We start from the raw sequence: 144,179 nt of genomic DNA on the forward strand, positions 1-144,179 counted from the left end.
AGCTAGGTATCCTGTGGATAGGCTGAAATATGATGGATTTACAGCCATTCACTATGCCTATATGGTCAAAGTGATACATGAACCAGAACCCACTTCTTTTGAGCAAGCCATGGAAAAAGAAAAATGGAAGAAAGCCATGGATGAAGAAATGGATGCCTTGGAAGCAAATGCTACATGGGAATTGGTGCCTTTGCCTAGATACAAGAATGCAATTGGTTGCAAGTGGGTTTATAAGGTGTCTATATAGAGCAGCTACTAGGTTATGTTCATGTTGTTCATCCTAAGTTTGTTTGTAGGTTGAAGAAAGCCTTGTATGGCTTGAAGCAAGCATCCGGAGCATGGTCTGACAAGATAGGATAGTATCTTGTCACTATTGGCTTTCAAGGTAGATTTCTCACTTTATGTGAGAAAAACAGAGAAAGGCATTATGCTACTTGTCATTTATGTTGATGATTTGATCATCACAGGTGATAGTGATGAAGATATCCTTCATGTGAAAATGCTATTGAAGCAGAAGTTTGAGATGAAGGATTTGGGAGAGCTGCGTTACTTCTTGGCCATTGAGGTGATTAGATCCACAAGTGGGATATAGCTCTTGCAGAGGCAGTGTGGATTGGATATGCTATCCAAATATGGGATGACAGGCTGTAAGCCTATTTCAATTCCTTTGAAGCAGAATGTGAAGCTGAGCACAGATGCAGGTGAGCTTCTGGAAGACCCTACTATGTACAGACGCATAGTAGGAAGTTTGATTTATATGACTATTACCAAGCTAGATTTGAGCTATGCTATTGGGTTGCTAAGTTAGTTTATGCAGGCTCCAAGGAAACCGCATTTGGATGCGGCTAGATGCATACTGAGGTATGTGAAGTCCACATTACAGTATGGACTAGAATGTGAAGCTGAGCGCAGATGCAGGTGAGCTTCTGGAAGACCCTACTATGTACAACCGCATAGTAGGAAGTTTGATTTATATGACTATTACCAAGCCAGATTTGAGCTATGCTGTTGGGTTGCTAAGTTAGTTTATGCAGGCTCCAAGGAAACCGCATTTGGATGCAGCTAGACGCATACTAAGGTATGTGAAGTCCACATTGCAGTATGGATTGTTTTATGAGAATGGTGTTCAGATACAGTTGCATGGATACAGTGATGCTGATTGGGCTGGTAGTATTTCTGATAGACGATCTACAAGTGGATATATGTTCTCTCTTGGGAGTGTTGTAGTCACTTGGAGTAGCAAGAACTTGGTTGCATAAGGTACTTTATGATATGCATCAGTCTACAGATGGGCCAGCTGTCATTTATTGTGACAAGATGAGCAGTATACACTTGGCAAATAACCTAGTCTATCATGCTAGAAAAAAGCACATTGAGGTGCATTATCACTATGTGCGGGAGAACGTTCTAGTAGGTTTTATTGATCTAGTTTATGTCAGCACAGAGGATCTAGTAGTTGACATATTCACAAAGGCATTGGGTGCAGAGAAGCTGCGCAAGTTCAGAGACCTACTTGGTGTGCAGGAATTGGGATTGAGCTCGAGGGGGAGCATTGAGATATCGAGCTCCACTCGTGATATGCCAGGGTGACCATTGTGCATTTATGTCACTGACTTGTTATCAGAGAGATGATCCCTGTGCCCATGAGGAGGGTAAAGCAGAATCCGAGGAAGCCCCATCCCAAAGAAGGCCAAAGCTCTAGACATCAGTGAGAGGAGGACCAATGCAAACAAGAGCAGTGGAAGAAGTTCAAGGTAGACATGAGGCCATGGGAAGGTGTTCGGGTATCTATAAGGCCCCCACCAAGAGTCAAGAAGCCGTACAGAGCAAAGCCAGGAGCGCGGGCCCTGAGGGAGATTAGGCAAATGCAGAAGACCACCGACAACTTGATCTCACGTGCTCCCTTCCAACGTGTGATACAGAAGATAGCACAGGGATACAAGGACAATGTGCGCTCCAACACAGGAGCTATGGGGGTGCTCCAAGAGGCTGTACAGAAAGTGACCATCACTCGGTTCGAGGATGCCAACTTGTGTGCCATCCATGCAAAGTGCATCATGGTCATGGACAACGACATGGCTCTGGCAAAGTGGCTACAGAGTGACCCAAGTTTGAAGCCCTAGATTCTCTTGCAGCCCACTCTTAGGACTTAGACCACCCCCTGCCCTTGAAGGCACTATCTTGTATCTAAGGCCCAAGAGTCGATTTTTAAAAATAAAATATATCGACATTCTCTACACTATCGCATTGTTGTGTATTTTCCAATTCTATGATTGCAGTAACTGATCATTTGAATGTAAGTTTTGAATTCTGTGAAATCCTGAAGGAATTTCACCATCGTGCAGAAGGGAAAAGTGTTTGGCACATTGCTAGGACCCTAGAAAGCCCAAAACCCGCCACGGCACGAATTTGCCCGCCCAGAATCCGCCACGGCACAAATATGGGCAAATTCATGCCGTGGCGGGTTTTGGGTTTTCTAGGGTCCTGGCGATGTGCCGGACACTTTTCCCTTCTGCACGATGGTAAAATTCCTTTAGGATTTGACATAAATGAACTCTCGATACCTAGAATTGGTGACAATGATACTACATTGGCTAGAAATTTATTAAATTAACACAATTAAAATGATGGAGAAAATATATCATCAATGACTTAAACAAAATACAATGGAATTCATGACGAGCAATGATAACTTAAAACAATTAATAAAGACATGTAGTCATGTATCCATTGAAATATCCATTTAAATATATGTTTATATATACAAAAGGCCTCATAGGCTATCTTTCTACTTGGCTAGTTTAAGTACATTGAGAATAGGGGTCTTTGAATCCCCTAGTGGATTCCTAGATATAAATCTAGCCGCAACAGCACTAACATCCTCCTCTCTTGCTACCAAAGACATCGCCGTTGCCATCAATGCCCTACCATTGATAGCAACCAGGCGGTGTACCAAAATGACTTTGTTGGCATTTCGAGTAAGGTTGGAGTATCCGATAGCGCGTGATAATGCCTTGCACTTCAGCAGCTCCGAAGGACCTCGAGGAGAAAATTTGCTATGAAAGACCACGATACACTCTACAACTTTGCCAAGGTAATGGGCCAAAGAATGATCTCGCCCAAATGTGCTACGAACATTACCCTGTCGTGATGAGAATTCATCAAGCTCAAATGCATCTTGCAACAATTCAACAAACATTAGAAGACCAACAAAACAAATGATATTGAAAGAACATCAAAATAAAAAATATTGTTTGAACTTACCATTATAGCGTCATCGGCTAATATCCCTTCCTCATTTGCAATGTTGATGGAACCAGGTGCTGTGTGATGTTCCATTTGGGAGGTGGACGCCTTCTCCTGACTTGTGTTGGAGGTGGAAGCTTCTGCATCAGAGGGTTGTGCATCGTATACAGACATGTTTGCATCCCTCATTGAAACCAGCGTAATAAAGGATGAGATTTGAGAAGCCATCATCCTTGGCTTCATCCTTGGCTCGCATATATGTGCCTAGGACATCTACAGTCCTATCAAACACACTAAAAATAGCTCTTCCTCACGATCTGCAAATGCAGTTTGTGAGATGAAGTCATGGAACACAGTTCTAGCTGAATCCATGGCAAATAGCAGTTGATGGAGGGAGTAACTTCTGAGGACGAGAGTTTCTATGGCTCTCTAAATGTGAAAGTGAGAATGTGATATAAAAAGGGCTCTTACCCCTTAACATATATCAAAACCCTAAAAATTAAAATTAATCATAAAATCCCTAAATTTTTGAAAAACATTTACCATGAATTGAAAGGAGAAAACTTTAAAAGAAATAACATTTTAATTTAATTGTATCATCTTTTGAAGCAATAACTAGGATTTGACAGACAAAAAATCAAATGCTGCACTAGTCAAACACATTGTTAGCAATCTTCAAAGTTGCAGGAGGAATGAAATTGGCACTATGCATGCACTTCTCCACACACCGGCTGATCTCACCACCATTTAAGGTAAAGTAGAAGGACTCTAACATGTCGTCTTCCATGACCAATAGGTGTTCTCGCACATCCCTTAGAGTCCATTACGATGTGACATTCACATTCTTGACATCTCCCTCTTCAACATCAATAGACAAACTTACCCCAAGAAGACCGCATAGTTGGTGTAGACAGAGTGATCCATGGGCTGAAAATTTGGGGCTGAACGTGCATGTGTGATACATTGCTTTGCTAATAAAGAGGCCCGTACACATTAGGGGAATTTTGGACTCAAAAAGGGCCTCATAAGGAGTGAATTAGCAAAATGGGTTAAGAACTAATAAGGTCTATAAATGGTCCCATCACCCCCATATGAGTCCAAAAAAGTACACCTCCCTAAGCTTTGGTGGTCCCAAAAAGTGCACCTCCCTCTCCCACTTGGAGGATCCCCACCATGTGCAAGAAGTCTACCCTCTTTATACCCCAAGGTGGTCCCCACTCCTAAAAAGTATCTCATGCGTACTACTCCCCCCAAAAATTTGAAAATTTTCAAAAGTGCCAAAAATGACCTGAAACCCTTCCAAACCTTCCCCCAAACCATGCATATGCACCCAAAATCCCTTTCCAACCCTTGAATCCTTCTTCTACTCTCACCACAGTCACTTTCCAATGCCTCAATCCTTCTTCTTCTCACCTAATCACTTTCTGACCCCTGAATCCTTTTTCTTCTCACCATAATTATTTTTCATCACTTTTCAAACCTCTCACGGCTCCATTGCAAGATTCTCCTACAATGTGGTGCTTGGTAGTTGATAGTGTAACAACAAAGCTATTTTGTAATCTAATTTTTTAAATTACTTTCACTCAGTAACTCAAATCTATTTTCTTACATCTCTCATTGTTCCATTTCAATGTTACCAACAAGAAGTAGAAGTGTTTCCTGAGTCACAAGCACATGTGACAAAATGTGTTCTTGGTAGGTTGCAGTGGAGCAAGCAATCAATCAAAGGGTGCAAGCTACATGGTGCATGAGGGCTATGTCTAGGGATTATGAACTACCTTCTCCATGTATCTTATTGGATAAACATTATTTAAATATTTTCAAATATGTGGAAGTAATCTCGATTGGATTTCAAGGGAACTTGAGCATGGATGGATAGAACATTGAGGCAATCAAAGGTAGAGGGAAGAATCTTCTTCAACATGATGGAAGTGGTCATCCTTTAGCATTTACCACTATACCCATCAACATTTATCTGTCTTGTATGTGTTCTTTTCCTTTAGAGGACACCTATTATATTATAGTGTGTCCTTTTGTAGACACTATATTTTGGCTCCCCAATGGAGGTTGCTTGTACTTGCCCATTCTATGGTAATTGATATTATTTCATTCTAAAATAAATAAATGTTATCATTCTCATGAAATAAAGTAAAATCATAATCTATGTTGTTTTATTATTGTTATCTTATTCTTGCTGCTTGTTGAAGTTTACCCAAAACTCAATTTCAAAAAGGCCTCTTGGCCTCAATGTGAATGTGGGTGTGCAATTCGATCAAACAATGTAAGTTTGGCCCAAATGTGTGCTTGGCCAAGAGGACTTTGTTGTGTCTTATGACATTACTTCTTGCTCCTAATCAGCCCCTTCCTGGTGATTAGCAAGTTTCTCTATAATGAACACCAGTACACCCCATTAGCCACACATCTATACAAAAAATTAGTTGAGCCAAGAAGAACAAGTATTGTCTAAACAAAGAAAGGCAACCACTTGAACTAGGCTTCAACAAGATTGAGCCCTAAATAGTGGTTCCTAATAAGTAAAAGAGAAAAAAGATGATTTGGAAAAATATTAGGCAATCTTGATCCACCCCCCCTTCAAAAAAAGAAATTATTAGGCATCCTTGATTTGTTGAGAACCAATATTTAGGGCATGGAGAGACATTCCCCCAAAAAAAATTTGAATAAAAATGGCCAGATGGCCCTAGGTGTGAGCAAGCACGACTTTTGGCCATATGGGGTCCCCGTTTGCCCCAATAGTGTTTGGGGCATGGAGAGACATTCCCCCAAAAGAAATTTGAAAAAAAATGGCCAGATGGCCCTAGGTGTGAGTAGACGCAACTTTTGGCCAGATGGGGATGGGGCATGGAGAGACATTCCCCCAAAAGAAATTGGAAAAAAAATGGCCAGATGGCCCTAGGTGTGAGCAGGCACATAGGGCCATCTGGCCATTTTTTTCCAAAATTTTTTTGGGGGAATGTCTCTCCATGCCCCAAACATTGTTCCCCAAGTCGCGCCTGCTCACACCTAGGGCCATCTGGCCATTTTTTTTCAAAATATTTTTGGGGGAATGTCTCTCCATGCCCCGATCACTATTGGGGCCCAAAAAATTGGGGACTCTTATTGATCTTCATACTTGTCGTCTCATTTTCCAACTACTTCTTCAATTAGAAACTGAAGAGATTTGATAAACCCAATTGGGAAAAACGAAAACCTTAGTTATTTGTGATTGTTTGTGTCTCGAGTCGTGACTAAATAATGAAATCAAAAAGGGAGGGGGATCGAACAATTGGGCCCCACAGTGATTGGGGCATGGAGAGACATTCCCCCAAAAAAATTTTGAAAAAAAATGGCCAGATGGCCCTAGGTGTGAGCAGGCACGACTTTAATCTCGAGACCTATCTCCTACGGTAAGTATATGTTATATTGCTAAGCCACTCTTGACAACAAGGTGCCAGCACAGTCGGAGTATAGTCAAACAATAGACAGACTATAAAAGACTATCACGAGATGTAAAGAGGACAGAGAGGAAATCTTGCAAAAGGTAGTATGCTTCTTGTATATTATGTTTTGACAAAGAATACATCAACTCAACAACTCAAACTTTCAATAGGAGTTGATACTAGTTTTTATAGCCATCCGAGATCAGTCTGACTATTGTAAGGCAACAATAAGTTTTAAAATGTAACAATCCTAGTCAACAACACTATGTGGTGGATCAAGCCACTAAGGAGTGTTATTAGGGACAGTTACAACTGTCCCTATAGTTACAAAATGATCCCACTACCTTATTCCAATAACTGTCTCTTACCAAAGGTGTATTTAACCTATCCCATGGTTAGTGTTCATGTGGGTGGAGGCTATGCCTTCAACAAGAAACTAAGACTCAATCATCCCTAAGTGGATATTGATTAGGTCTTCCTAAATGTGCAAAAACGTGCATATGCCAGTGAGTGTGCATGAAACAATCTAGTGCAAACTATATGTGCAAAAATGTGCATATGCTGTGTATCACATCAATTGGCTCCCATTTATGGTTGTGTTGAAAAGGACTCCATCCATTGTTTCTAGCAGCACAGCTCCAATGGGATTAATTTTTCTTACTTAGTAAGGTCCTTGACCTAGAAACTTGAGTTTTCCCTTGTGGACTTTGGCATTGTTAGTATCACATCAATCGGCTCCCGTTTATGATTGTGTTGAAAAGGACTCCATCCATTGTTTCTAGCAGCACAGCTCCAATGGGATTCATTTTTCTTACTCAATAAGGTCCTTGACCTAGAAACTTGAGTTTTCCCTTGTGGACTTTGGCATTGTATAGCAAGACCAGGTCACCTTCCTTGATGACTTTGGCTTTAATATTTATGTCAAACTATGCCTTTCTTCTGCACTTTACTGTTGTCATGGCATGGTAGGCGACTAATCTAGTCTTTGTATGCTTCTCCAATTGATAGAGTCTTTCCTTTAGGGATGCATGATCTCCCATGCATTCCTATACTGCTATGCGTAGGCTAGGTATTATAAATTTGAGTGGGACCACAGCTTCAAGGTTGTACACTAATTGAAAAGGTGTATTCCATGTACTAGCCTTGAGTGTGGCTTCGGCAAGGCGTATGTTGAAATTAGCCTTTTTCATTGGTGGGAGACCCAATTCATCATAGAGCTCCTTGGATAGGACATTTACACCTACTCCATCATCCACTATGGCTTGGACTTCATCATAAGCATTATGAATCAAAGGCACAGTGATGTTGTGTATGTCATCTCTCACGCATCCACACAGGGATATCTTCTATGTCTTCCATAGGTGGAGGGGGATTTGATAGCTCAATCCAGCCTTTGAAACTCTCCCAGAGATTGGGAAATTTCCTAAGAGGATTCCAATGGGGATTGACACAAGGCAACTTAGAATGCTAGAGAGTGCGGCTCCTTCAAGTTGGCGTGGCAGTACATTATGTTGTGGATTTAGTTGCTAGAGCAGAGGCTTGAGTATAGTATCAATACTCCATGGGGCCAAGTCAGGTATTGGATCTTGTGCTTACTTCTTAGCCTCAAATTGAGCTTGTTCCTTTTGCACCCATTGTTGAAGTGCCTGAAATCGAGCCTTCTCCACTTCTGCATTCGAGTATGGAGCTTCCATTATTTGAGGATCAAGAGCTGATGTGGATGAGCTTGGTTGGTTATTACTTGGCGGAGGTATAGGCACTCGTGCTTTCTTTTAAAGAGATCTTCTTGATTGAATTAGAATATTAGGGTCCTTGGTGGCCTCTTTTTGCTGGCATGTAATTACATTTATAGGTTGTGATATTATGCTTGCCAGCCCTAGACTTTGATGGTCCACCCCAATAATGCCGATTGGGATGTCAGGCTTAGCCTCATTTTGTCGTGGGACCTTATTTTTCATGGGACAATCCATACAGGCATGGCCTATGCCACAATCTCCTACAGAGTGGTTGGAAAGTAGCGAGGCTACCACGATGAGGGCACTCTGTGATCCTGTGATTCTCTCCTTAATCATAGCACTTGGTTGGTGCTTGATATGTGTTGGGCCAAACTTGATTCGCATAGACTGGTATTAAACCTTCTACTCCTTCCACATAGTACACTAAGTACTTAGCTTCATACTCGAATGGCGGATCCACTTCCTTGGCTTGAAGTTCTTGTATTGGAATTGTCGGAGGAGTTGGATTTGGCGCTCTTGGATATGGTCATGGATTTGGATTCATGAGTAATTGTAGAACTTGTGTCCAAACGGGAACAAGATTCAACCTCGGAGCTAGGCAGTGCTTGTGCAAGTGTCGATTGCCTATACACTGGGATGGATGCCGGTTGGTATTGTTGAGGTCGAGGCAGGTTGTTGGGCATGTTGAAGATGTAACTATTTTCATCATGGCCACTGACTACACAGATATGGCACCACAACCTTGGCGGTGGATTTGCTTGTGTAGTGGTCATCTCTTAGGACTGGGCATTCATTTGCTATATGATTGACCATGCATAGTGTGGACACTATACATTTTCTTACCATGGATAAGTCTGAGTTGGCGGCACGGTTGAGACATGTGAAGCTTTTGTTTCATGGCCTACATCATTTCTTCTCTTAGCTTCATGGTCATGGCCTCTAGGCGATCTTTCATTAGATATTTTGGTAGTGGACTTGGATTTTCCCTTTTTAGAGTGCTTATCTCATGCACTGGCTCTTCCATCATCATTGTTGGTGTTAGAGTCGGTCATGCTATCCTCGATGTCAATGCCTCGATGTCAATGGTTGCCACATGAGCAGCACTGAATATTTCATAACTGCTAATCTTTTTCATGTCTTTGCAGATTTTCTTTCTTAGGCCTACAATGAACCATGCTGTGAGGTACTTAGCATCAAGGCGTGGGTTACATTTGGCAATTAAGCATTTCATCTTGCCCAAGTACGTGTGTACATCTTCTCGATGACCTTGTTCAAGCTTGCTTAGTTGGAGAGCGAAATCTCATCTTGTAGTCTCTCCGTTTAAAAGCACCTCTTGAATTCAGTTTGCAGCAGGTCTTTCTTCCACTAGAAGGTCTAGGTACCATTATGAGGCTTCATTAGTTAAGGCCATGGGGAACCATATGACCTTGGTTTCATTAGATTGATCTCCACCAGCTTGGCACGCGGCATCAAAATGCTGGAGGAATCGGGTTGGATCACCCCTACCATTGTATTTGGGAAACTTGAGTTTGCCTAGGGGGTGCCTGCCTTGATTGTTATTATTGAGGTCACAATTGTTGCGAGGGTACCATTATGAGGCTTCATTAGTTAAGGCCATGCGGAACCATGTGACCTTGGTTTCATTGGATTGATCTCCACTAGCTTTGCAGGCAGCAGCATCAAAATGCTGGAGGAATCGGGCTGGATCGCCCCTACCATTGTATTTGGGAAATTTGAGTTTGCCTAGGGGGCGCCTGCATTGATTGTTATTGTTGTGGTCAAAACAGTTGCGAGGGTTAAATAAATTATTCCCATCTGCTTTGAGTTCAAGGTCACCACCATCACGAAGATGCTCTAACATGTTGTGTCGTGGAGGAGTCAAAGGGATTTGCTGAATTTCAGGGGGGGAATTCGGGGTAGAGGGTGGTTGGAGGCGTTGGTTGGAGCGTAGTTGCATGCAAATTTGGTGAGAGATTGAACAAGTGCCTCTACAGCAGCAAGTGTGGGGGTTGATGTAGGTGTGTTAGGGGGGGTTAGATATGTGTTAGCATAGTAGGGACCGTCATGTTAATAATGTGCCTAGGATTGACCCACATGACTAGGGAAATGTGTCAGTGCAGACGGATCATCAATCGGAGGTCATGCCGGAAATTTATGAGTGAATTAGTGCGAAAAGAGGCCCACACGGGGGCACACATTAACAAGTGCTAGGGGTGCCAAAATGGTGTGTAATGGGCTAGAAAAATGCCATGTAGGGTGGTGTTTCCATGAGTGAAATGGCCATTGGAATAGGGTTCAATTTGGCTGCCTTCAATGGGACCTCACCCTGATGGAGCCCCCAAGTCCGGAGTGCACCAGGTCCCGAAAGGGAACATGTTGGAGCAGCTGAAGAGCACCTATGCTGGTGCTATCAATGGAGGAGGCAGAAGCCTTTTCAAGGCTTCAATGATGTTGAGACAATCAGCCAAGGAATAGCTCACACTATGAGCCAGGAGAATCTTCAGCAGCACCACGTCCTCCTCTGGTGCATAATCAGTGAAGCTCCCTCCCTCGTCTGATCCAACGCTGCAAAGGGTTCAGAGCCTCTCAAAGGTAAGCTTCCAACATTCAAGGTACACAATGGATTATTTAACAAAACGACAAAATGGCTCTTTTCATGTGATGTCATAGGATACATTCATGGCCCTATGCCACCTGCACTATTCCTGGAAGGATGGGTCCATAACTTCTGGTCGCTCAAAGGTCTAGTTCTCACAACCATTCATTTCCTCAGAAATGGGTATATTGTCTTCATCTTTGAAAAGATGGAGATGGCTATAGAAGTGGTCCAAAAAGGGACATGGACTATTAGGAACTAGCCTCTGTTAGTCGAGCTCTAGGAGCCTTCCTTTAGCCCATACTCCCTGCCTCCTTCCAAGGCCCCTATACGGGTTGAGTTCCCTGACTGTTATCTCTCTTTCCCCAAATTGAGACCCTCTGTTCTCCACTTGGCCAATTTCTTGGAGTGAAAACCGTATTCTGGATGGGGACGATTTTGAGCTAATCCAAAAAGTATTCTTCAAGAACATTCCGAACTCCTACTTCCTTTGTGGTATGGGTGGCCACTTCATCAAAGACTGCCCAGCTAGAAATAACTATAGAAAAGAAATACCAGAACCACCCCCAATAGGATCCATAGGAAGCTAAGGACACACAGGCCCCTACTAAGTAACCAGTCTCTTCTCCTTCCAAAGAACGGTCTAAGGTTCAAAGTAAAGTAACCAATGAGAGCTCAAGGGGGAGCTAGAAGGGAAAGGTAAAGAGAGCATTACTGAAACAAAAGAACAGATGGAAGATAGCTCAAGGGAGAAAGAGTTTGTGGTCACCACCCAAGACTTTTAGGCACAATTGGAGCAGGAAGAACATGAGACAGCTAACAAAGAGGGTCCTCCCTTCACAGTCGTCAAAGGAAGAAAAGCCACCAGGGTAGGAAAGTCAAAGGCACAAACAGATGAGGTAAACGATAGAAAGGAAATCAGCTCAATTGAAAGAGAGAAAAGAAGGATGTCGAGAGGCTTTGCACTATCTCCCTAGAATAGCCCAGTAAATTTCAAGAAGAAGAGAAACAAAAACACTCCTCAATGATGCAAGACAAATTCTCCTTTCTTAGCATCAACATTCAGGGGTTAACAAATGACCTCAAACATTTTATCTTTAAAAGGTAGCTAAAATCTTCAAGCCTTAGACCTAATTTCTTAGCACTACAAGAGGTTAAAGTGTCAAGGGCTAAGCTACATTGGCAACTCAACTAGATAGACAATAAAACATAGTGGTTTTGCACCAACCACAAAGAAGGGAGAGGTGGTGCCGTCCTACGTATAGCTGCTCACCTTACCCAAGCAATCATGCGCCCACTATCCTTTTTTGAGTCCGTCGGGATTGGTGTTGATTTTTCTCATCCTCAGTTTTTGCAGTGTCAGATTTTCTCCATTTACGCCCCTAATGCCACGAGGGAACGAGCTCTTGTTTGGGGAAAGATCCTTCAAAATAATTATATCCTACTAGGTGACTTTAACATGGTAGAATCCCATAGAGGCAGATGGAATGGAATAGGAAACACAATAAGGGGCAGGGAACTTTCTTCCTACACTACCCTCAAAGACTTTACAATGCTCGTTGACATCTCTACAGGCATGTCCTTCACCTGGACTAACAACCAATTGGGCCCCCTCCACAGGAAAGCAAGGATAGACAGAATGTATTACTCAAGAGACATCAACCCTATGTATCAAGAGTGAAGCCCTTGCTTCTCTTCCCTTCTTAGACCATAAAACAATCCTAATTACTATGGATACAAGCCAGGGAAAGAGGAGAAAGCCATGGTTCAAGGCTAACCCGTTCTTCTTTTTTTACCCTACGTCCAATGGAAGACAAACAGGATATGGGAAAAAGCTTTTTATGGCACAGCCAACATAACTGAAAAGTGGGTCAGAGCTACAGAAAGAACAAGCATTTTCCTTAAAGCTATCAAGAAGCGAGTGGAGATCGCTAGAGTTGGGAGACACATAAAAATTGAAGAGAAAATCAAGCTTCTAGAGGGGGACAAATCAATCCAAGGATAGGAAAGACTCAAAGCTTTCAGAGATAGAGCCAATGTAGAAGCTATCATTGAGGCAGCGCAATCAAAAGTTTACACAAGAGAATGGTGGGCAAGGAAAGGAGACAGACTAAATGAAGACATGTTTAGAAGTCTTAGAAAAAAATGGGCTCAAGAATCGATAGAAACTATGTTTCACGAGGGCTGCCTAATCCACAAGCCAAAAGAGATGGCCAGATTATTGAGGGGCACTTTCAAAGAATTCTAGGGGAACCTGAAATCCTAACCACGGATAAATTGAGAGCAAGGGAAAAATGTCGGGTGGTCAGGAGGAGTACGATCCAACGGTTCTCGACTCCATCTTTTTAGACAAGAAACTCTCCCTTGAAGAGTTGAAAGGTGCAGTCACATCCATGGCAAAAGGAAAAACTCCTAGTGAAGATGGACTATCAATCGAATTCTACCAAGTTTTTTGGGACACAGTACACCCTCGCCTTCTCCTCTAGTAGGAGTCCAAAGCAAAGGGGTTCCTTGAGTCACAGATAAACACAAGCATGATTAAACTAATCCCCAAAGGTGGATCCAAGGAGACTCTAAAGAACTGGAGACCTCTTACCATGCTCAACACTAGCTATAAAATCTTTGCTAAAGCCTTATCTCTATTAGGCTAAAATTCAAAATGAAAGATTGGATGAGAGAAGAGCAAAAAGGTTTCATTCAAGGTAGGCACATCCTAGAGGCCATCCTAACCCTTTGGGAAGGTCTAGAACATGCAGAAGAGACAAACAAGCCATTTTCTTTCTAAAAATAGATTTTGAAGCCTACAATAGAATGGAGTGGGGATTTGTTTTGTCCTCTCTTCAAGACTTGGGACCAGGTCCAGGTTTTATCTCATCCGTAGATACTCTCCTGAACTAGGCCAGAGCCAAGGTGGAAGTGAACGGATCAATCTCCCCTTTGTTTTCTCTTAGAAGATCTATTAGACAGGGCTTCCCTTTAGCTCCACTCCTCTTCGCCATTGCGGTGGATGCCCTTGGTTGGCTCATCAAGGATGAGAAAGACATTGGGAATATCAGAGGAATCTAGGTTGGAAACGGGGTACAGATACTCTGTCAACAATTTGCGGACGACATGAACCTCACACTCAGCAATGACGTCAGGTCAGTTGAGAGCGTCCTTAGATGTTTGGACCCCTTCTGCACAGCATTGGGTTCTAAAATCATTCATGAAAAAACAAGGGTCTTTGGCACTAAGGCTGCTCCCCCCAAATCCTCATTGACAAAGGGTGTAAGATCCTCAAGGAGGGAGAGGTCTTTTGTCTCCTCGGGATTCCAATGGATTAAAATGCACAAACAAAGATAGATGGGAATGTGTAATTGACAAGATTAAGGACAAAATCAATAAGTGGCAAGGTCTGCAACCGTCCCTAGCCAGGAGAAAATTTATTTTAAATCATTACGTTTACCCAACCATTTTGTATTTTATAGCCTATTGGTTTCCAACAAGAAAATAGATTGACCAACTCAATAGATTGTTTTGAACTTTCTTGTGGGGGGGCTCCCTAGTTCAGAACAGAAGCTCAAGGTAAGATGGAACTTCTATACCCGTCCAAAGACTAAAGGTGGTCTAGGAGTGGTGGATATCAAAAAATCCTCAGCAAGATTTATGGCTCAATGGATTCTAAAAGCCTATCAAGAACCTGAATCAATTTGGGCTAACCCTATTTTTAAAAATGTTAGGAAAGTCAAGCTAGACTGTTGCAGGAACTAGATTCCTTTAGGCTCTCTTCCTTTTAGGCAAGAAGTGTCATGAAAGGATTAGAGCTATGGAAGGGCATGTGGAGAGCTTGGGAAAGTATGTAGCCATATTTAAAATGGAAGGGGTTCACAAGGAAAACAAGTACCTTCTGCAGTCAAGACTCAATCTGATTCTCGATTTTGTATAGCTCTCAACCGTTAAGAGAGGATCAGCTTAAAGCAGCACTTAGACTAAGCAAAAGAGGATCAAAGTCTGGGGAGATCTCTGGACCATGGTTAAGGTAAGGGGCAGAACGATAATTTCTCATGGTATCATACAGACTAACTAGATTCGATCTTCTTCTAGTAAAGGAACGTCATGCACTCTGGACCGGAGAGAACCTCCCCTGGCTAGGCGGATGGCTACTTCTTGCCACAAGAGAATTCAGATGGGTGGGTCAATGGAACTTAATGCTGGTTTCGATTTTATATGACGGATAGGAGGATTTGATAGCTAGACTCAACAAAACTTGGTTTCGGAGAGATGATGTGAATAACTGGTCTCTAAGATTTGCCAAAGTTTGGGATAGAGGTATTCCTGAGAAACATTCGTGTCTCCTATGGCTTGTCCTACATCGGGGTATCTGGACGGCTATCCAAGCCCAAAAGATTGGCCATGGGAATGGATGGTGTAAACGATGCAACAGAGCACGGGAGGACATTCCACATATGTTCCTCAACTGTGTTTTTTCCAAAGAATTATGGGACCTTCTTCACAAGTGCATTGCTCCCTTCCCCCTTAGTTATTCGATTATCCTTCTTGGGGACTCTCCTAACAAGGCCCCACAAAATTGGAATGTCATCAGAGCTGTAGCTCTATGGTCAATTTGGCTTCAAAGATGAAATAAGTTGTTTAATAACGTGCTAATGGATACTTATCCTTGATTACAGGAACGAAGAGCTAATGTCAAAAAACTCGGTCATCTCCACACTCAAGCCTAAGACTATCTATCTATTGAGGAGAGACTTGCAAATGAAGAATCTACTCAGCTGGACTAAGCCAAGGTGTTGGCAGAACTGGTGGAAGCAAAAAAATAATATTTTGTCTAGAACAGCTGCCCCCCAACCGCAGCCCCCTCTATTTCGCTAGTTCCTCCCCCCCGCTTCATCAGCACCTTTTTCTTCTATGGGCCCAACCGTCACCCCTTCTGCACTTGTAGTTCCCCACCTGGACAATTCTCCCCTTGCCCATCCCTTCAAGAGGCCAATTTCACATGCGGACCCATCTAACGTTTCATATAAGGTTTGCCGAGAAGCACTTACTGCATAGGAATTCATGAAAAGAATGTGTGCTCCTATTGCCTCCTTGTCAGTTTTTGTTGTCGCTCTGCCAGCTTCTAATGCCTCTCCATCAGCTCCCATTGAAGTTAAAGAAGAACTGGCCTAACTCAAGGATATTGCCTTATGTTGCTTCAACTAAAATCTCCCCTGATCAAATGTTGTTCTTTTACTCTCTTCTTACTATCTCCATGTGTTCAGTCATGCTTCCTTGGGCTGCAGTGATAATCAGTAGTTTGTATAATAGTAGACTTGTCTATCAGAGAAAGCTTTTATGCTGATAGCTCTCAGATGTACATAAACTTTTGATGCTATAATATAAACCCTAGAAGATTGAAGAACATGAAGCAACAACTGTGCTTCTCAATAGTGTCGACAAGAAGCCATATGACACTCTTCTGTCCACACTAAAACATGATAATAAAAGTCTCAATGAAATTGAAGCAACATCACTCAAGTATGAATAAAAAATAAAGGATAAAATTCTCCCTACTACTTCACAAAATCAAGTATTCAATGCCTAAGGAGGAAAAAATAACTCACCACCACCAACAAAGTGTTACCACCATCAAGGGAAGGTTGGGCATCCCAAGAATGAATGTCACAAGAAGCACAAACCAAAGTTGGAATGCACCCCCTTTTCTCTACAAAAGTGTTGTAATCCACCCTTTGCAGCCATGTGATGCACTCAAGGTGAAGAGACAAAGTAGCTACAAGGCCAATGTTGTTTGAACAATAGGGAGAGAAAGGAAGCGTGAAGATAAAATTTGTAATCTCGCATTCGACAACCTTGCAGTAGCCGTGTTGGCACCAAGGGGAGGCATTGAAAATTGTGGTGCCATGGAGAACTAGAAGATGGTGAGTGAAGAGAGAGAATTATGTGCTTGGATGAGAGTGATTAGAATAGGTGATGATTGGATGGCAATAATTGAGAGTATGAGAGAGTGACATGTGTACTAGAGTCGATAAGGTGGATCATGTACTCTTTCCTATATATATATATATATATATATATATATATATATAAAGGCACATGCTAATGGAAACATCACATCTTGCTCACTTTGCTTCTCCTTCTTACTGTTCCACTTCTATCCTTCATAGCTTAATGAATAACATTTCATCTACACATTTGATTGGTCTTCAAATTGTCATCCTTATTTGATTGGATGCTCTGTCACCTCGTCATTGCATGTGGATCATGTATGTTCCTAAAATTTATATTTGCCCTTGTCTAGGGGCAAGAGCAAACAATATGCATGGTGCACCCATGTTTATACAAATGCAAATTAGGCCTTATCAACATTGGTGCAACCAGCGCGTATTTTTTGCCACACTTCTTGTATGGGGTTCTAGGCCAAAAATGGGAGGGGACACACACACATGCACACACACACACACACACTTACTATCCCTTCTGCCATTGGTTTGGCCACTTGCTCATTAGATCTCCCCCCGACAACCCCCCCTCTTCCAAACCCCTCTTTCAATTTCTCTCCCTAGTATTTCCCTCTTTTCACCCACTCTCCATTCATTGCATTTCCCTTCTTAAATGTTCCCTTTTCCCTTTATTTCCCCTTTATTATCTTAGTCTATTTATTACATTTTAATTTCCCCTTTTCCTACTTTTCCTACTTTCCCCCTTTTTCCTAGTTGTCTTTTTTTTCCTAATTTTTTAATTTTCCCCAATTATTTCCTATTTTTCTTGATTATTTTCTAGTTTCTTCCTAATTTTTCCGCCTATTCTCTATTTTGTTCTAAGTTGTTAGTTTCCTCTTTAATTTTCTCCCATGAACTTCCATGAGCTTTCCACTCCCTACTACTCCTCCCATGAACTTCCATGAGCTTGCCACTCACGACTACTCCTATTTCCTTACTAATACTTCCTTATTTTTTCATTTTTTATTGTTTTACTTTTTCCTAACTTCGTTCTCACTAACTAAACCCCCCTTCTCTCCCTAACCAACTCGCACTCGAACCATTACCTAACTACCCCAAAATAATTCCTATCCTGCCAACTTACCCCCTTTTAAATTTAATCCCCCCCTTAACCTTTTTAATTAACCCCCCCTCGGCCCTACTGCACTCAATTTTTTCCACGCCAACTTACCCCCTTAGGCCATTTAATTCTTCTTTGCTTACCTTTATTTTTGATTATTTTATAACCCCCCTTGTTAATTTTCCTTTCTCGTAACCCCCCCCTTTCCCCCCCCCAGTATTTTTCATTAATTTGTTAAAACGCCAAGCCCCCCTTTTTAAAATTAATTTTCTAAATTTTATTCTTTACTCCCTTAGCCCATTTCATTTTTTCTTCTTCTTAGCTTACCTTTACTTAGATTAATTTTTTCTAACCCATTCCTTAACCCCCTTTTTCCCATTATTTCTATTAATTTGTGTTAAACCCCCCCCCCCTTTTTACAAAGGTTCATTAGTTTCTCTCCTTAATCTCTAGACTGATCGTGCTACCCAAACAATTCTTATATTTACATTTAGATTGATAAGTATACGGTCAAGCGTTGACTTTTATTGTGACTCTGATAACAAGGGGGGGTGTTTATGACACTTGTCTTCCCAACTAAAGTTAAAATTGGTTGTTGGATGGTGGCAGGTAGGCAGACTACCCTCTTCAATAAAAGTGATGCTTGCTAGGACTTATCCAAGCTCAACTTCTATACTATTTCCACAAAGTCATTTCTATAAAAGGGCCCACTGCTAGTTTCCTTTATAAACAGGGATTCACCGACTTGTAAAAACTTCTCCGTTAATGCAATTAGTCCTATTTCATTGTTTAGCTTTGCTCTTTGTCATTTCACTATGCAAAGGGGTGTTGTAAAATCACACACACACACACACATGAGCACGCGCACCCACACATACATGCAAACACACATGCATGCATGCATGCGTGCACATATACACACACATGCACACGCACATGCACATGCACGCTCAATCATGCTCACATAAGCCATCATAAAAGACATGAGTCCCATGGATGCACCTGTCATTGGTAGTGTCCTAATAGTGATAGGAAAGTCCTTTGCCCTTGACTTGATGGGTATGATGTTGTCAAAGTCACAAACCATCAAAACCTATGCATCCTAAACATGATCAAGACATCTAACTTTGTGTCAATGCCCTTCATATCCCTCTCACCACTTAGGGAATTAGTTTGGATTATCTTAATCTTAGATAGTGAATCTAGATCACCAACTCTCCATCACAACTTTGCTAATATTAATGTCTAAGAATTATCTCTTTGAGAGCAACAAAAATAACATTGCAAACGAGTGCCATGGGAAAAAATAGTATCTTGCAGATACTTACTCTATTCAGTTTGATTATGGAACTTTGAAATAGGTTCACTTATTAGCTCAAGGAAAAACATGATATTTAGCCAAATTTAAACACGACGAACATAGACCAGTGAAACTCCTTGTCATCTCGAATCTTCAACAAGGCCCATTCTAAAATGTCGCCCTATTTGCCTTTACAAAGTAGACTATAATTGTGAGGCAATACAAATGGTTGATTAAACATGAACTGTTGCCCTAATGACATGGTGGGAAATTTTTTTTAATGGGCAATGCTAATTCCCCATGTTTATATCATAATGTTTGGTGCAAATATGGATTTTATGTCGTTTAAAACCCTAAAATGCTTCACAAAGTCTTTTTCCCCACAAAACCATTTACTTTTTTGTTTATAAAATAAGGAAAAAAGGTGGGGACCACATTGCCACATTGGCATTAAGTTTCCCATTTGTCACAAAACTACCACAATGTCATTAGGTCGGGGACCGTTGGGGACCACATGCTACCTTGACATTAAATTTTCCATTTTGCATAACATGGCCACAATGTCATAAGGCCTTAATATTCCCCCACAAGGTTTGTTTTAAAGGCGGAGTAGCAGCAGCAACTTATGCGGCTTGGTATTTGCAACTTGAGACGGTTGCCTGCGTTCGAATATTGCAGGATGCTCCCTGTCGTAGGCCATGGGCAAATGTGTGCTAGTAGTTGGCCATGCGTGTGGGGGGTGGGGGGGTGCAAGGGGAGGGGAGGCAGGCGGGTAGGTGCGAGGGGGAGAGATGGGAGGCGAGAGGATAGAAGAAAAAAGAAATATTCCGCCTTAAGTTGAGCATGTTGAGAGAAAAGAAGCAATTATATTCCCACTTAAGGTTAGGAGCCAAGATATGCAATCAAATGGAAGATTGCAAAACCCTAAATTCTGAGAAAGCCCTAATGAAGGAAATGGGTGGATGAAGGGCTACAAGTATGGGAAAGGTGCGTGGAAGTCTTTAATGAGGGCAGTGTGTGTGGTTTGTTGGTTTTGATGAGGCCCTGTGATGGTTTATCTTTGAGATCTGAACGCTCTTCAAGAGAGCTTTTTTGTGGATTCTATGCAACTCTACTGAGGGCCTTCTGTTTTACCTTAATCCCATCACTCGCATCTCTTAGAAGCCCATTCGTGATGCACCCTCGCTTTGTGGCTATACGCAGATGCCAGATCTCCCCTTCTTGGCACGAGGATTATGCCCCCTGCATTTTTCTTCTTTGACTACTGAAGGGTACATCTCCTGTTTTTCTTCTCCTCTCTCTGATTATCTTGGTTTTGATTCTCACTCGGCGATTCTTTGCTATAAGCAGCCGTTGTACATGTCTGCACCCCTTGCTGTGCCTCTAGATTTTTACTGTGCGTTCGGAAACGAGCTATCGTAGGGTCTCGTTTCTCCTCTTTGTATGTTTTGCGAGTTTCGTCCGTTATGTAAGATAGGAACTTGAAGCTCAGCTGGATTCCAAGTAATCTCGGAAGATACGAGTTTGCTTTGAGTATGGTGATGTGATTCGTGAAGATCCGAGTTAGGTTATGTGAGTAAGGGCTTTATGGTCGTTTCTGCAGGTGTTCGGACGAGAATCAACATGGTGCTCTCTTGACGCAGGTAAGTTTGAGGTGAAACGTAGAGGTCTGATAAGGATATGCGGTTGGGAACCGTCCGGCGTTGATGGTTGTAAATTTGTGAGAAAATGCTTGAGCACATCGTGTCCTGACAAATATTGTATGAAGATCCCAAAACATGGTATGAAGAGTGCAAGTCAAAAACGTATTGCAGCTCAAGGGAAAGAGAGTTTAGAACGAAGTTTCATTCAAAGGAAGAAGTTGCATACGTGTCTAATTTGTAACAACTTGGGATGCGACCTTCATGAAGTGTAACCTTGGAAAATTCCAATACAGTCCATTCCTAAAGGATGGCTTAGCACATGGGAAGAAATAGGATGGGAATGGGAAAAAGTGGTCCCAAGTGGTCTGATGCATATTTCTATCTTATTCCCATCCCACCATGTGCTAACAAAAAAAGAACTAGCATGGGTTTAGGTAGAAGAGGACACATGGCATCATTTCATGTGTTTAGGAGGTGGGGACCACGTGGGGACAAGGACCCTTGTCATCCTCCCATGTTTTGGGATCCCTAAAAAAGGGGAACTCATTTTGGTTGCCAAGGTCTACAGGCCACGGTCCAAGATGGGAGAAAAAGTAGCTACTCCCATTGTAAATCCATGCTAGACCATTTGGTCTAGGATGGGTGTAATGATGACAAAGATTCCCATCCTAAACCCATGCTTGTCCCATCCATGTGATAAGGCCCTTAGTAAGAGCGAAGGTGTGTTTGTAGCTTGTACACATTGATGTTGTGAGAATGATGTGGATCATTATAGCATTTGTTTATTCATTAACGACTTTATAGGCTTTACCTGGGACTTCTTTATTAGACAAGTACTTGAAGTGTTCTTGATATTTTTAGAATAGGTGGCCTTCGCTAAATATCAATGTTATCGGACATTGCTGTGTGATTGAGGTGAAGCGTATATGTTTTTGGCCCTACAAAGGGTCTTAGGGATGAGTGGATTTTTGGGAGGTGGGTCGAGAAAGTGGGGGTTTGTGAGTAGTCGGTCAAGTTGATCGGGTTAGTAGGGACTAGGGTACTAACCCAAATCTTACTAAATTTGTTTGACCCAAATAGGAATGTTTGAACGAAATAGGAACTAACCAAGATCTTACTTAATTTGTTTTAGCAAGTTATTTTATTGGAAGTACTTAGCACTTGCTCCCTTAGCCTTGCACAACAAACAATAGAAGAGCAACATTAGCAACAGTAGTAGATGGTGAGTGATGAAGGCGAAGGTTTTAAGCAAGGCAAGAGTGGTATTGCCACCATGTTTAGCATTGTGTACATATTAACCTAAAATGAGATGAGATAGAGATTAAATACCTTGTAACATATACCCATAAGTAAAATGGTGAGGTTGAAAATAAGGTGAGGGATTCGGGTGGAGATGACCAAGTGTTTGGGTAAGTATGAGAATGAGAAGGGATGAAATTATAAAAATAGAAGCATGACAATGAGAAGGGATGAATTTATAAAAATAAAAGCTTACATTTACATCATATGCCAATGAGAGCTTTCATGAAAAAATACAGCCTACTTAATCCCTTGATTGTTAGGCTCCTTTGCTTATGTGGTTTGGGTGTACAATAGAGGACATGTGTAATGATAAACTGTTAATACCTTTTTTCCCATAGGGCCGTAGTGGGTCCTAAGGGTTACTTCATTGCTAGGATGATTGTTGCCTTAACTTCGAGAGGTGGAAAGAGATGAACTGCAACATGGAATTGAGAAAGACTACTTGGTGGGTCATTGTAAAAGGTGAAGTGATGCTCTTAACCAAGATAATGGCCTACCATGAATCCTCACAGTTTGTACTAAATAGACACACATCCAACTACCCTAGAGTGAGAGGATGATATTTAAGTAATTCTAAAATTGAAATTCTAGATTTTTCTCATTACATCATGTATAAGCACATCTTATCCTCAAGTCATTTTGTGGTTAACTAGAGAGAGTAGAATCAAACATGGGAAACAAGGAACGTCATGTTTCTATTAGTCTTAAAGTTGAAGCCACAACAAGATGCTTTTTCAAGCTTGATTAACATGCTTTGTTTTGATAACTTAAGGTGTAGTGAAGATTGAAGGACTTTGTCAACCTAAAAGACAACTCATGACTAGTTTTGGCATGTTCAAGAAAAAAGAGTTCAATCACAAAATCTATGATTCTTGATCAACCTCTTATTGATGTGGGCACATAAGATGGCTTCATTACAATCACTTTGAATATTCGCACAACACCCTTTACTAGACTACACGAGTGACTCCCTAATCCCACTCAATAGATGAGAATCTTTGAGAGTTAAATCACCCCTTGGACTACTCAAGTGACTCCACTAGGGTGTATATACCTCCCAAGCTTTCCCAAATCTGTGACCTCATGGTTGAAATCCTTTTGGGTATTCAAGGAGTGATGGTGCCTTGGGCATAATGGATGGAATTAGTCATTATGCAAGAATAATCATGGCTATGGGTGCCCCAAGATTTGCTTCATGCAAGGAATTTAACTCAATAAGTTCTTGGGCATGCAGTCCAAGGCTTGCCACCTCACATTGCAACCTCGTAAGTTTTCTTTGTTTATAATCTCACTTGCTACCCTCTTAGATTGTGAGTTTGTGCCTTGGTCACGTATTATACTAAACGTTGAGACTTCTTGGAGGAGTTTCATTGACCAAACTTGAATTTCCTTGAGAGATCTCCCAACTCAGGTTGAGATAGAGAGAGATTGCCCTTACTTGCATAGGGGTGTTGGGACTTGCATTGTTGTATGACATGCGAGACATTTTGATGCACCACATCCCCCTATGTGCATATTAGAGTTGTCAGCTCTTATATTTGTAGTATGCATGTATCTATTTGATTTCTAGCTTGCTATAAACCAACAAATGTATATTATTCCATTGGATAATCCATTCTTGCGGCCCTCCTCAACCTATCTGGCTCCTTGAGGGTCCTTCTATATCAAGGGCACTTTGCTTGATGTATTTATCATTCTTTTAGTTTAGCACTAAATCTTGAGATGTAGAAATAATAGAGGCTAACTTGTGTTGGTACATAGTCGACAAATTATCGAGGTGCTATATTTTCTCAATGAATTCCTATCTCTATAGGCACACCTTAGGGGGTCTTGTACCTTCTGCTAGTCATTCCCTAGCCATCCTCATTTGTCCTTGCAAGTTCTCCCTAAACCATGCATGCCCAACCATTCCTACAAGGCTCCAAACATAGAATCCTACTTTGGATATCTACCCTAGCCTCATCAAGGTTGCAGTATCATAACTTGTGTCTTGATTGCCACATCACTTTACTTTTGATGCAAATTTTCCATAGATCACCAAGTTATAGTTGTTGGAAAGATTGTTTTTGGAGGAGATAAGGGAGATATTGTCTCTAGAGCACCGTTTAGGGAGAGAGGGCTATTTGCCATTCATATGGATTATAGGACCTAGGCAATGGGAGCAAGGTCACATCCCTATTGATCTTGCATAAGCTACATTTTTGTTACTTTGAAAGTATGAAAAATAGGGTTTTGGAATATAGTGCATACTATCCAAAATGGCTAGTATCAAACTCTTGTAAAATAGGACAGGTGGTTATTCATTAGAGATCTTGGTTGTCAAAAGGATCCTTAAGAAATTGAAAAAGAAAGGAAGTCTCAATTTTCTATCAAGTTAATGAAAGACTCCTAATCATTCTTGCTCCTACTATATAGGCTATGTATATTGCCAACTTTCTATTGTAGAAAATCTAGTTCTCTTAAGTCATGTTATTGAGATTCTAATTTCACTCAATAAAAGACACATAAAAAATGAAGTTATTAGCAAAAAGCCTAATGTATGGAGACTACAAGCTCATTTTTCCTTCTAAAGGGAAATAATGTCTCTAATTCATTTTGTTGATGCTCAATTTTGGAAATTTGGTGAAATTTTTAATCAATTGGCCATCAAATGTATCAGAAATAGTGTGTGGATTAACTTTAAATGAAGCTACAGTTGTGTAGACCACAAATTGAAGAAAGAAAGAAAGAAAGAAAGTAGACACTTGAGTCACACAAGTGTTAGGCTCATGCTTGCAAAGCTCTCACAAGGAGTTGCTTGGGAGTGGAGCCTCCATCGACATTCCTCCAAGATCCCCACGACACGTGAGTTAGTGCTGAACTCCACATTTTTGGCACCGTTGTCGAGGAGTTCGAGTTATGCCTTTGCTGTGCATAAGCTTTCTATCATCAACCACCCATTGCAGAATGCTTTCTACCTCAACTTGGAGTGTTATTAGTGGAGAATAGGATTGGTTTGAGAGGAAAAAGAGTGTCTTTGGAGTACAAGAAGCGAAAACTATCATTTCTATCCATAGAGTGATTTTGATGTATTTGAGCTTGCTTTGGAGTGCTTTTTGCTGTCAAATCATAGGAGTAGTTAGTTTCAGTGATTGCTAAGGTGTGTGCATTGTCAAATCTCACTAAAAACACTAACAAATGGAGTTTGGATAAGTGTGAGTGAGTTCCCAGCCACCCCCTTCGAAAATCCCTCATTTGTTATTTCTTAGTTGTTTTTAGTGGTTTTTTGAATTGAGTAGGTAGATTAGGCAGGATAGCACACCTCAGATCAGTGGCTATTTCATCAAGTCACACCCTTAGGAATTGGAGTTGCCTCCTTAGCCTCACCTGTGCTAATAGCATTACCTATGTGGAACACCTCAAATGAAGCTACTGGAGACCTTTCAGGATGGGCCTTGTTGTTCATGTTGTCATCCCAGAATATAGTGGTCTTGTTGCACAACTCAAATGACGTGGGGTTTAGGGTAATGAGATGGTCATGTAGCTTAGCATCCCTTAACTTGATGAGGAAGGGTGGCAATAAGCATTCGTCACTCATCCTCTCGTGAGGCTTGCAATGGGAATTCAAGTGTTTAATCCTTGTGATATATTCCACTAGGGTCTCGTGTTCTTTCAGCTTAACCTCATACAATTGGTTGTTAGGGCTCCATCTAGGACCAGTGGGGCCAATTCTACTATGAACGCTTTTCTAAGAGTTTCCCAAATGATTTTCTCTTTCGCACCTAGAGCCCTATACCATTGGCCTGCCTTTTCATCAAGGCTCAGCCCAAAGCATTGAACTTATCTAAGTCACGAATGTCCCCAAAGGTCTCACAAATTTGCTTTCGACATGGGACACCCGATCCCCCTCTCTTAGGAATTTGGTTATGAGCTTGGAGATGCTGACTAGATGGCTCCTAGAGGCACTAGTATCTCTCCCCACAAAAGCTAGCAGCATGGCCCCCCTTCCTAGTGCTTGCACTAGGATCCTCATAGCCTCATTTATAAGTACAGTTTATGGTGCAGACAGAGATACTTGATGGGCTAGCTCGGGGCCATTTTTGGTGCTCCTTGTGAATTTTTGAGTTTCTGTGCAGGGTTTGAGAGTGGCCTCTGCACGGGCAACCCTATGAATGAGTGCCCCTGCCTTAGGGCTAGGCCAACACTTCATTGTGGCCACTATGCAAGATGGGAAAATCAGCATCGCTATGTTGGTATCCCAAGGCTATTCCCCAATTGATGTATCAACAATGACAGAACCTGGCCTTGCTCGCACCACTGAACCAGTACAATGAGGGCCAACTAGCTATACAAGGAGGCCCCTCAGCCAACCAAGGGCCATATAGGGCTCAAAACTCCCCCTTGCCACCATCTATCCTAGGCCCTTAACGTCCACGAAGGTACCTTAGATTACACCTATAGATCAGGTGATTATTGAGGAACCATCTAGTGAGTGGGACTATACCATTTTGGCACCCAATACCTCGCCATATGAGAGTTTTGTGTACCAGTCTAGTTAGATAAGCCATTATATTATGCAAAACAAACAATATATTTTGGTGTATCAAACCGCTCCCACAACCTCCCACTTAAAGGCCAATGTGCCTTGAAGGGAGAACAACCAATGTGCATACCATCCAATTGCCCATCAATACACGACAATACTCAAACGACTGACTAGGTAGACTCTTTGTCAAGATATCTGCAGGGTTAGCATATGTATGAACCTTGACAAGCTCTATGCGCTTGTCCTCAAGTATCTTCGTGATAAAATGGTTCCTGACCTCAATGTGTTTGGTCTTTGCATGAAAGACCGAATTTCGTGCTAGCTAAATAGCACTCATGGAATCAGCATGAAAGACCGGATTCCATGCTAGCTGAATAGCACTCATGGAATCACTATGCAATGTCAGTACACCTGTATGAATCCCCAAATGTCTCACTAGCTGATCAAGCCATATAGCCTCCTTGCAACCCTTTGTGGCTACAACATACTCGGCCTCTGTGGTAGAAAAAGCTACGCACTTTTGTGCGCGAGACATCCACGACACTACACTACCTATACAGGTGAACACATAACCAGAAGTGGATCTCTTGCTATCCACATGCCCTACATAGTCTGAATCTGTGTACCCAAATACACGCATCTCTCCTCTGCCAAAGCAAATACACACCTCCTTGGTACCCTTCATGTACCTCATGATGCACTTAACTGCCTCCCAATGCCTCTTTCTAGGATTAGCCGTATACCGGCTAACAACTCCCACTGCAAATGCAATGTTCGGTCTAGTAGCTATCATAGCATACAGAAGACTTCCAACCGTTGATGCATAAGGAACCTTGGCCATCATGGCCCTCTCCTCATCTGATTTAGGACTGTCTGCCTGACTCAGTTTCACATATGGAGGCAATGGAGTACTTAGTGCCTTCCCCCCCTCCATATTAAAATGTTGCAATACTTTTGTAACATACTCCTTCTATGAAAGCCAAAGGAGTTTCCTACTCCAGTCACGCGTGATGCGCATACTAAGAATATGACCTGCAGGTCCCAAATCCTTCATGTCAAAGGCCTCGTGCAACTTGGCCTTCAATGCATCAAGCTCATAAATGTTCTTGCTAGCCAATAGCATATCATCCACATAAAGTGCTAGGAGTATCAGGTTATTATCCTTAGCCCTTTTAGTGTAGAGGCAGTGATCAATCTCAGTTCCTCTGAAACCGTGGGATCGAATGAAAGCATCAAACTTGTGATACCATTCTCTTGGCGCTTGCTTAAGACCACAGAGACTCTTTTTTAGCTTGCAAACCAAATGCTCTTTGCCCTTTTCTTCAAAGCCTTCCGACTGTACAATGTAAATCTCCTCATGCAAATCCCCATGCAAGAAAGCTGTCTTGGCATCCATCTGCATAAGCTCCATATATTCTATTGCCACAAGTCCAAGTACACATCTAAGTGTGGTCATCTTCACAACTGGAGAGAATATCTCATCAAATTCCACACCCTTCTCTTGCTTGAACCCTTTAGTAACCAAACGGGCCTTATACTTAGGCACATCATCACCTGTGACCTTCATCTTGTAGACCGATTTACATGGCAATGCTTTCTTTCCATGTGGCAAAGAAACCAAGTCCCAAGTCTTATTCTTTATGAGTGAACTCATCTCTGATTGCATAGCATACTCTCACTTGTGCTGATCCTCACGCATCATAGCCTCTCTGTAGCAAGAAGGATCCCCGCAATCAGTAATTGGAACAAATCTCTCAGGTGGTCTAAACACTCTAGATGTTCTTCTCAAGGGCATTTCATGTATCTGTCCTGCCTGCATATCAGCCACATTTGGCTCATTACCACCAATAGATGATCCATCATGTGCCCTTGATTGTGTACCTGTGGGAGTACCTAGTGGCACCATTTCTTGCACACTCGGTGTATGGACGGCTTGCTATCTATTAACATTTGCAGATGAATTCACATCCTAAAAAGTGATTCTCCTCATTTTCACATCCCTCATGGGTGGTGTCTTATGCATCTTCTTCTTATTGAAGACCACATCATGGCTTCGTATGATTTTCTTTGCTTCTGGAACCCAGAGATGATAGCCCATCTCTCCACTTTCACCATAAGCTAGAAAGATGCATTTTCTAGGTTATGGTGTACCTGTGGGAGTACCTGGTGGCACCATTTCCTGCACACTCGGTGCATGGACAACTTGCTGTCTATTAACATTTGCGGATGAATTCACATCGTGAAAAGTGATTCTCCTCATTTCCACATCCCTCATGGGTGATGTCTTATGCATCTTCTTCTTATTGACGACCACATCATGGCTTTGTATGATTTTCTTTGCTTCTGGAACCCAGAGACGATAGCCCATCTCTCCACTTTCACCATAACCTAGAAAGATGCATTTTCTAGACTTATGATCTAGCTTCTTCCGAAGCTCTTTTGGCACGTCCATATGCCTCACACCCAAATATACGTAAATGAGAGTAAGAGGGCTTCTTGCCACTTCATGCCTCTTCAAGAATACCACCATCCAAACTCTTGCATGTGATCTATTGATCACATGCACTACAATCTTCATTGCCTCAGCCCAAAAACCACTAGAAAGACTTCCATTGGAAAGCATACATTGCAACCTTTCCTGAATGGTGTAGTTCATCTATTCTGCAGCTGGATTCTGCTCTGGAGTACGAGGGAACGTGAGCTCCCTCTTAATCTCACGTGTATCACAGAAATGCTGAAAGTCATGAGAAATATACTCTCCACCATTATCAGCCCATAGGCATTCAAGCATTCCACCTGATTGATTTTCAGCCAAAGCCAACCATTTTTGAAATACCTGAAACACATCGCTTTTCGAGCTATAGCATAAGCCCACACTTTCCTAGTTGCATCATCAATGAATGTCACATAGTATTCAGCCCCACCTAATGACTGTGTAGGCATGGGACCACATACATTTGAATGCACCAGATCAAGCTTTTCAAGCTCTTTCTTTCCTCTTCTTTTATGGGCTAATTTAGTCTGCTTCCCATAGAGACAATGCTCACAAATGCGGTACATAACCCAAACTGCATAAGAGTTTCATTCCATTTTGGCTCACGTGCCCCAACCGGCAATGCCACAAAGAAGTACTTGGCTACTTAGTTATTGCAACAACATGATCAGACACCCCTGATACATCTAAGGGATACAATGTCCCACAGTTGGCACCCCTTGCCAAAACCATAGAGCCCTTTTGAATTTTCCAACTCGAAAAGCCAAACGTGGTCTGAAAACCAACATCATCTAGCTGACCCATTGAAATAAGACTCTTGGTTAGCTTAGGCACATGTCTCACATTTTTCAAAACAAATGCAGACCCATTTGCAAAAGAAAACTTTATGTCACCTGCTCCCACTATGTCACATGCATAGTTATTTCCAAGATGCACACAACCTGTCTTTCCACTGTCATAAGTAGAGAAGCATTCCCTATGGGGAGTAACATGGAATGAAGCACCAGAATCCAAAATCCAATCTTGGGAATATGCATCATCTAAATTGGTAAGCAAGTCTGCACGTAGACTAGACATGAAGAGAATGTCATTGTCACTATCAATGTGGTGATTGTGCCTGTAGTAGGTGTGATTGATGATGTGTCACTCAGTGGGTGTGAGTGTGGAAGGTTCTAGTGGATGATTGAGCTCTTCCTTCTTATTTGCACCCCAATTTGCATTCTTTTTCTTATCCTTTTGCCCTCTTTTCAGCTTGTAGCAATCCTTTTTCATGTGGCCCTTCTTGCCACAATGGTAACACTCAATGTTTCGTGCCCTGGATTTGCTACAAAACTTTCCTCTTTCTTGGGACTTTCCTTTGAACTGTGATCTACCCCTTTGTAGATTTAAGGGTGCATCTTGCTTGTTGCCATCCATAGACTTCCGTCTAATCTCCTCGGCCAACAAGCTACCCACAACATCATCAAACATCAGTCCTCCACCAAGTGCAAAGTTACTAATAGCTGTACGGAAGGTATCCCATGAGGATGGAAATGAACATAAAGAAATATTGCCTTAGTCTTCACATCAAAATTCATATTCTAAGCTTGAATCTGGCTGAAAATAATATTGAATTCATTCAAGTGAGAAGCAATGGAGACCCCTTCCTTCATTTGTAACTCAAACAACCTCTTCACGATGTAAACTTTACTAGAGGCAATTTCCTTCTCATAAGTGGCACATAATTTCTTCCACAAATCTTCCGTAGTCTGCTCATTTACTATTGTGAAATAAACTAAATTTGCAAGATGAAGTCTTACAGTAGACTTTGGTAATGCATCTAACTGATTCCAATCATCCTTAGACATATCTGCAGGCTTAGCTTCAATTCTTGCCAAGGGTTTAATTTGCTTCTTTTGAATAAGCACATCCCTTATCTGTTCTTTCCACAAAGAAAAGTTTGTCTCATCAAACTTTTTAATGCTGAAAACTCCTTTTCAGACATGGAAGAGGATGCCATGATGCAAATGAAACAAAATCCCAAATGCTAGTACCTACAAGAGAGAAATCACACCAAATACTAGGTGCACCCAATATGTCTGCCTTAATGAAGGATAGTGTCACCAAAACTCAAGGCTCAAAGCATAAAAAATGCATCTGACTCGTGCATATAATATGCATCCATATGAGCAACTCTAGCCCAAAAGAAAATGTCAACTCCCTTAATGACAAAACAATGGCAAATATAATGCCAATAAGAGCCAAATGCCTCAAGCGTAAACACCGTCCATGGGCATAAGCATCAATAATGTCTCATCTAAGAGATCATATCACAACATGTGCATCCACTGCAATATGTCAAAGCTGTCCCTCAGCATAAAACATTTGTGTGCTAAACGTCCATCAATAAAGTATCCACAAGGCAATCTGGGCCTATCAGCGCATCCAACAAGGATCACAATGCATCCAAATGGCCTGTAAAGCATCCACTGCAACCCAATGCAAACCACAAATCAGTGCACATGGCTCAGACTGCAATCAGAGTGATCTGCATAAGGTATATCCAAGAAATCACGACCCCACGACAACGATCACTAGTGAAAATAGAACTTGGGATGTCTCAAAACATGGGTGTCACTACATAATCGAACTTAGCAAGACAATCTGCAAATATCTCTCTTCTACCACCACAACTCCAAAATCTCATCCAAGGATGGAGTAAGAGCCAGTCAACCCTTGCGTTTACTTGCAAAATTGAACCTTAAGGAACTCAACCTTAGCCAAAATGCCACATGGCAATCAATGAGAAGGTCTTGGAAACTTTAAGAAATTTCCTTCAAAGAGACGACGGAAAACACAAAGAATCACAAATCCCTTGATTCTTTACGGAATAGCAAGTAGCTTTGTAGACATATGTTTCAAGTAGTCCCGGATCCAATGGAACATACATTTCTGCAAATGGAGGCTCAGTTGTTGAGTTTCCAGTCACAGAGGAAATGACGGAATAAAAACATTGGAGTAGACAGAGCTTCACTATAGCTTCAGAACTTCACGGAATCAGTAGCTTCACAAGTAGAAGTTTTGGACTGCTGTGAATCCAATGGGAGTGTTTGAACTGCAAATGGTGGCCTGGATATGGAGATCCAAAAGACAAAATCCGTGCAAAAAATTAAATTTCGTCACTTTTTGTAGGAGTTGTAACTTTTCACTGAAAGCTCAGATAACAAAGATGTAAAAACGAAAAATGAAGTACTCACCCGCGCTTTGATATCAGTTGAGAGATCTCAACAACAAAAGCAGAATGGAAGAAGGTGAGAGAGAGGGAGAGCCAGAAGAGAGAGTCACACAAGTTTTGATGGGTGCAAAACACCCTAATCTTCTATGTCATCCATATATATATGTGTTTGAGTATTGCACATAACCGGGGTTAAGGTACAGTGGCCTTTAACCCCCAAAAATGGCTCCTAGAACGGCCCCTAATCCTAAGACCGACATCAACTTGCTGAGTATTGAGAGAGGCCAAGTGTCCTTAGTATTGTTGAATGTGACTATGAGGGCCCAGTCTAGGGCTATGAGTAAGGAACTTTGTAAACAGACCAACAAAGAAAAAGCGGCCACATCTTAGTCTAAAGACAAAGGCCATATGTATGCAATCAAAGTAGGGAAGGGTTTGACAGAGTCATCATTCATAGAGGTTCTAATGAGTGAGGACACTGCCACTGTATCTACCTCCACATCTTCAAGACCCGTCCGATAGATCCTAGATCTAACCAACTCTTGGCCAAAGGAAAAGGGTAATGAAAAAAAGGTACAGCCGCAAAGGTGGGACTTAACTATAGTCGGCCATAATGAATACCCTAACCCCATTATCGAGAAGCAATGCCTTAACAACTGGTCCACGAGTGTCAAGAGAGATTTGAGCGAAGGCTCAAGACCAACAAGGGCATGGATATAGTTCATCCAAGCTGAGGATGGCCAAGGGGTATGAAAAGTTAAGACAGATCTCCAATAGTTAAGATATGTGGGTGTGATTACGGCACATCATGAGTTCTCATCTAATCGGGGAGCCCGGTTGGATAAAATCAAGGCCCCCCTAGGATCCCTTAAGGCTGAGGAAATCCCTCAAGCCACAAATAAGGTCCGAGCAGAAGCTAAAGCTCTGCAGAAAGATAAGGCCCCAAGATTTAAAAATGCCAAGACTTCTCCTAAGAGAAGCAATCTTCTCTGAAAGCCTTGGAGGATGAGGAAGAAGAGGAGGTTGACTTACGCCAGGTCCCCAAGCACTGTAAAGCTTATACAGTCTAGGACCGCAAAATACTTCTTGAGCAAGCTAAAATGGTGGTAGAGTAAGGGAATCAACATGGTTATGATGGTCTCAGGCTAAGGTCAAAGAAGTGGACCTTGCCATAGAAGGCAAAGAACCTAAACAGGTCTACATAGCCGATGACCTCACCCTTGAGCAAGAAGAGGCTCTAATTGCCTCTTGCATGAGTATCAAGATTGTTCACATGGAAGTACACGGATATGAAGGACATGCCACCTAAGTTCGTACAACATACCATCCCTATGATGGATGATATTAGACTAGTGAGGCAAAGACCCTACCTGATGAATCCAAAATATGCAACAATTATAAGAGAAGAGATACATATCTTAATAAATGCAGGATTCATCTGCTAGATAAATCATATGGATTGGGTAGGGCCTTATCATCATAGTGCTAAAAAAGGATGGCAAGATCAGAGTATGTGTAGATCTAAACAAGGTAAATGTTGCGACTTGAAAGGACCACTACCCGCTACCCTTCACAAAGCATGTGTTGGAAAGAGTCACCAAAAAAGAGGCTTGTAGCTTCTTAGATGGATTCTCTAGATATAATCAAGTGTCTTTAGTGCTAGAGGATCAACACAAAACCACCTTTGCCATGAAATGGGGAGTTTACACTTCTAAGGTAATGCTCTTTGGGCTCACCAATGCTCCCACAACATTCCAAAGACAAATGATCACGGCTTGTAAAGAATATCTTAGGGATTTCCTAGAAGTGTTTCTAGATGATCTGTGTGTTTATTGTAATTGTGATGACCACCTTAAGAATCTATGACACATTTTCAAAACATGTCACCTCTACCGAATCTCCCTCAACCCACTCAAATGCCAGTTCTGGGTCAAACATGGGGTTATACTTGGACATGTGTCCAAGAATGGGATATCCATAGACTATAATAAAATCAAACTGATCTTGGAGCTACCATCCCCCACTAATGCAAAGTCCATAGAGATTTATAGGGCATACAGGCTATTATCATAGATTTTCTATAATTATGCCGAGATTGCCCACCCTTTGTATAAGTTGTTGATCATTTTCCATTGGATGAGGAGTGCCAAACCTCCTATGAAACTCTCAAACTAGTTCTAGCTTCATCCCCAATGTTGCGATCACCCAAAGGGGACTTGATGTTCCATGTCCATATTGATGTCTCTAAGTTTGCAATATGGTTCGTGTTAGCACAGTCAAGTGAGTATAATCTAGATTATCTGATATATTTTGCAAGCTAGCAACTTAATGAAACAAAAATGAACTATACAATGATTGAGAGGAAAGGACTCGCAATAGTTCACCCCATGAATAAGTTTAGGCACTACTTGTTGGCAAACAAGTTGTATACTTTGTAGACCACCACGCCCTCCTCTATTTGGTTAATAAACCATGCATGATGGGACACATCACATGATGGATGCTTATTCTTCTAGAGTTTGATTTCATCATAGCCATACGCAAGGGATGCACCCACTTCATGGCTGACGACATGTCCCGTATTCTCAATGGAGAATTGACGAGACAAGAGTGAAAGGTTATCTTCTAAATGCCCCATTATTCCTTGTCGAACTTATTGCAGAATGGGCCGAGGAGATCTAACACTTTTTGGCCAATGGGTTCCCTCAAGACAAGGCCCTCAACAAGGACACCAACTACTACTACTACTAATAGCTGGTCAACTCTATCGATTGGGGAAGGATAGTATAATGTTCCGCTACGTCCATGAGAAGTGTTTGTAGAGGTGTTGGACGAAGCTTATTAGCGCATCGTAGGTGGTTATTTTGTAGGAGAACTTATAGCCCATAAGGTATTGCAAGTGGGATTATGGTGCCTGACACTCTTTGCACATGCTGATGAATTTGTTAAACACTACAATTCCTATGAGCGAGCCTCCATTCCTCTCCAACAAGATTATATGCCCCTGACAGATCAACCATTTGAAAAATGGGGCATTGATTTTGTGGGATTGATTAGTCATAGCGTCGCTAGTAGATGTTATGTTGTGCCTGCAAGTGCTATGGATGAGCGATCCTCAAAAGCCTACTTGGTGTTGGGCAGTTAGTTGCCAAATCGATTGGCGGGAATGCACTACAACATTAACAAATGATGGTTGCACCTCAGTCACTTCAATTGGTTCAGTTGGTCACACCTCAATCATTTCAATTGGTTGCATCTCAATCATTTCAATTGGTTCACGAGCCTTAGGTGCTTCTCATCATGATCCATAAGATCGTCGCTCCAATCCACAAGAAGGACCCAAGCCCTTAAGCACAATGGAAGCTTCCACATCCACCTCTTCCTACTCCCAATTGGCACCCATATCGTCCAACAATGATTTTGTTACAACACCAAAAGGGAAGGTAAAAGAGCCAGCAGTAGCTATGTCAACCACCCTGATGGCCCCTACCCCTATCCTACTCTCAAAAGAGAAATGAGCCCACTGGATTCCAAAAGGTACACTCCCAACTTCGACTCTTCAATCTACAAAAGATCAGAGCTAGCGTGCAACTTCGCTCCTCCCTTTATTTCCCATACCAATGGGGATACAAGCGGCCAAGCCAAAAAAATCTCGGAGGAGGGGACGCACGAAAATAGATAAAAAGTGGAAGAGCCACCACAGGTGGATCCCTAAAAGGCTACTCCATGCTCAAGGCTTATGAAGGCAACGACTATATCTAGGTATCTAAGGCCTGCTACACGGCCACTCTGACTTCTTGTAAAGCCCTTGCTTATACAAGTAGCCATCGGTATCATCTACAGGCAAGGCTGTAGTAGTTGCACAAGAAACTGCCTCTAAAATGGAGATAGTCCCACAAAAAACTACTACTAGTTCTTCTAGAAAAAATATCACTAAGGCAAAGCCACATGCAACCCCCTAGTTCTTATGTTGCAAAGGAAAACATCACCGCAAACACAGTAGCACCATTAGAACCTATTCCTAAAAATGGGATAGCTACACAAGAACCTACTACATCAAAAAGAAAATGTGAGGCCGGATGGATCCCCAAGAGCCAACCCCGAGAGAGTTTCTGCTTCCACGTCAACATCCACAATAGGCACAGTAGTCAAACAAGAACTTGCTCCTAGAAATAGAGCAACTACACAAGAACCAACCATCATAATTGCATAGGAAGTACCAACTTCAGTCATGGATATTCCCACAAGTGCCACGAAGATCCAAGCGGTCCCCCAAGTTTATGCAAACCTTCAAGCTATACTACTCCCAATCGATGTGGGTGCCCACGACCTATGTAATTCAACACTAATGAGCTAATAATGCCATTCGTCCATAATTCTAAGGTGTAGCTCTCCACTCTCTTCACGGGTGCACTAAGCACAATTACTTAATTTGGTGGAAGGAAGCCAAGTACACCAAGTCCCAGTAATCTTGAGTTCATTGTTCATACATTGGTTCTAACTTCTGGTATGCACTAATGAGGTCAGTTCATCACAAGTCCATTAGATGAATAGGGTCATCCAATTTGCACAAGTCCCATCTCAAGGGTTCATAAGTCACAAGGGCACATTTTGAATCAACACGACTATTTTGTCCACACACCATTGTCGAAGCATCAGCACAACTTCTGCACTCACAAGCACATACGTGATGTCCAGGAAGGTCAGCATGTCAGTCAAATTCCAGAATAGGATTGCTAGTGCTTCAGCCGTACTGTGACGATAAGACTAACATAGTGACACCATACCCGTTGCGCTAATAATGTTGACCCGATGCTATATAATGCTAGTCGTTTCTTTAATGTTAACGTGACGACTCTACTTTAAGATTAACATTGTTCCACTACAATGATAATTCCATTCATCACTGCGTTAGGGTTAACATTGACTTGCTACATTACCAAGATCACTATATAAGGAGGCAGCCTCATTCTACAAATCCTCACTTTGCACCGTACCGAAACTCTGTCAAAAATTCTAACAAATTTCCACATCCTACGTTTGCCTCCAAAACTTGCTTCCACTCATGCTCCCACTTATGTCAGCTTTATCGTCATGCTCTCAGTGCCAAAGATCTCATTTTACAAGGAATTGCTCCCTAATAGCCAAGCCTCTTCTGCCTTCCCACCCTCTACCACTCATTCTAGTTATCACTCTCTTTTTGTAACCCTTCCATCCCATATATGGAGCCACCCAAAATGCTTACTACCCATTAGCCTAAGCCCTCAAAGTAGCAGTCTACCACCAGGCCCCTAAGGGAATGCAAAATCACAAATACTGAGGATGTATAGAATTATTGCGAGCATAACATGTAAAGCACACATTTCTCCCCCTTGGGATCCGAATGGTTGGAGCAAATATGAGGGGTTGTGATCCATTAATAGTCCAAGTGCAACATCAAGGACTTTTGCCTCTACTATCATAACGCAACCAGCTACCAAGCACTCCAAGACGTGGCAATAATTCATCATATCCAAGCTATGGGCCTGCAATCAATCGTGAATGGATTTCCCTGCCACATGAACCTGCAATAGGTGGTCGACTTTGTGCACCACTTCAACAATGCTTCTTAGACAACAACATGGTGCTTACATGCGGACAAAGAATACTACTTCTATCACATCATAGTTGAAAGAGTCCACATGGCATTCGGGCTCCCAAGCATTTGCAAGCCTTATGCAAGGTGTTTGATCGATGATATCATCGACCAAAGGCACGCCAAGTTGATGATATCATTGACCTAGAATGTGGGCGCATACATTTCCCTCATGACTTTTTTTAAAAATCATCAGAAGGTACCCATGTTTGCAGTCATTTTTAGGGTTCTGGGGCCTTCCAAGCTCAATTTTGATGTCAAAAGCACCAAAATATGTATTTACAAAAAGTTCAAATTTTTTTCCAAATAATTTAGAGCTTTCAAAGGTTTTGACTCACTTGGTCAATGATATTATTGACCAAGCATATAGCTTGGTTGCATAAAGCAAGCAAGGTAGAGCTTGGTAGATGATATCATTAACTGAGCAATTGGGTTTGATATTTTGGTATATGCATTTCAATTGAGACAAGCAGGGCAATCGCCAAAGGCGCCACAGTACATAACATTATCCTAAAAGATTCCAAAGACATTGATTGGATGCCGTGCACAAGTTAAAGCTAAGACATGCCATGTAAGAAAGAGAGTGGCATCTCAACTTGGCTAGGTTGACTCAGAGAATGTTCTAGTGGATAGTTTGGAGGAGGAAGGCTCTTACAACTTTTACCCCACAAAGCTTTAGCTCTGGTGCATTTGAAGGTATAGGATCTGAGGATGAGTACTATTCTTTGTAGAATCAATGGCATGTATATTTGTGAAGCAATGCAATTTCTAGCATGTTAGACTTTTGAAATATGTCATGCCATGGCCCTTTTATTTGCATTGAATGCATCGGTCCATATTGTAATGGTTTTGAGACATTATTGTATTTTATGTGGATTTTGTATTCTAAGTAAAGGTTTTCATGCCTATTTTTTGAAATACCGTTTCGAAAATTTTTCAAAAAAACATGGTTTTTATGTCTTTTGTTAAAAGACATTGTGCAAAATGGCCATTGTTTTAAAAAATATGTAAAATTCACATGAAAAGAAGGGAATCTTTAAAATATTCTCCTAGAGTTCTCATTTTGAGGTTACAATTCTCAAATTAGATATTACAATGTTTCCTCTGAGTGTTGTATCTAGGCTAAGAGTGTGATCATGTGCATGGCCTTGGCAATGGCTTCATTTCTAATCAAGCTAACGGGGATCCCACCCCTATGGATCTTTGTATTATAGTCCACGAGTCCCAGTAGCCTCTAATCCATCTATTAAGTTGATGATATCATCGACCAAGAGCCGGGTGCATGCTTTCTCATCTGGGATTTTCAAAAAATCATTGGAAGATATTCATGTTTGCAATTGTTTTTAGGGTTTTGGAGCCTTCCGAGATCATTTAAAATGTTAAAGGTACCAAAATATGAATCTACCAAAAAAACACTTTTTTTCTCAAATAATTTAAAGGTTTTGGCTCACTCGAATAAAAGTTTTCCATTCTTTCTTTATGTGATTTAAAAAGTGGGTGAAAAGTCTCGTTTGGACAATAATGAGTAGAACATGCTATTAGGTGCAACAAGTTAAGATAATAAAAGTTATTTTTTGATAAAAATACAAAGGGCACGGAAGGAAAAATCTTTAAGACTTTGAGAATATAGAAAATCAAAAGATATTTTGTGATATAGTGGAGGCCCTTTTTAATTTATAGGCATGATGTTTGAAAAATGTATGAATTCTGTAAGTTTTTAGTTTTTGACTACGCACGCAAAATATTTTTTTTTTTAAGTTATAATTTTAATGAATTTTTGAGGGAATCTTAAAATGGGTACCAATGTTACGTACCTGAATAGATGTTATGTTATTAGAATCATAGTATTATTCTACCCAATCTGTTGACATGCTTACATGAACATGAAGAAACCAACTAGGTAAATCATTTCTTTATTGAGATTGTCAATGTCTACACTAGCTTAAAGGAAAAAATTGGCAACCCCATGTACGCCACTCATACATTATTTGTCCAATGATCCGATCCCAGATGGTTATGATGCAGAAAAAAGACAGCACCCTGTTGTCCAATTCCATGGACCACCCCCACCAATCCTTTGCCTCTAAAAAGAGAAAACAGGAGTAGAGCAATCACCAGGTAGAAGCAGAGGTCGAAGCCAGGAGCAGGACGTGCTCCAATAGTAGCAAGCAGAGCTCAAGTGGCAATAGGAGGAAGAGACCTGCAAGAAAGAAGTTGAAGCCATTTTGAGAAGCTCAGGCAAGAATCAGCCCTCAAGAAGTCGATGTCCACAGGGTGAGAAACTGATTACTCAGGAGCAAGGGTAAACCCCTCCACCAAGCCCTACAAGCGATAAGGCACAGAATTTAACATAGGAACATGTCAAGGAAGCTGCCGCAAGACTATGGACATAGGAAGAGGGCCAACAATAGGCGCAACAACCTCGATGCCCAACATCCTTTCAAGTAATTGAGCATTGTATCTCTTATGCATATAACTCTACAAAGAGATACATTAGACTCATGCATGAAGACAAACTAGTAGCACCACAAAAGGAGGCATTCTTCATGGAGCCTTTGATGGCTTTGGCAGTGACCCCACATAACCTATTCATAAGGAAATAGGAATTTGCCACCCTACAGACTACTGCCACCATAAACCAAGCTCGACGGTGACTCCCGATGATAGAGGTAGCACTTTAGAAGGAAAAGGCCGATAGGATGATGATAGACACAAGTGGCCAAAAGGCAATTGAGATTGGCAAGCAGCTTGAGACAGACAAGAGGCCATTGCTACCGAATGCTCCTGAAATGATATGCTATAGATCGACTATGAGGCTCTCCGCAGGCATGCGACTATGGATCAACAATGTATGCAAGGGTGCAAGAAGAGAAGCTAGCCCTAGAAGCTTGAGCAACACAATAGACAAAACAGATCAAGCGGCTACAAGCACTCAGCCACCAAGAGAGGAAACAATAGATCATCCACCTCCAAGAAGATCTATAGATTGCACAAACATCTACTCCTCCTCAACAAGACGTGGAAACCTCCACGAGCAACTGCTAAATGCATCCACATGCACCTCCTCACTTGCATTCATTATCCTCACAGTTGAAGACAACTTCAACTATTCCTCCACACCATCTTCGCAATTGCTATCCAACACAACATTAGTTTGAGCACCCACTCTTCTGAGAGTGCTCTCAACGGAAGCAAAAACGGAAGAGGAAGAGAGAGAAACAGAGAGCCACACAAGTTTTGGTGGGTGCAGAACCACCCTAATCTTCTTTTTCATTCATTTATATATGTGTTTGAGTATTGTACATAACTGGGGTAAAGGCACAGTGACCTTTAACCCCCACAACCTCCCACTTAAAGGACAATGTGCCTTTAAGGCAGAACAACCAGTGAGCATACTATCCAATGCCCATCAATACACGACAATACTCAAACCACTGACTAGGTAGACTCTTCCTCAGCATATCTGCAGGGTTATCATCTGTATGAACCTTGACAAGCTCTATGCGCTTGTCCTCAAGTACCTCCCTGATGAAATGGTACGTGACCTCAATGTGTTTGGTCTTTGCATGAAAGACCGGATTTCATGCTAGCTGAATAGCACTCATAGAATCACTATGCAATGTCGGTACACCTGTATGAATCCCCAAATCTCCCACTAGCCGATCAAGCCATATAGCCTCCTTGCAACCCTCTGTGGCTACAACATACTCAGCCTCTGTGGTAGACAAAGCAATGCACTTCTGAGCACGAGACATCCACAACACTGCACCACCTGCAAAGGTGAACACATAACCAAAAGTGGATCTCCTACTATCCACATGCCCTGCATAGTCTGAATCTGTTCCCCAAGTACACGCATGTCTCCTTTACCAAAGCAGATGCACATCTCCTTGGTACCCTTCATGTACCTCATGATGCACTTAACTGCCTCCCAATGCCTCTTTCCTAGATTAGCCATATACCGGCTAACAACTCCCACTGCAAATGCAATGTCTGGTCTAGTAGCTATCATAGCATACATAAGACTCCCGACCGCTGATGCATAAGGAACCTTGGCCATCATGGCCCTTTTCTCATCTGATTTGGGACTATTTATATGACTCAGTTTCATATATGGAGGCAATGGAGTACTCACTGCCTTCCCCCCCTCCATATTGAAATGTTGCAATACTTTTGTAACATACTCTTTTTGTGAAAGCCAAAGGAGTTTCCTACTCCGATCACGCGTGATGCGCATACCAAGAATATGACCTGCAAGTCCCAAATCCTTCATATCAAAGGCCTCATGCAACTTGGCCTTTAATGCATCTAGCTCATAAGTATTCTTGCTAGCCAATAGCATATCATCCACATATAGTGCCAAGACTATCAGGCTATTATCCTTAGCCCTTTTGGTGTAGAGGCAGTGATTGCTTTCATTCCTTCTAAAACCTTGGGACCAAATGAAAGCATCAAACTTTTGATACCATTCTCTAGGTGCTTGCTTAAGACCATAGAGACTCTTCTTCAGCTTGCAAACTAAATGCTCTTTGCCCTTTTCTTCAAAGCCTTCCGGCTACACCATGTAAATTTCCCCATGCAAGAAAGTTGTCTTGACATCCATCTACATAAGCTCCATATCCTCTAATGCCACTAGTCCAAGCATGCATCTAAGTGTGGTTATCTTCACAACCGGAGAGAATATCTCATAAAAGTCCACACCCTTCTCTTGCTTGAACACTTTAGCGACCAAACGGGCCTTGTACCTAGGCACATCATCACCTGTGACCTTCATTTTGTAGACCCATTTACATGGCAATGCTTTCTTTCCATGTGGCAAAGAAACCAAGTCCCAAACACCTACAAAGCCCGCTGTTTCGGCCAGCATTCTGTAGCAACAACAGAGGGTTGTAAGTCTATCAACATCAGAGTCCCGGGATTCCCCCATAAGGCCTCCACCCTTATTGAAGATGCGACCAACTTCGTGGCTTCCACCTAGAGAGTCCTGGAGCATGGGATTGAGGGAGTAGGGCAAGACCCCACATGAGAGTAGCCTCTCATCATCTCCTTCAAGAACACTCAGGCATGCCTTACCTCACTATGTAGACGATCAGTCGTATGGGACCAACAATATCCAAGGATCCTTAGATCAGTCCACTATTGCTTATGGGACTAGGGCTTTCATAATACGCATGTCGTCAAGTGCCAAGGGGCCCCTTTCAACCCTTTGCTATTCCGATCAATCAAGCCATACAAGATTGTACATGGGGTTTGCTCATATTACAACTCCCCTCGTAGGCCAAGCACGAAACAAGTACTGACCCAACCAAAGGCCATCACAACACAATGGTGATGCAAGACAAACCGCACGGGGTATGAAAAACCAAAGCCATCCCAAAGTGCCACAAATTCTGTACCACACCAAACATAGACAGCCAGCCGTCGGTGTATAGCCATTGTCGAAATAAAGTTGCGCTTGCAACACCTCTGTAGCACAATTGTAGTCCGGCAATGAATGGCCACCACACGTTAGTTGTGCATCAATGATGAGCTTTGATACCATAGAACAATATTCTTCATAAGTGAACTTTGCATAGCATACTCCCACTTGCGTTGATCCTCGTGCATCATACCCTCTCTGTAGCAAGAAGGCTCCTCGCAATCAGTAAGCATCACATAGTCTACCCCTGGAACAAACCTATCAGGCGGTCTAGACACTCTAGATGATCTTCTCAAGGGCATTTCAGCTTGCTATCCCACCTGCATATCAGCCACATTTGGCTCATCATTTCCACCAATAGATGATCCATCATCTACCCTTGATTGTATACCTGTGGGAGTACTTGGTGGTACCATTTCTTGCACATTTGGTGCATGGACAGCTTGTTGTCTATCAATATATGCAGGTGGATTCACATCCTGGAAAGTGATTCTCCTCATTTCAACATCCCTCATGGGTGCGTTATGCATCTTCTTCTTATTGAAGACTACATCATGGCTACGTATGATCTTCTTTGCTTCTGGATCCCAGAGATGATAGCCCATCTCTCCACTTTCACCATAACCCAGAAAGATGCATTTCCTAGAATTAGGATCTAGCTTCTTTCGAAGCTCTTCTGGCACATGTGCATATGCCTCACACCCAAATATACGCAAATGAGAGTAAGAGGGATTCTTGCCACTCCATGCCTCTTCAGGAATACCACCATCCAAACTCTTACTAGGTGATCTATTGATCACATGCACTGCAGTCTTCATTGCCTCAGCCCAAAAACCACTAGAAAGACTTGCATTGGAAAGCATGCATTGCAACCTTTCTTGAATGGTACGGTTCATCTTTTCTGCAACTAGATTTTGCTCTGGAGTACGAGGGGATGTGAGCTCCCTCTTAATCCCACGTGTATCACAAAAATGCTGAAAGTCATGAGAGAGATACTCTCCACCATTGTCAATCCGTAGGCATTTAAGCGTTCTACTTGATTGATTCTCAACCAAGGCTAGCCATTTCTGAAATACCTGGAACACATCACTCTTCCGAGCTATAGCATAAGCCCACACTTTCCTAGTTGCATCATCAATGAATGTCACATAGTATTCAGCCCCGCCTAATGACCGTGTAGGCATGGGACCACATACGTCTGAATGCACCAAATCAAGCTTTTCAACCTCTTTCTTTCCCCTTCTTTTATGGGCTGATTTAGTCTGCTTCCCATAGAGATAGTGCTCACAAAATTCAAAATCAGAGAAACTCAAATGCAGTACATAACCCAAACGGCATAAGAGTTTCATTCCATTCTGGTCATGTGCCCCAACCTACAATGCCACAAAGAAGTGGTTGGTTGCTCGGTTAATGCAACAACATGATCAAATACCCCTGATACATATAAGGGATATAAAGTCTCACACTTAGCGCCCCTGGCAAAAAACATAGAGCCTTTATGAATTTTCCAACTCTGAAAGCCAAAAGTGGTGTGAAAACCAGCATCATCTAGCTGACCCATTGAAAAAAGACTCGGTCAACTTAGGCACATGTCTCACATGTTTCAAAATAAATGCAGACCCATTTGCAAAAGAAAACTTTATGTCACCTACTCCCACTATGTCACATGCATAGTCATTTCCAAGATGCACACAACCTGTCTTTCCACTATCATAAGTGGAGAACCATTCCCTATGGGGAGTAACATGGAATGAAGCACTAGAATCCAAAATCCAATCCTAGGAATATGCCTCATCTGAAGTGGTAAGAAACTCTGCAAATAAACTAGACATGAAGAGAACGTCATTGTCACTATCATGTGTGACTGCATTGATCTCCTCAATCTTCACTTTTCCTTTGTCCTCCCTTGGCCTCTCTTCCTTTTGATTTGCACCCCAATTTGCATTCTTTTTCTTGTCCTTTTGTTCTCTTTTCAGCTTGTAGCAATCCTTTTTCATATGGCCCTTCTTACCACAGTGGTAACACTCAATGTTTCGTGCCCTGGATTTGCTACGAGACTTCCCTCTTTCTTGGGACTTCCCCTTGAATTGCGATCTACCCCTTTGCACATTTAAGGCTGCATCTTCCTTGTTGCCGTCCATAGACTTTCGTCTAATCTCCTCGGCCAACAAGCTACCCACAACATCATCAAATTTCAGTATTCCACCAGGTGCAGAGTTACTGACAGCTGTACGGAAGGTATCCCATGAGGATGGCAATGAACATAAGAGAAATATTGCCTTAGTCTCTGCATCAAAATTCATCTTCTGAGCCTGAAGCTCGTTGAAAATAATATTGAATTCATTCAAGTGAGAAGCAATGGAGACCCCTTCCTTCATCTGTAGCTAAAACAAGCTCTTCATGAGGTAAACTTTATTAGAGGCAGTTTCCTCCTCATAAGTGGCACACAATTTCTTCCACAAATCTTTCATAGTCTGCTCATTTACTACTGTGAAATAAACTGACTCTGCAAGATGAAGTCTAATAGTAGACTTTGCTAATGCATCCAACTCATTCCAATCATCCTTAGACCTATTTGCAGGCTTAGCTTCAATCCCTGCCAAGGGTTTAATCTGCTTCTTTTGCATAAGCACATCCCTTATCTCTTCTTTCCATAAAGAAAAGTTCATCCCATCAAACTTTTCAATGTTGAAAAACTCCTTTGCAGACATGGAAGAGGATGACATGATGCAAATAAAGCAAAATCCCAAATGCTAGTGCCTGCAAGAGAGAATCACACCAAATACCAGGTGCACCCAAATGTGTATGCCACAATACACTGAAATATCACCAAAACTCAAAGCTAAAAGCATCAAAAGATGCATCTGACTCATGTGCATATACTATGCATCCATATGAGCAAATCTGGCCCAAAAGAAAATGCCAACTGCAATGGCAATCCAAAAATGCCAATAAGTGCCAAATGACTCAAGCATAAACACCGTCTACTGGCATATACATCAATAATATCTCATCCAAGAGAGCATAGCACTATCAATGCATCACCTGCAATGTGTCAAAGCTGTCCCTCAGCATAATACAGCATCCATGTGCAAAGCGTCCATAAAAAATAGCATCCCACAAGGCAATTTGGGCTATCAGCGCATCCAATAAGGACCACAATGCATCCAAATGGCCTATAAATCATCCACTGCAACCAAATGCACACCACGAATGAGAGCACACTGCTCAAACTGCAACCAGAGTGATCTGCATAAGGTATGCTCAAGAAATCATGGTCCCACGGTAATGACCGCTACTAAAAATAGAACGTGAGATGCCTCAAAACATAGGCGCCATTGCAGAATCGGACTCAAAAATCTCTCTTTTATCGGAACTCCAAAATCCCAACTGATGAGTGAGAAATGGGAGTCAATACTTATCCACTGCCATGTGGCATAAATCTAAGGTTTCAAAACCTTAGAATGAAAAATGCATAACAAAGAGACGAAATCGAATACACAGAGATCTATATCTCTAAAAATCCTCCACCGAATCGCACAAGAACTGACAGGTAGAGGTTTTTGGGCGTCCGGAACGCAATGGGACAGACGGTTTTGGAAATAGTGGTCTCAATCACTGGGTCCAACACACGGACTGAAAAAAGTTTTTGGAAACAGAGCTGGTTGTAAACTCCACCGGAGTGCGAATGATGAGCAACATAGAAGTTTTAGGACCTCCTGAGTCCACCGGAACTAACAGATTTGCAAATGGTTGCTCCAAACTTGAGTTCCAACACCAGGGTAGAAAAACGCAGAAACTGATACAGTGAGTCAGAAATCCAATGAAATGATCCCAGATTCAAGAATGAAGGTGTTTCCAAGCTCCTGAAGTGAAGTTAACACCAAAAGCAAGCAATAGTTGCCTCTACAAGTCAATACGGAGTCTCTGTCATCGAACGGAACGGGGAAAAGCTCAAAAAACCACTTTTTCTTTGAAAACACTTAACAGGCTCTCAAAACCACTTTGCAAAACCAAAGTGACTTTTGCAAAGGTTCCTCCAAGGTCTCTTCACACTCGGATGCATGTAAAGTCACCCATAAAGCTTCCCACAAAGCTTCTCCTTCCTCCCACAAAGCTGCTGAGCTTCCAGGCATTCACGTAGATCACCTAGGCTCTGATACCAGTTGAGAGTGCTCTCAACGGAAGCAAAAACAGAAGAGGGAGAGAGAGAAACAGAGAGCCACACAAGTTTTGGTGGGTGCAGAACCACCCTAATCTTCTTTTTCATTCATTTATATATGTGTTTGAGTATTGTACATAACCGGGGTAAAGGCACAGTGACCTTTAACCCCCACATCTTCTCCCATGACCTAGATGTGCTTCTTTGTCACAATACCCTAATGGCATGTCCTATCATAGCTATGGCATATTTTCATCAAGACATTGTCTTGCAGGATGATGCCAATATTCTAACACTCCCATACCACTCGATTGTACATAATTTTATGGTGTGGGTGCAAGTTATCCCCAAGACTCCACTATGGTTTCCAATGAAAGCCCTATGCTAGAACTCCTAAAGCCTAGTGACCTGCACGGCACACCTTTTGTGACCCATAGATATTGTCTAGAAGCCTCTAGTGGCAACAAGTGTATGGTCGAGGGGATGCTGAATTTGCATTCAATTACCATTTTGCAAACAAGAGCGGGCATTATCTCACTACTACTAGCATAATCGTCCTATACAATAATATCCTAGAAGCTATTCAGAACATGATTTAAATTGGCACTATCCAATTTGATGATTTACACATAGCATACCCAACAAATCTACGTGAAGTAGATGCTAGTATAGCATGGGCTCTATTTAACTCTACTCGCACATAAGCCCCACCTTCTAATCCTAACACATCACCTAATCACAACCCCACTTCCACTATCACTCATGCCAATGAAGCCTCACAACCATCCACCTCACGCACACCACCAACACCACCCACCCTCAACACACAGCAACAGTCGCTCGGGCCGGAGGGTCTAGAAGACATGGATACCAACACTTGGTATAAAATTCTTAAACCAATGCTCTTCGTAGAAGTTGAAGGTCCATATGAGTAGGAGGAGCAAGAAGAAGTTAGTGAGCACCCACACAAAGAGGAGGAGTAGCCTCAAGAGCTCACACTTGACCACCACGAGACCTCATTCAAGGCACCGCCGTCAAGGATATGGCTGATGTAAAGGGTAAGCTCCAAAGATTCTAAAAGGACATTAAGGAAGTGTAAGCCTTGACAGAGCTGATCTAGAGGAGTTTCTAAAAGTAACAGAGAGACAATCTTAGATCTACAAGAGGCCACTACAAGAGACCGGACCCTACACAGATGCCCACTACAGATATAGCAGCAACAGTAGGTCTTCATCCTCGATGGAGAATTCCCTTTTTGAAGCATGAGTCTTTTTGGCGTACCTACTGTTCAATCAGTGTCCGCCAACGTGTCGATCCTACATAGATGCCATTATCTAGAAGATGGTTTTGGCCAAAGTTTAAGAAGATGTGAGCGTTGGACCTGAATATCACATACAATCTTGACTTTTCAAAAGTGGGATCCTCTTATGCCCTGGGAGCATAGATGGAGGAATTCAATACTACCTTCACCTCGGTCTCGAATCGAGCATTCATGGCCACAATGCACCTTTTTTTATTGCTCATTATTTACTCAGGGACATTCCCACTCACGAGCCTATGGCAAAAGAAAATCATCAAAGGCTCTGCAAAAAATTGTCTTCGACCTCAACACTGGGCCCCGATTTTTTCAAATAATGTGTCTCTACATCTGTGTCCAAAATCTTCATGGTCACACCACATCTAGACCTTTAAGGATATGTTTGAGACACACTTTTAGAAGCCTCTCCATCCATTTTACATAATCTCGCACATATTATTTGATCGGCATCGCATCATGAACAACGCCCTCAAATGAGGCATCATGCACCAGACACAATCCAGGGATGAATTGTGAATAGGAACGGGGCATATTAACTGCCATGGTTAACTGTTCATGCAAGTGCCAAGTGGTTGTGAAGATAAAGCAAAGAAGTAGGAGAGGATGTGAGGTAGGCTATCTCCTGGGAGGTGTTTGGTTGTAAAGATAAAGTAGAGAAGTAGGAGAGGATGTGAGGTAGGCTATCACCTTAGAGCCATATGGGCTCAAGTGCTTGTAAAACAAGAGTGAGAGAGGCGAAAGAGAGTATAGGGTTAGCCCTCCCTTCAGAAGGTGGATCGTATAAATGGCCAAATGCTTGACTTTGGTCTTCATTATGTACTTGCAACTTTTGGAATACAAACTCTCTCATTCTCTCCATTTTCTTATTGAGTGACACTTCTTGCTTTCCATTGTGTGTTGCCTTGTAATTGCTATTGTTTCCCCTTCACTCCCTCCATCTCTTCCACACTTCCTCTCCTCTCTCCCTTCCCTTGTTCTCTTTCCCTTCCCTCATCACTCTCGTGGAATCATACCAACACAATCCGATTGACACTTGAGTGACACGTGTTAGGCTTGTGTATGCAATGCTCTCACAAGGAGTTACTCATGAGTGGAGTCTCCATTGGCATTCCTCCAAGATCCCCACAACACGTGAGTCACTGCTCCACTTCACAGTGTGTAATGTAGGTTGGATTATAAAGATTTAAGAGAGGAAATATGCACCCTCTCTCTCTCTCTCTCTCTCTCTCTCTCTGTCTCTCTCTCTCTCTCTCTCTCTCTCTCTCTCTCTCTCTCTCTCTCTCTCTCTCTCTCTTCTCTCTCAATACATATAAATATTTTTACTTCCCACTCTCCAAGAGTAATTTCAAGGGGGGAAAGCATTTAAGTCCTCATCTATATTACAAGGAAGACTTCTAAGTATTAGGTCCTCTCAAAAAATCCTCAACCATTATTTTTTCCTCTTCAACTTATTCCGAGACCTATTGACTATTCATTGTTGTCCTTGATGTAAGTCTATTTTTAATTGGTGTATAATAGTAATATTTGGTATATCATTATTAAGCTTATAGGTTTGGATATTTGTCTAGACAACATTAGCAACCTCAATGATAGCAATTCTCAGTGTGAAGAGATTGACCCAATTCATTGTCCAACATAAGAGTAGGTCATAGATATCTTCACCAAGCCACTTTCCCACAACAAGTCCACATGCTTTGGACATCAACTTAGTTTTCCCCCATTACAACTTAACAGGGGGAGCTGATGGTAAATTCTACATGATGTAATCAATGTGAAAGCTTCCACTATATAGTCATTATGCCTAACACATACTATGCTGATTTCTTTTCTAGTCTGGGATTCTATCATATGCACCAAGTGAAATCGCAAAACTATACCTTGTGCATGCAGCCTCTACTTATGCAATGCAATTTAAGAGGGGACATTAGGAAGTTGTTGAACCATATGATGTCACTCTACATTGTCCGATTATTGGCTACTTGGCATCTTATATTTTAGTCTAGGAGCAAATATATACATAGCCTAAAGGCTATGTATATATATATGTATCCTAAAGGCAAATATATACATGGCCTACATAGCAAATATATACATAGCCTAAAGGCCGCTCTCACTTATATACTATAAAACACATTTTCACATGTAAGATTGTTTTACGCTAGGGGGTAGACTCTCAATCCCATGCATTTACAGATGCAAATTGGGCTAGTGACTATTAAATGGTCCAGCAATGAAAATCATTTCTTTCTTGGTAGCTAATGCATATCTTAGTTGAGCACAAAACAATCCATTGTGGTCACATCTTCATGTGAGGTTGAGTACATGGTTTTTATGTTGAAGAGAAATTGCATGCATGAGTGATCGATTTCATCTATTGTCCCACACACTAGAACATGGCAGCTCTTTCCACCAAGGCACTACCCATAGAAAAGTAAATTTTCCACAAAGCTTCAATCTTATTTCCTTTTGGTGATTCATCCAAATCTCTATACATGTTCACACGATCACTATGGGGAGGGTCTATTAGATTATGAGTAGTATAGTTTGAACAAATCCTTAGGACACTTTTGCCTCCAATTTAGGATGCTCTTGGGAATTAACTTCCTTTGTGTGAGGATAGATTCCTCATTTAGGTCATTATTTAATGTACATCATCTTGCATTCTCAATACATCTCCATGTTTTAGTGTTCTCCTCTCATTTGTGTTCCCAATATTATTTAGTAAGGAAACTAAAAAATTGGTTGTGGTTGCTCCGTAATTTTATGTAATGTACTTATCAAGCATCTCTGGTTAGTGAATCTTTAGGCTTCAAGAAATCAATTGCATTCATTTTGTAAGAGTGAGCTCCTCCTTTAGTATGAGTAGTTCAAATACCTTGAGGCGCCTTGGGTTCTTTGAGCTTATGCTTTATGCCCACTTAGAAAGGATCTTAAATTATAAGGGGACTACCGCTTTGGACCCATAGGCCAGACAACAGCGAGCATGTCTGGTTGTCACCTACAAGCCACTCGATATGCCTTGAGAGCTGTGTTGAGTTTCATTATCATTGACTATTTATTAAAGATGGCCTTCAGAACATTATCATAGATTCGGCATGGCTATTAAACTATGCAAAAATAGGTTATAGCTCTCTGGTTTATAATCATAGATACTTGGGTTAGAATCAAGAAAATCTAAGTCATAAAATGTTACCTTGGTCAATTGCCAATCCAATGAGCTGTAAGAAGTGCCGTATGATGTTTTTAAATAGGAATCTTGTCCTCCTTTAAATCAAACTATCATGGAGGCCCTTTGGTAGCTGTATTTATTCTTGATCGGTTGTGACACTTGTTTGAATGGGCACATGAATTGTAAACCGCAACGTCCATAATCCTTATACGCTATAGGGTATGTGATAGAGGTAGCTTGATTTGCTAGCATACGTCACATTGTTTGTAGTCGCACATTGATTGCCATCTAACCTATGCCATGAAGGTTCTAGCCTACAAGAAATGTTGCCGATGACAAATGACTGACTTGGTCGTTTGGTTCGCCAAGTATTGTCCCAAGGACACACTTGATAGATCCACATTCACATGGAAAGTGATGTTCCACCTAGATTGTCACTGTTGTGCAGGCTTGTACTTGAGTTACCTAAAAGTTGATGCCTTTCCCTAAGTCCAATTTTTCTTTCAAGGTCAAGTAGATCATATAGGGAATTAGTGACTCCGGCAAAGTCCTATATGAAGTGTTGATAGAAGCTTATAAATCCAATGAAAGATCACAATTGATGCAATGTGGTTGCCTTATGCTCCTACTCATTAGCTTTGATCTTAGTATTATGAGCACTATATACCAAAAGTGGACACAAAATATGCTTTCTACTAAGTTTGGAGCTCATTTAGAAAGAGACCAATTTTCTCAAAAATATCTTTTTCAAGCAGTCGAAGTGTATTCTTAAATTGATATATGCCCAAAAGTAATTTGGGTACGTGGCACCAACCTTTCCAACCTTGCTACTAAAAAATAATTAGGTCTAGCTCAAACATACAAGTCCTTAGACCCAAGGTTCTCGTTTGCCCAAGGTGCTCGTTTGCCTAATCTATAACCTCCCTGACAAACATTCGCAACAAGCGCCATTACATCCCACCCACTTTGGTATCCCCTTCTTGAGCTCATCTACCTGGGGACACTCAAAGGACTCAACCACAACCCCAACCCCCCAACTTGAGAATATAGGACCCTTGGACGTGTCATGAGGACATAAGCACCGCTACAATCTAGGTGAGATGCCATCTTTTTGCAGACACTAGCACTTGCTATCCTTCCATGTCATAGCTCAAGATTATACACTTGTTTGAGTTTTGCGAGCCCACTCCTAACAATGGCCTTTGTTTTGAACATTTGAAGGGTCCATTCAACTTTCTTGCAATTTGCTTTTGTGTGACTAACAATCATTTACAAACCAATTACGTCCATTGCATGAAAATCAATGTACTTATGACTATGTACAACTAGCAATAACTAATCTATATTACATGCCACGTTAACAATACTCAACAGACCTCATAAAGCCTAAAGTTTTATGGAGGTTCCTCAATGTGAGTTTAAGGTGCCAAGCCAAAGTGGGTTACCCTTTGAAGTAGCTCCCTTTCACTGAACAATTATAACGTTACCAATTCTTGTTCCCTTGTGGCTTGGTTTATAAGAAAAAAGACCAAGTACTCACTAGAGTCAAGTCACTAGTTTCTAATGTCACATCGTTATGCCTTATGGGACCTTCTTTCAATGACTGCTCGCTTTGTTCCCTTGTGGCCTAGTTTATAAGAAAAAGACCAAGTACTCACTAGAGTCAAGTCACTAGTTTCTAATGTCACATCGTTATGCCTTATGGGACCTTATCTCAACGACTTCTCCCTTAAAAAAGGCCTTATCCACTTGATGGGTTATTTCTCGTATATCTTGTGTAATGAACCAAGGGTATGAAAGGCTATTTTAAAGTGTCTTGGAAAAGTATGCATGTTATGAATTCTAGGCAAATAATCCTAATTTTCCTTATCAAGATCGGTCCTCTATGCTACTATGTGATCTAAGTTATTTGTGCTCATTTGCATAACCAATTACTCTCTATTCTCGTTCTCGTTGCTCTTAACAATCTTCATTTTCTTTGTCAAGATTAGTCCCACATGGTCTACTTCTCGTTTGTTGCCTATCCAATTACTCTATACCCAAACCCCCATTCTTGTTACTCTAACCAAGCGACACTTAATTTTGACATAGTGGTCAAAAATGTCATGTAGGGAGCTTCAGTGAAGATATGCATCAAAGAGAATTCCCATAGCAAGAATTCTACTAATGAATCCTAGGGAAGGTCAAAATTACATGATTCCTTTCCTCCTAGTGTGTTTGCAAAAGATACATTTCTACTTGTTTGGCCAAATTGTAATCTTTTGCATGGAGAAGAAATGTAGTTCACATTACACAAAAAATACCCACCATCCCGATCTTAAAGGTTGGTGTTCCTAACATTTAAAGGAGCTTTTTGATGTCACTATGTTTATGGCTCTATACAAATGCCTAGGCCTTGATTGGCTCCTCATAGATTATTTTACATGCAAACTAGAAGTAATTAATTTCCAATGTTAAACTATTTTATATATACCTAGATGAATCTAGGAATATTCCCAAACTCGTCCTCTAAAAACACAACATAGTGTAGTTTCAATCTCACGATAGTCACTCATAAGATTGAAAACCACAAACTCCATCACGCATAGCAGGGACTAGCTACTATGACATACCCACTGACGTCATCAACACCCAACAATGGGTGTAGACCATAGTATAAATGTATGCTCTCACACATACAAATCCACACACCCACACATACTTGAGCATCCATTTATACAAAGTCTTTGTACTGAGTTTCTGTCAGCACTCCGGAGGTGAAGGGCAAACTCAGCCATGGTGAAAGCTAGCACTAAAGGAGAAGGCTAATCAAAAGGTAGTCCAAATCTCTTCATTCAAGCTACAACTGTTTGTGAAGTCTAAAAAATTTCATTTTAGTCTCTCCCAAACGAGCATCTAAATCTAAATCTAGCTCATAGGGCAACGCACCATTTAAAATAGAAAGAATTATCGCAATACCAGCAAGCCGCAACTTGGACGAAAACTTCACAACGTGAAATTTGCATGTCCGCTAATACGACAGAAGCATATACCTAGATGAATCCAGAACATTCCCAAACTCATCCTCTAAAAACACAACATAGTGTAGTTTCAATCTCACGATAGTCACTCATAAGATTGAAAACCATAAACTCCATCACGCATAGCAAGGACTAGCTACTATGACATCCCCATTGACATCATCAGCGCCCAACAGTGGGTGTAGACCATAAATCCACACACCCACACATACTTGAGCATCCATTTATACAAAGTCTTTGTACTGAGTTTCTGTCGGCACTCCGCAGGTGAAGGGCAAACTCAGCCATGGTGAAGGCTAGCACTAAAGGAGAAGGCTAATCAAAAGGTAGTCCAAATCTCTTCATTCAAGCTACAACTGCTTGTGAAGTCTAAACAATTTCATTTTAATCTATCCCCAACGAGCATCTAAATCTAAATCTAGCTGATAGGGCAACGCACCATTTAAGATAGAAAGAATTATCGCAACACCAGCAGGCCGCAACTTGGACGAAAACTTCACAACGTGAAATTTGCATGTCCGCTAATACGGCAAAAGCATATACCTAGATGAATCCTGGAACATTCCCAAACTCATCCTTTAACTATCTTATATATCATAAAAATTAGCATAACTTGATGCACCCAAAAGTTTAAGGTCATTGATAACTAGCCACTTCCATTTTCGTATACCTTGTAAATGAGGTTTGGCTTAGGCAGCTCCTTAGGCTGAAACCAACCTTAGCATCATTTGGCCCATCCCAAATTCCTTCCCCTTTCCTTGGCTCAAAGCAAACATCCTGATCTACAAAAAAGATAATACCATGGAGTGCATACATACTGTAGGTAATGGTATAAACTTGAGACAGTGACAAACTTTCTTGACATGTATCCTCTTGAAAGTATACAATAGGATCCACCTATACCTGCCTCATGACTGCATGAATGCCCAAACAGGGCTTAGATATAGAATTTGCATAGGATTTCCCATATCAAAAAAGAGTATACCAAGGTGAAGCTGATTCATATGCCTATAAGCAACACAAAAAATCAAAATTGGACCTCAGAAGACAATACACTTGTAGACAGTATAGCAGTCCTGTTGTACCCAGAATCCTTAAAAGGCTGTAAATTTCACATACCATGTCAAGCATCAAAAGCAAGGAAAAAAATAAAGAGGGGAACATAGTTATGGAAGTGTAGGCCATTGGCCGAATCTTTCAGGACACAACTATTGAAGTGTATGTCATTGGGCAAAACCATAAAGAGTTACAAATATTAGTCCCTTATGTGATACAAGAAAGCGAGGCCAATCATGGACTTTGTTCACCAAGATTGCTGTTTTATTGTCCTCTTTCATGACAGGAATTTTCAAGACAAGATGCATTTCCAAGTCTTATACTATTAAGCTCCTGGTTTTTTTCAAAAAAAATATTACAAGCAACAGAAAGAAAATTAAGACATACCTACTCACAATGAGATGGTCTATAAATAACAAGAATATCACAAGGGATGGAAGATGTCAAATGCTGATCTTTACAAATAGTAACTCCCATCTTGCCTATATTCCTGAATAGAACAAGAGCATTTAAAAAAGAAAAATCTGTTTCCTTACCCACCAAAAAATGCCACCAGTTATGCAATTCATGACCAGGAAACTGATTCCTAAAATGTCAATGATATGCAACTACAGTGGAGAATTCTACAATCAGTTTCTCAAGCAAAAAGCTTCCAAATCTTTCTTTAGGCATAGCTACTTTCCACAGTTCATCAACAAAACACAAAACCAAGTTTTGGTAGTCAATAGAATACTCCTGCATTGTCAATCAACAAAATTGAAAAGAAGAAAATATTAATTAAAGCACCTGGTACATGGGATTTGGAAGCTTAAACGTCCGATCACCGACTGCTGGGCCAAGAATGTCACTCCATTGATCACCCAAGACACTCTTTATTTGATATCCTTGCTTTTCCAATTCAATTCTTTTGCTTGATTTATAAGATTGAACAGTCGACCCAGCTTCATCGGTTGACCTGCAAACAGTCCGAATAAAAGCTTTCAATCTTGATCAGGCTCTAGCACTGAACGCAATCATTCCCAAAACCCCAAGAAGCACACTACGAAAGCTCCCTTAGACTTGCAGATTGAAGAGTTGGAAACCCAAACTTGTTGATCATGACGAGGCTGTTGACATTGGGCTAGGGTTGCAATGCTAAAAGTAATGGTCTCATCTAGGCACATTACTAGGCCCAAGGCAAGGAATAACTCTGACCAAAAAGAGTGGGTTAGAGGTATGGATGATGTGGCAAGTCAACCTGCCACGTGACCTTGCCATGTGCTTGCATGCATGTTTTCTCTCTAGCTCGCATTTTGGAGGCTGCTCCCTGGGCTGTACGGCTTCCCTCTCCTACCGGATATCAATTCTCCATGCATTTCGAGGGGGATTGCTGGCTGTACAGCTGTTTCTCCCTGCTGGTGACCTCCTTAGCTGCGGATTTCGGCCCTTCTCCCTCTCTTGTGAGCATTTCAAGGCTCTTTGCTGGCTGCACAGCTCTCCTCTCCTGCCTCGTGAGCATTTCCACACCTGAATTCTGCCCCCCTCTCTCTCTCTACGCTGCCGATTTCTCCTGCTGGCCTCTTGCTATGTGGATCTGCTGCCTCTTGCAGGTGTTCCAGCCTGGAATCGAGTCCCTGGGAGCTGGTTCAATGCCTTTTGGAGCTGATTCAAATTTATTGCTGCTGCCTTCTGACTCCTTTGTGGCTGAAGGTCCACTGTACACTATTGGGGGCCTGTACAAAGGATAGGTGCGAGGCCAGAGGTCGCCCCTCTTCCATGGACAGCAGGTAAAGTGGCTAAGACCTTCATTTGGATGTTTTTTTCACTTTTGAAGTTCTTTGTTTCTTACTTGTGGTTCGAATTCTTCTACTCAATTCGGGCTGTAATAAGACACCCAAACACAGAGGGCGTGCCAAAATTGAACCAAAAGGTTAATTCTGCCCTTGTTGTAAAAGAGCACATTCCATTGACAGAAGAAATAAAGAAATACTGAAAGTGGCACCGAAGTTTTTGGGGCCAATCTGTGTCTCGTGTATGGTTTATGAGCAACGGCATTCTAGCCTCCCTTCCAGTGTTTTAAAGTTTATTTCTCAGTGGTTCTAGCTAAAGGAAGTGCCTGAAAGTGATGCATTATGGTTGTAATGAATGTGGATGACAAGTTAGTTGTGAATTATTGCCCTTTAGTTTGCTAGAGACCGGTTTCCATGGTTCCATTGCCGGGAAAATCACAATTTTCTCACATAGGTGAGCTCTAGTAATGCTGGGAAAAGAAAGCCTTCGCTGCATTCTCATTACACCCACAAAGTTCAATCACAACGGTGAACACGCCCAGTAATCGGGAGGACTCAGAGTCTTTTAAATATAAGCCATGGTGGAAAGAAGAAGAGAAGCAGGATGATGAGGAGCAGCATGTTCCCTCAGAGCATGCCACTAAGGTTTCCCAAGATGAGGCAGATGAAGTTGAAGAACAAGATGCACAAACCCTTTTTACGGTACAGCTGGCAGGTGCAGTGGGCACCTTGACACAATCAACTCAAAACCTTACTGAAATGTTGAAAGTCCCTCCTAAAAGTAAGAAGATCGCTAAGAAGAAGCAAAAGTAATTGTGATTTTATTGAGGGCTCGGTAGTCAATGCACATCCGCCAAAATCCATACTTCTTAACCAAAAGCACGGGTGAGCAAAAGGGTGAAGAGCTGGGCTGAATCAGCTCCTTCTCCAAAAGATCCTTGACCTGAGGAAAGATGTTGAGGCATATGTGAAAGCATGCATCATTTGTCAAAAAGTAAAATATGAAAGGCAAAAGGTGTTGGAAAGGTCACCTCACCATCTGTAAGCCCCCATATGAGGAAAGCATGGGGGGTGGACCTGGGAACTGATGGAAGGCCACATGGGCAGCACGGCTGCCATGGGGGCAGATCAGAGAGAAAAAGGTCAAGTACCTGGATGCATCAAAGTGGCTGCAACACATGGCATTAAGACCGTGGCAAATGGCGATGCATACATGGTATAGATCTGGCCTGGAAGAGGCAGATCTGGAGCAGCACAAGATGCCAGGTACAAGCGCCTACATGGCAAGCTATCTAGCAAGGCGTGTGGATAGGCACATGGCCTGCAACATACCCTAAAGATGGCGCAGGAATATGGCAGGACAGAGCAGCAAATAGGTCGGCCAACAGTAGGGCTGGTTGGGGCTGGTTGAGCTAGTCAACCAAGCCTTGGTTAGGCTGGTCAAAAGGGTTGGGTCCCTGCCTGGAACAAAGGCTGCAAACGGCCTAGTAAAGACCCTTATATATGGCGGGCTGGTGGGGGCAGCCAATCAGGTCAGTTTTGTGCAGCAGACTGGTCGGCCATTGAGAGACTGCCAGTCCGCTATTTTGACCGAGGCCTTGGGCCTATAAAAGGAGAGGCCCTGGGCCTCACAATTCATCCAACAGTGCAGCCTTCCAAGAGCAGTAAGGAGCAGCAATATTATTTGCTGTTTTTCATTGCTCAACAGTTGGTCTAGCTCTAGATCAGAGTAGATTAGTTCATCCATAGAGGAGAGAACTCCAAAGCAGACAATCGAAACCATGCCCAAAAATTCCCGACTCATTCCTACTCGGAGTGAGTTCCTACGCTCACATGTGGTTTCACATCATATGTCCTGAAACCCGACCATCTACACATCAGCGAGCAAATTCCAGAGTTTTCAAAGGCATTGGTAGCTTGTTCAATGGGCAGATTGCACATCATTTCATTTTGCACTCACATTGCCTTCATTGTAAAGCCTATTGGCTATTTTTTGGCATTTGTGCATATTATTTTGAGCCTTGTAAAGCCTCTTGGCTAATCCTGACATCATTTGCCTTGTAACAAATCGAAATATATTACAGTTCTATCTCACCGACAGTTCAGTTTGCAACTAATACAAACAGTATTTTGCAGCTGATTCAAATAGTGTTTTTCACAGGCACATTGAGTACGATGTTGCACCATGTCTACCACTAGCAACCTCAATTTGGAGACATCTGCTAAGTTAGATAATTCTAACTAGGGCACATGGAAATACCGAATGGAGACCATTCTCATACTTCAAGACAAATGGGAGTATGTCGATGAGTCTACACCTCAACCATCCAGTGTACCAGCAGCAACTGTCACCATTGCTGCAGCACAAGTAGAAGGGTCATACTTGCACCAACGGTATCCACACCTGCAGTAGATCCTGCTATTGCTCGAGCACAGGCAAAATGGGACAAGAAAGACAAATATGCATATCGTTTGATTAAACAAAACATGCAAGATGTCATGCTTGGACAACTCAACACAGTAAAGACATCCAAAGAAGCATAAGATATGTTCGCAGCTCTTTATGAGTCTAAGAACACATCCAAGATTCTCGCATTGAGAAACCATATCAACCAGAGTTTCCGCAACAGCAATGAAACTGGTCATGCTTACGTACTCAAGATCAAGGATTACAACTATCACCTTGCAACAGCAGGAAGAGAGAAAAGCATCATGGTTGGCTATAGTGAAGAGAGCAAAGCATACAAGCTGTATGATCCCATCAATCGAAAGGTCATAATCTCCAGAGATGTAATATTTGATAAAGAATCAGAATGAAAAACATCAAGTATACATGAGATTGTCACACCAATTACTCAATCACCAACAGAAAAGGTTAATGAAGAAGAGCAAGAATTGCCAGAGGATCCACCTACAGAGCAGCAACTAAGACAGTCTACCAGAGAAAGTGGCCCACCAACAAGATTGACATATGCTCAAAAAGGCAAAGCAATTCAAATTGAAACCATAAATTATACTCTTATGACTACCATCATGGCTACAGAAGAGCCACTGTACTTCGAAGACAAAGTTGACAAGCAAGAGTGGCAAACTGCTATAAATGAAGAAATGGAAGCTTTGTACAAAAACAATACACCAGGAAAGAAGGCCATTGTAAATAAATGGGTTTACAAAGTGAAGTACAATCCAGATGGAAGCATTGAAAGATACAAAGCCAAACTTGTTGCAAAAGGATTTGCACAACAATACAGTCAAGATTATGATGAGACTTATATTCCAGTAGCAAAGATGGACTCCATAAGATTTTTTATATCACTAGCCACACTCAGCAGATGGAACGTATACCAGCTAGATGTCAAAATGCTTTTCTCAATGGTTACCTAGAATGAGGAAGCCTACATGCAGCAACCAGCAGGGTAAGTTAAACCAAGAAAAGATCATCTTTGCCATCTCAATAAAAGTCTCTGCAGCTTAAAGCAAGTACCCAGAAGTTGGTACAACAGAATCAACGAGTATTTTACTAATCTTGGGATACATAAAGTCCAATGCAGATCATGCTCTCTACTACAAAGTTCAAGGGGAAGACGTTACTATTGCACTTCTGTATGTAGATGATCTAATTGTGATAGGAAGCAATGAAAGCTTTATGGACAAGCTAAAACAAGACTTATTTGCAGAGTTCGACATGAAAGATCTTGGGCTTATGCACTATGGCGTGGAATTGAGTTCAGGAGAGACCCAAACAACACCTTCATGAGCTAGCAAATATATGTTGGACAGTCTCCTGAAGAAGTTTCGTATGGCAGATTACAAGACTTCAACCCCTCCCATGGAACAGAGGTTGAAACTTACAAAAGATCCAAAAAAGCCTACAATCAATGATAAGTACTATCGGGAGCTCATCGGATGTCTTATATATTTGACTATCACAAGGCCATATATTTGTTATGCAATAAGTTCACTTGCACATCTTATAGCAAATCCAAAACAGTCTCACTGGAATGCAACCACAGAGTCTTAAGGTACATCTGAGGTACAAGACAGTTGGAATTGAATACATCCAAGGTTGCATGGATACTGTGACAGTGAGTCGTGACTATGCAAGAGATCATGAGACCAAAAGATCCGCACAAGGATATGCATTTTTCCTTGGTCAAGGTGCTATATCAGGGTTGTCAAACAAGCAGCCAATTGTTTCTTTGTCTTCAACTGAAGTAGAACATAGGGTACTCATAACAGGTGCATGTGAGACTATATGGCTCAAAAGACTATTGTCAGATACAAACTACTTTAATGAGTCAAAGCCAATAATATATATGTCAGAGAGCACTTAATAAGAGAAAGAGTGTTACTTAGAGACATCAAACTGCAACATTGTGAGAGCAAAGATAATGTTGCAAATATCTTTACCAAACTGGTTGGGAAAGAGCTTTTCGAGAAGCACCAACAAGCTCTTGATTTGACTCAAAACGAGAAGCACCAACAAGCTCTTGGTTTGACTCAGAAGGACATTCCCATTGAAGGGGTGTGATGGAATATAATGTTCAATCCTTCTTCGATTCCTTATAATCATCATCTTGAGGGAAGGCCTACTTCATAATGTTGATCTTGAGGGAAGATGTTGAGGATTCATCTCAACACCCTATGTGTTGGGGTAAAGGCACATTGCCACCCCTTTTATTAAAGTTATGACACCTATGACTGTCTTAAGACAGTCATAGGGGGAAAAACCTAATCCTAATAAAACTTAAGAGTTTGTGGTGTGGCTCATCACTACACACCCGCACATTTTGGAGTCTGCTCTCTCTCACTCTCTCCCTCTTGTACTTCTCCCACTCACCTTCCCCTCTCAACTGGTATCAGAGCCAGCCTCACTCCCTTCCTACCCCTGCCTACCCCTCCCTCTCCACTCCGTCTACCCACTTCCCCTACCTCTTTGCCCTAGTGGCCAGCAGGGCTGCAGCGAGGCAGCGCAACAGCAGCGCAGGGCAGCGCAGCAGGCAGCGCGGGTCAGCGGGACAGCAGGGCAGCAGCCAGCGTGCATCGCGGGCCAGCGGGACAGCAGGGCGGCAGCGCATCGCGCAGGGCAGCGCAGGCTGCAGCGGGCAGCGCATCGCGCAGGCGCAGGCGCCATTTCGCGCGCTGTACAACAGTACGGACGTACGTCGTCCGTACATCCGTACGAACAGACGTCGGCCGTACAGCCGTACGGACAGCCTTCTACCGTACAGTACGGATCGCCGTACGGACTGTGACAGGGAGTTGCTTCCGGGTTTTTTTTTTCCGACAGGGAGGTGCATTTTCTGGTTTGGATCTGCGTCAGAGGAGTACATTTCGAACTCTCTCCTTGGATCTGTACTCTGCTCAAGTACAGCGAGGAGATTTGGGTTTTACCTAAGGTGCATTGCATTGCATGAAGTACAGCAAGTACTTTCTCAGTTATTTTCTTTCTGCGTGGAGGACTTGTGCACAGATATCGGGATTTATGCATCTGACAGAGGATATATGCTTTTACTGGGTTTGAATCTCAGTTTACGAGTGAGCAGATCATAGGGCTTTTGCCCAGCAGTTGATGCTTTGTATGCCTTGAGGTAGTGTGGTGCCAGAGTGCACACATTTGTCTCGATTTCCGCAGTGTGGAGGTGACATTTTCTTGCACGTCACATTTCTTGTGCAACACTCAGAGAACCTCAGTTGAGCCACGCTTGGCCAGGGCGCATCGAGTTTACTCGGTCCCTAACTGTCCATCGTTGACAGTGCTCAAAAGGTTCCTCATTGAGCGTTTGTACGTTGGGATCTGTGTATGTCATTTCTACACAGGGCAGTATTTGCATTACACTGTTAGTTGATTTTGTCAGAGAGATTTGCACATTGTATGCCTTATCCCTCATTGTTGAGGTTATTTTCACTTGGTACAGGTGTCAAATCAAGGGGCTTTTGCCCAGATTTTGCTTGAGAGCACTTGAGTTACTGTTTGAGACCTTCAGATGCATTTTATTCCCTTGGCAGAAGGGTAATTGCTTGGGATTTATCCCATTTTCTGTTGCAGGTTTTGTGACAGGCTGAAGTGTCTGGAGCCTTTTTTTTTCAGTGAACAAAACAGTTTATGCCAAGTGGTTTATGCATATTAAATCAGTGCAATACCTCGTCTGAGGTGGGAGAAGTGATCAGGACAGCAATGCAGCAGTGTTTTGTGCCTTGTCAGCTGATGATGCACTGTTAAAGCACTTGTGGAGCAGCTGCAGCATTCTGCAATTACTGTTTTTATGCAGCATTCTGAAATTACTGTTTTTATGCCTATTTGAGCACGGTATAGTGTGTCAGAAGGTACAGTAATTGGAGAGAAATTTTCTGTTTTGCTGCAGATTTTCTGACAGTAAAAACAGCACTATTGTGAGTGCTCCTGGCTCTTGATAGAGCAGGTTTTTTCTGAGAAATCAGAATTTTATTCAGTCTTTTTTTGACTTACAGGAAGTCAGGTACTTTCCTTATCTGATATGGCATCAGGGGGAAGTGAATCATCAATTCTGAACATAAAGAAGTTGGAAGGGGCACACAATTATGCATTATGGGCAGAACAATGTTTGAATGTACTTCTGTTAAAGAAGATTTCTAAGCCCATAAGGGTGAAGGGTGTCAAGCCATCTGACATGACAAATGATGACTGGGAAGAGCTTGATTTGTCCACAAGGGCAGCTATCATGCTTACTATTTCTGACACTCTTGTGTTCAACGTTCAGGCTGAAAAGACCTCTTATGGCCTATGGCAGAGGCTAGCAGAGTTATATGCCCAAAAGAGTTCAGCCAGTAAGGTTTATTGGTTGAAGAAGCTGGTTGATCTTCGCATGAAAGAAGGTACAGCTATGACCTCACACTTGAGTGAGTTCAATGCCATCTTTACACAGCTTATTGCACAGGGATTGAACCTTGATGAGGAGTTCAAGGCTACTTTCTTGTTGTGTACCCTCCCTGAGAGTTGGGACACTTTCAAGACCACCCTGTCAAATTCGAATGTCACTCTTATGTATGCTGATGTAGAGAGCTCTCTCCTTATGGAGGAGATGAGCAGGAAGAATAATGCGAGCAGCAAGTCTTCAAATGCCTTGCAGGTACAGGATAGAGGCAGGACTCAGCAGAAGGGCAGATCTGCTAGTAAGTCCAAATCCCGCAGTCAGTCCCGTGGTAAAAAGGATATTGAATGCTTTTATTGTGGCAAGAAGGGACATGTGAAGTCTAAGTGCTTCAAGTTCATACGGGATCAGAAAGCCAAAAAGGCTGAAACAAAGGATGCAGGCAGTGGAAGCAAAGGCAAAGGCAAGGCCAAGGTAGATGACTTGGATGCAGTGAATGTTGCAGCAGAGGACAGTGACAGTGACAGACTTGAGGTATTATGTTCTTCTGCTGTAATTGCACATACCTTGGTTATTGATGGCCATGACATGCACACCTTGCTCTTGGATTCAGGTGCTTCTTTTCATGTTACTCCTCATAGGGAGTGGTTTACTTCCTACACAGGTACTCATGGAGTTGTTCACCTTGGGAACAACTATGCATGTCAGATTGCAGGGATTGGCAGTATACAGATAGTGTTCCCTGATGGACGCACATTTATGCTTGATGGTGTTCGCCATGTGCCGCAAATCAAGACTAATCTGATTAGCACTGGCTTATTGGATGACAGTGGTTACCACACCACATTTGGGGATTCCAAATGGGTGATTACTGATGGCCAGGTTGTAGTGGCTGAGGGTTTTAAGAGTGATACCTTGTACCCTCTTTATGTTTCCAGTGTGGGTAATCATGTTGTTGCCATAACCGAGCTGCCAAAGGTTTCATTGTGGCATAGCCGGTTGGGACACATGTCTGTTAAAGGAATGCAAGAACTGTCACGTTTGGGTTATCTGCCGTCTCAATCTTTTTCAGATTTGCCTACTTGTGATCATTGCATATTTGGCAAGCATTCTGTGACTCCTCATAAGAGGAGAACTCCCCAGAATAGAGCACCGCTTGATCTAGTGCACACTGATTTGTGTGAGATGCCACAGTTATCACTAGGGGGTGCAAAGTATTTCATTACTTTTATTGATGATGCCACACGCAAAGTGTGGGTCTATTTCTTGAAGCATAAAAGCGATGCCTTAGATGCTTTCAAGAAGTTTGTCGCTCAGGTTGAGAATCGGACAGGTCGTAGGCTGAAATGCCTCACATCCGATAATGGCGGTGAGTATGTGTCACATGCTTTTGTACAGTTTTGTGAAGCTAAGGGCATTAACAAGAACTCACAGCCCCTCATAATGCATCTCAAAATGGTGTAAGTGAGCGGATGAATCGAACTATTCAGGAGAAGGTTCGATGTATGTTGTCTTATGCTGCATTACCCCATGGCTTTTGGGCAGAAGCCGTGCAAACAGCAGTTCACATTATTAACAGGTCGCCAAACAAGGCTTTGGAGTTGAAAGTGCCAGAGGAGGTGTGGTCTGGCAAGCCACCTTCATACAAGCACTTACGTGTGTTTGGCTGCGAGTGCTTGGCTCATGTACGCAAAGAACTGCGCACCAAACTGGAGCCAAAGTCTCTCAGATGCATCTTTATGGGTTATGGTGACGAAGGTGAAATGGAATACAGGTTATGGGATCCCGTTAAACGGAAGATTATACGCAGCAATGATGTCATCTTTAAAGAGGATAGTGTACACAAGGAACCCGTGCAACCTGTGGAATACAGGAGGGTTATTTATGATGATGTTGGACAGCAAAGAATGCCCTTTTATATGCAGCAGCAGGCTGCTGCAGATAACCCTGTTCAAGAGGATATACATGCTGGAAATCAGCCAGATAATTTTGCCAATGATGCACCACTGGATATGCCAGCAGATGGGGCTGTAGAACAGCCAGATATGGTGGTACAGCCACCCGTCATGCATGACGAACAGGCTGGACAGCAGCCTAATCCGGAACATTTTGTTAGGAGGAGCACCCGTGTACAACGGCCTCCTGCCAGGTTTGTTCCAAGAGCCAATAATGTGGCTGATTTTATCATGCTGACAGATTGTGGTGAGCCTTCCAGCTTCAAGGAAGCTATGGGAAGAACAGAGAAAAGGAAGTGGGAGAAAGCCATGCAGTCAGAAATGGACTCCCTACTTCAAAATGATACATGGGACTTGGTGCAGCTACCTGCAGGCAGAAAGGTTTTGCCATGCAAGTGGCTTTACAAAGTCAAAGTGGATTCAAATGCTTTACCGAGGTATAAGGCCAGATTGGTTGCCAAGGGATTTAAGCAGGAGAAGGGCATTGACTTTGATGAGATCTTTTCCCCTGTAGTCAAGATGACTACTTTGAGAGCAGTGTTAGCTCTTGTTGCTCATGAGGACATGGATTTATGTCAGATGGATGTGAAGACTGCTTTTCTTCACGGAGATCTACATGATGAGATCTATATGAGTCAGCCAGAGGGATATGCTGTTAAAGGGAAAGAGCAGCTTGTGTGTAAGCTCAAGAGGAGCTTGTATGGACTCAAGCAAGCACCAAGAGAATGGTACAAGAAGTTTGATGCTTTTATGCAGTCCCAAGGGTATCATAGGTGTGAGACCGATCATTGCTTGTACACTAAACGGGCAAAGGATGGCAGTTTGATGCTACTCATTCTATATGTGGATGACATGCTGATTGCCAGTAAATCTCAGCATGAGATTAGTGCTTTGAAGAAACAACTGCATAAGTCTTTTGACATGAAAGACTTGGGTGATGCAAACCATATTCTTGGCATGCGGATTACTCGTGACAGGTCCAAGGGACTTTTGTTTCTGTCACAGAAGGAGTACATTGACAAAGTACTGCAGAGGTTTAAAATGGAGGGGGGGAAGTCTATTAGTACCCCGTTGCCTCCACATTTAAAACTCAGCAGTAAGGACAGCCCCAGATCAGATGATGATAAGGCTGAGATGGCCAAGGTTCCGTATGCATCTCCAGTTGGTTCTTTGATGTATGCCATGGTTGCCACTCGTCCGGATATTGCTTTTGCGGTGGGAGTCATCAGCAGGTATATGGCAAATCCAGGCAAGCGGCACTGGGAAGCAGTGAAAGGTGTCTTGAGGTATATCAAGGGTACCAAAGACTTGTGCATATGCTATGGTAGGCAGGATGCATTGGTGCATGGTTTTACAGATTCAGACTATGCAGGGAATGCAGATAACCGGAAGTCTACTACCGGTTATATTTTCACATTTGCAGGAGGTGCTATATCATGGGTATCTCGGTTGCAGAAATGCGTTGCACTGTCAACCACTGAAGCTGAATATGTTGCAGCCACTGAGGCTTGCAAGGAAGCAATATGGCTTACTCGGCTGGTGGGAGATTTAGGCATCACAGGAGATATGCCAGTTTTGCATTGTGATAGTCAGAGTGCTATCATGTTGGCAAAGAATCCGGTCTTTCATCAGAAGACCAAGCACATAGATGTGAAATATCATTTCATCAGGGAGGTACTGGAAGACAAGCGACTTGAGCTTGTGAAGGTGCATACTGATGATAATCCTGCAGATTTACTCACTAAGAGCTTGCCTACAGAGCGGTTTGCACATTGCCGCCACATCATGGGATTAGGATGAGACCACTCTTATTTTATGGTCTTGTATACAGTAACTGTATATTGCTGTAATTTTTATTCTTTTCTCCCCTTTAGGCATATTGGCCTTTAGGTGGGAGGTTGTTGGGGTAAAGGCACATTGCCACCCCTTTTATTAAAGTTATGACACCTATGTCTGTCTTAAGACAGTCATAGGGGGAAAAACCTAATCCTAATAAAACTTAAGAGTCTGTGGTGTGGCTCATCACTACACACCCGCACATTTTGGAGTCTGCTCTCTCTCACTCTCTCCTTCTTGTACTTCTCCCACTCACCTTCCCCTCTCACTATGATCATATGTACATAGCATTAACCCAAAAGAGTGCTAAAAAGAAAAGGGTTAGAAACCCTAACCCTAACCCTAAAGAAATTTTATATATACCTTTGTAAGACTAGAATAAGTCCAATCATACAAATTTAGATTTTCTGTTGTCCTAAAGATCAAAAATCTACACAGAAAAGAAAAGAGAAAATAAAAGGGAATAAGAAAGAAGAAAAAAGAGGTAAACAAAAACTTTTAAAAAAAACAAAAGGAAGGCATACTTAGCAAGCAAAGCAACACTTATGTCGTCATCAGTGCCCAAGCATAAACAGCTATACTGGGTTTCTAAAGACCCGCGAAGTCTCTTGGGCAAACCCAGTGCTTACTGAAATATGTCAAATAAACAAAAGAGAAAGAAAACAAGAAATAACTCACTCTCACTCTCACTCTTATTTAAAACATAAAAGCTAAATGGTCCTTTACACTTATGTATTGTTGCCTACAAAGAGTCAAAAATACAATTCTAACTTAGAAGGCACAAGCATACTCAAACAAACTCTCTTTTGAAACTAAAAGAAAAACGGGCTATTCAGCTCCCCGCTTTTTGTTTTCAACTTATGTTCAATCATTCTAAACATACTTAAGGCCGATATACCATAGATAAAAGACTTCATATTTAAGATTGTGCGTACTTTTTTCATTATTTTCCTTGGATTATACCTCTTGTGTAATAGTAAAGTGATCAAATTACTACATTGAGTGATAAAAGACTCCTTAGTTGTATAAAGGTGGGAAAATCTATGGAATTGGGAAGAAATGACTCCATATTTTGCCAAGTCAGAAATGTTTGAGTCAATGTGAGGCATTTTTATAATGTGTAAACCACTATATTCAGGTTGTTCATGTTTATCATATATATCAACCTCTAATCCTATGGTAGATTGAGAAATTCTAAGATCTAAGAAAACACAAGAATCCCCTCTTGAAGTGCAGTTCAGTTCACAAGAGTCACGAGGATAGATTCCTTCTCCAAAAGCACTAGCGTCTTTGTACATAAAGTCTTGAAAGTTAGGAACATCTAGTACAAATAAATCATCTATAAAACGCCTAACTTGACCAAGCTTATGTAAAATGATAGGGCAGGTATTGATAGAAATAAGACGCTGCATAAACTCAAATTCATAAGTGAAAAGATAAAAGTTTGCTAAAAAGACGGGACAATTAGTGCCCATGGGGATTCCTATAATTTGTTGAAACAAAGAATCACCTATTGTGATGTAAAGATTATCTAAAAGAAAATCTATCCAAGAGCAAACATCTTCCACACTTACTACCTTTGTGTATCTTTTCTTTTTAGAACCTTTGTCATGATCTTTATTTTTTAGCCACAAGAAGTCAAAGCGTAAGGCTATTTTCTCAACTTTTAGCACTTTGCATCTATCTTTGTCAAATCTTAGATTGAAAACTTCAGCCACTAGCTTTTTTATTCTAAACTTCAGGTCTTTCAGCTCAATCTTTGTGTAAAGCGCCGTAAAATCATAGGTTTGAACGAGAATAGGAGACTCTTTTTCTTGAATGCTTCGAGAGGAAGTAAAAAATTTTACAACAGGAATCACTCCTACAAATCCAGCTTGAGTGCAAGGTGACATCTGCCTCTTTTAATAAGTCCCTCCAAAGTTCATGGACACTAGGCAACATGGCTTTGAAGTAGTAGCTTAGCCATTTTGAGACATCCGTCAAAGTAGTCTCACAAGCAGCTGCAATAAATCTTGGCTTTTTGGGAGTTTTGTGAAACTTCCAAGCAGCACAAAGGAAAGGTATACTTGGATTGCAAACAAACCCAGAAGACTTGCAAAAACTCTGATGTTTTGAGATCAAATCCTTTTGAGAAACTAAGGCAGGGCCATAAGTTTTGGCAAGCGAGTTTACTTCTCTCAAAAGACATTCTAAGTAAAACTTTTTGCAAATAAAAACAAAGTTATTGAAACATTTGTCCATATAAGAAACGACAAAATTCCTATGGAATTTTCGAAGAAGAGTTTCATCCTCTTTAAAAAGATGGTTACTTTGCTTTGAGCAATTAACCGAAGGGACTTCTTCTACTTTCAAAGCAACTTTCTTCAAAATCTTCCCTTTCCATTCTGATAAGATATTTTGAACTCCTAAACATTCTTCTAATTGCAAAACAAACTTTGAGATTCCCTTATCGATAGCTTTTAAAAGGCAAGACTCTTTAAAAGAGTACAATCGAAATTTCGTGCCTTTCATGAAAAGGTCTCTTAAGTTACTAGAAAGCAAAATTGAGGTATTAGCTGTGACTACATGTCCTAAATCAGCATCAATAAAGCTTGGGAATCTCTTAATTTTACGACAACAAGGTTCTCTAAGGATAGAAGATTTTGAATGCTCTAAAAGCCTTTTACCTATCTCTCCATAGTTGAAAGCCTTTTGTCCTAAAGTTTTTACATACTTCCAAACTACTATTGGATGCTTCCAAATTCTTCTCACAAAATGAGGGAGAGAATCCATTACTTCGGGAGACTTCAAAATTGAGTTTAAGCCTATCTTGTCAAGTGAGGGAGAAGTAAAAATACAAATCAAGAGTTCCTTATTTAAATAGACATCTTTGCTTTGAAAGGAAGCTTTTACTTTTAAGAAGCGATCCAACGAAGTTTTAAGTTGTATATAATGGGGCATATTTAGATTCAAATCCTCAAAAGAGAAGTTTTCCAAGGTGTATTGAAGTTTAAAAAGAACTTTGACATTATATTTTTCAAAAACTTTTATTGAAAAAAAACCCAGAGACATTAATCTATCTAGGTAGAGTAGTCTTCTTTTATAGTCTCGCGAACAAAAACTCTTGGAACTGAGGAAGTTAAAGGGACTAAAGGAGGGGGAAGTGGAGGAAGAGGAAGTGAGGGAGGCAACTCACGAACAACATGCGAGATTGCAGGAGAGCTAGGACAACCTTGTAACATAACTTTAGGTTTACATACGATGTTAGGTGTATGACTATGTTGGTAATGAGGAATGTTAAAGGGCAGCCAGCAAAGAGCCTCGAAATGCGTACAAGAGAGAAAGAGAAGGGCCAAAATCCGCATCCAATGAGGTCACGAACAAGGAGAAACAGCCGTACAGCCAGCGATCTGCCTTGAAATGCATAGAGAGTTGATCACGGGCTGAAGAAGGAAGCCGTATGCCAAGGAGCAACCTCCAAAATACGAGCTAGAGAGAGAAAACATGCATGCACATGCAAGGTCTTGGGCAGGTTGTCTTGCCACATCATCAATACCTCCAACCCACTCTTCTTGGTCACACTTGGTCCTAGTAAATAGTACCATTTGGGCCTAGTAAATATGCCTAGAACTAGGGTCCACTTTAACATTAGTGCCTAGGGAGTTTTAGGAGTTTTGGACTTTCTCTAGGCTAGTCCCCCAAAGCCAAGATAGTCACAGTTTGTTTGCCAACAAAAATTACGTCCCCGTGACATAACCCCCTCTTGAGACAGCAAACTATCTAGTTTGCTATTGAATATTATAGCAAATAAATAATAATGAAATAGGCACGAATAGCTCATACCACAATGTGCATCATCTGTAATATACAACTGCCAATGATCATATGGTCTAGGAAAGCGCGCTAGTCCATTCATATATCAATGCATCATCCATTTGGAGTGACTAGTACACTCATGGTAGAGGTCCCGTGGCAAAAATATTATCAGCAATCAGTTCCTCGGGTGAGACATGCATTGTTGCTAAGTGACCTCTAGATACCCTAGCTTGTTTGTTTGAGGTAGTGGAGGTGATACCTCCTCTTGAGTATCATGCAATTCTCCAGACCTTTGCTTTGTTGAGCTTGAACGAGCCTCAATTGCAGTTAGCTGAAGCTAACTGCTTCTAGATAGAGCTGCAATAACCCAGGTGAATCTGCCAGTACATCCACTTCGCATCCAGTGCAGAATAATTCTTGAACTTCGCCAGATAGCGACGAGAAACTCTACCTCTAATCTTTCTTTCCTTATGTGCCAAGATCTGCTCTAGAATCAAGATCTCATCTTGCTCTTTCACTTCAAGCTTTTCTGAACAAGTATGGAGAGGAGAGGAGAAGAGTGGAGATGAGGAGAGAGTGAACAACTAAAGAGCACACCACAAATGACTAATTGTATACTAGATTTGGGAAAATAAAGAATATATGCAAATTTCTTTAGGGTTAGGGTTAGGGTTAGGGTTTCTAACCCTTTCCTTTTTAGCACTCTTTTGTGTTAGTGCTATGTACATATGATCATAGGGTGTTGAGATGAATCCTCAACATCTTCCCTCAAGATCAACATTATGACCTTGGGACGAGTAACGACTGTGCAAGCAAGCCCCCCCCTAAATACTAGTCTCGCTCCTGCTAGAATTAGGGGATATAGCAAGGGAGAAACTGCCTTGGGATGGGCAGGGAGAGTGCAAGCAAGTTCCTCAAATCGGATCGTTTGACCTTACCGAACAACATTGGAAATACTAGTGATGGTCTTGTCTCTTTGGTAGGTGATTTAGTTGGGTCTAGCTCAGTAAATCAAAACAAAAAAGTTAGAAGAAACATTTATAGAGAAAGGTTTAACTTTTTAGCTAGGTCAAACATGAATAATCTTCATGATTTTGGGGAAGGTAACATTAATTGGTCTAACTTTAAGGCTTTATTAGTTAGCACTCATTATACTAATAATAAAATAAGAATTCTTAATAAACTAAGACGTCTTAAAAACAAGCATCTCAAGACTTCTGTTTCTATTAGTCCTATTCATGCCACGCAAGTAATTTATGTTGTCTATTACATACATAGTAGTAATATGCTTTATGTAGGACAAACCTATAGGACAGCTTTTATTCATTTTCAAGAACACGTTAGGGAAGCTAGAAAAGTTCATAGGAAGAATTACTTAATTGAGAATTCAAAACCCTTATATGCGGCAATGGCAAAGTTTGGTTTCGAATCTTTTCGTTGCTTTCCCATTGAGCATATAGAGGGCCATTTTAATAATGCCAAGGATTTTTACAAGGCTACTCGTCCTCGTGAATTGTTTTGGATGAGAACTTTACACACTTTCTTCCCAAGAGGTTTTAATTTGGAAGGAAAATCAACTCTTTGTAAAAATAAAAGAACCCTTTGATGTGGAGAACTCTCCTCTCCTGCCCCGTAAGCATTTCCACGCCTGAATTCTGCCCCTCTCTAAGCTGCTGATTTCTCGTACTGGCCTCTTGCTATGTGGATATGCTGCCTCTCAGAGGTGTTCCAGTTTGGAATCGAGTCCCTGGGAGCTAATTCGATGCCTTTTGGAGCTGATTCGAATTTATTTGCTGCTGTCTTCCGACTCCTTTGTGGCTGAAGGTCGACTATGCACTACTAGGGGCCTGGACAAAGGATAGGTGCAAGGCCAGAGATCTGTTAGAAATCGGCCAACAGAGGGTATGCACAACGGAAGACTGAAAGAATAGCCCACGAGCTCACACAGTGTGTGTGGGGAGTGGAATCACAAACTTCTTGAACTTCATCAAATAGATGTGCAGACTCATCAATAGACAATGATCCAACCTGATATCGAAGCTACCAAAACAATATATTTCCGTCCAAAAATATGGACACAACAAAAGAGAGATAGATCTAAAGTCCCACTAGAGTGTGGTCCTTTGATCTTACCACAAGGTACTTCTACTATCTGCCGGATATCTCTAGACTCGAGCCCGCGTGCTCCACCTCAAGTGTATGTAGATTCTCCGTCCTTTGACCTCAGCTCCTTGCTGTCCTAGGAGACAGCCAAGGTACCAACCCTCTTGAGCTCTGTCTGCAGCAACTCTTTGCCCTTGCTTTGCCTCCTGAATGTAGGCCAAAGGTGGGGCTTGTGCTGCTTCTTCTGCTCCTGGATTTGCTGGAGTGCTGGATGATGAATGCCCTTCCAAAGGGCTGCTTTTATAGGCCTCTAGGGCCCCTTGCAGTAGCCGACTGGCCTGCCCTAATATGGCCGACCAGTCTGCCACAGAAGCAACCCCACAGGCCCCCTTTTTATTGGGCTGTGGGCACTTCTCTAGGGCTGTGTGCTGGCCGACCTGGTTGGCCAGCCGACCAGCCAGCCCAGCCCTATTTAAGGGCAGGGCCATGCCCATATGCAGCTCCTTTTGGCTAGCTCTGCTTGGTCATATACCTGCCTACAGTCTCATGCCATGCTGCCATACTGCAGCCGTACCTGCGCTGATGTCACCCGCCACGTGTCGCTACGTAGGCCTGTTTGCAGGCTATGACCCTACCCACTACCCTCTCCACTTGGCCCGCCATGCAGGCGCCTGCAGTTGTGCCATCTATTGCCTCTACCAGGTCCTTCTTCAGCGCCTGGATCCCATGATGTATGCTGCCCACATGCGAAGTATTTGGGCCAATCTGTGTCTCTTGTGTATGGTTTATGAGCAGGGGCATTCTAGCCTCCCTTCCAGTGTTTTGAAGTTTATTTCTCATTGGTTCTAATTATAGGAAGTGCCTGAAAGTGATGCATTATGGTTGTAATGAATGTCGATGACAAGTTAGTTGTGGATTACTGCCCTTTAGTTTGCTAGAGCCCGGTTTCATTAGAACATCAGGAAATCCAGCTTCACTAATCTACACAACCTCAAATGTCTCATTTCTCTATTTGAACAAAAGTAACCTTACCAAAAGATACCACAGCCATTCAACAAATCATATAGCCCTACACCAATAAAGGTATGGATAAAGTCGCACCAAATAAAGTACCAAATTTCCACAAAAACAAATGGCCAGAATCGGCTTAAAATTATCATTTGGTGTGCCAAAACATGGGTGGAGTAGAAGCAACAACTGTGACAATACTAACAGGTCATTTCTGCAAATATGAGAAGAGAGCATTCATCAGCCTTCACACTTTTATCTTACCTTAATATCAGCAATGTCCAGCCTTCATACCCAGCTGCAATTAGATTCTGTGCAGTTGTATTCCATTCACTCTTTGGTCTCTCAGAAAGGAAGACAATGTTCCAATTTGCAATACGAAGTTCCTGATATAGATCTAGCAGGGATCTCAGTGCAGGAGCCTTCGCTTCCTTCATCCATGCATACCACATGGGGTCCAAAATGTCCCCAACCCTGATAAGTAATGTTCATTCGATAATCAATTTAATTTGGGATACTCAACACATAGCTCTCTCTCTCTCTCTCTCTCTCTCTCTCTCTCTTACGATTGATTGCTACTACAGCCAACCTTAACACAGCTGAATAAATGGACTGAGCTTCCCCCTCCGCCCGTGGTGGCCTGACTGCCCGCTGCCTGCTGCTCCTGGCTGCTCTGCTGCCCGCTGCTCCTCCTCGCCGCCCTTCCGCCTTGCTTCTCCTCCGCCTTGCCTTCTCCCCGCCATCTCGCTGCTCCTTTGGCCCCCACCACTCCTCCTGCCCCTTGCTGCTCCTCCGCCCCCGCTCTGCCCTTCCTTCTCCCCACCTTCTCGCCTCCCTGCCTCCTATCCCTTCCGCCTCGCACCTCCTTCTCCTCTCCTTCCTCTCTCCTTCCCCTTCTCCCTTCTACCTTCCCTTCCGCCCTCTCTACCTCTCTCCTCCACCTCTTCGCCTCGCCTCCCCCTTGGATGCCCTTCTTCCTCTCCCCCCCTTTTTTTCTCATCTTCCTCCCTGCAGCGGGAGCATTTGTGCTTGTTAAGGTGAAAGAAAATCTTGGTGGTGACCCTTGGTTTGGCCAAAGGGGCTGTATGGCAGCACCCTCGACTCCCATAGCCGTTAAGGTTCTTCTTTCCCCAGCTCACAAGCAACAGGTACAGCAGGTAGTTCAGTCCCTCCAAGACAAGGCGCTCGTGGGCAGAATTGTGGGCCTCACGCCTACACAAAGACAGGTGCAAGAGTGGATCCAAGCGAGCTTGACATTAGAGGGCGACCACATCCAGAAGGTCACCATCTATGGAAGAGGCGTTTTCCTCATCTAGTTGAGCTCCCCCGACACTCGTGGAGCAGAGCCCCATCCTCCTTAGCCCGCATCTAGTTTACCTCTTTCCTTGGTATCATGGGTTTACAGTGGAGGACATGGGCACGACACACCATGTTCCCCATTTTTCGGTTACGCTTCGCTTCCCAGGGCTCCCCAAGAAGTATTGAGCCATCCTCCCCTCCATTGATCGGGCATTTGGCACTGTGCTCGAGTCCCCGCCACAATCAGCTGCCTCAGTTTAAGCAAACGATGGAGTCCCTTGGATCAGACTGGTGGTTGAGGGCCCAAAGTCCCTCCCAAAGGTGATCCTCCTAGAGACCCTTGAAGGGGGCACACTTTGCCAACGTGTGGAGATTTTTGGGCTACCTGGCCAATGTCTTCGGTGCACACAAATGGGTCACCTCGCCAAAGATTGCCCCCGTGGCCACCCCCAAGCGCCTCCAGAGCCAACAAACCAGAGTCCTGCATCCCCTCAGACAGGAGCGACAGGAGTCTCAAACCCCCTGGGTGATCCCTTCAGAAGGAAACTAGACCCAAGTTAAAAAGAACTAGAATGCTTGGCCAGCTAAGTATATTGAAAGTTTCTAATAATAGGCGTGCTGATCTACCCGCTTAGAATGTGCCACGTGGCTTCGTAGGATTTTAGCCTCCCTCCTTTCCCCTTCACTCCCCACCCCCCTAGGTTCCCCCCGCCCCCCTTGCCCCCGCTGCTGTGATGACTCTCACCACCTTCCCCCCTGCCTCCTCTTGCCCCCGCTGCTCCCCTCTCCACCTCCGTAGTAGGTTCCTCAGCCCTCCCTCCCTCCCAGGCTTCGACACCCCTGCCAGCAAGCAAGGGTAAGACAACGTCCCCTTTTGCTCCCTCACCGCAACATCAAGCCCATCCAGGGAGGGAGCCAGAGGGATGGGGCTCGTTCTCCAAGTCGACCACCCCCCACCTCCAACCACGGCACCCCTTACCGCAGTACTTCCGGAGATTGGGACCCTAGAATTACCTGAAGATCCCGGCCTCCTATCCTTTACCGCTGGAGAAGTGGACCCCAGAGGTGTTTGATGCTATTATGGGAGACCAGATTGCACGCATGATGGACGAGTGGATGGGAGCACGGGGACTGCATCTTTGGTACGCCCATGGTGCGAAGGTGAATTTTCAGCTGAGCTTCACGCGAGAGGAGCCGATGTGTGGTTTGGGGGTAGGAGTTATCAGATTGCCGCTTGAGGTAACGGTGGATCATGCATACTACTGGCCCCTCCAGAAGTGTGCAGCGGTCCGGGGTGGAAGTCTCCTTCATGATAAACAATATCCACCCTAGTACATCATCACACAGACACGGACTATTCACCCTCAAAACCCCAGCAAAGTCACTTAAGGCAGTCTTTCTGGAACAAGCACCCACTCACAGGAGAGCCTTGTTCTCTGCACCCCTGTCCTCATGAGCTGGACCATAGTGAGTTGGAACGTGCACGGACTCCACGACCGTGCTCGTAGTCAGCCGCAATACCTAATACTCCGACAAGAGTTGCAGAGGGCCGTGGTAGGGCAGATAGTGGACATTCTTTTGATCCAAGAGCATATGTTCTCAGTAGCAGACATCAGACGGCGTCACCTCCAAGGAGGTCCGGAGACGTGGTCCCCTGCAGTAGGACGGAGCGGAGGGGTCTACATCTCGGTTTCACAGACTTTGGCTCCAGATGTCTAAGATCAGGGCGAGCTTATCCCAAGACGGGCAATTTGGATGGGAGTCAGGACGGGAGAGTCCAAGATTGGGATCATGAACGTGTATGCCCCAACGTGCAAACAGCACCACCCGGCCTTTTGGAGGAGGCTGACAGAGAATCTTCCGGATGTGGACTCCTAGATTGTTGGAGGGGACTTCAACAACCTGGAGTTTGGGGGGGAAGACAAGCAGGGCGGCGCCTCTTTCTCTGAGATGCCAGCAACAGAGCGTAGCACCTAGGAGCAGTTTGTTTTCATGATCAGTGGTAGGGACCCGTGGCGAGAGCCAAATTTCAGCAGGATACCTAGCAGCCCCCTATTCTCTTTCAGACAGAGGAGACACGATGGACTGCCTGAGAGACTAGACCGTTTCTACGTTGGGGATTGAGCACTGCACAGAGACGGCTCTACGGGGATTTTGGCAGGTATCACAATGTCAAACCACTCTCCCGTAGTACATTACTTAGAGCAGCCCCATCGGGACCTCCCCCAGAAGGCCGCATTCCAGAGGACCTTCTGTAGAACGAGGAGATCCAGGCCTTTCCTCTCTCGCGCTTGGTCCGCCAAGGCTGCCCACTTGCTCCCTTCCTCTTCTTGTTCGTGGCGGAGGCTTTGGGATACTGCTTGAGATCACAGGTGGGATCTCACAACAAAAACTTGAATGCCAACTCTCCAGATATGGAGAGGATATGCATAGATACTCAGCCAAAAAAATCTCATAAATAGAGGTAATGTCCACGTACAAAATATAGCCAAAACTGTGATAACACCATCAGCAAACATACCTTTTAAGGAAGAGCCAAAAGGACACAACCCGTCAGATCCTACCCCAAGTGGACACTCACGCGAGGGCCGCAGACACATCCTCTCTCTTCGACATGGGGAAACAGACCACTGGCCAAGCATCACCAAACCAAGTCTCAAGGGTATGTATCCTCAATATGTTTCATTGAAGATTTCAATAGATTGCTTTGGGATGAGTGTTTGTAAAGGTGCTCTCAGTTCAATGGAGAGTGGAGAGTACAGACAGAGAGGGGTCTCTCAGTGCGGACACTTTCGATGCCTGTTGCAAGATTGTCCTTGACAAGATTGACTTGCTAATCACCGGAAGTGATTAGGAAGTTTCCTCAGACACGCCCAATTGCATGATGCTGGAAGGACAATCTTGTCAAAGCCTCTATGGTGAAGACAATGGATCTGGAGCATTGACAAGAGACTGTCTTACTCCAGAATTGGCTGGAGGGATTCCTACCAGTGGGGATAACCTTGGAATCTCATTATGTGGTGAATCAAGAGAATGGCGCCGGTTGCATGTCAGGTTAAAACAAAGCTGGGATCTTTGGTACCTAGCAAGTCTGGTCGGTTCCTATCTTCTGAGGGGAACTATTGGATGGTTTTGTTTGTGCCATGGGGTATTAGTGACTTCAATGTTCCAGACTGGACCCGGTGCAACGCGAAGAACTTCTCGGAGATACTGAAGGACTGGGATTCAGGGCCAGATAAAGAGGACTTCCTTGACTTGTTCCTAGAAACTCGTGCAAAGGAGCTGATGGAACGGTTCTTTAACAAAGTTGGTGTTTGGCCAGAGCATGTCATTGAGAGGGGGTTTTGGAGATATAGGGTCAATGCACCACCTAGGAGCCCCCAAATGAGGAGAGCTCAGAGTGACACCTACATAGGAATGTGGGTGGACCTATATGGGGAAGGGATGATGCTGCCATGTGGGCAGCAACATGGCTGTCACATGGGCACCAGATCAGAGTCCTTTGTGTTGTTTTGGGGCAGCCCACTGGGCCACCAAGTTCAGCATGGAGGGCAGACTGTCTGCCCACAATTTAAGGCAGACTGGGAGGCTGGAGCAGTCCCGGCCATGTCACCATCGATGAGGCCTTGGAACTGGTGCAGGAGCAGCATACAATGGGGGGCTGGGCCCATTTTTAGGCCTGGCCCCCAGTTGGCAGGACAGCAGACCAAGTTGTGTCTGCAACAGGTAATGCACAGCAGACCAAGTCAGGCCACCAGGAGCAGACTCAGTCGGGGCAGAAGACTGTCCAGGTCGGCAGCAGGGGCAGACCAAGTCTGGTGACAAGACTGTTTGGCCAGTTCCAGGCCTATATAAAGGCCTCCCATGAAGGCATTCAAGTCATTCCTGCAAACCAAAGATCTGCTGGAGACATAGTGGAGGGCAGGAGTGCAGCAGTGCACCTAGCAATCGACATCAACAGTACGACATACACGGAGTGTCCTTGCAGGAGCAGAAGTCCAAACATCTGCAGTTCGCCCAGGGATAGATCTACTCACAGTGGGGGAGCATAAGGGTTGCAGCAAATGGAGCTTTGTTTGCAGTACATATTGGAGCATACCCTTGCAGGAGTGCTCAAACTTGAGCAGCTACAGCGAGGCACATGGCAGAAGAGGAGGAGTTTCCTTCAAAGGGTGCAGCAAAACAGAGCCTTGTTTTGGCCTCAGGGAGGTGTTGTTACATATGTTGGCAAAGGTTTTTTGTACTTGAGATTTACCAAATATATCTATTCTGTTTTGGCTGTACATCGAAGTTCTTTTGTTGCCCTCTTTACATCTAAGTAAGCACATGTTTCAGCTGTGTTCTATTAAGTATCTTGTGAGTTTGGGTGAATCTTCTGCTGTGTAGGAGTGTTGGCCTCAAGCAAGCAACCTCCCTCTACTTTTCTAACCCTCCCAAGGACATCAATAGAGTATCACAATTCACACTTCATTTTTCTCTTCAAAGCACATTAGGTGTTACAAGCTATGCTAATAGCCCCCTGCCCATCGTTCATTTTCTCCTCGACGGCCGGATGTTAGGTTCTGCTTGGTTCTAGCAATCTCACAAGATTCTTGGCCAAAGTAACGCAAGACTGATTATCACAACCACCACGAGAAGCTAGAGTTTGCCTTAGTTTCTGCTTGGTTCTAGCAATATCACAAGATCGTTGGCCAAAGTAACACAAGACTGATCATCACAACCATAAGGAGCTGAAGTTTGCCATGTTATCTTAAGATCACCAGGCAAGCTCTAAAGCCATATGTCTTCACAATCCTACAGTCACTGCTATATACTCAGCCTCAGTGGAGGAGAGAGCGAGGCTGTTCTATTTCTTTCTCACCCAAGAGATATTGCCATTGCTAAGAGAAAAAGTGTAGCCTATCACTCTCCTTGAATAGTCTTCAAGCTGAGATCTTGGATGTTGCATCTATCTTCTGTGACGTGGACATGGTTACAATCATCACCCATGGCTGCAACTGAATGTAAAGTCTTTTTTAACACATTTAAACTCATCCCAGTCAGATAAATCCCAGAACGTGCCCCAACTCATCCTCTAAAAACACAACATATAGTGCACTTTCAATTGTCAATCATAAGGTTGAAAACCTTAAATTCATTCCAGTCACAAATTCTTCATGTGAAGCCAAGACAAGGATAGTGTCATTTCCCTTCACCTTGAAAGGACTGCTTGAAAGACTGTGAACAACCCCTCTTTCAGTTTGCTAGCACCTGTGTCTTAACAACCAAGCATTATCATATGTTCTTTGGGAGAACGAGCAATATGAAGATGCTCACCCTCGAGCTCATTGCAGCCTGAAAAAGTTCAGCTGTAAACAAGTTTCTGACACATAATAGACTTGACTCAAAATTATGGAAGCGAGCTTCTTATCATCAATCCTCTCATAAATGCATTGATAATAATCGTGACCTCGAGAGAGATTCTAGGGAATTAATGATTCCAAAGGTCACTTACTTAACCTCACCACTACGTGATCTGTGGATAGTGTGCCGCTTGAAGAATAAAAAGAAAACATCTCTTGCGTGTTTCTAGGAGACAATCACGCTAAGTGGCAGTCAGTTTGAGTTGCAAAACTCTCTAGTTAAATGCAAATAAAAAAGTGATGGTTCTTTTCATGTTCAATGTCTCCCTTGTAGTAATAGCCGATTGTACAAATGCATGCTTACGCTTACTGTGAAATAATTGACCTGTTACATCCCTATTGGTACTACTAAGGGATTAACCATGATTGGATGATCTAGGATTAAGGCCAGATGTATCCAAGATCTGAATAGACCTAGGGTTTAGGAATAGTCGAACCCAATGCTAGCAATGGGTGAGACTAGGCTAATCAGTACTAATATCAGTCAAGGGTTATAATGCAATCTGTTGAGGGGTCCGAATAGACCTAAGGTTGAGACCGGAGCTAGCAAGGATGAGGTTTAGATCCTATGGATAGAGCTGTTCCAAGAAAGCCAAGGCTAATCTAAGAAAAACTAGGCTTAGGAAAAGCAGGCTATTTGGGGGATGGCTTCTATCGCTGGAGTGAGGCACCAATAAAAGCCAAAGCTGGGCTTATAAATACGAGCCAAGCGCTCAGTATTTGGGATGTCCCCACGGAAGAGGTGTTTCCTAAGGACATGGCAAGGAATATTAGCTTAGTGTAAGGGGTATGCCGTATGGGACCTTCAAGTGGACTAGTTTCCTTGGTGGTCTAGACCGCAAGGTCCGGTGGTTCGAAAATAACGATCCTGAGGCTGAGAGGAGAGCTGGTTAGCTCACCCCTTAGGGATATGGTTACCTGATGGTTATAATTATTTGCTGTGGTTTGGCAGGTCAACAGATTCTTAACAAAATAATTTGATGATTGCCAACGTTTAGTTTTTGCATGGCAAGAGCTATGTGTTGACAAAGAATTCTGCACAGGATTTCACCTATGAGAAGGAGGATGAGCTGCTGCAATCAGCCTGAGAGCTGATCAGCTGGCAGCATATTGACGATTGCCCAAGCTGGGGCTGAAATGCCACGATCAGCCCAAGGGCTGATCAGGTAGCTGACTTGGGTGAATCACTGAAGCCTTAGCCAAAGCTGATGGGTGCTGGTCGAATGCTGGTTGACAGCAGAACTGTCCACAATTAGCATGTGGTGTCTTAGGTCACCTTATCTATCCCACCAGTACCTTATCTGCCAGTCTTTGCGATAATCTAGGCAAGGAAAGGATTGAACAAGCGGCTGTTTTATTTTGAACAGAGAATCGGCTTGGAAGCTGGTCCAAACTAAAAATAATGCATCCTTCTTTAAGGGAGCTTTTCCTTTGATAGCATCGATCCCAAAAGGGGCTCTAGAGCTAAGGGAAAAAGGCCAATGGATTTGCTTGTTTTGAGGCATGCAGCTTTTAACAGAAAAGCAGTGGCTTTTCTTGTCCATGGGCTGCCTATCCTAGAAGCTCCTAGCTTTTAGGCTGTGGGTTCTTGGTCAAAGGAACCCTACCCTAAAAGATATCACCTATTTTAGAAAAGGCCCTTTATTTATTGAAAGCATTGGCTTTTCAAGATTACCCTATTTTAAGATCCAAGCCCCTATCATGGACAGCACATCTCCGATTGCTCTCTCGACTAAAGTAGGCTTTCTTTACTTTTTTTTAAGGGTGCTGGCTCGTAGCAGCATGGAAGCTTGATTCCATGTGGTGAATTGACTCAAGGAGTGCAGATGAGGCACATGGCAACAAGATTAAGTCGCCAATCTGCGTGAAGCTTTGGTCGGCTGAGAAACATGATCTTCTCTGGCTGTTTGTGTCAAGGGCATCTGTCTGTTAGATGGCTGAGAAACATCATCTTCTCTGGCTGTTTGGTGATGGGCATCTGCACCCCTTGCTGGCCCACAGGAACAATAGTAGACCTGATATACAATCAGCAGCTGTATAGGCTGTACGGCAGCCTGCAGAATGGTGCAGGTGCAGGAACGGGCTCAACGGCTGACATCAAGCCTATTAGGTCAGCACGCTGATGTGGCAGGTCGGCACAAACAGCAGTTGGAGCAAGTAGAAGGTCAGCCAGTCTGTGAGTGTGCATAATTGGGTCCTTGAATATAATCGAGTAGCGTGAGACCCTCCTCCATATTTCGTCGCCGGCTCTTTTCGGGTAGGAAGGAGGTTACATGTGGCTAGACCATAGGGCCTACGACCCCCATAAGCAATGTGATTCTAAGGGCTTTGTGCCACAAGGCACCCAGCCCCAACATAATATTGCAACAAGGCTCTATTAAACAAACGACCCACCCACAAAAAACAGCACATAGAACTAATTGACGACCTGTGCATGCAGAGTGGGATGTCTCTTGTGGCACTCCTTGTAGCAGTTACTAGTGATGATGGTACGTTGCTCTCTGAGTGGCCTGACCTCAGGTTCCGTCCAAGGGAGGTGTTGGAGGTGTAGTGGCCTAATGGTGTGGGCTAAAAAGACGCAAACATGCATCATTCTCACATGCGGTAAAGAAGCCTCATTGAATATAATGGGGTGGCTTGAGACCCTCCACACCCCGCCGGCTCTGTTGGGGTGTGGAGGAGGTTACACATGGCTAGGCCTCAGGGTATGGGACCCCCCATAAGCATAAACCATAAACTCCAAAGCAATATGAATATTGAGCTTTGCATAAACCATAAACTCCAAAGCAATATGAATATTGTCCCACATAAATTTGCACAAATTTGCATGCAAAAAAAAACGTGTTTCAAAAGTCCAAACGTTGGAAAACGTTTGAAACGTTTCAAAAAATAAGAAATGTGTTTCTTTGTAACTATGGACTACGACTCCAGCTCTATTCCCATATGATATGGGTTCACTAGAGTACCAGACCAGGAGTGTATGAAATTATCCCAAACGTTGGACGACATATATTACGTTTTTTAGCAAGAGACAAGATACGTGTGCATCCCTATCTTGGGAAGCTAATCAAGTCCCAAAGTCTTTATGGAGCCTCTCAACTTCACATCTCCCAATTTCTATTTCTTCTTAACAATTCTATTATTCCCATTGTTCTTTCTTCCTTTCCTGCATTATGGAAGGTGAGTGCTGGGCCATGGAAGAGGAAGGTGGAAAGAAAAGTACTTGTCATGATGATCCCAATAGTAAGGTAAATTAGATAGAGCTGTTTCATCAACGTCCAAAACTACGGCATATTTTCCGTTGTCGCCTAATGCCAAAGTCCTGAAATATTGTTTTGCTGATTCAACTGCTGCTTCAAAGTCCCTGAGATACTGGCCCCCACGAACATAATCAGAAACGTGGCTTTGGCAACGTAAAGGAACCGTCCATCCTTGAAGATTATTTAGCTCTGCATTCAGTTGGAAGCTAGAACAATAATTTGTAACCATTGGCTTTTGTACGTTCAGTGCCGATTCCTGATTGTGTTCACAGGATGACAACATCACAGCAAGGGTGATGATGACTGTCACGAGAACAATGCCCACAATGGCTATAGCTGAGATAAGTATGGTCAAAGCCAGAGATGATACGAAGATCCCTGATCCATCTGTGAGACTGAAGCGGCTTCCAAACAAGCTTCCATATTGGCTTTCATAACCTACACAATCCACAAGACATATTGACATCACGGTCTGCATGCGAGGCACTCCCATTCAAATGAAGGATTGAGAATCTAACGCATAGGAAGTCATGTGTAGCAACAAACTAACCACTACAATTGCTTTTTGTTTTCTTTTTTGGCACAGGAGAAGAGGGGGGGTTGCTGAGGTGTTTGGGGGGGAGGGGAGCAACCATCATCTGGCTGAGGTATAGTATAGTCACGATAGTCACGTCACAAAAGCAATCCCAAGAGAAAAAGTGAGTCTATTTTCAAAAAACCTAAGAAACTTGCAATGCTACAGTGAAGGGCATCGAGCTTGAGTAAGCGATCAGAGTGGGGAAGGGATTGGATGGCAGATCGACAAGTAATGCAGAGAAAGCAAGCTGAGAGAGGGGTTGAGAAAATGTCACTAAGCCAGGAAAAAATCAAATTGACGTAAAAGCAAAAGATGGGTCCTGGAGTCAACTACGGAGTGAGGGAACAGAAGGAAGAGCACCTGAACCACCGGCACTGAGGAGGCTTTGAGTGGACATATTGTTCTCGAATCGGAAGGAAGGAGGAGAAGGGAGGGTGGTGGTGGTGGAGGGTTCATCGGGTTCGGAGGAAGCCATGATGCGGGGAGGCAAAGTGAAGATGCGAGAGGAAGCTAAGTCATGGGGAAATCCAAGGGAGGAGGGAGAAGGGCTAAGCAGAGAGCTTGCCAGAGTGATGAGCAAAAAGCTCTGATGAGCAGGTGCAATGCTGGAGAGTGAAGACGAAGATCCAATGAAAGCCCAAACGCAGGGAGGAGTTTGTGGCAGGGGTCGCCTCAATTAGCGCACGGCGCGTGGACGTCAGACCCTGCTTACGTGGGAAAAAAAGCGATTGCTGACATGGCCAATAGCCCTCGTATGACCTTCCCTTAACAAGCGGCCCACCCCCCACTGAATCACAAGCATTCCGTGACACTCTCTCTCTCTCTCTCTCTCTCTCTCTCACACACACACACACTCCCCTTGTAAATTGACTCTCTCTCTCTCTCTCTCTCTCTCCCCCTCTCACTTACATGGACCATCTCAAAGGCTTCAACCTATTACCTATTAGTACCAAAAGTTTTTTGTTATCCCTAAACCTTTCTAAACTTCCTCTTCAACTATGGCATCTTTGCCTTCCCCTCAATCCTCCACCCTCCTTTTTCTTGCCCATAATGATGGGTTAAGGTAAGAAAAATAGCACCGTATATCTAGTATATCTAGGATGAGACATTGCTAGGCATTTGTCATTGTCAATTATGATTGACATGTCTATCTTTCCTCCATCCTTCTTTTTCTTTCCCAAAATGGCTACAATGATGGGTTAAGGTAAGAAAAATAGCGCCGTATATATAGGATGAGACATTGATAGGTATTTTTCATCGTCAATTATGATTGTATTGGTTGTCTCAGTAGAAATCTACGGCTATTGAATAGGTTAGTATCTTTTAGCCAAAAATATAAATAGGTTATATGTTCTAACAAGGCTTTATCATAAAAAAATTTAAGATGTGAATCCTTTCTCTAGATTAGTTGTACCAACGTGCTCAAGGTTAATGTCATCTTTCTTTTGTAAAAGCCAAAGCTTTATTTAATTTCCCTAAGGATGAAGGATATGGCTTCACTTTTACGGGTAACTTAACTTCCTTAAGGAAACCTTTGCCATTGAATAGTTTGTACTTATCATTCAAAATGTATTAAATCTACTTGTTAATATCTACATTTATAATTAAATTTAGTTGTCAAAATCATCATCCAAAATAAAATGAATTTACTTGTCGACATTACCTTCATAATTAAAAGTTGGCATTGAATTAAATGAAATTTGATATTTGGTTTCCATGCAATATCTATTGGTACAAGAGAATGGTTTCATAGTAAACTATAAATGCCATTATTGATCAATGTCCCACCCGCAAGGTTAATGCTTTTAGTTTTGTTAGGATGGATCACATGAGTGCGACCTCGTGTACATAAAGGATGTCCTCACTCTTATCTAGCAAACATTTCTTTGCAACATCATTTATAGTCCAATACTATATCAAGTAGATGCCAAAAAGATTTTTTTATACACTTTTAGTAACATCGATTGTCATATGCCTTTTTACATACACGATAGTTATCATCCTCTCTAATATCATTCTTATATTTATTACTTGAAGTCTACTATCATGTTATCGATTCCATTGACTAGTTTGTCCTTAACTCCTTATTGGAATATGAATATATTGAAGTGATTGTCGAGTAAATTAGGTGCAAGAATGAAGCATCATTGACAAATCTCTTACCCACATAAGCCTTTCTATGTATCTTGTATTAAACAATTGATCTTGTGAGGCCTACCTTAACAATATCTATCTCTTTTCTTCTTAACCCGACCTGTTTTCTTTTTATTTTTAATAGCGTAGTGTCACAAGGTAGATAGCCTGGTTGTCTGTTAACATATAAGTTAAGGTTCTCTATAACTCGGTAGGCTAAATGGTTGCATTTGCAATTGCATGAATTTTTATATCTTTAGTACAAATAAGAAATATATGGTCTTTAGATAGCCTCTTTCAATATTAAAGCTTATATAAGTTAAGGTTCTGTATAACTGGGCAGGCTTAGTGGTTGCATTTGGGATTTATTTGTAATGAGCTTTCATGGACGAAACCATCCAGTGCTACATTGATTATTGCTACTCCAATTTATCAATTCAATGCAAAAGAATATTTGCAATTACACCTTTTATGATCTAGGCATCCTAACCTATGACTATTTGTGTATACTAAATTTTTCGTAAATCTTTCCAAAGGCATTTTGTGCCATATATTGTTGCACATCATTAACTAAAAAGCCTATGACTAGGCTAGCGGTGGTTAAATATATCAAGCTATTGCATGTATTGGGGCCCATCTATTCCATGACTATCCTCACTTTTTGATAATTTAGCACCTAGATCCATCAATGTTTTCACAAGCTTACATTTCTCCGTTATAAATTTCTTAAGGAAAGCTCTGTTTTGGTCTTTCAAATCAAAGGCTTTATTTAGTGTTTTTAACTATAATGAGTATTCATCAACATATCCTCACTTTTTGATAATTTAGCACCTAGATTCATTGGTTTTTTCATGAGTTTACATTCCTCCATTATAAATTTCTTAAGGAAATCTTGGTTTTGTTCTTTCAAATCAAAGGCTTTATTCAAGTTCTTTTACTATAATAAGTATTCATCAACATAAGTCCAAACAGAACTATATTGCCTTTGTTGTGAAATTGACTAAATATTACATGCCATATGGAAATTTATTAAACCCATTTTCTTGAAACACAACTAGGCATACATAGGCTCTATTTAGTATTTAATGATAGCCCTCATCAATGTAGTTTTTATATTTTTAGTGATGCTTTTCCTACAACTAGGTCCTATTTCATGAGTGTTGATAATGTGACCTTTTTGATGATGTGGTCCTTCTTGCCAAGTGGGTTTCCACGTGTCCTTCTAGGTGATGGTTGGTGCCAATACATGGTCTCCAATTGATGCAACCACATGAAATGTGTCCCATTTCCATGTTCTATGCAAGTGTAGGGTTGCCATTCTTATCATGTGTTGGTCATGGGACTGCTAATGTGCCATTTCCAGTACCTTTAATGTGTCTCTTAATGTTAATGTAAGATGGGGATAGAGAAACCTAGGACCTCCTAGCTAAACTCCAAGCCCTAACATACCGAGCTAGCTAGGTCTGTTTGCCCTATAATGGAGAATTTTATTTGATGGTTTCCCTAGGGGGAGGGAGGGACTTGCACTTGTGACATGTATTGGTTAGAGGGATTATGTTTTGAAGGTTTTTGTCATAAATATGTTGCAATAGCTACTATCATTGAGATTTTCATGTACTTTCTATAGAAGTATGGGTTATTGCAATGGTCATCCTTCATATACATAATATGGAACATATGTATATACGTTGTATGCATGGCCCCCCAGTCCTTGATCCCTCTCTTGTCTAGTTGGTCTTCTCTTTGCGGGTTCAAGCTGTAGATAACCAAAAACCAAATAGAATCCTAATTGCTAAAAGTGCTTGTTTTCCTTGAAAATCCCTTCCACTTAATATACAGTCTCATAATTTCCTAGGCTTTCCACATACCTTTCCACAGTTCAGAGCCTTTCGCTATGCAAGATTCTTGACCAAAAAGGATGTAGATCTTTCCAGTGTCTGCACCGTTCCAGTTTGACTTTCCCCAGATTCTTTAAGATCAGAGTGGCCCAAACTAATTTGGGCTCTTGATAGGCTTTTAAGATCCATTGAACCATAAAGCATACTGAGGATTTTTCAATATCTACCATCCCTAGACCCCCTTCAGATTTGGGAAGTGTACATAAATTTCATCTTACCTTAGAGCTTTTATTATGATCAAGGGAACCTCCCCACAAGAAGGTGCGAAAAAGCCACTTGAGTTGGTTAAAGTGCTTTTCTGACATGAACTAGCATGCTATAAAATACAAGGTGGAAGGGTAAGTGTAGTGATTGAGAATTCATTTCCTCCTGGTGGCTAGCAGTTGAAGGCCTTGCCACCTATTAATCTTGTCTCTTAAACTATCCATTACCCAATCCCTCCTGTCCTTGAGTGAACAGCTAAAGCCCATGGGAATCCTGAGAAGTCAAAAACCCTCTCCCTCTTTAAGGACCTTACACCCCTTGTTAAGGATAGTTTGGGGGGGAGCAGATTTAGTGCCAAAGACTCCTGTTTTTTCATGGTTGATTCTGGATCTCAACGCTGTGCAGAAAATGGTCAAGCACTTTAGGATGCTTTCAATTGATCTGTCATCGTTATGCAAGGTGAGATTAGTGTTGTCTATGAACTGTTGGCATACTACTTGCATCCCATTACTAACCTGAATCCCTCTGATGTTCCCATTGTTTTCTTCATCCTTGATAAGCCACCCTAGTGCATCAGCCGCCGCAATGGCAAAAAGGAGTGGGGCTAAGGGGCACCCTTGCCTGGTGGATCTTTTAAGGGAGAATGAGGGGGAAATTGATCCATTTACTTCTACCTTAGCTCTAGCCTAGCAGAGGAGAATATCTACAAAAGACCAACTGTGTTTCAAAACATTTGATTAAATTCAGTTGGGAGACCATCCTCGCCAGGGGTTTTGCCTTTCGCCATAGAGGTGATAGCACCTTTTATTTCCTCCAGGGAAAGGTCACTATCCAAAAAGATGGAGTCAAACCTTTGCACCATCTTCCTCCTGACCATGCTGCACTTTTCTCTCGCTCTGCTTTTCTCAGTGGTGATGAGGATCTTTGGGTCCCCAAGTATGCTCTGAAAATGCTCTGTGATAATTTTTTCAATCTCTTCTAGGTCATGGATTAAGCGGTCCTCGTGTCAAAGAGACTCAATCGATTCCTGAACCTGCTTTTTCCTAAGGCTATGAAACATATCTTCATTAGGCCAATCGCCTTTTCCTGCCCACCATTCTCTTGTGTATATTTTGGATTGTGTTGCCTCAATGACCGATTCTATTCTCAACTTGTCTCTGTAAGCTTTGAGCTATGCTGCCTCAATGAGTGATTCTATTCTCAACTTGTCTCTGTAAGCTTTGAGCTTTTCCTGCAATGGGGTGACACGTCCTCCTCCAAGTGCTTGATTTGTTCCTCAAGTTGGTTGCATCTTTTAGATCTAGCAATATCTGCATGATTTTTAATGGCTTTAAGTAAAATACTTGCTCGTTATGTAGCCCTGATCCATTTTTTGGTAACACTCATTTCCTTATTATGATTATTTCTCACAGGGCAATCTTTGATAAAATGGACTCCCATGACACAAAGGAAGCAAGAATTGGGTATGTTTTTGAAGAAAACGTTTTGAATCAGTTTTGAGCCATCTCCATCAAGGGTCGAATAGCTTGGTCCATAAGTATACAAGCTTGGGGGTTGCCTCTCGGGCTGATAAACTTCTGTGTTCTACTCCAAGGAATTGACCCACAGGTGAACAAAGGGTCTCAATTTTAGGGAAAAGGGAGAGTGGAAGGTCAGGGAATTCAACCCAGATAGAGGCTTTTGAGGGAGGAGGATAGTCTAGATTAAACGAAGGTTCCCAAAGATGGACTGAGAGGGGTTGATTCCTAATCGTCCAGGTTCCTTTTTGAACAACTTATGTGGCCATATGGGGCTTTTTGAAAATGAACACAATGTATCCATTTTTGAGAAAACGAATGGTCGTGACTACTAGACCTTTGCAAGACCAAACGTTGCGAACCCATTCTTCAATAAATAATGCAGGTGGTCTGGGACTGTGAATTTAGCCTACTATTGTGCATGAACAAAGCCACTTTGTTGTTTCATTAAGCAACCCATTGTGAACCTTGACTGTCGGGAGCTTACCTTTGCTAGGCTCTAGAGCCTTTGTATTGTTTGTACTAGAGGAGGAAGGTGGCTTTGTTGGCTCTGCACTTGTGGGTGAGGGTTCATTGAAGATTCTCTTGGCCTATAAGGCAAGCTGTTCCTAGGCAGATTGTTTTGGCATCGATGGGGCCTTGAAGAGGCTCCTACCACCTCCACTGATAGCACCAGCATAGGTGCTTTTTGGCAACTTTGGCACGGTGTTCCCTTTCAGGCCTTGTTGCACTAAGGGCTTGGGGGCACCGTTGGAGTGAAGATCAATGAAGGCGACAAACTGAGGACTTTGAGCCTTGTCCTTGTTCTGATCACTACTGAAAAAGTTGTTGGGTGGCTTAGTTTTGAACTCCACAAGAAGTTTACGAAGAGCGTTGGACACCTTGCCTCCTTTTTGGAGTTGTAGAATGTCGCTTTCTTCCAGATGGAGGGTGAAGGCTGGGGGAGCGTCACTCTTATCATGAATTGGCTACTGCATGTTAGTATCAAAAGCACTAGTGATGACTACCTAATGAGACTCAAGATTGACAGGGACTAGACTGATGGGATCGAGGCTAGTGGAACGAGAAGATCCTTTGGGGGCATTAGAGGGGGAATCCTTATCGGAACTACCATAGCTAGAGGGGGAAACCTTATCCGGATTGCCATCGCTAGAGGAGGCCATTCCATCTATAATTTTTTTCCCTTTATTTATTGATGGGGTACTTTTTAATTTAATTTGAAGTCTATTAGTGGTGTCCTTTCTAATTTAATTCAATTTAATGGTTTGTTATCCTCTACAAGCCTATTAATGGAGATCTTTCTATGTTTAATTTTCTTTTCCCAACCCCACATACACCCCCCACCCCCCTTCTTATGAATTTATATTGAATTCCCCTTGTTTATAGTTATATTTATATTAAGTTTCCCTTATTAAAGTTAATATTTCTATGGTTACTAAATATATTATATTATATATATATAATTATAAATTTTAAGGACTCAATAATCCTTTTCCTGAGTATTCATGTATGTATTAAAAATCTACCCTACATACTAAGCCAACCATTAAAATAATTAAATCACTTATGCCATATACATATTAATAAACCCTTAAAAAAACCCTTTGCTTTGAATTGGCCCTATTTGTTTACAAAAATTAACTCACTCTCCCCCGCGGTTGCATCTTCATTTACAATTATCCTAATAATGCATCTTGCTACTTCTAGGCCTACTTGGCATTAATGGTTTTGGTTTCCCTAAGTCTAACCTCTAGACCTAACCAACCCCCCTAACCTAATCACCTCTAAGTTCCCCTTAAACTGTTTGAACCACTAACCTTTTTTAACCTCATAATTACTATGTGTAACCCCCATACCCTATCTCCCCCTATGTAACCTTCTAGTCTATCAAGTCCTAACCTAACCGTTTACCTTTCTAGCATTTTCTTATTCGACCATTTTCTAACATTACTACCTGCTCTCCCTATTAAAACTACGTCAAATCATTTGCATATTGTGTGCTACCCTATACTTGTGCCATTAAATCCTATTGCCATGCTCTTGTTTAATGATTCTCCTTCACGGCAACATCCATGGCTCAAGTTACCCTGGTGAAGCCTCCTTTATTTCACCATCTTTCTCTTTCACGTACTGTTGTCACCTTGCAAACACACGCCATTATGAGCCAAGGCTCCTTCTCTAATACTCTTTGCTTATATGTAGACTAAGGATAAATCTAGGGGGCTCAAGGTTATCGTATGCACACCTGGCACTTGGGCCCTTAGCAGTAGTAGGCATGCAAGGAATGGGCATGGACTTTCAAAGTTGGAACAGGGGCATCGACAAGTAATTTTGGCGATGAACCCATGAAATGGATGCATGGCCATGGATGACCATGAGGGGCACTTGACACTTGGCTAGTCTGTCTGTCAGCCTTCTAGCCTGGGCTGCCTGGTGCGTCTTCAAGTCCTGGAGCTTCGTTTCTAGTACCTTTGTTCCTTGTTTCAATCTATTCTAAAGTGTGTAATCGACCTTGGAGGACTTTATTCTTAGACCATAGTCTCACATTTTTTGGACTACAATCAAGCAATTTCCTTTGAAGGGATGGATCTAATGCTAGTAGGGGTACTGCAAGCTCTTTGATAGTCTATCATTTGACGCACACCTATTTATGCACTTCTATGAGCACAACGTCCACAATTTGAAGAGACACTTGATTTCTTTGGAGTGGATTACCAAAGCCATGTGATCCACATATAGCTTCTCATGGTTCTCAATGAGAGAAGTGTACATCTTAGAGAGTTGTACCCCACCTGCGATTGATTGAGGGCCACTTGACTTGCTATGTCTCAAGCCCCATATTGCTTGTAGGCACTTTTGAGCATTTGTGGGGGTACCCAATGCTTTACATCATGGTGGCAGACCCAAAGGGCTATATCTCCTTCATTCCACACTATGCACAAAACTTCGTGTATCTCCATGGAAGACCGCCTTGTTTCATAAAAAAAGAATACTTCCAGAAATCCCATACGTTCAAGTGCACTAGGTAGCAAAAACAAAGCTTGTTTAGGGGGAGATTGCTAGGGTTGAGGCTCGAGCCATGAGGATTCTCTCCATAAAAACTATCTATAACATGTCTTTCGGACGTTTGGCTACTTCATTATACCAAAACTCAGACTTGTCATGCCCAAATTTGCTACAAGAATTGCAATGCTTGGTTCGACACTCATCTTCAGTGCTTCCTTGTCCTCGTGAACATTTGTTGCACCATTTTTCATTATGACCTATCTGTGAAGAGAGTGGGAGAGAGGTAAGGAGTCTCACTTGCAACTTTCTCACATACACAATGGAGCAATATACACAAAGGTGGAGGCTGAAAACAGTTTTCCTCTTCTTAGTTGTGAAAGCCAAAAAGAACTCTCTCCTAGTACAAAAGGAATAGATGAACCCTATATGTGGGTCTCAAACCAAACTCAGCTAACCTAGGTGGCATACTAACTGATCCACTAACTAGAGTACATAAAGATAGCTGTCATCTAGCTATTATTCATGGGCGGTGTACCAACTGCATCTGGAGCTAACAAGTCGGTGACATAAATGCACAACATTCACCCTGGCATATCACGAGTGGAGCTCGATATCTCAACACTCCCCCTCAAGCTCAATCCCAATTCTTGCACACCAAGCAAGTCTCTGAACTTGCATAGCTCCTCTGCACCCAATGCCTTTGTGAATATGTTAGCTACCTGATCCTTTGTGCTAACATAAACCAAATCAATAAAACCTACTAGAACCTTCTCCCACACATAGTGATAATGCACCTCAATGTGCTTTGTTCTAGCACGATAGATTGGGTTATTTGCCAAGTGTATACTGCTCATGTTGTCACAATAAATGACAACTGGCCCAACTGATGCATATCATAAAGTAGCTTACGCAACCAAGCTACCTCACATGCAGCCATTATTGCACCTTCCTATACTCAGCCTCTGTGCTCGACAAGGAAATTGTAGGTTGTTTCTTCTACTCCAAGTGATTGCAGCACTCCCAAAAGAGCACATATCCACTGGTAGATCGTCTATCAGAAATACTACTAGCCCAATCAACATCAGTGTATCCATGCAACTGTATCTGAACCCCAATCTCATAAAATAGTCCATACTGCAATGTGGACTTCACATACCTCAATATGCGTATAGCCACATCCAAATGAGATTTCCTTGGAGCCTACATAAACTAACTTACCAACCCAACAGCATAGCTTAAATCTGGCCTAGTAATAGTCATATAAATCAAACTTCCTACTATGCATTTGTACATAGTAGGGCCTTCCAGAAGCTCACCTACATCTGTGCTCAGCTTCACATTCTGCTCCAAAGGAACTGAAATATGCTTACAGCCTGTCATCCCATATTTGGATAGCATGTCCAATCCATACTACCTCTGCAAGGGCCATATACCACTTGTGGATCTAATCACCTCAATGCCCAAGAAGTAACGTAGCTCTCCCAAATCCTTCATCTCAAACTTCTGCTTCAATAGCATTTTGACATGAAGATATCTTCATCACTATCACTTGTGATGATCAAATCATCAACATAAATGACAAGCATCATAATACCTTTCTCTGTTTTTATCACATAAAGTGATAAATTTGCCATGGAAATCTGAAAGCCAATAGTGACAAGATATTGTCCTATCTTGTTAGACCACTGGGTGCTTGCTTCAAGCCATACAAGGCTTTCTTCAATCTGCAAACAAACCCAGGATGAATAGCATGCACATAACCTGATGGCTGCTCCATATAGACCTCTTCTTGTAAATCACCATGCAAGAAGGCGTTCTTTACATCCATCTGATGTAAAGACCATCCCTTTGATGCAGCCATAGCAATGACTACTCTTACAGTTGCTATCCTTGCAACCGGACTGAATGTTTCTTCATAATCAATGCCATATGTCTGTGCATACCCCTTGACAACAAATCTTGCCTTGTATCTGCCTAGAACCATCTGCATTGTGCTTCACCTTATAGACCCACTTGCAGCCAATTGCATTCTTGTCTTTAGGCCAAGGCACCAATTCCCATGTAGCATTTGCTTCCAAGGCATCCATTTCTTCATCCATGGCTTTCTCCCATTTTTCTTTTCCCATGGCTTGCTCAAAAGAAGTGGGTTCTGGTTCTTGTATCACTTTGACCATATAGGCATAGTGAATGGCTGTAAATCCATCATATTTCAACCTATCCACAGGATACTTAACTCTGGTAGACCTGCACAAAATAGGCTCACTACCAGGTGCTCTCAAAACATCCCTTGTCTTCCTTACTCCAGGTGTAACAAAAGAAGGAATACCCAACTCATCATCAAGGCTCTGTTCTGAGCCACTAGATTCACCATCCACATAAGAGTGACCTGCCTTCACATCAACCATGGATTGATCTACTTTCTCTTTTCCCTTTTGTGATACTTGCATACCACTATCTATATTGCTTTGAGAAGATTCTCCTGATCTCAATCTACCTGTCCATGGTGAAGTATGTGAGAGTGCTCCCAATGGAAGCAAGAATGGAACAGGGAGAGAGAGAAACAGAGAGCCACATAAGTTTTGGTGGGTGTAGAACCACCCTAATCTTCTTTTTCATTCATTTATATATGTGTTTGAGTATTGTACATAACCGGGGTAAAGGCACAGTGACCCTTAACCCCCACAACCTCCCACTTAAAGGACAATGTGCCTTTAAGGGAGAACAACCAGTGAGCATACTATCCAATGCCCATCAATACACGACAATACTCAAACCGCTGACTAGGTAGACTCTTCGTCAGCATATCTACAGGGTTATCATCTGTATGAACCTTGACAAGCTCTATGTGCTTGTCCTCAAGTACCTCCCTGATGAAATGGTACCTGGCCTCAATGCGTTTGGTCTTTGCATGAAAGACCGGATTCTGTGCTAGATAAATAGCACTCATGGAATCACTATGCAATGTCGGTACACCTGTATGAATCCCCAAATCTCCCACTAGCCGATCAAGCCATATAGACTCCTTGCCACCCTCTGTGGCTGTAACATACTCAGCCTATGTGGTAGACAAAGCAACGCACTTCTATGCGCGAGACATCCACGACACTGCACCAACCTGCAAAGGTGAACACATAACCAGAAGTGGATCTCCTACTATCCACATGCCCTGCATAGTCTGAATCTGTTCCCCAAGTACATGCATGTCTCCTTTACCAAAGCAGATGCACATCTCCTTGGTACCCTTCATGTACCTCATGATGCACTTAACTGCCTCCCAATGCCTCTTTAGCCATATATCGGCTAACAACTCCCACTGCAAATGCAATGTCTGGTCTAGTAGCTATCATAGCATACATAAAACTCCCAACTACTGATGCATAAGGAACCTTGGCCATCATGGCCCTCTCCTCATCCGATTTGGGACTATCTATGTGACTCAGTTTCACATATGGAGGCAATGGAGTACTCACTGCTTTCCCCCCCTCCATATTGAAACGCTGTAATACTTTTGTAACATACTCTTTTTGTGAAAGCCAAAGGAGTTTCCTACTCCGATCATGCGTGATGCGCATACCAAGAATATGACCTGCAAGTCCCAAATCCTTCATATCAAAGGCCTCATGCAACTTGGCCTTTAATGCATCTAGCTCATAATTATTCTTGCTAGCCAATAGCATATCATCCACATATAGCACCAAGATTATCAGGCTATTATCCTTAGCCCTTTTAGTGTAGAGGCAGTGATCACTTTCACTCCTTCTAAAACCCTGGGACTGAATGAAAGCATCAAACCTTTGATACCATTCTTTAGGTGCCTGCTTAAGACCATAGAGAATCTTCTTCAGCTTGTAAACTAAATGCTCTTTGCCCTTTTCTTCAAAGCCTTCCGACTGCACCATGTAAATTTCCTCATGCAAATCCCCATGCAAGAAAGCTCCATCTGCATAAGCTCCATATCCTCTGATGCCACTAGTCCAAGCATGCATCTAAGTGTAATCATCTTCAAAACTTGAGAGAATATCTCATCAAAGTCAACACCCTTCTCTTGCTTGAACTCTTTAGCGACCAAACGGGCCTTGTACCTAGGCACATCATCACCTGTGACCTTCATTTTGTAGACCCATTTACATGGCAATGCTTTCTTTCCATGTGGCAAAGAAACTAAGTCCCAAGTCTTATTCTTCATAAGTGAACTCATCTCTGATTGCATAGCATACTCCCACTTGCGTTGATCCTCGAGAATCATAGCCTCTCTGTAGCAAGAAGGCTCCCTGCAATCAGTAAGCATCACATAATCTACCCCTGGAACAAACCTATCAGGCGGCCTAGACATCTAGATGATCTTCTCAAGGGCATTTCAGCTTGTTGTCCCACCTGCATATTAGCCACATTTGGCTCATCATTTCCACCAATAGATGATCCATCATCTACCCTTGATTGTATACCTGTGGGAGTACTTGGTGGTACCATTTCTTGCACATTTGGTGCATGGACAGCTTGCTGTCTATCAACATATGCAGATGGATTCACATCCTAGAAAGTGATTCTCCTCGTTTCCACATCCCTCATGGGTGCCTTATGCATCTTCTTCTCATTGAAGACTACATCATGGCTGCGTATGATCTTTGCTTCTGGATCCGAGAGACGATAGCCCATCTCTCCACTTTCACCATAACCCAGAAAGATGCATTTCCTAGACTTAGGATCTAGCTTCTTTCGAAGCTCTTTTGGCACATGTGCATATGCATCACACCCAAATATACACAAATGAGAGTAAGAGGGCTTCTTGCCACTCCATGTCTCTTCAGGAATACCACCATCCAAACTCTTACTAGGTGATCTATTGATCACATGCACTGCAGTCTTCATTGCCTCAGCCCAAAAACCACTGGAAAGACTTGCATTGGAAAGCATGCATTGCAACCTTTCTTGAATGGTACGGTTCATCTTTTCTGCAACTGGATTTTGCTTTGGATTACGAGGGAATGTGAGCTCCCTCTTAATCTCACGTGTATCATAGAAATGCTGAAAGTCATGAGAGAGAGACTCTCTACCATTGTCAGTCCGTAGGCATTTAAGCGTTCTACCTGACTGATTCTCAACCAAGGCTAGCCATTTCTGAAATACCTGGAACACATCACTCTTCCGAGCTATAGCATAAGCCCACACTTTCCTAGTTGCATCATCAATGAATGTCACATAGTATTCAGCCCCGACTAATGACCGTGTGGTGTAGGCATGGGACCACATACGTCTGAATGCACCAAATCGAGCTTTTCAAACTCTTTCTTTTCCCTTCTTTTATGGGCTAATTTAGTCTGCTTCCCATATAGACAGTGCTCACAAAATTCAAAATCAGAGAAACTCAAATGTGGTACATAACCCAAATGGCATAAGAGTTTCATTCCATTATGGCTCATGTGCCCCAACCTACAATGCCACAAGGAAGTGCTTGGCTGCTTAGTTATTGCAACAACATGATCAAATACCCCTGATACATGTAAGGGATACAAAGTCCCACACTTGGCACCCGTGGCCAAAAGCATAGAGCCCTTATGAATTTTCCAACTCTGAAAGCCAAAAGTGGTGTGAAAACCACCATCATCTAGCTGACCCACTGAAATAAGACTCTTGGTCAACTTAGGCACATGTCTCATATGTTTCAAAATAAATGCAGACCCATTTGCAAAAGACTGTCCATAGACTTCCATCTAATCTCCGCGACCAACATGCTACCCACAACATCATCAAATTTCAGTACTTTAGCAGGTGCAGAGTTACTGACAGCTGTATGGAAGGTATCCCATGAGGATGGCAATGAATATAAGAGAAATATTGCCTTAGTCTCCGCATCGAAATTCATCTTCTGAGCCTGAAGCCCGCTGAAAATAATATTGAATTCATTCAAGTGAGAAGCAATGGAGACCCCTTCCTTCATCTGCAGCTCAAACAACCTCTTCATGAGGTAAACTTTATTAGAGGCGGTTTCCTTCTCATAAGTGGCACACAGTTTCTTCCACAAATCTTTCGTAGTTTGCTCATTTACTACTATGACATAAACTAGCTCTGCAAGATGAAGTCTAATAGTAGACTTTGCTAATGCATCCAACTCATTCCAATCATCCTTAGACATATTTGCAGGCTTAGCTTCAATCCTGCCAAGGGTTTAATTTGCTTCTTTTGAATAAGCACATCCCTTATCTGTTCTTTCCACAAAGAAAAGTTTGTCCCATCAAACTTGTTAATGTTGAAAAACTCCTTTTCAGACATGGAAGAGGATGCCATAATGCAAATAAAGAAAAATCCCAAATGCGAGTGCCTACAAGAGAGAATCACACCAAATACTAGGTGCACCCAAATGTGTATGCCATAATAGAGTGAAATATGACCAAAACTAATGTCTTAAAGCATCTGACTCATGTGCATATACTATGCATCCATATGAGCAAATCTGGCCCAAAAGAAAATGCCAACTGCAATGGCAATCCAAAATGCCAATAAGTGCCGAATGACTCAAGCATAAACACCGTCCACTGGCATATGCATTAATAATATCTCATCCAAGAGAGCATAGCACTATCAGTGCATCACCTACAATGTGTCAAAGCTGTCCCTCAGCAAAAAATAGCATCCATGTGCAAAGCGTCCATAAAAATAGCATCCCACAAGGCAATTAGGGCCTATCAGCGCATCTAATAAGGATCGCAATGCATCCAAATGGCCTATAAATCATCCACTGCAACCTAATGCACACCACGAATGAGCGCACACTGCTCAAACTGCAACTAGAGTGATCTGCATAAGGTATGCTCAAGAAATTATAGTCCCACGGTAATGACCGGTACTGAAAATAGAACCTGAGATGCCTCAAAACATGGGTACCATTGCATAATCGAACTCAACAAGAAAATATGCAAATATCTCTCTTCTGTCGGAACTCCAAAATCCCAACCGATGAGTGAGAAATGGGAGTCAACACTTATCCACTGCCATGTGGCATAAATCTAAGGTTTCAAAACCTTAGAATGAAAAATGCATAACAGAGATACAAAATCGAATAAACAGAGATCTATAACTCTGAAAATCCTCCACCGAATCGCGTAAGAACTGATAGGCAGGGGTTTTTGGGCGTCCGAAATGCAATGGGATAGATGGTTTTGGAAACCGTGGTCTCAATCACTGGGTCCAACACACGGATTGAAAAACGTTTTTGGAAACAGAGCTATTTGTAATATCCACCGGAGTGCGAATGATGAGCAACATAGAAGTTTTAGGACCTCCCAAGTCCATCGGAACTGACAGATCTGCAAATGGTTGCTCCAAACTTGAGTTCCAACACCCGGGCAGAAAAATGTAGAAATTGACATAGTAAGTCAAAAATCCAATGAAATGATCCCAGATTCAAGAATGAAGGTGTTTCCAAGCTCCTGAAGTGAAGTGGACACCAAAAGCAAGAAATAGTTGCCTCTACAAGTCAATACAGAGTCTCTGTCATCGAACAGAACAGGGAAAGGCTCAAAAAACGACTTTTTCTTTGAAAACACTTAACAGGCTCTCAAAACCACTTCGCAGAACCAAAGTGACTTTTCCAAAGGTCCTCCAAGGTCTCTACACACTTGGATGCAAGTAAAGTCACCCACAAAGCTTCCCACAGAGCTTCTCCTTCCTTTCACAGAGCTGCTGAGCTTTAAGCATTCATGCACGCTCAGCTAGATCACTCGGGCTTTGATACCAGTTGAGAGTGCTCTCAACGGAAGCAAGAACGGAAGAGGGAGAGACATAAATAGAGAGCCACACAAGTTTTGGTGGGTGTAGAACCACCCTAATCTTCTTTTTCATTCATTTATATATGTGTTTGAGTATTGTACATAACCGGGGTAAAGGCACAGTGACCTTTAACCACCACAATATGTGAACCACTGAGCCACTATCTAGAGTACATAAAGATAGCTGTCATCTAGCTATTAGTCATGGGCGGTGTACCAACCGCATCTGCAGTTAACAAGTCAATAACAAGTCAAAGACATAAATGCACAATGGTCACCCTGGCATATCACGAGTGGTGGAGCTCGATATCTCAACACCGTCTTGCCTCGAAAACCCATTTCTTTCATCCTTATTGAGTGTGGACTTTAGCTTTTCTAGCTTGGGCTCCTCATTACTTCTATGTCGAGCTTTTTTTTAATCTTCTTCTTGGCATGTTTAATATATGTCAGAGTTGTGATCTTCTAGGGTGACTCCACATGGCTTCAATGTATTGGTCTACTGTGTTGCCTTGTGTTTGGTAGAGCCATGCAAGACTGTTGAGTTCAGTTGGTGGACTATGTGTGAAGCTTCCTTGAGATCCACAAGTGGCAAGTAGCTCTTGAGAGCTCTCTGGAGACTTGGGCTTCATCTTCACATGCTGCATGGCAGTTTAGAAAGGTGGTATATAGGCACTGAAGAGGATCACCTCAGTCTTTTTGTCGTGAAGGCCTTGAGCCTGAGTCGGTGTCCATTTTGTGTTAGCATTAGCAGCTAGCTAGCTTGGTCTATAGGTTCCTTAGTAGAGTCACTTCACACACTTTGTAATAGCCAACAAACCCCATAGGGTTGAGGCTCATACTGATGAAGAGAAGTAGTTGCATTGTTTTCTATTGCTATATAGTGCACCTTTCTATATCTTATGTTATCACGTGAAACAATTCTTTCTTTATCATATGTGAAGGATAGATTTATAAGTAGGATAATGTTGGGGGTTTCCATTCTATATCTTGTGTTATCACATGAAACAATTCTTTCTTTATCATATGTAAAGGATAGATTTGCAAGTAGGATAATGTTTAATTTCCATCAACATACATACATACATACATACATACATACATATATATATATATATATATATATATATATATATATATATATATATATATATATAGAGAGAGAGAGAGAGAGAGAGAGAGAGAGAGAGAGAGAGAGAGAGAGAGAAAGAGATTATATTTATTTTATATTTAAATAAGAAATTTATATATATATTTATTTCTATAGTAAAGAAATATGTATATTTATATATAAATACATAATTATATATGTTTGAATATTATATATATATAACAACTATATAAATACACATATATTTATATATTTTACTTTTATAATTATATTTACATTTATATGTATATATATTACATTTACATATTTATATTTATTTAGATTTTAAAAAAACGTGTGTGTGTGTGTATAGATAGATAGATAGAGAGATAGATAGATAGATAGAGAAGAGAGAGAGAGAGAGAGAGAGAGAGAGAGAGAGAGAGAGAGAGAGAGAGAGAAAGAGAGACATAGGAGAGGACAGAATGAGGGAGTAAGAGGGGGGGGAGAGGGGGAGAAAGAGAGAGGGACAGGGAGTGAGAGAGGGGGGGGGACAAAGAGAGAGAGAGAGAGAGAGAGAGAGAGGGAAGGGGGGGGGCAAGGGGGAGATAGAGACACAGAGAGAGAGGGAGCGAGATAGGTGGGGGGGGACAAGAGAGAGAGAGAGAGAGAGAGAGAGAGAGAGAGAGAGAGAGAGAGAGAGAGAGAGAGAGAGAGAAAGAAAGATAGATATATTAACGTCCACAGGAAACCTCGCAGGCCTATGGGACAAAGTGCACGAGTACTAGTCTATGCTAACAAAATCATAATCATAATCATAATCATATCAATCAATCTATCCAGGTGCTAGGACGAAACCGAAGCCTGGTACAGTGATGGCTCTCTGGTGGGCTACAAAAATGTCTTGTATCTGTGTCTGTCAAGCTATCTTGCTCTACGGTGGGGGGCGTAGTCTTGTCGCTCTCTGGACTCTTTGGGCTATGTCTAGAGTGACCCCTCGTCTCTGTCTGTATCCCTTGAGGAAAGATGTGATAGGTCGGACCTCAATAGAGTGTACTCTAGGGGCTCTCTATCACACATGTGACCTCTGTGCCCCTCTCTCGATGGTATTGTGCCAGTTGCTCATCTAGACTACTCTCCTATCGGCTAACTCCTCTTCCTCCACTCCACTATGTCCGGGGACTGACTCAAATGTATAGAAGTTTGTGACGTGCCACTATGCCCGGTCACCCTCTATGTCCTGTAGTGGTATGGCCATCCCTTGCTGCTCTCTCTGATCTGTTGTAGAAGCACCTCCCTATGTCGTCGCACTCCATCAGATAAAGCCCAATACAAACTTGGTCATGTGGATCAGCCATGACAAAGGACCAAAGCCACTCCCCTCTAGGTAGAGACTATGGTAGCGTCCCCAAATCTCGTAGCAGTAAGCTGGGCAAACACAAAGAAAATGCTCCTCTATCTCAATCGCCCCCAGCGTACATAGCATGTAGACCCATTGCTCTCTAGGTATACCCGCTGCTCTCCTTGCCTCAATCCTCAGCTAATGGGATGAAACCCGCATCTGACCAATGGCAATCCTCAATGCATCAAATACTCCTCTATCCTTGAGATACTGGGGTCTGATAATGAATCCCTCCTTTGATACTCTCAGGAAGTGGTCACGATAAAACTAAGTCTTGGTGGGAAACTCCTCGTCCCCCCCAAGTCTAGGATGTGTGAAGATAGAGGAGGTCTAATCATATGATGCGGTTGATCTCATCTCGTGGGATACTGTGCCTAGCAAGCCATGTAGATATGCATGCATACCATGTGTCTACCCTGCTCTCTGTGAGTCACTTGGATGACTCTAGGGCCAACCTCGAAAATCTCCAGTGGGCTAACTCTCAGACTCTGTGGATGAAAGTCACTGTCTGAAAGATGGCATCAACCTGGAGAGGTGTCATGGTGAACTCTGCATGTACTATCTCACGTGGAACTAAGGGCTTACATTGGATCATCCTGGATCCCATCGTCACCTGTAGCCACTCGAAGCTCCTCTAGTTTGTCCTTGGAAGATCGCACCTCTAGAAAGGTGCTACATACATGACAGTCAACTGCACTAGTGTGTTGAAAAGCCATCGATCCGAGGAACTACACCTGGAAACACTGCCGCTCTAGTCTAGCCAAAGCACTATGCCCTCATGTGAGTCGTGCCTGGGCTGCATTTTTCATCGTGAAGATGGGTCCTGTGAAGATTGCTCCCAAATATGTGTATGACTACACTATCTCCACTGGTTCACCATGATAGGTGAAAGTAAGTTGGTTAGTCACTACTCGTGAGGTGTTGAAGACCATAACCTTAGTTTTCCGATCGTCAGATCTCTCTCTCTGCAAAATACCTCTGAGGCCTCTAGATCTCTCTGTAGCCCCTTTACTGAAGAGGATATAAGGACCATATCATCGGCATATAACAATATCTGTATGAGGAGATCCCCTAATAATGAGCCCTCGCCACCTAGGCAATCTATGAAAGATGCAATCTCATCAATGTAGAGCATAGTTCCCCCTCTTCCTTCTCCCCTTCTCCCTTATCACCTCTATCAGCTCTTTCTTGAATAATCACCTTGCCATCCCTGTAGGCAGCCCATTTCTCTGCTTCCCTTACTGCTGCCATTACCGTGTCATGCCTTCCCTTCTATGCTGCTACTGTAGAAGGGTGAGTTCATCATCTAAGTAGATTTTGGTCCCCTTCAAGGATGCTCACATGCTCATGAGGTTGGATGTATCGATTGCAGTTCGGAGTTTCAACACTAATGATCTTGTTGGTATCTCCATCTTCCCTACCCTCCAAGCTACCTCACATGTAAGGTTGACTCCCAGCTTGGAAAATAGGGCTTGAGCATCTGCCAGTGAGACTTCTCCATTCCTTGTGTGGACCCAATTGTAGGGCATCCATAGTTTTTGACAAATTATGGAAGATGGTTATAGATACTATGCTGCAATTACAAACAATAGTAGATCAATATTTGTGTTAGGAAGTACCAAAAAGATCTTCATGGTAGGACGAATTAATTTTTCTTACCATGTAGTGTGTTATATTGTAACTTGTCCATGCTTGTTTCATTGATTTTCCAAAATGTTTTAGCTCCTCTTTTAACACACGGTGATTGTTCTTTCTCCAACTCTTTTTGTCACAAAGTATGAATAGCTTGTCCAAGGATTTCCATACTCCTACTTTAGCATTCTAGCAACACCATCTACCTCATGATCCTTGACAGCATTATGTACGACCTTCCCGAGGCCATACTTCACTCTTGAAACATATCTTGATCATGTACCAAGCTTTCTTTCTCTCTGTGGTTTTGATAAAAACCTTCTAGCTTTGACTCCACAAATAGATAGCTTGATAGGAACATCCTTTTCATTTGTTGACTGCATGAGGTTTGTTGTGATATGAACATCTCCTCCATGGAGGTGCATGTCCAACAATACTTTTTCCAATGCTTTAAGTGCATGTTTCACCGGAAGGGCATTGGGATCAACATTCTCCTTTTGAGGCTCCAAATTTTTTCCACAGTAAGCATGCACACATGAGAGTTCTTCTCAATTGCCATATTGAACATTTTCTTTGTACTACATTCAAAATAACAAAAGAAAAAGTAAATAAATTTATTGTGCTTCTTGAACTTGTTGCTTGCACCCTCCATTACCTGCTTTTGATTCTGCAATGTTGCAATTTTTCCTATTTCTAAGCCTATCAGGAAAAGGCTGAAAGAAAAAATGGCCTACTATTCCAAAGAAACCCTGCTCACCGCCGAGGGAATCTCTGGTACTGGGGCTAATAGCCAAGTGGGGGGGGACTATACAACCAGTGAATCCTTCATGGAATGAAGATGTAGAAGGCTCCTGCAGGCCAAGCCTTGCAAAAACGAGCTCGCCGCTCAATAGTTGCTCTAGTGCCTAGAGTCCCACGCTCCCAAGTGGAGCATAGAGTATAGATGATATCCTGCCAGTCGCCCGCATTGATAAATGTCACCATGTCCAAAATTTTAACACTCATTGCTTAGAGGTAACGGATTTGAATGAAAATATGTGACCCATTTAGAGTCCTTTGTGAAGTTGGAAGAATTATAGAAGGCTTGCATATGTTGCCACCAAAATAGGACATGAAGAGGAAGAGATGCCATCTTTAGCATATGAGGCTTCCCAAATTTGTAAAGGGAGACATTATACTCATGTATGAAGCCGAGTATCTCAAGAAGGATAAAGATTTTATCTATGCATGGAAGGGACCATTTTGACTAATAGATATTGCAATCATAAATACAAGCTCCTCACAAACAATATGTTTAGCATACCATGAACATCCCAACTAATAGGCAAAATGTTTATGACAAGCTAAAGTCTAAATGCAACCTTAGAAAATAAACATAGGTATACCTATGTTGGTCGTATCTACAAGGACAAAAATCAATCTCTAAATATAGATCCTGTTGCCAACAAGCTTATTGGGCCAACTTTGGTTGTTGACCAATCTTAAACATAGGCCAGAAGCTAACTGTTGCCAAGCAATGTGATACAAATGTATGTTCCTCTTTACTTGCTCTTCTTTCTCAGGTCTCTTTGACTCTAAGCACCACAAATAAAGTATATTTATTAGTTGTAAGACAAAGTAAGGCTTGCATGAAAGGTTGAGGAGGGTACATCCAATCCAAATCTTTGACTTGGTCACTTTGTCTCACCATTGTGTGGAATGTGCAGTGGTTTGCTTAATGTTCAAGCTGTGAAGCTTGTAGGGTCCTCCTCTTGGCAACATGCGTACAGATTTGGCACTCCGAGCTATTAAAACAAACTAAAATTAAAACAATGTATAACAAAAGGACCTCATTAACACCTAAATCTTGCAAGGTACAAGAGCATGGAAGCTTATTTATATATAAACATGTCTTGTTGTTGGCTGACCACTAGTAGCCTAGTCAGGTGTCGTTGGCATAGTACCTCATGTGCTTGCCTAAGTCGGAGCAATTGCTCATAAAAAGGTGTAGAAAAATAGAACTTTGAGGCCAAAGTAGCACTAGCTGTCCACGATATTCACAATATGAACAGGCTTGAGTCAAAGGTACTGGAACGAACTATTTTCAGCTTTCAGGATGGATGACCAACTTCAGCATGGATAGCTCAAGGCTAGCATGTTCATGCTTTATGAAGGTAGGAGGGTAGGGAAAATACAAAAGCAGGAGGATAGCGATGGAGGTCGATTTGGATTTGTTTCCATTGAGAGAGGGCTATGCAATCCATTTGGGAGAGTTTTGGGAGAGAGTAAAAGGTTAAAATTGGGCCAGGTGGGAGGAGGAGAAGGAGGCGGGCGAAGGGGAAGGGTGCGAAAGAGAAGGCCAGAGGAGGAGATGGAGGCAGGAGGAGAGCTAGAGGCAGGCGGAGAAGATGGCGGAAAGCGGAGGAGATGGAGGTGAAGCAAGAAGGTAGGGGGCGCATGTGGAGATGACGAGAGGTGGAGGAAGAGAAGGTGGGAGGCAAAGAAGGTGTTGGAGGTGGAGGAGATGGCAAACGTAGTGATGCTAGCTACCACCTCCCAAACGCTATCCTTTGGAGGAGACAGGGGAGCTAGGCTATCCGGAGGGACTGCCTCATGAAGTGCTATCCTCTGTATGCTCTAACCCTGTATCCGGTAGGCTAGGGAGATCTCATCAATCTAGAACGTGTGTCCTCCCTCTGTCAACTAGGCCACCATCCCCCAAGTGTATTCCCTCTGGAGACTCTGCATGCGGGTCATGATCCGGAGGACTCCCATCTAGATCCTCGCTACTCTGCGTGACAGCTCCACAGTCAGTGTGGAATCATCTCCAAGAAACCACCAGAGCAAGAGTGGCACTTCCCCTCCACTCGCATCTGCTCCAACACGGCCCGCCAAAAGTAGGATATCTTCCTTGACTGCAAACTGGACCATAGCCATGTCTAAAACCTAGAACGGACATCCCGAGGCACTCTCTAGTCACCCAATGTCGCTCTCTTGATGGGGTCCACCTCAAAGAGTCCATATGAAGCCTCCTGCCAATCCATGTGGTATATGAAAAGGAGGGCATCTCATCCATCTATTGGACAAGGAGGGCATCTCATCCATCTGCTCATCAAGGCCACCCTTGGAGGGCTAGAACCACTCTCCTAGATCCCACTGGACCTCCCTCAAGGGTCTACCCTCGCACAGCCAGAGGCACCATCTGGGGGCATCTTGCTCTAAAATACTAGGAGGGTCAATGTGCCACTCCTTCCCTAAACATCCCACCACTCTAATCATCTACTAGTGAATCCCATCAAGACTCCCATCCATCTCTGGGTCCCTCTCCATGAGTGGATGGAGTAGGCCTCTCGATCTGACATGGTAGAAGCTGAGGTGCGTGTTGCCTCGCTGTATCGTCATCCTCAAAGGGACACTAGTTTGAGAAAACTGCCCCAAGTGATGTCCCTCCCACCATGACTCAAGGATGGCTAGGTCAATCTCTTGTTGGGATAATTATGATCAAGGGCTTGCTCTATGGTGCATGTGTGCATCTAGGGGAGTCACATGTGTGTTTGTGTGTGTTGTAAAGGCACATCAAGTGCTATGATGTGTTTAGTGTGTGACTTAAGTGATGATAGCCAAAAGCCCCCACATGGGATGTTCCTTTGATTTAGGCCAGTCCCACTGATGTAGGGACTGATTACCACTGATGTAGGGGTTGATTGCCACTTATGTAGGGAAGGTACCCTTTCTATAAGAGAGAGTCCTCTCTCTCACAATCCATAATAGAGAACTACCATTTTGTTTCATTGTGCTCTCACACCTCTTTCAAGATGCATCTATTCTATCCTATGGGATTCTACACTTGGTATCAAAGCTTGAGGTTCTAGATCTAGCCTAGCCTAGCATTAGATGCTCTCTCTAGCATAAACTACTAGTTTTCTCAAAGCTTCTTCATCTTCTCCATTTTCCTCCATCTTTCCCAAATTTTGTGAGAGCCTGTTCTCTACCTACAAGCAACCATTGTTGAAACCCTTTGAGCTGTAGACTCCTAGTATATGGGCAACCTTCCAGCTGCAAGCAATTAGGGAAATTTCTTCTTTACACGCAATGCCAACACGAAGACTGTCCGTCGATAAATCGTGCAATGCTGCCTCTGTGCTTACCCATCTGCAAATCCCTCTAAGCTCGAGCTGCATGACACTACAAGCAAGCTGCTGTTGAAATCTGAGCTCGTTTGGTTAAGAATTGGAGGAGAAATCATGAAAAAACCAGTCGACTTTGTCAAGCTTGGCTATGGTGATCTGGCACAACATTGTGCTTTTCCTTGGTGGAGGACCTTCTCTGATATAAGGCCTTTCTGCTTGCATAAAAATCCCTTTGAATAGAGCTATGAGCTGTGATAATTGCACCCTCCAAGTTTAGGCCTCTGTTTTGGACAGTTTTGACAATGTTGTGAGTTTGATGCTACATTAGATGCTACCTTAGCATTTCTAATGTTTTAAAGTGTTGAATAGCATCAGTACAACTGTGGCTACAGCTTTCCTTTAAGTTGCTATACCTAGATTTGCTCAGAATACTTTCATTTAGCCACCTCTATGAAGCATGCAAGTTGAAGCATCATTTCCATTATGATTTGTAGCATGGAATTTGGTTACAATTCTTTGCTACACTAAATGCTTGTACCTTGAAGTTTTTCAACTCTTTCTAGCCTTGTAAGAGAGAAGACACTACCCATTTTGGGTTAGACCCTCTCATGGCTACCTTCTTGAATATGGATAAGTTTAATGGTAAAGGCTTTCACACATGGCAGATGAAAGTTAAGTTTGCATTGATGAGGGAAAACCTCTGGGGGCTTGTCAAACCTGCTTCAACTTCTTCTTCAATAGCCTCTAATGCTGGAGAATCCTCAGCTCTGACATGCCCGGCATGACATCCTGCTAGAGAGGAGAAAGCATATGGCATCATTGCTCTTGGCTTAGGAGATGACTATATTCATCACATTTCTGATTTGGAGTCCCTTTCTGAAGCTTAGCAGAAGCTCGATATTATTTTTGGTGCTAGCTCTCACATGTCAAAATTGTCACTTAAGATTGCTTTCTTTGAATTGAAGATGGCTAGTGGCACTCCCTTGGCTGCCCATGTCAATCACATGCGGAGTGTCATGACTCAACTTGCTTCTATCAACTCTCCAATCACTACAGATGATGCAATGGCAGTATTGCTCAAAAGTATGCCTGAAGATTATGATCATGTTGTTACCACTTTGAAAAATCTTCCTAATCCTACTCTTGAAGGTCTTATTATTGCTCTTTAAGAAGAGGAAAGGCACATTGCTTCAAGATCAATCCTTGCAAACATTGTGGCAAAAACAATCACCATGAAAAGTATTGTAAAGCCAAAAAGGAAGCAACTACAAAGCTAGAAATTGCCAATCTACTTTCAGTTGATGTGCCTCCACAAGATGAGGCCTCCTATGAAGACTATGCTTTTTAAGCACTTTGTCATTTTTGTTTATCATCACTTGGTCAAATTTTGAGGTTCCCTGCGTAGAGTAGTACTCCAAAAAGAATATCATATGTTATTTTGTAAATCACCTCTGGTCACCATATGATGTAGACCATGTGATATGTGTTTTGACTATCCCATTTCTGTGAACCTCACACCCTTGGGAACCTTTGCTAGCATGAGATCCTAGCCATAGATTGATCCTTGACCACCATGAGATGGCATGAGAAACAATGAGACTAGATGTATCCTTGACACTGCAAGAGGCAACCCCTTGAGGGGGGGTATGTTGGGATAAGTTTGATCAAGGGCTTGCTTTATGGTGCATGTGTGCATCTAGGGGAATCACATGTGTGTTTGTGTGTGTTGTAAAGGCACATCAAGTGCTATGATGTGTCTAGTGTAGTGTGTGACCTAAGTGATGATAGCTAAAAGCACCCACATGGGAGGTTCCTTTGATTTAGGCGAGTCCAACTGATGTAGGGACTGATTCCCACTGATGTAGGGGCTGATTGCCACTTATGTAGGGAAGATATTACCTTCTCCCCCTTTCTATAAGAGAGAGTCCTCTCTCTCACAATCCATAATAGAGAACTACCATTTTGTTTCATTGTGCTCTCACACCTCTTTCAAGATGCATCTATTCTATCCTACGGGATTCTACATCTCTCTCACCCGTCGCCCTGCCCCTCGCAGATGCGCTACGGTGCCAAGCCTCACCTCTCCCTCCATGGGTAATCTGCTCCATCTACCAAAAGACTAGTGGGTCGGGCCACTATCCCACTGTGCCCAACCAATGTGTGTCCGTTGTCCAAGCATATGCCCCTCCTGATCTCGGAGGCTCTAGGTGCCACATAGGGGCTGATGCTCAAACTCCTCTCTGTATCTAGGCAGAGCATGGATGAGACCCCTGATAGCCTCTGCCAGACTTTGTGAAGGCTCCGCATCAAAGGGGAGCCTTTGAGAAGATCCACCTAAGTGAGGGCTGCCACTGTCCTCCGGTCCATGGGGTGTTCCTAAGAAGCCCTCACTGTAAGAGGAGCTTCCAAGGCTTTGCACCTGGAGTGAGGCCGCGAAAACCAACTTTGCCCAAGAGGGCTCTGCTCTGCATCTCCAGATCTATGATACCCAAGCCTTCCAGTGCTTGTGGCATGATCACCATCTGCCAAGTGACCCAGGCTCTAGCATCCCGCATGTTGTCTAATCCTGCCCAAAGGAAGTTCCAAACCAACCGACGGAGCTACCCAATGCATCCTCTGTGAAAGCACCAGCAGGAGGCGATATACTAGGATGTGACGAGAAGGACCTGGTTTGCCACTAAGGCATGCCCTGCTAGGGAGAGCTTGGCTGAGCTTCAATAGAGAAGCTTGTGCCAAACACTTTCTAGGACCGGGGCGATTTGATGCTCTGCTATAATATCAATACCAATGTGGCAACCGAGGTATCTTGCTATTTGACCCCACAGTATCCACCTGAAGCCAAAATCACTCCCCCACTTGTGGATCTCGTGTGTCTCCTCCTTGCTCGTGAAGAAACCTATAGACTTGGTCCAGCTGATCCGTGCACCTGAGGCCTCGCAGTAGATAGCCAAGGCTTCCCTGACTCTCTCCAAGCTCATTGTGGTGCCCTCAACATACAAAGCCGTGTCATCTGCAAACTCACAGTCAAGTAGTTCCTCCTCCTAATGGATTGGGAGCCTCAACCCTATGAGGCCTGCCACCTGTGATCTCAAATAGTAGCCCAAGTCTTCCGCCACGAAAAGGAAGAGGAAAGGAGCAAGTGGGCAGCTCTGTCGGACCGAGCACAAGAGAGGAAAGGTCTCGCCCGTGTGTCCTCCGAAAAGCATCTGGCTAGAGCTCCCCACATAGAGCGCTGAAACTCCTCTGACCCATCTGTCTGAGATACCCAATCTCTGCATAGTGCCCTCCAAGAAGGACCACTCCACCCTGTCATGGGCCTTCTCAAAATCCAAGAGAAGGATGGGCAGCGACTATGACTCCCCAATTCACTGCCTCCCAAAAAGTAAAGATGTTGTCCAAGATGTTGAGTTCCTAGACAAACCCCGCCTGTGTGTTGTGGATGATGTCCGTAAGATGGGGCCGTAAGCACCAAGCTCAAGACCTTGGCGAGGATCTTGTAAGCGGTATCAAGCAGAGTGATCGGTCTCCACTACCGAATGTCGGTCCTATCTCCCCCTTTTGGGATCAAACAAATCCAACCCCTGCTCAAGGACTGCGAGAGAGAGCCCATGTCAAAAATCTCCTGGCATGCTAGTCGAAAAGGGGCAGAGATGATCTCCCACAAGTTCTGAAAGAAGGCTGGAGTCAAGCCATCTTTGCTAGGACACTTCTGGATCAGGAGATCCTTGAGGGCTTCCCAGAGCTCCTCATCAGTGAAAGGCTCCTCTAGCTTGCTGCATAGATCCTACGAGACCACTGCTGGAACATGATCCCAAACTACCTCTCGGGCCACTAAACCAGCTGGAGTCATCCTCTCCGTCCAAAAAAGCTGGCTGTAGAAATTTGTGGTCAGGTCTAGTATCTCCTGCGGGTCAATGTGTATGATGCCCTGTGAATCTGTACCTGTGTGCCTATCGAGCAAGGTCCAGTGGTTTGAAAGAACCATCTTGCCCCCCTACTGTACCCACAGGGCCCAGGAAGAGTGATAAGAGAACTCAGCCTGCCAGATCTCCGTGTCCTGAAGCTCAAGGCGAGCGCTCTCGAGCCTGTCTCTAAGCCACTGGAACCTGGGTCCTTGCTCCTTGAGCCGCTCTATGGAGGCAAGGTCCCTCCTCAAAGCTCGCTCATGATCCTGAAGCATCTTCCTCTACCTAAGGGTGTGAGCCTCACTACTCCTCTGGATCACATCGACCACCCACAAAGCCCATTCCTCGCTCGGTATCATCTTTGAGTACTCCCAAATCTCCGCCATGGCTTACTGGATCTCCTCATCCTGCAAGAGGTCCTCTGGGATGCGGACCCCCTTCTGGGGGAGACCTCGGTAGGGCTGCTCTAAGTGAAGTACTACGGGAGAGTGGTCTGACATCATGGTACCTTCCAAAATCTTGGTAGAGCTACCTCTGTGCAGTGCATGTGGTAGCTGGTAATAGCTTGTAACATGCTATGAAGGTTACCCTTATCTTTGTGCTTTGGCTGAATTTGGCATGTTAATTTTTGCAAGGTCTGTCATTATACATGAAGGTGGTACTTGTAGGAACAACATGTTGTAACAAATGGTACTATGCAATAGTTTGTGTTAAATTTACTATAGGTGACATCATACATGTATCTGATGTTTTGTTGTAGCTTGTAACATGCTATGATAGTCAATGTCATCTTGGTTTTTGGGGTAACTTTGGCATGTTTAGATTTTAATGTTTGTCATTATAGATGGAGGTGGTGCTTGGTAGGAGAAACATGTTGAAATAGTTGTGGTGTTATGCATCAGACTGGGTTGGATTTAGTACGAATAACACCATGCATGCATGTGGTAGTCCGTTGTAGCTTGTAACATGCTATGAAAGTCGATATGACATTGTTGTTTGGGTAACTTTGGCATATTCAAAAAATTTCAAGAAAGGTGACTTTGGCATATTCAAAATTTTGCAAGAAGTGTTGTGGCATATGCAGTCACACATGTAGGATGGGAGGACCTACTAATTCGTTATGTTTATTTGTAGCTTGAAATAAATGCTAGTTGGACATAATAGCTAGTTTATCTTGTTTGGAAATTAAAATATTACTCTATTTTTTTATTGTGTAATAGCATATTCTTACTTATGCTTACACTTTTTTTAAGAGAGGGGATAGGCTCACTCTAACACTAGTGATAGAGTGGACCCACCTCTCTCTTCTCAAAGAGTTCTTGGTGAAGCCATGTTATGTGGTCAAGGGGTTCTAATCTCTCACTTCATAACAACAGGTCTTCTCTCATAATAGATGTTTGCTAAGTATTAATGCATTATGTATTCATTTGCACCTTGTCTGATTTGGCTTAATGCACTGCTGTGCCCAAATTAGTAGAGCCGTAGAGTGTCTCCCTATGAAATGGTCTTCATGGGAAGAAGATATTATTGAAGGATTAGGGTTCAAGCAAGTCATTTATGCGATTTATTTTAGTGGCTTTTGATTTCAAGTGAATTTTACCATGATGGAACTCAAATTTTATCAATCCTATAGCGTCTTGATAGACTTATATGGTGTAGTATATGTGTTGATGAAGCAATGGGATGAGGATTCCCTTATGCTTGAAGAATGGCATTGTGTGTGTGTGTGTGTATGTGTGTGTGTGTGAGGATAAATTATTTTACTATGTTTGAATACTCTCACACATGCATACATATGAAATTTATTTATGCTAAATTTTTGCATGCATGTGATTGTGATCTTCACTTGAGGGTTTAGTGTTTACAGTCAAGCATTGCATGCATGATGAATTATCATTTAACATAATATATGTGACTGTGATCTTTACTTGAGGATTGATTGTTTACATTCAAACATTGTATGCATAATGAATGATCAATCGACATTAACATATCATTTTTTGTGTTCATCTATTTTAGGATTTATAGTATTGTTATTGTTAGAAATAAGACCATATAAACTTGCATACGATCAAATTGTTGCATGCAATCTTTCAAGAATTCAAATAGTTGCATCAAATATGTGATCCATATAAAATCTTGAAAGATGGTAGATACACAAATGTTTCACGATAGGTGAATCTTTGATATTTTGAAAATTCATACACCAAAACTTAGATTAAACCTAAACTAGAGGTTAGAGCATCCATATCGTGGAATAATGCATTCATTACACCTAAGCCTTGATTCATGATATGATCTGTAATGATTGGAGTTGTACAATTTTCAATGGTCATCATGAAAAATTTGGTAGTTTTGGTCATCATGAATAGATTGGTAGTTTGGCTATCAAAATAAATTAGTAGTTTGGTAGAAATCTAACAATTACATGCGATTCAAGTGAGTGAACATCCTTAGTCCAAGGCTTCCATTATGGTGTTATTTCTCTAACCATCCACAAATTGGTTGGGATAAGCGAAGCAAAAATGATGTGATGTTTATGCCCTTTCTGGGCTTCATAGTACAAGGGGTATGCAATTTATCATGGTTGTTCCTTTTGTTAGAATGGGTATGTAGATTCCTTGAGGAAGAGGAAGTCTTAGATTCCATTGTGGCATTGGAGGAAGAGAAACTCTTAGGTTTAAGGATTCCATTGTGTTGTTATTGCTCTATCCAATCTTCAACATGGGTCGGGTAAGAAAGGTCTCATAAAATGACCACAAAGGTTTGAAAGAGACAAAAATGACATGCAAAGATTGGATGTTATGTTCGCTTCAAATTTAATAGAGAGGGACAAGAGAAATTAAATGCCTATATTGGCAAACTTTCAAAAGTGTATGATCCGACTCTTTCATCCATTCCCCTGCAAAAGGTAGAAAAATCCAATTAGAATCAACTATGATAAGAGATAAAGGCTCGAATACATAAGATGTCCAAAATAGTCGAACTAACATATAAGGCCCACAAATCTTTTGATTACACTATCCAATCGCAACAAACAGACCACATAGCATACAACACCACACTCCTCAAGTATATGAGAACCAGATCAAACATAAACCAAAGTAAACCCTCTAAAACCAACAAAGTTGCGATAGAAGCTTAAAGTACAATGGCACCTAGGATGAACACGTATGATTTAAAGTGTTACTAAAGGCCAACCCTATCATTGACATTGCAATAGAGTTTCCCAGTATGAAAGAGAAGAGGACCAAGGGCATTGTTTTGCAATAAGAGAATATGAGTGAAGCTATATATAGAGAGAGCAAGGTAGTACAAACAAGAATGGAAGAACATTCTTAAGTAGTGCACTCTATAGATATGAAAATCAAGATACATCAACAACAGAGACTGCCAATTGTTTCTTGCCAACAATAATAGACTTCATCCCACCTATTTTACCAACTTTCATAGATATGGGGTGATCGTAGTTATGAAGAGATTGCCTTCTCCCACTTCCTTCATTTATTACCAAATGATTGTGCACGCGCACGTGCACATGCACGCACATGTGCCATGTGCATGTATGCACACACACACATACATATATATATATATATATACTTACGTATGTATGTATGTATGTATGTATATCCTCATTTATCTCTAAAAGAAAGAAAGCTTTCAAAGTATATCTTCTGTGTAGAGTAATTCTTCCAAATGTGGCTAATGGGTGAGAATAATGGAAGGGCCTTAATCGCTTTTGTTCTTCTTATAGTCGTATAAGAACCACAACCACCCTTAAAATAACTTCCCCCTCCCTCTTGTTGCTCTAAACTATTGGCATCCTTTTTCTTTTAGCAATAATCTACACAATGGCATGTACTTGGTACTTTAGAGCTAGCATTTTTCAACTCAACTACTCACTAAAGTATCCTCCTAAATTGCTCCTTTCACAATCGTTATGTTTCATGCCTTGGTCCATTGAATTGGCTAATAATGCATCTTTACTTCATCTACAACAATTTTGAAATTTGTTGTTGCACTATGTATTCTCAAAGTGTTTCTTTTGTGCTCACGAGCTCACTATACCCTACTTTTGGTTGAACCTCTTTCCTTGATTGCAACAATTTAGTTTATGGCTTTCTTATGCAAATTTCTACTTATTTTAGTCTTTGCTCTCATTGTAACGTGGCGATTGGTTTGCACATGGAGTACGCAATGGCTAGCAACAACAAACAACAAAACTATCCCTTTGGTGAGCACTTGTCTCATTGTCGTGAGCTTTTTGTTCTATCTCAATGACTATATTGTTCAATTGTGTAATGTTTGTTAAGTTGTTCATATTGTAGTAGTAAAAGTAGAAATTCATCACACGTGATTTTGAATACCCTATGATTTTGAAACATCCTCGTAGGAGCAATCATGTCCATTACTCTTTTCACCTACTATGCCGCTATGTCCACATTAGAAAAATGAATTGGTGGGAGCTAACCAAACTCCACAGCAAGCCATTCTAGAATTTGTAGCTCATGAATGGACCTGTAAGGCTCTTAGGCTAGCAAGAGTAAGAAGCCTACAGGGGTTAGGCTCAAGTAGAATAAATCCAAGGCGGTATGTTACTCTCTAAGCCATGGCCATTTCAATTTGTACATTTGGTATTCTTCTAGAAGGATGTCCACATCTGTACACTTTTCCCCAAGCTTCAATCTTCAAGCTTCGTGTCCATGACACTTCCCATATTACCCTTTGAAGATCTCACAATTTCAAACTAGCACCAAAACTTGAAATGCAAACAAACATGCACTCATCCTTACAGATCAACCTTGCAAAAATTACATTTCCCCAAAAATTAAGAAAAAACGTGGTAATAAAATACAATCGAGTTGAGGTGTGTGCTCTCCAAGACCTCTAAGAAGAGAGCATCCTTAGGCTGTTTGATGGCAATATATGCAATCACAACTCGTTCTCAATAATATTGCGAATAACATCTGCAGGGAGCAAACCTTCAGTTCGAATTGCTTTCTTTGTGGTGTCTTTGCTCACAAAGATAAGGGTGGGCAAGCCTCGAATCTGATTCATTGCTACAAACATATCAGGAACCCGCATGACATCAATGCTATCTCAATAATCAATCCATGATACATAACTTGTGTTTTTCCTGTGCTAAAGTTAGATCCCATCACAAGTGGAGTGGTAAACATAGTATTGTGGATGGGAACAAACCTGCATTTCATTGGCAAGCTCCTGTTCTTCATCAGTGTCTACTTTGACAAATTTCACTGTATCGCCGTACTCTACAGCTAGCTGCAGCACATACAAAATGAAGCCTATAAGATGCATCAAAAGAGGTCTAATGAAACGTTACAGTTATAGATAAATGCTGCACACAAGAAACCTATGATACGCAATCGGTGCTCTCGTCCTTTGGGGCTTTTTGTTAGGCCCCCTGAAATAGCTTGAAAACACAATCATATTCGGGAGGAGCCCTACCCTGAGGATTTACTCCCATTAATGGTCCTAAGGAGCCAACATTAAAGTGACATTTGGCTGAGACATTTGCTAGGGTCTGGACTTCATACCAGGGTTTCAGCTAGCTCACTCAAACTTATGACAAGCATTTCAAAAGAATGATAGTAGTGCATGGTGCTTCAAATACTACCAATTCCTACTATCCCTTGTGTATCTAAAGGTGCAGAGCTGAAGCATAGCATTTCCAAAGATTCAGTATTATCGAACCCCTTGCAAAAACTAGTGACTAGAAGTAAAGCAATATATCTACAGCATAAGCTGTATGCCAAAATGATTGTACATACGCAGGGCTATAGCATGACCTATCACAGCCTACAAACAAACATAACAGCTTCACTCATACTACCAAGTTCAATTCCTTGCAGTGCTCACCCATGATCAATCCATGCCCATGAACCAAAATCTAGGAGCTCGATACATGCACCCCATGTTAAATATTATCAGCCAACCACTAGCATTTCAAGCTATTGTTATCCAGCATACAAGCTATTTTGTGCTGCAAAACCAGCATGAATGATGCAGGTCCCGGCTTTGTTAGATTTTCATCACACTACATGATCAGCACTCACCCTATGATTAACCCATGCCTATGAGCCAAAAATCTCGGATATGATGCGGGTTTGCTCGCCCGCAGGAGGATTGGTTCCCTGTTTTTCTGCTAGGACTTGATTCTCGACCAAAATCAAGCTATCACAAACCAGAACACAAACCTTTTTGTGACCAGCTTGCAGGTACCAGATTGCTAGAAATGCCTCGTTCGTAGTATCTATAGGGTTTTGTATGGCTTACCTGGAAACTATATTCAGATCTTCACCTACAAATCTAGACTTGATGTGGGGCAAAGAAGTAAATGTAGCCTCCAGCAAGTTGAATGTACAAGGGTAGGCTCGCAAACCTTGTTGGAGGGGTTCACATCCTCCATTCCTCACCTAGCTCTGTGGCCTCCAACTAGAGGGAAACCTTCTATTTCCCTCGCCCTTCCACATCTCAACTTGAGTAGAGCTGATGGTTTGAAAGCTTCAATTGTCAAATTCAAAAGAAAGTGTGCAGATCACTCCTATTCACAACCTTTGAATTTTTCTCTCTCCAACAGGAAGGTATTCTGTAACCACTTGATGCATCGTCTACTTTGTACTTCACCAATTACATTATCCTCAGCTGTAGATTTATAGCATCCTACACTGAAGGTCAGCCCTCTTCTCTTCTAAAGAATAGCCCAGTAGGCTGTCTTCCAATGTCCCTTGATGCCTTTCTTTCTTGTCTGAACCATCAAATTTGAGTAATATCTAGTCTCTACTTTGTAAGACTTAGCATATACCCCTCGGTGGGATAGTAGAGAAGATGCCGCTGTGAAAGAAATTTTGCACCACTTTCTACCATTTCCACATTTGTCCTCTGCAGGCATTCCAACATTGAAAGTCTGACAGCAATATTTGTCTTACTCCAGTCATTTTTCTTATACACTCAGCCCATCCTAGTATGTTCAGAAGATGCCCGTCATGAATAAGTAGATGCATGGACGTATCAGTGTGTTCATGAGTCTCAGGGGCTCATTGAGTAATACCAGTACCTGTTCAAGAGGTAAGATTGCGATTAGAAGGCAGCAGAAGGCTATGGCAACAAAGCAATGGAGTCCTGATGGTGGCAGAGCAATGTTATCAGCATCTCTCTGATATAGACGTTATTTATGTATCCAGAGCTGTTTATTGGGTGCTGCTTTTCATTATATGTATGTACAACAGGCCTAGAGGGCTGAGCCATTCTTTATGAAAACAGTATTCTCTGATTTCATCTTGTACTTCATTTGCAATTGTTAATGCACTCTTTCATATAGCCGATCATCGCAAGTGGTTGTTGGAGGTCAGCATCTCCTGAGGTCACATGGTTTAGGTAGAGAGTTGTGGGTGTGCCCACCTTAGGTTAGAGCGTGAGTGAGGGCCTTTGTTGTGGGTGTGCCCACCCCCTGTGAGGGTAGAGTAGGGTAGGGATGAGGGCAGATCTGCCCATTGTGGAGGCCGTCCATCTGGGCCTGCTGGTTGCCGCGTGTCAGACCCTCTTGAGGCGCACTGTGCTGGGCAGGATTGGGATCCTGCGTTGCCAATTGGGGAGCTGGAGACCCACACTTAGAGGCCTCTTATGGGCTGAGGTGGGCCGACCTGATGGTCAGCCACCTTGGCCTGCTGGTCGGCCTATCTATTTGGCTGTGCAGCAGCCCTCATATAGGGCAGTAGGGGGTCGGCCCCTAGGAGCAGTCCAGTCGGGCCTCGAGCCAAAGCCTAGCCGCCTAGAGGGAAGAGGGGGGGGGGGGGCGAACTGCCTATATACAGGCCCCCTCCCTCAATTGTTTCGTCATCTCTTGGAGCAACTGGTTGTGCCTAAGCAGTTGAGGGGTTTTGTCCTCAGATCCCCTGCAGTCTCCCTTGATTTTCTCTCTCTCCATTTCTGCTCAGTTCCATAGCCCACTGCACTTCTCACAGCGGTATTAGAGCCAATGTTCTCAAGAGATGATTCTTCGCCCAATTCTATTTGGAGCTGTTGTTTGAGACTCACTTCTTGATTTCCCTACAGTATGTGAATAATGGGCCAGGATGTAAGTTTATGGCTGTTCTCTATTCTTGCATTTTACCTATTCAAAATTGATTCGTATTACAAGAACGCTATACTGATATCTGTTCTACAGAGATTGGAGGCATACTTAAAATGTCTTGCAATCTCAAATTAAAAGATACAAGCTGTGCGAAAATGTGCTATACAAGCACTCAAGGACACAAATCTTGGAAGATCCCGGCTATACCTTGAGATAGACATTATGTGGGATTGACAGCAGCAGACATTCTTAAGGTTTCTCTAACTCTTGATATGCAAAAGCTGATCAGGAACATGTTATTTATAGTCCTAAGCATTCAGCATTTATTTCTTGAAGCATAAAAAGAACATACTGTTAAAACGTATCAAGTATGTGCCTTCCTGATGGGTCAAAAAAAGCGACTAGACAACAATCTCATCTTGTTTGCCTATTTGAAGATATTCATGTGATGCGCATGGATAGACACAAGTAAGGAGGGGCTCTGGCGTTATTGATAAATAGTTTGTGGAGTTGATCGCTGATGCGGTGAAGCAGGCAAGTTTTTTATAGATATCTATATATATAATTGACATGCTCAAACTCATCCTCTGAAAACACAATACATAGTGCACTTTCAATCTCATGAGAGTCACTCATGAGGTTGAATACCATAAACTCCATCCGGATTTCAAAGACTAGCATATTTGACATCCCCACCGACGTCATCAGCACCCAACGATGGTGTAGACCATTGTATAAACATGTGCTCTCACACATACATATCCACACACCCACACATACTTGAGGATCCATTTATACAAAAGCCTTCGTACTGAATGGTTGACAAAAGGCAGTTTTCCAAGTAACTAATAGGATGATGGATCTTAAATTGGAGATGATCATCAGGGGCACCAAAGCATTCAATTTTTACCAGTCTGGTATTTCTTTGTCACTGTCAAGATTACATGCGGGCTTCTTTGGCAGTTGTCAAAGATTCATAATGGCTATGGGTTATGTTTCCATAGCGCAGTGCTGTTGGTATATTTCAAAGGTTAACATACGAGACTATATGTTCTCCCCATTCTGAGCTTCAAACGGACAGCAATCGCTCCCTAGTCCCCCCACTTGGCTGTTAGCCCCAGTACCAGAGATCCCCTAGGCAGTGAGCTCGGTTTTTCTAGAACAGGCCGGTTTTTCTTTCAGCCTTTTCTGTTTTTTCCATACTCAGCACCTCCGGGGATGCTGTTTTGTATGAAATCTTTCAAGCATTAATAGAAGGTTCCTTTCTTTGAAAACAAAAACAAAAAAAACAGCAATCGCTCCCTTGGGGTGTTCCTCTGGTCTGCGTGCTGCCCTTAACTGCCTTCCGTCTCAGTCTGCCTCTGCCTGTGTACCCCCTTCTCTGCCACAATTGGTAATCACCCTCTCGTAGTGCTTCAATTCTCTGTGAATTGCCTTCTTGGAAGGTCTTTCCTGGTAACGATCCCTTCCTGGGCCACCTGCGAATTCTACCGCCACCCTTTTGGTCGCCATTTTCTCTTATTTTTTGGTTGCCACCCACTGTGTGTGTGTGTGCGCGCACGTGCGTGTGCTGGATCGTGTGTGTGTGTGTGGGCCATTTCACATCTGCTCTTGGTCACCTTTTCTGACCTGTATTATCCTGCTCATTTCGCCCCTTTTTTCCCCTGCTGTTCAGAAATTTCCTGTTAATACCATCCCTACCTGATAGGGTTATATGCGTCTCTCTTGTCTATACTATAGGGGTGTTCTCTGCTACACTATCTGGAATTACTGCTGTTTTACAGTTCTGCCCCTTTATTCCTTTGCAAATTTTCTGATTTCTTCCATCTCTGTTGGGCCCTTTTTCCATAAATTCCTGTTTATATTTCTGGCTGCCCATACGTCTTCTTTGCTAACTCTAATTCCTGGTTTTCCACTTCTCCAAGTCTCAGTGTTTATAGGTCTTTCTTGCCTTACTGTTCATAGCCTTGACTAGGAGCTACATAGCTCAGCTTCAGAGTTCTTTTGTGCTGTGTTAAGATGGCTGCAAATCAGCTTGACAAACCTATACAAAAGAAAGACAAGCTCAAAACAAGAAGTGGAGGATGCCATGGGTCAGGATGACCCCCTTCAAGTCTCTCATGTGGCACAGCTCGTATATGAATTAATATATGAGGGGTTTGAAGACACTAGAAAAGATTGGAAGGAACTAGCTCCCACGGTTGGCATTATAGTTGAGGTGGGATGATATAATTGATCCAGTAAGGGAATATGCTAAGAATTCTGTCATTATCTTTTTCCCGGTCGAATGTCGATTGCCACAGATGTGGCATATTGTTGGTTGACACAAATTTCGGGTGGATGTTTTGTTCAAAAAGTACATTATGTAGCTCGGGGCTTTTTTGAAGTCATTATGACATATGAACATCACCTCCGGAGCGTTCTCCCCTTTATGATGGGCAGCATATGGTGCATGTATTGCCTTGGTCTACCACATAATACTATGCATCTTTGATTAGGCATCGCTCCCCGGTTTGGGTTGAGGTTGTGGATTTCCTTGGAAAACTCTCGCCAAAAATTGCAGCCTCATTAGGCAAGGTGGTCTGCACACACAAACAAAATGAGAATTCAAATAGATTTTGCATATCGTGGGACACGGATGTCTTGACACCAAAATCGTTTGTGAATGATGTAGCAATGGGCAGTGCATTTTACAAGCTCAAATGGGGTCTTTTTGCAACAGCTTGTTTCGAATTGTTCACACGGCTTTGCAATGTCCCCTAGCCTTGCATAAGATGCCTCCTGAAAAAATGCCTGCTTCCATGCAACATAAGGAAGCCCCTGGGCCTTCTGGACTTAAAAATAAAATCAATAAATCCGCCATTGTGTCCAGGATAAAGGAAAGGCTAAGGTCGCTCTTGCTAGCAATGGTAATACTCAATACCACCTACAGCTCACGTAAAAGCAAAGGATGCTGGAAAGGTCACCTCCCCATCTATAAGCCCCCAAATGAGGAGTGCGTAGGGGAGGGAGACCTAGGGCAGGATGTGCCCAAGAGAGAAGGAAGAGAGGGGGCTGCCACATGGGCAGCACCTCACAGGATTGCACAGGTCGCAGATGGCGTCAGCATGGCGAGGGCAGTGGGCAGGTGAAGGGCCTGCAACAGACCCTGATGATGGCGCGGTACAGGCGGGTCAGGACAGCAGGATGTACAGGGCAGTACGGCGCAGGACAAGTGGCTGGGAAGAGCCTGGCAGAGGGCAGAACCAGCAGGCCTGGTGGAGCAGCAAATTGTGGCTGTCAGTGGGCAGAAGGCATGCCTTATATAGGCTGGACCCCTGCCTTGAATGGAGGGCCAAAGGCTGTAGAGCTGCAGACCTAGCTCAGAGTGCTGCCCACCTAGGCTGGTGCAAAGACAGCAAGGTGGAAGGGATCTGGACGGAAAGTCTACAGATGCTCGAGGTGGAGCACGCGGGCTCGAGTCTAGAGATAGCCAGCAGATAGGAGAAGGACCTTGTGGTAAGATCAGAGGACCACATCATTGGTGGGACTCTGGATCTGTCTCTTTTGTATTGTGTCCATAGTTGTGGACGGAAATATATATTTTGGTGGTTTCTCTATCTGGTTGGTTCATTGTCTATTGATGAGTCTGCACATCTATTGAATGCACATAAGTAAAGAAGTTTGTGATTCCACACCCACACCACACTGTGTGAGCTCCTTACTATAAGTCTTCCGCTGTGCGTACCCTCTGTTGGGTATTTTCTAACATGGTATCAGAGCCTAAGTAGGAGGCTCACTGGTGTGGGAGCCTGAAGGCAGGGACCTTGCTGAAGGACGATCCTGATTCAGAAGCTCTTGGGAATCGACTTCCACGACTGGAGGATTGTGCCCTTGCGAGAAGGAGGGTGACTCAGGTTCAGTCAGGTGCCTTCAGAATTCTGGTCTACTGAAATTAAGTTTGGTTGACTTTGCTGTGTGGTATAAACAGCAGAGATGTCGACCTCTACAGTCTCTGCAGCCCCTTCTTTCCCTTCCTCCTCCCCCAGTTTTCTCTCTTTCACTATTCCTAACTTTAGAGAGTCTGGGAACCTGGACGAGACTAATTACCCGATCTGGAAAGTGAAGATCCGGAGTCATTTAGTGGCTCGGAAGTTGTGGAAGCTGACCACAGGAGTGGAGTTGAAGCCGGAGGACATGGTGGACAGGAAAGGGGAGATACTCATGGCAGTAGACAGAGAGGAGTTTGAAGCTTGGGAAGACAGAGATGCCCATGCCCTGGCAATAATCATAGGGACTACGGCGGACTCCGTTCTTCCGCATATCCAGCTGGCCAAGATGTCAGTAGAGGCGTGGGCCACCGTGAAAGATCTGTATGAGACGAACAACACCTCCCGGATTTTGCTTCTTCAGCATCAACTCTACAATCTTGATATGGAAGAAGGAGATACGGTACATAGCCATTTGACGAAGGTCAAGGTGGTGAGGGATCAGCTGGCAGCAATTGGTCAGAAGGCAGACTCATGCCATTTGGCCTTGATGGTACTGAGGAGACTGCCTCGGAGTTTCAAGAGCTTTGTTACGGCTGTGACAGCAGGACAGAGGACCAAACCTCTGACATTTGAGGAGTTGGGTCCATTACTGCTACAGGAGGAAGCTCGGGAGAAGCTCTACAACGAGGACAAAGACGACAAGGCGATGCTCGCAAAGGATTCCGCTGGCAAAGGAAAGGGCAAGCCTAACGGTGGCAAGTCCAAGAAAGACCACTTTGACGACGAGGGGACTTCAAAGAGGAAGCATAAGAAGAAGTGTTTCTACCGTGATACGCCAGGACATTTTGCAAAGGACTGCAGAAAGAAAAAGGCGGATCAGAAAAACAAAAAGGAGTCTGACTCAGATTCAGAGGGAGAGGCCAAAGCAAATGTGGTAATCAAGGAGTTGTTCCTGATGACATCACCGAGTGTTACCGAGGTCAGATATGTTGATCCAGAAATCACACTGAGGATGTCTGACATAGAGATGTGGGTCGACGAGGAGTCAGATGCCTTTGTGAAGGTGAAGGACAGCATGGAGCGCTTGGTACCTTCCAGGTGTGTGGCTGTTGATACTGACATGAGGGTGGATTCCATGGAAGGCCCTAGGGTCTCATGGTCAGATGGATGTTGGAGTTCATAAGGGGACAGTACAGGATTACACAAGCACTTGGTGGGTGCCTCAATAAGAGTTTGCTTTCAGAGCGAACATTCAGGCAGTACAACAGTCTGGTATGTATTTGATATTCTGCATTTGAGTCTTTATAGCATGCTGTACTCTGCTCTTCATTTGTCTCAGGTGATCCAAGATTGGAAGGAATTGGCCTTCTTCGAAGGCAGAAGGGAAAGTATTGGTGCTTCTTCAAATCTCGGACGCAGATTGCTAGAAGGTGATGGACAAAGAGTACTGAAGCCAAAAGAGTACCTGCTTGAGAACTCAGCGAGAGTTCATGGTCCAGGTTATCTGGAAATATTCATTGGTTGCAGACCTTGCCATAGGAAGGACGGGTTGAAACAGACCCTCAGAGCATGGTGCTTGGAAGACTCCAGGTTGTTCACTCATTATGAGGGGGACGACTAGAAGATCGTGACGGCTGGATTGCTTGAGTTCAAAGGCGGGAACGTGATTGAAGGAGGTGGCGCCAAGAGGTGCTACCAAAGATAGACCTGTGTACCACGATGGTGTGCGGAAGCGGAACCGGACCTGGCGGAGCAGGAGCCACTAGATGAAAAGCCAGGAAAAGATTTCGACACCGAAAGGTTCCAGAGGACTACAACCAGGGAGTTATTGGAGCATCGTCATCGATGTGTTGGCATTGGGCCGAGATGTGTCGGTGAGAGTGTTAGAAACTCACTGTGCCCACCTGTGAGCCCCCGATTTGAGGGGACAAGGGGCAGTGAGAGGTAGGAGGGCTGGGAAAGAGAGGGACTCAGGCTGGCATCATAGGCAACCAGCACATGGGCTGGTTGCTGCCTGCAACAGCAGAGAAAGGGGCCTTAGGCCTCCCTTGGAGGCGCCTGCAGCTGCATAGACTGGCTGCACAGGGCACCCTTAAATAGGGGCTTGTGGCAGGCCAAGTCGGTACAACCAGGGCCACCGACCAGGGCAGGGCCACCGACCAGGGCCAACCCTGGTCGGATTTCCAGGGCCATCTGGTCGGCCACCAGACAGGGTGCCGACCCTGCTGGTCGGTCAACCCAAAGGGCCTGGGCAGTGCCTATAAAAGGCCCACTCCTTGAGTCATTCCAGCATCCAGTGCAAGACTGAAAGCCTCCTTCCAAGGCTGTGCTGTGAACTCAGAGCTGGTTCAGTTTATGAGATAGAGTTCCATCAGTTTTCTCCAGCACTTCGCTGAGTTTTGTATTGCTCCCTTGGAGCCAGTTTCTGCCCACCTTCCAGTGGATGAATATACCCTTTCTCTCTCTACGTTTAAGTTATCTCTGAGTGAGTGTTTATTGCATCTGTGATCATCTATCTGAGTTGAGTGTGAGGAAGAGTTGGAGAGATCTTGGGTGGAGGTTTGAGTGATTCATTCCCTCCTATTCTCTAACATGGTATCAGAGCCATAGGCTCTCAACTTTTCTTCATCAAAGCACTCTCTGAAGGAAGGAGTCCCTTGGCAGAAAGGCGATTCTGTTTTCAGCTCGGGTTAGCACGGGAGGTCAGTACATCCTTTTTTTTGCTTCAGTTTTTCAGTTTGCTATTCAACGAGATGGATCAGCGTTCAGAAGCCTCTACACCCATTGCTCGTCCTTCCTCCTTCTCTAGTCATCTTCCTTCTTCATTTATCCCCAATTTTGGTGAAGCTGGAAAGCTCGAGGGGACGGACTATCCAATCTGGAAAGTCAAGATCCGAAGCCATCTGTTGGCACGGAAGCTATGGAAGATTGTGATTGGGACCGAGGAGAAGCCGGAGGACATTATGGACAAAAGAGGTGAAGTTTTAGTTGAAGCAGATGCGGATGAACTCAGTGCATGGGAGGAGAGGGATGCTCAAGCCTTAGCAATGCTTATTGGCACGACAACAGATGCTGTGATTCCTCATATCCAGTTGACAGATGTCTTCAAAGGCGTGGGCCATACTGAAGGAGCTGTATGAAACCGATAATACAGCCCGTATCATTACTCTTCAGCATCAGCTTTATAATCTTGATATGAATGAGGGTGATAGTGTGCATGATCATCTGACAAAGGTGAAAGTCGTGCGGGACCAACTCGCAACGGTTGGTCAAAAGGTGGACTCGAGTCAATTGGCGTTGCTCACACTCCACAAGTTGCCACGGAGTTTCAAAAGTTTTGTGACTACGGTCACTGCGGGTCAACGTACTAAGCCAATCACCTTTGAGGAGCTTGGCCCACTCCTGCTTCAGGAGGAGGCTCGAGAGAAACTCTTTACGCAAACCGACGAGAAGGCATTAGTGGCCAAAGACAAGCCTAGAAAAGGCAAGCCAAAGGAGTCCAAGAAGTTAGAGGACGCTGACCGCAAGAAGAAAGTGAAGTGCTATTACTGTGAAAAGCTTGGCCACTCCGCCAAAGAATGCCGAAAGAAGAAGGCGGATCAGAAGCGGAAGAGAGAAGCCAAGAACAAAGAAGAACCTAAGAATGATTCTGCCAATGTGACGACTAGACAGTTGTTTTTAATCAGTGAACATTATTCAGCATATGCAGTCAATGAAGGTAAAGAGGGTTGGTATGTTGACAACGGCGCTTCCAAGCACATGTCCAACAGAAGGACTTGGTTCAAAACCATGGAAAGTACACACCCGGATTTCAAAGTTTCTGTCAGGGATAGCTGGACGTGTCCTGTGAAGGGCATTCCTTTCAATACAACCGCGGGTGAGGAGAAGGATATCTTTGGAGTACTTTATGTACCCAACCTTTGCAAGAATTTACTGTTTGTAAGTCAGATGGACAAAAACAACATGGCAGTTCTCTTTCAAGATGGCAAGGTCACCGTGACATCCAAAGCAAATGGACAGATGTTGGCTCAAGGAGTTGAAGAGAACGGATTGTACCGTCTCAATGCAATGTTGGTTCATGAAGACAACGGAAAGTCCAAACTTTGGCATGAGCGCGTCGATCATGTCAACTATGGAATCTTAGCTGAAATGTCAGATGGTGGATGGACTTCCACCAATTACAGGGAAGGATGATGTATGTCCGGCTTGTCTAGAAGGCAAGCAGCACAGGGATAAGTTCTCACAAGAGGCCTTGTTTCAGGCCAGCAAACCACTTGAGTTGGTTCGCGTCGACATTTTTGGCCCAATGTCTACAGCATCATGGGCAGGATCCAGGTACTCACTTCTCTTTGTGGATGATTTCAGTAGAATGACCTGGGTATATTGTTTGGCTAAAAAGTCTCAGGCTTTCGAGAAGTTCAAGGACTGGAAGGCCAGAGTTGAAAAGGAGACAGGGGAGGATGTCAAGACATTCCGCACAGACAGGGGGGGAGAATTCACCTCAAATGAGTTCAACACATTTTGTCGCAAGCATGGGATCAAGCGACAACTCACCACAGCACATACTTTTCAGCAAAACGGGGTAGCCGAGAGAAAGCATAGAACCACCACACAGACAGGGCTTGCTATGCTACAAGGGAGGAACCTTTCTAAATCCTATTGGAGTGAAGCTATCAATACAGTCGTACACATTCTCAACAGGACCAAGATGAAGGCCGTCAAGGACAAGACTCCATATGAAGCATTTTATGGTAAGAAGCCCTCTATCACTCATCTTCGCATTTTTGGTTCTAATGCATGGGTGCATGTGCACAAGGAAGACAGGACCAAGCTCGATTCCCAGAGCAGAAAATGTATCTTTGTAGTGTATAGCGAAGAATCCAAGGCCTATCGACTCTTCGACCCAATAAAGAAGCAAATCCTTATCAGTCGGGATGTTGTCTTCGAAATATATGTCTAATAAACAAATCCGCCACTTGTGGGACACTAACAGACTCCCTAGTCGGAATGAAGTGAGCCATCTTGGTTAGACGATCAACCACCACAAGGATAGAATCATACCCTCCTTGTGTTGTAGGCAGCCCTACAATAAAGTCCATGGAAATGCTCTCCCACTTACTTAGTGGTACTTCCAAGGGTTGTAAAAGTCCGAGTGGCTTCACCCGCTCGGCCTTACTTACCTGACACGAGAAACACCGCGTCACATATTCATGAATATGCTTTTTCATCTTTGGCCAAAAGAAATCTCGCTTCACAAGATCATATGTCTTCTCGACCCCTGGGTGTCCCGCACACGGGCTATCATGGCACTGTCGAATGACTCTCTGCCTGAGATCATTCTGACTAGGTACTACAACCTTGCCATTTCTTTTCAGCATACCATCCCTTATGGTATATCTTGCATATGTTTGGCCTTTTCTGGATGCCAGGTCATCCTTTTCGTTTTTCTCGGGTTTTAACACATGAGCTTTAGGCCATAAACTCTGGACAAACTCGTCCACCTTTTGAGTTTCTCTGATCTCGATCATTAGAGCACTCTCTAATACCGTGAAACTCACATTGTGCATAATGCGAGACAACGCATCAGCAACCTTATTATCTTTCCCTCTTCGGTACCGAATCGTTAAATTAAACTCTTGCATGAGCTCTGCCCACCTAGCTTGGCGGCCCCTCAAGTCAGGCTGTTTACAAAAATGTTTCAGAGTATCATGATCCCCATCCACATAAAACTCTGAACCACACAAATAATGCCTCCATGTTTTCAAAGCATGGATAATAGCATACAACTCTAATTCATGAGTTGGCCAATTCCTTTGAGAGGGAGAAAGCTTCTTGCTTTCAAAGGCTACTGGCCTTCCCTCTTGAAGGAGAACTGCTCCTACTGCAATGCCACTTGCATCGGTTTCTAGGAACAACGGTTTCTGGGGATCAACTATTTTTAACACCGGTCCTGTGACCACAGCTTGTTTTATGGTATTAAAACTTTCTTGTTGATTCTGTCCCCATATAAAAGTACTTTATCTGAGGTTAGATCAGTCAATGGCGATACTATTTCGGAATACCCTTTGATATGCCTTCTATAAAATTGGACAAATCCCAAGAATGATCGCAACGCGGTCAGACTCTGAGGGATTGGCCAAGTCAGTATCGCAGCCACTTTCTTCGGATCCATTTCTACCCCCTCTGAGTAATTATGAATCCTAAATATTCAAGCCTAACCATACACAGTATAGTTTTCTTTTTATTTACATAAAGATTGGCTTTCCTCAAAGTACCGAACACTATTCTTAAGTGTTCATGATGCTCAGTAATACTTTTATTTAACACTAGCATATCGTCAATAAAATGTACTACAAACTTTCCGATATACGGACGTAGTAAATCGTTCATAAGCATGACGAATGTCGCTGGAGCATTGGTAAGTCCGAAGGGCATTACCAAAAACTCATAATGACCAAACCTGCTTCTGAAAGTGGTTTTATGCACATCCTCGGCTCTAATCCGGATCTGATGGTAGCCACACTTAAGATCTATCTTGCTGAAAATCACGGCTCCATGTAATGCATCTAGCAAATCATCAATCCGAGCCATCGGATACCTGTGCTTAACAGTGATATTATTCAATGCTTTGTAATCTATACAGAGGCGAAACGTATCATCCTTTTTCTTCTTTAATATCACTGGCGAAGCAAAAGGTGAGAAACTTGGTTGAATCTGCCCCAACTTGAGGAATTCTTCCAGTTGTCTACGCACCTCCACCTCTTCAGTAAAACTCATTCTATAGGGAGGTCTATTTACAGGTTCTGCCCCCGAAATCAGTTCAATCTTATGCTGAACATTCCGCTCTGGAGGTAACCCATAAGGTAGTTCATCCCTAAAACATTCAGAGAATTCCTCTGTTATAAGATTAGCCAGCTTGGCCATCTCACCATTTTGTGTAACATCAGTGCTAGCCGAAAAATCATCAACCGGCTCTACCGATGCTGTGTAAAGGAATAAAAACTCTTCTTGATCTTTTCGGATTTCCACCACGGAAACCAACGGTCCCTGAGGTACATCTTTTTCACCTCGCAAGACATAAAGCACATCATTCATCTTGAATTGATATACGTGCTTTTTCCAATCAATGGCTAGATTCTTCCTAGAAAATGCCACGCCATACCCAGGGCTATATCTGCATGAGCAAGCTTGGTCATTTCAAAATCAAGCTTCTCAGCATAGTCCTGAATACGAAGCTCGAACTGGGTAACCCTTTGGTCCCATACTTCAGTTGAACTTCCGTCTACCATCCTGACTGTATACGCATAGTCAGATGGACTTGTCTTTAACTTCAGCCTCTTCACAAGCTTGGAGTTAATCACATTGTGAGTTGACGCTGAGTCAAACAACACAATGACATCATGATTGGCCACTTGCCCTTTCATTTTAATTAACTCCGTATCATTAAAGGCTGTATACCCCGTTGCTGCGGGCTTAGATAGGATGTTATCAGGTGCACTCGTTACTAGCTTAGCAACAGACACACATAACAAACAAGGTACTGACCTCTGAGAAGATCCCGCTAGCTGAATCTGCATCTCTTCCGCTCTGGGACTTCCCTCCATTTCCACGTCGCATTCTGAGACTACCATCTCAGCCATCCGACGATCCTTATCACGTGGACAATCCTTCCACTGATGAGGTTGAAGGCAACCGAAACATAAGCCTTCTCTCCTCGCTTTTTCTCTTTGTTCTACGTTTAAGGGAGACTTAGACCAAGCCCGGGCTGCCATTGGGGTTACTTTCCTTTTCACTCCAATGGTGGTACTTGATTTAGAGTTTCAGCTGGTTTCGCCTGCTTGGCTTGACCACTCGGCTGAGAACCACTCCCTCTACTAATCCACTTCTTTTTAAACCCAGATTTCTTCTGGTACCCATACTGGATTCCGACCTATGCAAACCCACTTGGTCTGCTGCCCTTGGCATCTTCATAGTTCAGGGCTATGGCTATTGCATCATCCAACTTGTTCGTGTACTTAGCCCGAACTTCCATTTTGATTTGATCATTCAATCCAAATATGAAATCTTTCACTTGGATTGATTGAGGAAGGGGTTCATCAACCTTCATTACACTCTCTCGAAATTTATCAGTGTATTCAGCCATTGACAAATTTCTCTGACGAAGGTTCCTATATTGATCCCAAGCTGGGGATGCTTCGTCAGGAGGTAAGAAGTGTTTCCTGAATTCTCTTTTAAACCCCTCCCAGGTAGTGGATGCTATACCATCTTTTTGTTGTTTAATCCACCACCGATCCGCTGCCTCACTAAACATGTGGGTGGCCTCGCGGATCTTCTTGATGTCATTTCTGATTTCAATAATGGCGAACGCCTCGTCCCATTTGTGTAACTAGGTCTCAATGACATCAGAACTACGGTCATTCATCCGACCAGAATACTTTTCCGGCCTGTAATTGGCAATATTAGGTACTTTAGCCTTCCTAGGCTCGACCGTATGGACACTAGACTCCGGTTCCATCGGAGCCTTTCCCTTCTTATCTCGAGAAGGTCTGGCAGACATACTGTGTATTACTCTTCTAAGTTCACACTGTCCTGCATTGGCCTATAACTGTTGCGCTAATAACTGTTGCAAGGCATCCTCAAGTAATGCAATCCTGCCAGATAAGGTGTGAGCTCATGGGCGCGACACCTGCTGGGTCGGCCGGACTCCTTACTCACCAGGGTCCCTTCTGGAAGCCCCTTCTTCTGCTTCCATTCAGTTCAATAGGTGTTTTGTTTTGTTTTTTTTTAAACACCGCTAGAACACTGTATTTACAAACTGACACAATTCAGTGTACTGGCACTCTGACACAATTCCCTATACTAGGGAATACCTGCAATCCAAGCTTCACACTAACTAGGCATTTGACACACGCATATATCCAAATAGCGCTTTTCCCTATACTAGGGAAATTCCTGCAAGTCAACTCTGACTGAAGCACACAGGCATATGCACAAGCATAATCTGTCCCTGCTATAAACCACAAGTCTATATATGGACTGGCTATCCCTTTATGCACACTGCAACCCACGAACTGAATCTGTTTCTAACAAAACAGAAATGACAAAAACAAAAGGAAAAATGAGTAAAGTGCTCCCTGGTCTATAAATTCGACATTATGGAGTCTTTGAAGCCTGCTCTCTAATCGAAGCCTGCTCTCCGACCGCTTCAGATCAACCCGTCACGTGGAGATCAGGTCAGCCCGTGTTTCGTCAGGTCAGCCCGTGTTTCGTCAAGTCAGCCCGTGTTTCGTCAGGTTAGCCCGTCGCATGGAGGTCAAGAGCCCAATTCTGTTCTCCGTTTGGCGTCACGTGAAGCTCTCTGATTACACGCCCACGCTGTTCGTCGTCCAATCCACATATCTCAATGAAAGGCTCCCGTATGTTTGGAATCTCTACGTGAGGGCCAATCAATCTCTTCGTTAAACCCACGAACTATCACGTACCCCGTGCCTGCGCTCTGGTCTTTCGACGACCGTTCGTGGCTTTTGACTTCACAGCTCCACGCCTGCTATCCGCCACCAACGATCAGTGATGCGTTCTTCACTGATAGCAATTGTTTGGTGGTCCTGCTAGTTTGTCGTTAGATCACGCTTCGTCCATCCCTTCGCCCTTCCTGAAGCTTTGGTCTTCCATCACAAAACTTGCGTGGCTTATCAACCATCGCACATCCCGCAAGACTGCCATCGACCCCGCTAAGTGACGTTCATTGTTGCACTGCAGATTAAGGCCTCGACGACTTTCTCTAGTGCAAGCAGGTTCCTTGAGCACTAGCTATTGCATCGTCCTTGTGACTGGCACACAGAGAAGAGCGACGTCCTACGCTCCTGCGACAAGCTATCAGCCTAGAGCGCAAAACCTGCCCGTCAAATTCCTCCGCAGGTCTTTCAATTCACGCTCACGTTGGACTTCTCATCCAAACCCATAGATCCCCTCTAGATTTGTTTTTTTTTTCCGTCAACCTTACAACTCTGATACCGAATGTTAACCACTAACTTCTAACTACAGACAAATCACGAGAGAAGCACCAATATTGTTCCACCCAGCCAACCTTGCTGAAAACGTGAGAGCCAACACAGAATTCTAATTCTAAAAAACATACGTGAAAGCTCATTCTCACCTCTCACTAGCTTCAACAAGCCCCATCTCCCTAGATGGATCTAGATGCCACATGTCATCATAATAGGGTCTTACTAATGCAACATTTTACCCCTCTCTTGGAATGCTTTAGTTTCCTTTGCCCCTAGGCACATTTCTTGCATTAGACCCTTAGCCTTAGATCCACCTAGTCTGGTGCTATCAACCCTCACCTAGGACCTTGACATTAATTCCCTCCCAATCATTTACATGAAGCGCAAACAAATATATTACAAATATAGATCCTTTAAGGGAAATGTCGACTGATTCTTCCGAGGTCATGCTACCTCGGCTAGAGCGTAACATCTGTAGCCTTCTATTAATGACAACCCACAAAATGAGATTTTCTTCTAGGTCACATTGAAGGCAGGGTCAAGGGATGCCCTTTCGTCAATCACTTGCTTTCTAATTGGAAGCATATACTCTCTCACCCTAAATGGCATGGCAGGGATACTCTTGCACAAAATTCTTCGCACGCTGAGAGCGTTCATTGGTCTAAGGTGTTCAACCTCAATTGGCTTTGCAAGAACCCCTCCCTTCTTATTTTCTTTGGTCCAAAAGTGCATGGTGAATGATGTGCTTGATGCTTCTTGTATGGTTATATATTTTCCTACAGCTGTCAGATAGTATGCTTTGGGATAGCATTGAGGCCCTTATGGCACTTATTGTCAAGCATGTTCCATGACTTTTGAAAGGTACCTCGTCTTGAGATCCTTGACCGCCTCAAAGGCTTAGTCTTTCAATCACATGATCGTTCTTGGCGTCCTTACAACTAGCCGTTGTCATGGTTGTATCCTTGCAGATGGTCTTGTTGCCTTCCCTTGGGTTCTCTTCATGCAAATCGCATTTGGTCTATCACCCACACTTCTCAATCGTGGCAGGAAACGTTGCAATATATTTGGGCTTGCACACTTCCTCTCAGCGACTGTTTCTTGGGGCGAATGTTCTACCATTTGGACAGAGCTTGGCTCGCCGACACATTGCTCGTACCACTTGCTATGATGTCTATCCTTACGAGTGTCCCTTGGCTATTCCCGACATCATTTGCCACAAGCCTTGTATCATATCGGATTATATATTGCAATTCTACCTTCTCCGACGGTTCAGATTTCACTTGCCACAGTCAGTGTTTTGCAGTTGATTCGGACAATGATTTTCACGACACTTGAGTACATTTCTTGCACCATGTCTACATCTAGCAACCTCAATCTGGAGGCATCTACTAAGCCAGACAACTCCAATTACGGCACATGGAAATACCGAATGGAGAACATTCTTGTACTTCAAGACAAATGGGAGTATGTCGATGGATCTACACCTAGACCATTGGACGATCCAGCCAGCAATAGCGCTACTACACCTATTGTCACAGCACCAGCAGGCGGGATCTACAGCTACACCAACAATTTTCACACCAATAGCAGATCCTGCCATTGCCCGAGCACAAGCAGAATGGGACAAGAAAAATTTGCCTCATCTATTCTAGCATTGCCTTGAATCTCGTGATTTTTTCCTTTTGCTACAACACCATCTTGAGGCCAGTTTGATAGGTGCTCGTTTGGGCAAAGACTTCTGGCTGTTTGGTTTGCATCCTATCAGACAGGGGTATGATCTTTCCTTCACTTGGGTTTGTTATTGGGCATTGGAAGGATCGCAACCATCAAGTCTTTGTGATTCATAGTTGGCTAAATATCATTTCTTTCATGCATCCCTATGGCAATCTTTCGTTGACTGCCTACATGCGCAAGATCTTGACCATCCTGCCTTGTCATATAATGACATCTTCTGATGTTTGTATCTGGCTGTCCCCTTTTACCAGACTGTTTTTGTAATATAAAGACAAATGGATTACACCCCAAAAAGAATGTGAATCAGTGTCAAGGGCTCATACAATAATTCTAACAGCTCTTCTCTGGTACAAGTTTTAGTATCAAATTAAACAACCTCAGTAAAAGCAAAGAAATTTCAGAACTGTCTTGCAGAGTTGGAAAAGAAGTTGTGCATGTGTTTGTGGTTCTTAGTATATACCAATTTCTTAAGTTGCAAGGCTGTAGTTCACAGCACACAACAGACATAAGCACTTGCCCCAGGCAGACAATAACAAAACCACCTCTGGATCATTTTTAGCATGCAAGGCATTGCCAAGAATGATGATTCAAAGCATATTGCCAGTGTCAAAGAAGATAACAGCAATATGACCATAAATTTCTCCATACAACCAATCAGCTCACGATGATCATAGTGATGAGGGTTGAGCATTTTCTGCAAAGCAGCATTCCTTCTTACCCTTGATTCACTGACCACTACTTTACTCTCTGTATTGGAGGCCTTCTCAACCGGAGTGTCTTTACTCAGAGAATCACCACTACATTCAAAGGAAAGCTCTCGTTTCATTGCCTTTAGATGATCTTGCAAATAAAATGCTGGGCATGTGTTTGATGATGTGGTCTTTTTTGAAAGAGCCATCTTCTTTCTGTCCCTGCACAGAGTGGCCTTGGTCACCTCCAAAGTGCCACTTCAGAACAAATGTGGTGCGACTGATTTCTTGTTTCTAGACTCAGCTCATCAGCCATGGCCAGCCCAGAGCACCCTTAAGAGTTTTAGGATTTGCTTTTCTTTGAGTACATCAACCTAGATATTGTCCTTTAGGACATCCTCTGACCTTAACTTTGAGACACCAGATAACCAACGGAAGGCTTTGTTGGGCAAGGGTTTCCTTAAGAGACCACTCTGGCTCTGATACCACATATAATCCTACCCCTAAATCTCTCCTCTACGGAACACAATACAGGGTTACCTACATAGCCCAGAGACCAAAACAGCCAGGAGTTTGTAGCATTAAGTTAGCCTTTGAACGGTAAACCCTGAGCCTGAGTTCTGCTGGAATAATCTTTGGGAATCAGCTTAAGAGCTCTGCATTTGAGGTAAAATTGTTTGCAAGGAAGGCATTGACATGTTTACCACATTGATCCTGTGAGTGGAATAACTGTAGTACATGAAAGAATCGGGCAGACTAATGCTTGTCATGTCCACTGAGGTAAAAGTCACATTTTAGACATAATTGGGCATATACTGTGTGTCTATAGTCATCCTTAAATTCATGCCTAAACTCATCGTCTGAAAACACAACATATAGTGCACCTTTTGATCTCGTGACAGTCACAAGGTTGAAATCCAGATACTCCATCATGAATAGCAGGCACTAGCTACTATGACATCCCCACTGGCGTCATCAGTGCCCATCGGTGGATGTAGACAATTGTATAAACATATGCTCTCACACATACATATGCACTAACCGACACACACTAGAGCATCCATTTATACAAAGATCTTCGTACTGAGTTTCATTACATCCATTGGAAGGAAAATCAAGGCAACCATCTCCAACAAAGGAGTCTCCAAGGATTCGTGCGATGTTAGAGACATGTATGTACAGCAAGGAAAAGCAATTACCTGCTCAAGCTCCTGTGAAAGCAGAATGCAAGGTCCACACCACGTTGCAAAGAAATCAACAACTACGGGACATTTTCTGTTGGCATCCAAAATCTTGTCAAGTTCGTCTGCTGTGACCTTTTTCTGCTTTCAAAGCAACACATAATTGTGTGAGGACGGTATGGAAGCTCATACGTAGACCAAATCAACTTCGTATGTCGTGGACTGGCATCAACGTTGAAAACGGGTGCACAAGCCTAGTCACAAAGCTCCTCATCGCAACAGGACAGATTTTCAATTACGGTAACTTGAAAACTTGAAATTAGAGTGCTTGTTATGACAGACCACGAGTTCCAACATAAACCTCACCACTGAATGATTTTGGGCACAGATGGCGGGTCGTAATTTCCGTGGATGTGTGCTGAAGGTAGGAACCCCTTTCACAGACGTACCTCTGAAAGAAGTAGTAAGTATAGCCGCAGCATTCTTGGTCGTCATATGCCGAGAGGCAACAGAAATACAAGAAACAGAATCATATACAGTAGAGATGGAGGCAGCGTAAGCAGCCGCCATGGGGGAGACTGTAACCAATCAATAACTCGGGATCGTGTCCTCCTTCCTGCAAAATACAGTTATTTGGTGAGCTTCGCTACGTATAAGCGTGAGAAACCAAGTCCACCGTTTGAATCCAGAGACATGAGGGATGCCAGCAAACAAAGGCAGTGCCAGTAGGGCAAGTTAGCAATCATGCAAAGGCTGAATCGAATCAGAAAACCACCAGCAATTTTCCATGTCAAATAAGAAAAATGCTGTCTGGAGCGATCGCAAAGGATCGAAGTTTGTTGATTACATGTTCCACACTGAGGAAATGGGTGAAATGCAGGAGAAAAGTTGCTGAAAAAACTGAAAGAAGAAATTCACTCAGGATAACGGTAACGCAGAAGAAGGATAGCTAGAAATCCTATACAAAAATCAAATTCACGCAAGCACAAATCTTGTACGAAATATCCCACGACCGGAGACGACGAGCGACACAAATCCAACTCGCTTTGAATGTTCCACACGAAAGATCTTACAAATTCAATTGCTTGCTTTATGGACTCAGCATCAAGCCTACACTTACAATTGGCTGATTCTACAATCCCCAGCACACGAGGGTGTCCAATCTTCCTCTCACCAAATAGATCGACTTGCCACATGATTGGACAAAATGCAACCCACCACGGTCGTTTGTCACGCTCGAGTCCTAGTAGGGACCCGGCCCGCACACACTGACACAACACATTTGTGTCGGACCGCCTGCACCAATCACAGGTTGGTGACATAAATTAGCAGCCTCATGACTCTTAGGTTGTATGAACCATCACCCACCCCCGACGGCCATCCTCCAATTCTATTTCCTCCTCCATGGGCAAGCAGGTGGTAACTCACCCTCGGGCTGCTTACACATCGGGTGCCCACATTTGGGGAGGAGGGCTTGCCCTGATGTGGTAGCCACTTGGCACCCGCATTTAAATGGGCGCCCAACACCTTGGGCAAGCGCCCATTCCTTGTTAATCCTCATATCGAATCTCATCAACTTTTGTCCATGCAGGTTCTTTGATTCCACTTGGTATGTAAGCGATCACCGCCCACACCTTCTCTCGCATGGGCAAGCATAGGACGATGTGTGGCCGCCCTAAATCTTTTTTTCTTTTTCTTTCCTCGAGTGAGAAGGTCATTTAGGGAACTCCGCTCTCTTTTACTATTTCTAGTGGGGCTACCTTTGAGTGATGCTAGTGTATGCATCCCCATGATGAATTGCTAGCAACCCTATTCTATTTTGTAAGTGTAGCATTGTGTGAGCACTTATTGAAGGTCCACATGAGGCCACTGGGGAGGGCTAGGCCCTTGATTTGTCAGCAATTCTCCCTTAGCGATAGAATGTTGGGCAAGAACTACAAATTTGGGTTGATGTTGGCCTCGCACTATAGTGCTACAGCAGTTCAACTTCAACACCAATAATAGAACACGAGGACCCTCTCATGAACAAGTCACTTCACCACGTACATTTCAACAAAGTTATTAACAAAGATCACTCCAATAATATAGTCGTGATCACACCCAATTGTTGTTGAATCTAACCCGGAAAACTAGACCCTTCATGATAATATTTGTTGTCTATATAATCAAACATAATTTACAACATAAATTATGTTTCTTCTTTTTATTTCTAGTTTTGAGGTTGTGAGTTCCTTTGCCTTTGCGTTGTTATGCATGAACAAATCCAAAGTCTCTAGAGATCTAAAAGCTTCAAGAGAGAGGGCGACACATCCTTTGTCATTTCATGAGCATTAAGATGTAAGCAATTCCGAGGTGGAGATTTGGGGATTCAGAGATTAAGGGTGACATATATGCTAACGTACTATCTCTCCTGTTGGGGTTTGAGTTCCTTTGCCATTATATTAGCATAAGATAGAGATTTGGGGTTTCAGAGCTTTAGGATACTTAATCTGATATTTTGGTCCTTAATTTCTTTATTATTGCATAAAATTGCAATTGAGCAATTATAAAGTGGAGATTTGGCAAGTTCTACCTTGAGTTTTCTATTTTTGTTTTAAGGATTATGAGTTTCTTTTCATTGAGACAACTTGCTTGTGATATTGTGATCTCTTTTATGATGTTCCTAGTTTCCTAGTTTCCTAGTTGGCCATTCTGGGGTACTTCCTGACTTTTTGGACATTCCTTGACATTTCTTTACATTTCTTAGAGTGTGTGTGAGGCATAGATTAATGAAGGGGGTGTTTATTGGGGGTCCCCTTGTTGGGATATTTGTGATCAAGGGTTTACTCTAAGGTACATGTGTGCATTTATCATTCACACGTGTGTGTGTGTGTGTGTGCGTGTGTGTGTAGTATGGCACACTTAGTGCTATGAGGTGTCTAGGACCATGACACAAGTGGTGATGCAATAGAAAAAGCCTTCTTGAGGAGGTGCCATAGATTTAGCAAGTCCCTATGATGTAGGGCTCATTGCCTTTGATATAGGAGAGGTGCCTATGATCTAGGACATCCTCTCTCCCATTCTTTAAATGAGAGGCTTCTCTCTCACAATCAATGGAATGCACATTTTGGTCTTCTCTTGTGTTCTCAACTCTTCTCATGATGCATCTCTTCTCTCCCACAACTTCCCAACATATGGTATCAGAGCTATAGGTTCTAGAAAACTCCTTAGCCTCCTAATTTGCCAATCATCATCTTCTTCTTCATCATCATCTTCTTCTTCCTCACCTTCACCTCCTTCTCTCCATTTTGCCCCTTTCTTGAAAAATCTTGTGAGATCTTGTTCTCTTCACTCGAGTGACCATTCTCCATGCCCTCTAGGCTCAAGAAACTTCTCATTAGGGCGCACCTCTAGCTCCAAGCTTGGCACGGAATTGTCCTTCTACTACCTATACGAATGCATTCTCTCTCTAGTGCTCTTTTTCAAAATTCAAGCTGTAGACGTGGAATTTTGACTAGCCCTCCTAGTTGAAGTTGGGCGACATTATGACGAAGCTCTTGATGAATTTTGAGCTCAAATGCTTTAGTGGATGAGGAGGAATAAGCAAAATACCTGTCAAACTTGGTGCAGCTCTCCTAGGTGACTTGGCACAACATTGCACAATTCCTCTCATGTGGCTCT

The 144,179-nt window shown here is 42.9% G+C and overlaps 2 protein-coding genes and 1 long non-coding RNA gene across 7 annotated transcripts; 1 reads left to right on the forward strand and 2 right to left on the reverse strand.

Moving 5' to 3' along the window:
- Window positions 1–20,387: 20,387 nt before the first annotated feature.
- On the forward strand, window positions 20,388–21,663 carry LOC147883872 (uncharacterized). The gene is made up of 2 exons (XR_015543709.1): window positions 20,388–20,639; window positions 20,972–21,663. It is a non-coding gene; the product is annotated as an uncharacterized LOC147883872 (long non-coding RNA).
- A 35,052-nt stretch (window positions 21,664–56,715) lies between these two features.
- Window positions 56,716–86,860, reverse strand: LOC147883873 (acid phosphatase 1-like). Its single transcript, XM_087398992.1, has 4 exons — window positions 86,541–86,860; window positions 85,567–86,041; window positions 75,907–76,116; window positions 56,716–57,280 (listed from the first exon to the last, which is right to left on the reverse strand). Exons 1-4 carry the CDS (start codon window positions 86,653–86,655, stop codon window positions 57,103–57,105), a joined length of 978 nt encoding a protein of 325 aa, XP_087255118.1. The 5' UTR covers window positions 86,656–86,860; the 3' UTR covers window positions 56,716–57,102.
- A 32,670-nt stretch (window positions 86,861–119,530) lies between these two features.
- Window positions 119,531–141,707, reverse strand: LOC147883874 (thioredoxin-like protein CITRX, chloroplastic). Of its 5 annotated transcripts, none has more exons than XM_087398795.1 (5): window positions 141,507–141,603; window positions 140,886–141,131; window positions 140,538–140,660; window positions 120,045–120,125; window positions 119,531–119,891 (listed from the first exon to the last, which is right to left on the reverse strand). In XM_087398795.1, exons 2-5 carry the CDS (start codon window positions 141,087–141,089, stop codon window positions 119,775–119,777), a joined length of 525 nt encoding a protein of 174 aa, XP_087254921.1. In that variant the 5' UTR covers window positions 141,090–141,131; window positions 141,507–141,603; the 3' UTR covers window positions 119,531–119,774. The 5 variants fall into 5 exon arrangements, with proteins under 5 accessions (XP_087254921.1, XP_087254919.1, XP_087254920.1 ...); XM_087398793.1 differs by lacking the exon at window positions 141,507–141,603 and adding an exon at window positions 141,640–141,707 and having other exon boundaries at window positions 119,532–119,891; window positions 140,886–141,135; XM_087398794.1 differs by having other exon boundaries at window positions 119,532–119,891; window positions 140,886–141,135; window positions 141,593–141,617.
- Window positions 141,708–144,179: the final 2,472 nt, after the last annotated feature.

The sequence above is a fragment of the Dipteris shenzhenensis genome, chromosome 27 (genome assembly GCF_047967505.1).
Source record: "Dipteris shenzhenensis isolate YYH24624 ecotype China chromosome 27, Dip_SZ_1.0, whole genome shotgun sequence".
Taxonomy (NCBI): Eukaryota; Viridiplantae; Streptophyta; class Polypodiopsida; order Gleicheniales; family Dipteridaceae; genus Dipteris; species Dipteris shenzhenensis.

Bases quoted from the DNA above. Each gene is read 5' to 3' on its own strand.
- LOC147883874 (XM_087398795.1), bottom strand. From the start codon at position 141,089: ATGGCGGCTGCTTACGCTGCCTCCATCTCTACTGTATATGATTCTGTT. The intron at 140,661-140,885 runs GTGAGGTTTATG...CTTTGAAAGCAG, and splicing joins GTGCCCAAAATCATTCAGTG to AAAAAGGTCACAGCAGACGA. The intron at 120,126-140,537 runs GTAATTGCTTTT...TATGTGCTGCAG, and splicing joins TTTCACAGGAGCTTGAGCAG to CTAGCTGTAGAGTACGGCGA.
- LOC147883873 (XM_087398992.1), bottom strand. From the start codon at position 86,655: ATGGCTTCCTCCGAACCCGATGAACCCTCCACCACCACCACCCTCCCT. The intron at 76,117-85,566 runs GTACTTTTCTTT...ATTACTTATCAG, and splicing joins TATTGGGATCATCATGACAA to GGTTGGGGACATTTTGGACC. The intron at 57,281-75,906 runs GTAAGATAAAAG...GACTGTTTGCAG, and splicing joins TGGACATTGCTGATATTAAG to GTCAACCGATGAAGCTGGGT.